This window comes from Trifolium pratense, linkage group LG1, assembly GCF_020283565.1.
Source record: "Trifolium pratense cultivar HEN17-A07 linkage group LG1, ARS_RC_1.1, whole genome shotgun sequence".
In the NCBI taxonomy this organism is placed as follows: Eukaryota; Viridiplantae; Streptophyta; class Magnoliopsida; order Fabales; family Fabaceae; genus Trifolium; species Trifolium pratense.
Genome location: NC_060059.1, coordinates 48,837,285 through 48,939,602, shown reverse-complemented (window position 1 = coordinate 48,939,602; position 102,318 = coordinate 48,837,285). Strand labels below are relative to the sequence as shown.

At 33.1% G+C, this 102,318-nt stretch overlaps 10 protein-coding genes and 1 long non-coding RNA gene across 16 annotated transcripts; 4 read left to right on the top strand and 7 right to left on the bottom strand.

Moving 5' to 3' along the window:
* Positions 1–2,051: 2,051 nt before the first annotated feature.
* Positions 2,052–4,239, bottom strand: LOC123895666 (serine/threonine-protein kinase CTR1-like). Its single transcript, XM_045946134.1, has 5 exons — positions 4,105–4,239; positions 3,434–3,502; positions 3,205–3,336; positions 2,250–2,344; positions 2,052–2,160 (listed from the first exon to the last, which is right to left on the bottom strand). The coding sequence occupies exons 1-5, from the start codon at positions 4,237–4,239 to the stop codon at positions 2,052–2,054; spliced, it is 540 nt and encodes a 179-aa protein (XP_045802090.1).
* On the bottom strand, positions 3,434–7,026 carry LOC123904234 (nuclear intron maturase 4, mitochondrial-like). The gene is made up of 2 exons (XM_045953924.1): positions 4,113–7,026; positions 3,434–3,502 (listed from the first exon to the last, which is right to left on the bottom strand). The coding sequence occupies exon 1, from the start codon at positions 6,498–6,500 to the stop codon at positions 4,275–4,277; it is 2,226 nt and encodes a 741-aa protein (XP_045809880.1). The 5' UTR covers positions 6,501–7,026; the 3' UTR covers positions 3,434–3,502; positions 4,113–4,274.
* Positions 7,027–16,329: 9,303 nt separating this feature from the next.
* On the top strand, positions 16,330–27,816 carry LOC123904216 (serine/threonine-protein kinase CTR1-like). 4 transcript variants are annotated; one of them, XM_045953913.1, is made up of 16 exons: positions 16,330–17,231; positions 18,153–18,454; positions 18,541–18,685; positions 18,827–18,930; positions 19,158–19,366; positions 20,763–21,131; positions 21,585–21,625; positions 22,636–22,704; positions 22,978–23,078; positions 23,196–23,280; positions 23,433–23,531; positions 24,487–24,555; positions 24,660–24,791; positions 25,759–25,853; positions 25,943–26,140; positions 26,384–26,622. In XM_045953913.1, the coding sequence occupies exons 1-15, from the start codon at positions 16,641–16,643 to the stop codon at positions 26,049–26,051; spliced, it is 2,520 nt and encodes an 839-aa protein (XP_045809869.1). In that variant the 5' UTR covers positions 16,330–16,640; the 3' UTR covers positions 26,052–26,140; positions 26,384–26,622. The 4 variants fall into 4 exon arrangements, with proteins under 4 accessions (XP_045809869.1, XP_045809862.1, XP_045809867.1 ...); XM_045953906.1 differs by having other exon boundaries at positions 16,436–17,231; positions 20,748–21,131; XM_045953911.1 differs by lacking the exon at positions 26,384–26,622 and adding an exon at positions 27,435–27,747 and having other exon boundaries at positions 16,446–17,231; positions 20,748–21,131.
* Positions 27,817–28,523: 707 nt separating this feature from the next.
* Positions 28,524–31,496, top strand: LOC123904211 (heat stress transcription factor A-3-like). Its single transcript, XM_045953901.1, has 3 exons — positions 28,524–29,186; positions 29,868–30,015; positions 30,365–31,496. Exons 1-3 carry the CDS (start codon positions 28,878–28,880, stop codon positions 31,261–31,263), a joined length of 1,356 nt encoding a protein of 451 aa, XP_045809857.1. The 5' UTR covers positions 28,524–28,877; the 3' UTR covers positions 31,264–31,496.
* A 2,442-nt stretch (positions 31,497–33,938) lies between these two features.
* LOC123904202 (ribosome production factor 2 homolog) lies at positions 33,939–36,856 on the bottom strand. Its single transcript, XM_045953893.1, has 6 exons — positions 36,711–36,856; positions 36,433–36,636; positions 34,894–35,139; positions 34,565–34,807; positions 34,408–34,473; positions 33,939–34,308 (listed from the first exon to the last, which is right to left on the bottom strand). Exons 1-6 carry the CDS (start codon positions 36,777–36,779, stop codon positions 34,189–34,191), a joined length of 948 nt encoding a protein of 315 aa, XP_045809849.1. The 5' UTR covers positions 36,780–36,856; the 3' UTR covers positions 33,939–34,188.
* Positions 36,857–39,238: 2,382 nt separating this feature from the next.
* Positions 39,239–46,887, bottom strand: LOC123904189 (putative phytosulfokines 6). Of its 2 annotated transcripts, none has more exons than XM_045953881.1 (3): positions 46,719–46,887; positions 40,028–40,101; positions 39,239–39,535 (listed from the first exon to the last, which is right to left on the bottom strand). In XM_045953881.1, exons 1-3 carry the CDS (start codon positions 46,813–46,815, stop codon positions 39,428–39,430), a joined length of 279 nt encoding a protein of 92 aa, XP_045809837.1. In that variant the 5' UTR covers positions 46,816–46,887; the 3' UTR covers positions 39,239–39,427. The 2 variants fall into 2 exon arrangements, with proteins under 2 accessions (XP_045809837.1, XP_045809840.1); XM_045953884.1 differs by having other exon boundaries at positions 46,731–46,886.
* A 4,519-nt stretch (positions 46,888–51,406) lies between these two features.
* On the top strand, positions 51,407–54,122 carry LOC123904168 (peptidyl-prolyl cis-trans isomerase FKBP17-1, chloroplastic-like). Of its 2 annotated transcripts, XM_045953859.1 has the most exons (4): positions 51,407–51,735; positions 52,900–53,022; positions 53,324–53,440; positions 53,745–54,122. In XM_045953859.1, the coding sequence occupies exons 1-4, from the start codon at positions 51,442–51,444 to the stop codon at positions 53,868–53,870; spliced, it is 660 nt and encodes a 219-aa protein (XP_045809815.1). In that variant the 5' UTR covers positions 51,407–51,441; the 3' UTR covers positions 53,871–54,122. The 2 variants fall into 2 exon arrangements, with proteins under 2 accessions (XP_045809815.1, XP_045809821.1); XM_045953865.1 differs by lacking the exon at positions 53,324–53,440.
* Positions 54,123–65,719: 11,597 nt separating this feature from the next.
* LOC123904161 (fructose-bisphosphate aldolase 6, cytosolic-like) lies at positions 65,720–68,731 on the top strand. The gene is made up of 3 exons (XM_045953853.1): positions 65,720–65,874; positions 66,923–67,150; positions 67,574–68,731. The coding sequence occupies exons 1-3, from the start codon at positions 65,847–65,849 to the stop codon at positions 68,392–68,394; spliced, it is 1,077 nt and encodes a 358-aa protein (XP_045809809.1). The 5' UTR covers positions 65,720–65,846; the 3' UTR covers positions 68,395–68,731.
* A 10,221-nt stretch (positions 68,732–78,952) lies between these two features.
* Positions 78,953–83,398, bottom strand: LOC123904153 (trihelix transcription factor PTL-like). The gene is made up of 2 exons (XM_045953849.1): positions 82,457–83,398; positions 78,953–80,715 (listed from the first exon to the last, which is right to left on the bottom strand). Exons 1-2 carry the CDS (start codon positions 82,975–82,977, stop codon positions 79,704–79,706), a joined length of 1,533 nt encoding a protein of 510 aa, XP_045809805.1. The 5' UTR covers positions 82,978–83,398; the 3' UTR covers positions 78,953–79,703.
* Positions 83,399–97,570: 14,172 nt separating this feature from the next.
* On the bottom strand, positions 97,571–100,020 carry LOC123904148 (denticleless protein homolog A-like). Its single transcript, XM_045953844.1, has 12 exons — positions 99,986–100,020; positions 99,511–99,607; positions 99,356–99,413; positions 99,184–99,232; positions 99,017–99,093; positions 98,843–98,921; positions 98,664–98,740; positions 98,498–98,579; positions 98,341–98,409; positions 98,174–98,244; positions 98,056–98,101; positions 97,571–97,865 (listed from the first exon to the last, which is right to left on the bottom strand). Exons 2-12 carry the CDS (start codon positions 99,605–99,607, stop codon positions 97,827–97,829), a joined length of 744 nt encoding a protein of 247 aa, XP_045809800.1. The 5' UTR covers positions 99,986–100,020; the 3' UTR covers positions 97,571–97,826.
* Positions 100,021–100,488: 468 nt separating this feature from the next.
* Positions 100,489–101,133, bottom strand: LOC123904144. Its single transcript, XR_006808241.1, has 3 exons — positions 100,987–101,133; positions 100,660–100,715; positions 100,489–100,571 (listed from the first exon to the last, which is right to left on the bottom strand). It is a non-coding gene; the product is annotated as an uncharacterized LOC123904144 (long non-coding RNA).
* Between the last annotated feature and the right edge of the window lie 1,185 nt (positions 101,134–102,318).

The following is a 102,318-nucleotide window of genomic DNA, read 5'->3' as shown; positions in this document are numbered from 1 at the left end:
CACTTTCTTCACTTTTGCATCACCTGTATGGCATCTTTCCAATGTATCCCAGGCTTGTTTTGCAGTTGTGCAGGTTGAAATCTTGTCAAAGTTCACCTCATCAACACTTTGATGAATCAGATAGATTGCTTTGCAATCTTTCTTCTTGTTGGCTGCATATGTTGTTCTCTGAGCTGCAGTCCCTTCATCACCAACCACTGCATAACCTTGTTGAATGATTTCAAGCACTTCTTGAAATCCAAAGATTGCTTGCATCTGAATATTCCACCGATCCCAATTGTCTCCTTTCAATTTTGGTAATTGCGATGGAACATTGTTAGGATTCATCATGATTCAATTTTTGATTTTTGCAGCAAGATTGAATCTTTAGGGCTCTAGATACCAATTTGTTAGAGAAATAGTTTGTATTGGGATTGAATTGAGATAGAAGAGTTTAGAGTAAAAGAGAAGTAATTGGCATTAATGAAAAATGGTTATGTACAATGCTTTTATACTAGCTTCACTAGCAAGTAACCATAGTTCTAACTAACTAACTATAGTAGAGTAGTTATTAACAAACTCTTAACTAACTTTACAAACAAGCTAACAAACTAACAAACTAACATTTAAATTACTAACTCAATACATCGAACGTTGGACGGCTCCATCAAATTCTGTACAAAATCAGTAAAAATATCTTCAAACAACATGGGTTCGAATCCACGTGCTAAATAAAATATCTATACAGTAAAATCACTAGGTTCAAACAATTACAACAATCTATTTTGTTTTTATACGTTTCAGTCTGTTTACTCATATTCTCCTCTCCATTAATATATTAAAATTCAAATATAACCCTGCGAAACATTAACCATATAGAGAGAAAAATTGTTTAGGGATTTAAACCGAAGCTAAGAAATGGCAGCCAATGATTATAAGAAATCGAGGAATAGTAAGAAGTGGTGTTCGATCATTCCTTCCTTAAAAACAGAAACAGAAATTCTGTATAGCCTTTAAACTTATACTACTGTTTGGCAAAAAACATGAGACTACAGATAGGATGGTGTAAAGTGGTTCTACCAATTGTGTAGAGGAGAAAAGATTGTCTACCATCCACGCCGAAAAGGCACCTTTCTGTCCTTATCATTTAGAAGCTTCTAAAGACTGCCATGTGAGCCACCACTCAAATATTTGTGTACACAACACTGTTGCTCGCCGAAATTTTTGTTGGCCTGTACTCTTGTGTTGTATCAGATTCATCCAAACAGTAGACAATCCATTTCCTTGTGTCATCTGTGATGTTAGTACGTAAGCACAACTTTGTTGCTAACTCTTAACAGAAAAAGGAACTAAAAATAGAATGGGCAACTTTGGTGGAAAGTGGTGCTACCAATTATTATTTATTTGGTTTCTATTCTATAGTCAAACAAGGAGAATCTGTACAACGGATGGTCACAGTTGAGAGTGGATTCTCTCAATTTGTTTTTCCTCATGTTCCTCAGATCCAATTAATGATATGAATACAGGCAAAAGAAAAGCAGGTAAAGTTACTTGTCATTAACTCGATATAATTACAATGGGAATATTTTTTACATCAAAATTCTGAGAAAGAAAAAATTTAAGCTTTTCTAGGCGAAATTGAAAGATACTATCAAACAATTTAGTCGCAACAAGGATTGAGTATCCTTGCTTTGCATTTAAAATCAGTATTCTCAACCCTCAATTAGAAAAGAAATATACAACTCGACTCTGCAAACAAAAATAATGAACAAGCATTAGTTTGACCACAAGAGGTTGGACATGCAGTAAGCAATTAACAAAACTTCATAATTTTCTAACACTTTCAGCATGATTACAACAATTCACAGCTTATTTTAACCAAAGCTTATAAACACTCCAACTTATATATTGACAAAGATAGAGAAATACTACATCAAAGATAGATTTAGTGTTGACAAAACCATTGTGGAATTAGGAACGCACCTATGACCACTTAAAACGGTGTAATCCTGTTAGACATCAAAACCAATAAAATCCTGTGTGTGTGCATGAAGAACTCAGTGTTCCAACCATCAGGTGAGACTTGGTATGTTTGGAAGACCAGGTTGAGGTGTAGGGGGTTTGAGTAATGACCTCAGAGAGTCCATAATACTGGCGAAAGGAGGGCGTTTCCAAGGCTCACTGCAGTAAATCAAACACATCAAGTATATATGAATAAAATCTATCGCAGAAAATTTAAGTACAATACAAAATAGCAGATGTAACCATACTTGGCCCAGCAAGCCTCAATTATTGCAGCTATTTGGGGATTCAACTCGCGCGGGATCTCAAGTCTTTTTCCCTTGAAGCCTACAGCAGCAACAACCTACAGGAAAGTACATATTTGTGAATGTTGTAGTAATGACCAAAGGGAATATACTACTTTAGAAATAACATTGGAAAAGAACTGGTGCAAAGAAAAGTAAATAGATCTAGAAGATATCACAGATTTAATATAACAAATCTGCACTTATCTTTTTTATTATAAGGATTAGGATATTTACAAAAATTATTAAGATAAGTATCTATTTTATTTCCCTCTTTATTGCTGAACCTACTATCCCCAAGTATTTTCTCTGCTGAAATAATACAATAGCTTTTGCCATATTAATTTCAACAATAGCTCAAGGATGCTGCAGATCTGCAGAAGCTTCACGCCCCTCGCTCTTCAACCAAACCCCTCTTTGCCTCTCCTCTCTTTTTGTCGATTTCTATTCTTTTTTCTTTTTGTGATTGTTGATTTATTTTCTTCTTCCTTGGTTTCTGGTGTAATGCCAAAATTGTCTTCTCAACCACTAGTATACCACTCACAGCCTTCTCACCTTTAACTGATTGTGCCCATTATTCCTCCTTTCAGGCTTTCATACACCTACAGGCCACAGCCCATTAGGCCCACTTCTCTTTCTTAACGGCCTATTATCAAAGTAAGCATAAATTAAAACACCTTTAACTAACCACTTCAACAGTATACCTGTCGTTGTTGACCTGTTTTATGCATGCTTCTTGCAATCATTTTCAGTTTAATTACCAGCTGTGTACTATTTCATACGATATTGTATATTCTTACTTCGTAAATTTCAGATAATGTGAATCTTCCATAAAAACTGATGCAACATAATTATAAGTTTATAATATAAACTATTAAGCATACTGTAATTTTAGGTACTGTAGGTAGAGACAACAAACCTGTGCCGGGTTCAAATTACCCCACGGCTGTTGCAATGTTGCAAGCTCCCACATGATTACTCCAAAGCTGTAAATATCAGACTTCTCATTTGATGGCTCGCCGCGAAGAACTTCTGGAGCCATCGACTCAGGCTAAGGGAGGAAAAGGAGTACAATTTATTATTTATTTCAAACAAACCTCTGAACCATTAGACACTGAAAACATTATTTATAGATAATTTAAACTTACAGTCCCAGCAGCTGACTTGGAAGAGAGAAATGTATTGGCCTTTAAGCGGGAAAGCCCAAAATCACAAACCTGGACAAATGACATTATTACCATTTTAAGGGGGAAAAAACGCATTAGTATCCAATAAAATATACTCCCTCCCTCGTAAGAAAACAAAAAAGAGGGATTCCACAAAAGATATACTCCCTCCAGTCAACTATCAAAATAAAAAATTCCCTTTTTTAGGTTCGTTGAACAATTGAATAACTAATGTATTTGGTCTACATTATAGACCAAATACATCAGTTATTCGGTGAACTTAAAAAGTATTTTTTGCTTATAATAGTGACCGGAGGGAGTATGTTACTAACACACTTCACATGTTTTGTTGTCAACTGGCTTTTCAAAAGCATTCCAAATTTGAATCCAAACAAGTACAGCTAATTAGTAGAATACTGAAACTTGTATTCAACTATGTGAAGGCAGTGTATAGAAGAAGCAACCATAAAGGAGTTTAAAATAGAAAACCATGTCTACTTTGGACTTCAATGAAGAAATCCTGAAAAAAGAGTGTCACAAACTTCTCGGGAGATATGATGCCCCGACAAATACGCATTCTAAATAATGAGACATGCTTAAATAATTTGCAAACTCAACTTTAAAACTCATAGTTAAAGGCCGATAAGAATCACCTTTATACCTTTATAAAATAGGCCAACAAGTAGTAAGTACAGAATCCCGTCTCTGAAATGCAACTCGCTTCCAATAGAACCTTCATCTTCGATGAAATGAAGCAATACATGATGACCAAAGTTCAAACCAAACATCTTGATATAGTTTCTGATCATAAAACTAAAGACAATCACTTCCATGCACCAAAGTCAATGGACTGAAGTGATATATGACCAAGATACAAATCCCTCAAATGCTGCTTACACAACCCTAATCGCCGTTTATTTAAGCTTGGATGAATGCAAGTCGAAAACCCAGTTTTCCAGCTTGGAGACTTTTGTCTTTCCATTACATGAAGAGTATAGACTCTTGGTGCTGAAGCTATGCACCCTATTACAAAACAATTACATGGTCTTGCTTCAGTCACAATTCTTGCCAGAGACAACAAACACAAACCACTATACGCGATTCCGTACATTAACGCCTCGTCGTTGTCAAAAACTTCAACACCCAAGTCTTCATTCACTGTCTCCTTCTCTGCGTCCTGTGTTGGTGGAAGCCTGCTAAGTTCTTCATCAAACTGTTTTTCTATCTCCGTTTCATGTATCCGATACTTTGTTGCTAAAGTACGAATGCATGATTTCCTAACTTGATCAGATATCAAAAGCTTTATCTCATTAAAGTTAGCACAGTTCTCGTACCATTTTTGCCAGCGGCAAGCAATCCCCGAAAACCAGTCAATAATTTCACTAGTATCGTGCATGACAAGCAAATTAGCAGATCGTGCAAAACCATCTGGTGTAGTCAATCCATACCTCTCGAGACGCTTTTTTATGGCATAGACAGGAGCAATGATCTCGGTTTTAGCTATCACCTGTTCTGTCAAGCTGTTATTATTCGGCAAAAGTTTGAGAATAGAATCAGCCTCAGTAGATATATACTTCCCTGTCTGTTTCATAAACTCGTAAAAAGAATCTGTTAGCTCTTGCGGAAGAGCCGGCTCTCCAACAAACTTAGACAAGACATTTTCTTCACTTTTGGCATTTTTCACTCCAACATCCTGCATCCATATCTTCAACAACTGCTTATACCAATGATCAGTTTCCATCCCGGACTTTCGGAAATGCGAAACCTGACTAAGAAGCGAGCTACTATCAGCTAAATGTTTGATCTCTGATTCTTTCACTTTCTTCAAACCATGACCCAACCATTTCTTCCCTATTCTAGCCGTCCCATAATTCCAAACCTCAAGCTTCTGCAAGGCAAACATTTCAACTTTATCTTTCATCTTGTGAACCGCTTTCACAGCAGGACTGTCTTCAACATTCCTCTTTACCAAGCTCCCCAAAAACCGAACACCGCTACCAGCCCCTACACAAGGCAACACATTGGTCCGATCCCCAACATCCAACATCAAAGACTCTTTCAAATAATTCTCAATCACAGACTTAAAACTAACAGCACAATCCCTAGAACCAGAAACCGCGAAAAAAATCTCATCCATAAACCTAAGACAATAAACTTTAACACCAGAACTCTCAACACCACCAACACCACCATTACTACTACCAGCCAACTGTCTCCTAAACCAACTGCGCAATGCAGAGCTCGGCTTATCACCATCAACAACCTCTCCACCGCCGCACACACCTTCGTATTTCATCAACAATCTATGAAACTCACTATCAAACAAATCAAGATAAATATTCATCAAAGTCGGAGACAAAATCCCTTCTTGAGGCAAACCATCTCCCTTAGGAAAACCACCAAACTCAAAATTCAAAACCCTAGCATCAAACATACTCCTAATCAAACCAAACAAACAACCATCCTCAATCTTATCCTCCATTACACAAACCAACTTCTCCATCAATAATCTATCAATTTTCTTCTCCACAAGCAAAGTAAACCACCAATCAGGACTCACCACACCTTTACAAATATACTTCAACGCCGCCACACATCCTCTTCCACTCCGACAACCGTGCGAAATCTTTGAGAAATTTGGCTTGAAAATCACTTCTAAAACAATCCTCAACGCTTCCTGAACAACTCTCAGCTTCAAATTAGGAAGCACCAAATCCAACATCAACAATTCCTCCTCCTCCTTCTCATCAAATCCTCTTCTGTTCTTCTTCTTCTTTCTCGTCGAGATGGAATGAGTATTCGCATTCACATCAAAACTACCTTCGTTAAGACGTTGTGCCACGTCATTGAGGAAATAACCGTCTCCGTTATCTTCGGCGGAAACGGTTAGGATGTTGGAGTTGATTTTGATGATGTTGTAAGCATCAAGGAGGGTTTGGGGATTTGAAACGACGTTTTGGATTAAGTTGTGGAATTTACCGTCGTGGTGAGAGAGTTGTGATTTGACGCGTTTTTTTATTCGGAGCTCGAGGAAGCGTTTGAGTTGCATACGAGTTTGGAGTTTAGGGTTAATGGTTTTGGCAGGAGAAGAGTTTTGTTCGATTAATGAGGCAAGTTCGGTTGCTAGTGAAGAAGTGAATCTGAAAAATGAGAGAGAGAGTGAAGTGGTTTGAGGAAATAGTAAGCGGTGGTGACTTTGGCCATTTGGAGGCTGGAGTTTGGAACACTGTAACTAACCAACTTCGCCACAATTTGGAGCAAAGTAGAATCAAATCCAAGCTAGGTCACCATGTATACTTACCTAACTGCCCTTAACTACTTCTTCTTCTTCTTCAATTTCTTCTTCTTCAGTTAAGATCGATTCACCTGAAGATTGAGCGCTGGGAAAACAAGGTAATCGAGTCTGCCGGCTGAGTTACGAACTCAACTCGGATCGCTTTGACTCGGTTCAACACGAAATCAAAGCACTGCCTATGGAAGAGACTCCTCGGAATCTGAATTTGGAGTTCCATTGGGATAATTTGATAAGAATGAAAGTGGAAGATGAAGAGAAAGAGTGAGGAAAACAATCAATTTCGAGTAAACTGATTTTAAAATTCATTGAATACACTTTGAAATTATAAAATCAAATTATGACGTGGGCTCGACCGGTAGTGTAAGAATATAATTTGATTGATTTTTTTATAATTTTAGGGGTATTTGTCTATTTCCAAATTGCAGAGAATATTTGAAGAATTTTAAAATTTCAGAGAATATTTGACGGATTACTCAATCAATTTCATAGAAGTTTCACTAAAACACGTGTCTGTCGTTGTTTCAAGAAGTTTTATTTTATTTGGGCTGTTTATGAAAAAGTTGTATGCTAAAACTGAAATTTAAAACCGAAAACCATCAAAATCATATGGAATTACGAGTTGTGTGCTAGAAATAGCTATTTACAATTAAATGAGTAATGAACTTTGGTCCGTTCTAAGTTGAAAGAACTTAAATTCAATTTTAGTAATTTATCTCACTTTATCGAATTCCAATTTCCACTCATTCCTATGAAAATAAAAGGATTAACTACAAAAGAAATATTTTCTCCGGACACAAATATAAACAAAAATGTATTTTTTAGATTCATTGAATAATTGATATATCTGGACTATATTAAAGTTCAGATACATCCATTATTCAATGAATTTAAAAAGTGATTTTTTTATTATATTTGTGTCTGAAAGGAGTACAAGTTTACTTATATAAACGTGAACACAAATAAATAAAGACAATAATTAGAGTATAGTAGTTATATGAATTGAAAATTTGAAATAATCACTATATGGAGTGGAGTTCTTGATAACTATACCTTTCAAATTTGCTAGCATGGAAAGAAGAAGCTAAGCAATTCGAGTGAAAATTGAATAAGATTGAAATTCATGATGCTATAAAAGAGAGAAATTACCGCTCTACAATGTTCACGGCTTGCCGCCAATTTCATATGATTTTCTTTTTTGACATTTCTAAACCGACAACTTTAGTTGTATATTGGATTGAGATTTTAAAAGATTTTATAGGAATATATTGACTTTCAAGTGGATTTACAAGTAGTATTATGAATTTATAATATTTGAAAAAATTATACCGATCCTTCGTGAATTTGTACTTATTTCTTGTTTGAGATGCCAAATAATATAGGTTTAACACTTTAACTATTATTTTTTGGTACAAGATGAAAGAAAAATATGGAAAAGACAAAAAGAAAATTATCTAGAAAAAATAGTCTCACTAGCATCAGCTAGTAGGAGAAGACTCATTTCATTCGGCGGAACAACTATAGGAGAATAAGCTTCATGGTTGCGAGCTTCAAACTTGGCTAAGAAATCTGCACAAATGTTTCCTTCCCGAAGAGTATGCACCAATCTAACCCTCGAGTTTCTAGTGAGAAGATCCTTTATGTTATTATAGATAATCGCTGCATAGTGGTGCCACTCATTTACATGATTAGATAGCAGCTTAATCACAGTGAGTGTCGTGCACGGGATTATTTCTTTTTTTAAAAATATTTATGTATTTATTTTAATATATTATTTGAATAATTTGATTTAAAATTCTACGATAAAATTGAGATAAATTTTGCATCATATGAGTTTAACGATGTTACAGGATAAAACGAGATGAAAAGTATTACTTCACTTCTCATTCTACACTATTAGGAGATACTCCCTCCGTCCCAAATTATAAGGGAAAAAAGCTCATTTTTTTTGTCCCAAATTATAAGGGAGAAAGTCATTTTCAAGAATGTTTTTTTCTTATTCTCATAAAATTAAATGCAAATTGCATTTAATTTTCTCTCTCTACCCTTTTCTCAATAAACAACAACCAATAAAAATTGTTTTTACATCTTCCTATGCAACTTATTCCAAGAAAAACCCACAAAAACATATTTCAAATTCTCATGTTTTACTTTTTCTTAATAAGTGTGATTTTTTAATTTTCTCTTATAATTCGGGACGGAGGGTGTATATTATTTATCTCATCTTCATCTTCGGGACTATATAGTCACCATATAAATATAAAATAATTATAAACTTAATTCTCAAATGAAAATATGCTCTGATTTTTCACGGCCTTAAGATTTTTTTTAGCGTAGTTTACCGTACAATTAAAAATAGAAAATGCTAAACAATGCCCCGAGCACTAGTTAAGCATATAAATATGAAAAATTTGTTTTGGAATTGATGCATTTAATACATTGATAGAGTATAAAAAGTTGTCTTATCAACAATAATTTTATTTTTTATTTCTATTTTTGGTATGTTTAACAAGTGTCCCGGGGGCACTGTTTAGCATAACTCATATACAGTGATTTTTTATTTATTTTTCATCTATGGTCGACTCTTTATAGAAAATCTATATTAGGTTCATTGCCAATAAATATAACATCAACAAATTACATGGCTCAAATAGTTCAAGGGAAGTTCATTTACTCAACTTAACCTAAGAAATTTAGCTACTCATCGATATAATAATCATAATAAAGGAGTTTTGAATGATGGAAACTTACTTCTCTTGACCCTTGTAGTGATCATTGTCGTCTTCAGCTCTCCCTAGTGTGTTTATTAAGTATGTATTTTTATTCTTCTGGATCATGTTTTATCTTCTCTTAGGGTGTGTTTGGTTGATGGTTTTTGGAGGGGAGGGGAGGGGAAGGGAGGGGAGGTGATATTTTTAATTATATGTGTTTGGTTCATTTTTTAGAAGGGGAGATGAAGGGAGTAAAATCCCTCCAAAAGCCGCTTTTTGTTCACCTCCAACTTGGGGAATTTTGAGAGGAGGGGAGGGAATATGTTCATAAATTTATTACACTTACAAAATTATCCTCAATTTTATATAAAAATTCCAAAATTATCTATCCTTTGGTGCCTTCATCCTCTTGGACCGGACTGTGTCTTCTCTATTACGCATGATTGATACTGTTGCCAAAACAACATCACTCTTCTCTCTCGTGCATCCAGCGCCTCCCTCTTCTTTCTGCATCATATTACATGTTTGCTTTTATTGCTATGTCAATTTTTATGTTTACCAATTGTTGCTTTTTGTTCCTACCATATAAGGAATGTATATTTGTTTTTGTTAATAATTGAGAGGTTATTGTGTTAAAATGGATGCAACTAATTCAATGAGATTTGTTTACAGTGGTTGTAAATTGGGATTGTGAATGGAAATTTCTCAATTAGAATTAAATTCGCTAAAAATTAAATTGATCTGTTCATATTTTATTTTCTATCATTATGATTGGAAAATTGGTATCAAAACATATGGTTTGATCTCGTCGAAGATAATAAGGATTATGTTTGGTCGTAAAATTATAAGGATAAAAATGTAAATCTATATCTATATCTATCTATATCTATATCTATATCTTCTATATATTATATATTTATGAGTTTCTCTCTCTTGATCACTTTCACATGTGGCATTCTCTCATTTATCATAATCCATGTGGCAACTTGTGAGAACATTTTTTCCTATGTGACAACCTTTGAGAAGATCTTCAATAAAAATTATGTGTGGTACTCATATAAGGAATGTTCTTTTCTTTGGTGTCCTTCTCAATCAAAATTTAATGCTAATTCAAAAATAATTATTCAAAAGGAAACAATTGAATACATTTTAATTTTTTTTTAATAACATTACCAATTCTCTTTAATTTCTCTTTACAATCATTATGAATTATTCTTATTATATATTTTTTTGGCCAATCCATTTTTATAATCTTTTTATTCACATTTGATTTTTTTCATAAAAATTAAAATTCGAAATTTACTTTTAAATAAAAAAAATAATGTTTATTTTTCAATAATATTTAAATGATGTTGTAAATAACATAAAACGTATCCATTTCAAACAAATAAAATCTATCTATATATTATATATTTAGGAGTTTCTCTCTCTTGATCACTTTCACATGTGGCATCATCTCATTTATCATAATCCATGTGGCAACTTGTGAGAACATCTTTTCCTATGTGGCAACCTTTGAGAAGATCTTCGATAAAAATTATGTGTGGTACTCATACAAGGAATGTTCTTTTCTTTGGTGTCCTTCTCAATCAAAATTTAATGCTAATTCAAAAATAATTATTCAAAAGAAAACAATTGAATACATTTTAATTTTTTTTAATAACATTATATATTTTTTTGACCAATCCATTTTTATAATCTTTTTATTCACATTTTATTTTTTTCATAAAAATTAAAATTCGAAATTTACTTTTAAATAAAAAAATAATGTTTATTTTTCAATAATATTTAAATAATGTTGTAAATAACATAAAACGTATCCATTTCAAACAAATAAAATAAATTAATATAATTAATATAATATTATAATATCATAATATTATAATAGTATAATATTAATTATAATATTAATATTAATAAGGCATAATCCTATGGAGATAAGAAAAAACGAAAATAATTAATATGTGATTGAATGATACATTATTGTTCATTTGTGACTTTCAATTTGTGTGATTTTGTTTCTAATTTTAAATTCAATTGTATAAATTGATGAGTATTAATCCACAATTACTTTTTTAGGTTTACAGCATGCATAAAATAAGGGGGTAATTATTTTGGGGGTAATTACTTTGATCTCTTATATTTTTAGCTATAAATAGTGCTCTTGATTCTCACACATTTCACACCAATTTTGAATCACGGTTGAGTTTTTCAAAAGTTTTCTTTAAATTCTATTTTTTTTCTCTCTCAGTCGTTGCCATTTTGTTGATAATGCGTTTCTGAAGTTGTTGCAAAGTTATCAATATTAAGAACAGTTTCGTTATAATTTGTAATTTGCTTCATATTATTTTTAATTGTTATTGTAGTGAGTTTGTCATTTAATTTGTTGGTTTCAGAATCATGTAAAAGGTTCATAATATTCCTTATTATGCTATCTCTTAAGAAGTTCACTAGATCATTAGTTCTACATGAGTATTCGCTATTTTTAACCAAAAGATAATATATTGAGGAAGATCCTAATATGAACTGAACCTAAAGATAATATTCACTATTTTGAGTACATTTTAATAATATATTGAAGACACGTAGAGGCAAGAGTAATTCTCTTATTCATTAATTCTATAAAAAAAAAGCTCTCTAATTTATTTCAACGAGAAAAAAATAGGGTTTTCCCGTCAATTAAGTATGGATTTGTTCCTTAAAATTCAATCACACAGAGTATTTCAATTATTTTATTCCTTAAATCCAAACCATAAATTATATCGGACTGAGTTTTACAGGGACACCTATCCATAAAATTAACAACTCATTTTTAAAAAAAAAACTATTCCAAAAAGACATAGGTGTTCACCATTGTAGAATCTTAAAGTTTTAATAGAAATTATGCAAGAGAAACTTGAGAACTTAATTAGAAGAAATAGACTCAAAAACAACCACCGAATAAATACCTTGTGTCCTTAGATTAAATTAAAATGCAGGGATGTTTAAATTTTTTTGGAGATATCTATATATTATATCTTTGAGAGTTTTTTCTCGTGGAAAGTTTTCTACATGTCATTATCTTAATTAGCCAAAATTTATTTAATCTACGTGACATCTTTTCAAACATCATTTGCTTACGTGTTGTTCTTAAGGTTTATGTTCATATTTTTGGTTGATTTTGATCTTATCCTCTTAATCTATTGTAATTATTATTTCCCAAATCAACATTTATTTCCTACATTTTACTTGACCTTTGGCTAATTTGGAAATTCAATCATTTCTCAATTATTGTTTTTAAATCGTATTTAATGCACCTATTAAAAATAAATTAAAAATGAAATAACTCAAATTCAAATATACATGGTGATTTGTACCAAACAAAATATTACTACATGAGGGTTATTGATAAAAAAAAACCTACATGGAAGTATTAAGCAAAAAATATATTTTTTTGTATATTCGAACATTTCACCGTGTTTATCTGTATATTCGTTCATTATATTTTTCGTATAGAAAAATAAGTGTAAAATGTGCTAAAAGAAATTGAATTTATCAAAATAATAAATACATCTTGATTTACATAAAACATAAAATGTACAATAATATATTAACAAAAAAAAAAAAAAGTATGTTGACCTTCATCTATAAAATAATATAGAATTTAATTATTTAATTTTTTTATGATGTTATAACATGTGAGTTGGGAACGGAGAGTCGAGTATTGCTATCACTCTCTATTCCGTCATTCCTATCTTAAATATTCAAATTTTGTATCATTTATCATATTTAAATAAATTATTACATTAAATATAAAATTAATTTTACAAATAATTAAAAAATAAAAAAAATTTAAAATTTTAATAATTCATATTTTTAATGCGTCAAAAAAATAATCTTATATTTTTTATTGAACATTAACTCGTGCAAATGCACGGGTAAGTTATACTAGTTAGCTATAAAATCTCTTCCCTCACCTTAGTGAACCAAACATATTTGTTATTAAAATATCTCCCCTCCCCTCCCCTCCTCTCCACTCTTTTGAACCAAACATGAATGTATTCCCTCCCCTCACCTCCCTTCCCCTCCCCTCTACAAAAATCCCTCTCCTCCCCTTCCCTTCATGTGAATGTTTAAATTTATGCATTTAGTATAATTATATAGTTTCTCGTTTTAGTCCTTATCCTAATATGCAGGGACAGATGGACTAAGGGGCTTGGTGTGGCTAAAGCCACACCAGATTTTTTGATATTTTTTTTTATAAATATGTATATAGATATATATTGTGTTAAATATTGTCTTTGGATACTAGTTAAATACATTAATAAGGAAATTTTATCTTGTATTTTGTGTGTTTAATACTTTAAAAATAAACTACTACAAAGTTATCTTTGATTTCCTCTTTTAATATGTTTAACAAGTGCTCCCGAGTACTGTTTAGCACGACTCATAAATGAGTTTCATATTGGGCCATTAACTAATTAACGTTACAAATCGTCCCTTAACTAATTAAAGTTACAAATTGGTCGCTTAACTTTATTTATGTTTGGCATATTGATCATTTCCTTTAATTTTACTGAAAAAAAACGTTAACTTTATCTTTGGTCTAAGAAAGATGTCTGAACTTGTAATCATATTTCTTAACACGCCTACAAATATTACTCATAAATAAATCATTTATGCGTACATATAACGAATAACATAAAACAAAGTTAACTTTTTTTGAGAAAAACTAACGAAAATTATCAACATGACAAACAAAATTAAAGTTAAGGGGCCAATTTGTAACATTAAGAGACCAATATGAAACCAATAAATATGTTAAAAGACCAAATGTCCAATTTATCCAAAAAAAAAAAAAAAGAATTGTTTTCAATTGAAGTAGTGAACACAAAACATATATGTTTCTCTCCCTTTTCATCAATCAACTTCATCACCCACCCTCCCCATAGCCACCACTCACCAAGTTTGAGTCCCTCATTGTCATTTGGAGCTTTAGATGTGCACAATTATTGAGAATAGTTGAGCTTTATCCAAGTGATTTTGTAGATGAGCCAAAAATGGTGGTGCGACATCAACTTTAAAATTATATTACAAGTGTTTAATTTTAGCCACACCAGTTTTTTATGTCTGGATCCGTCCCTGCTAATATGTATAGTGTCTTAAAGTACCTACGAGTACTTGTGTCAATCAATTTATATAGATTATGTATTGTATTTGATTAGGATAATATCTTCTTATTTGGTACTCTATCAAATATCATTCTTAACTTTGGTATCAAATTATCTATTACTTACTCTCTATTCGATCAAGTATGTATTTCTACTTATTAGCGGATAATTATACGTGTTTATTAAGTATGTATTTTTATTTTTCTGGTTCATGTTTTCTCTTAATTTCATGTGAATGATTAAATTTATGCATTTAGTATAGTTATATAATTTCTCATTTTAGTCCTTATCCTCTTAAAGTACCCAAGAGTAATTGTGTCAATCAATTTATATAAATTGATTGATATTTGGTACTCTATCAAATATCAATCTTAACTTTGGTAGCAAATTATCTATTTTACTTAGTTTCACTTTTTGATAGAGGAATAAAATGTAAATTTAAATTTTCGATAAAGAAATAAAGTGAGTAATAATAAGTTTTAAGGGAAATATATATTTTTATAATTTTATTTGTGAATACTAATTCAAATAATTTTATTTTAAAAATTCACTCATAAAATAGATAAGTGAAAATTGCCAATTTGAAATTCAATATGTAATGCAAATGCAATAACTTTACCTGATCTAATATGAAATTATGAGTCGTTAACGCGTGATTCTATTGCATAAGGAATTTTGGCAGGAAATCCACGTCACTATCAGGTCTCACATATTTCCATCTTTACCACCAAACTAAATAAAAGTTCATGTCCTATTTTTAGCGGCACAAGCAGTGTCACACACGCGAAAGTTGAAATGAAAATATGCTTAATACAACTTCACCCCCCACAACTATATCCACCCATATCTTTATAATAAGCAAAGTCTGCTTCCATTCTCAACTTAACTGCAAACTAGATTCATAGTTTCATACTTTAATGTAAGTAAAGCCGGTCGTACTAAAATTAGAATAATCCAACTTGTAATTACATTCTTATTTCTAATGTACAGTATTTCTATTCTTAATCAATTCAACTTGCACATTATAAAATAGATAATATCTTTTTTTGGTACATATTATAAAATAGATAATATCATCATCCACAAAGAAAAAGTCATATTTTGAGATTATTAAAAATATAGTCACGCTACACAATACTCTCGGGTACTGGTTAAACATACTAAAATAAAATACAATTTTTTTTATTTAATATTAATATATGAGTTTGTCTAATATATGCAATATTGTACCCCATCTGTCTCAAAATATAGGAGTTATTTTGACTAGTGCACGTATGCTAATGCACAATTTTGATCACTAATTTCTTTTATTTTTATTAGTAAAAATTATAAAAATTTGATATTTTGAAAATAATCATCAAAACAAATCAAACAAGATCTTATGCTAATATTTATATCTATATATTATTAAAAAAATATGGTCAAAACAAGATAAGTGAATAACGTCATTTGATCAAAGTAACTCTTATAAAATATGACGGAGGAATTGCATGTTAACGTAACGAAAAATAGTAAATTTTATTGAAAAACAATAATTATTTATGAAAAAGTTATATATTTAATATAAATATAAAATTACTATTTTAAACATTTTGACACGTGCAAATTTATACACGATAAGAACCCAGAGTTAAATTTAAAACTTTTAATTTTTTTTTCTTTTTTGGTTGATCTTAATTTTAATGATATTTAGAAAGAAAAGATACAAAAATAAGAAAATACAACCCAGGTGAATTGAACCAACGTGTGAAACAAATACCGGTTTTCCCACTGAATCAAAAAACCAAAACGTTTTAAAAATTATTTTTATTTACAATTGCGCCACCGAATTAAAAAAAAAAAAAACTCGGAACTTTGTTTTTTCTCTCCCCGGAACTAGAGAGAGAGAGAGAGAAAATTCATTCCACCACCATTACACACAGTTACAGTTAGCAGATTCTAGAGAGAGAAAGAAGAAGAATAACGTAACAGAGACTTCAACGAACAATGAAGAGTTTTAGGGTTTTGTGACCGAACAAAGACGGTGATTGACTTCAATGGAAATGCCTGCGAGAAGATCCAATTACTCGGTTCTAAGTCAAGTTCCCGACGATCAATTTTCATACGCTGCCGGAACTAGTGCTCCGTCGTTATCCAGCGACGGAAAACCTAGCAGAGGCGGTAAATTAGATAGAAGTTTCGATTGGGATTTACTCGGCGATCATAGGTCGGTTCAACAAGGGAACAATCGGATCGGGAATTTGTACTCGTCGATCGGGTTACAGAGACAGTCAAGCGGGAGTAGTTATGGTGAAAGTTCTTTGTCCGGTGGTGGTGAGTATTATGCTCAGACGTTGTCGACGGCGGCGGCTAGTGAGATTGATGCGTTTGGATATTTGCATGATGATGGATTTAAGGTTGGTGATGTGAGGAGTAAATTGTCTGAAGGTCCGCCGTGGACTGGTGGATCGTCTGGGAAGAGCTGGGCTCAGCAGACGGAGGAGAGTTATCAGTTGCAGTTGGCGTTGGCGCTTCGGCTTTCTTCGGATGCTACTTGTGCTGATGATCCGAATTTTCTGGATCCGGTACCTGATGAAGCGGCTTCGAGGCTTTCGTCTTCGCCTGAGGCTGTTTCTCATAGATTTTGGGTATGTTTGTTGATTGTTGTTGCCTGATTGTGCTGCTTTGAATTGTGATTTTTGATTCTGGTTATGGTTGTGATTTTGACTGTGATAATAAACTAATGAAAATAATGAGAAGATGTGTGAATGACTATGAATATTCTTTGACTTAAGGCAATGTTGTGTTGCATTGTATATATGCTGAATTTATCCAGCTTCCGCGTCAACACGAGGACCAAATTTCGGTTAATGGCGACAACCTTTTTGTAGTTCATTCAGGATGGTTGATTCTGTCATGAATGATTGGAGGAGGTGTAGTTTGACTTGTGTTTTGATTGCTGTATAGTGTAGAGTTAAATTTTGAAATACATGGTTGAAGTCTATCAAGAGTTTTCTAGTTATTAGGGTTATTTTTCAGTACCTTTTTTTGGTGCTAGTTCATTGGGAAAACTATCTGCCACTGGCCATCACATTGACTAAGGAAACTATCTCGTGCAGTCACCGTTTTTACTCTTAGTTAGCAGTTAGCACTTACTTTGCTGGGAAGTATGGGTAGAGTATTCTGTTACTGCGTGACTTACATGCTATGATCATGTTGCTCATTCTTGAATTGACTTTTTTACTTCTTAAAGAAATGTTTATCTTATTGTTGCACTGCATAAGAACAGATTCTGAAGATACCGATTAATATTTTAACATTGTTGCTGTTGAGCAGAATGTGCTTTGTGAATAATTATCATTTATTGAGAGAGGAATTTAATATATGGGATTCTTGAGTTACTACATGAATTAAGTTCAAGATGAAAAAATAGCCCTCCACTCTTTGTTTTACTCGACCACGGGAATTTGAGGGTGGAAACCGTAACTTATTTCATCTTGATAGACTTGTTGCTCTTATTGGTAGATATATTAAAGTTAATTTTGTGTCTTGTTAATGATGCACACCAGGTGAATGGCTGCCTATCATACTCCGACAAAATTCCTGATGGTTTTTACCTAATTCATGGGATGGATTCATATGTCTGGACTGTGTGCACTGATCTGCAGGAAAACAGCCGAATCCCATCAGTTGATAGTCTAAAGTCTGTACATCCCCGCATTGATTCTTCCCTTGAAGTAGTTTTGGTGGATCGACGTAGCGATGCCAGCTTGAGAGAACTGCAAAACATGGTTCATAACATTTCTTGTAGCAGCATAACAACAACAGAGGTTGTGGATCAGCTGTCCAAGCTGGTTTGCAACTGTATGGGGTGAGCCTCCTTGGCGTTCATGGCATGACCTATTTAGCTTTTTATCCGGTCATGTCAGTCTAACTGTGTTTTATTGCTATAACAAGGGGTTCAGCTTCTGCTGGGGAGGGCGAGCTTCTTTCTTTCTGGAAGGATTGCAGTAATAATCTGAAAGATTGCTTAGGATCTGTTGTTTTCCCCATAGGCAGTCTATCTGTTGGCCTTTGCAGGCACCGTGCCATACTATTCAAAGTAAGGCTATACTTCTTTGTCAAGGTTTAAGGCTGTGATTACACATGCTGATTATGTTGACGAGTATTTGCTCACTGGTTTAGTGCAGGTGGACTGTATTTAAGTTGTTCTGAATAACTTGCTATATATTTGTTATTTTAGGTACTAGCTGATGCCATTGATTTACCATGTCGAATTGCAAATGGCTGTAAATATTGCAAAAGAGATGATGCTTCTTCTTGTCTTGTTCGATTTGGGCTTGAGAGGTATATGCTTTATTTTCTAAGCACATATACCTTTCTGTTCTTAAGTAGATAGAGCTGCAATTTAATTAGCTATAAGTAACGACCATGGAAACGGAAACTTTTAAAAGGACCTGAAATCAATGGTTAATATTCTATAAGCATTTTGTATATTGACACTGACATTTTAAATATATTTTTTTTAAGAGTCATATTCCTGTCCTCTCACATCTTACATAATCTAATCACAGGGAATATCTTGTTGATTTAATTGGGAAGCCAGGACACTTATGCGAGCCTGATTCCTTGCTCAACGGTCCAGCTTCCATCTCATTTTGTTCACCCTTGCGCTTTCCAAGACTTAAACCAGCTGAAACTCCAATTGATTTCAGGTCGCTTGCCAAACAGTATTTCTCAGACTGTCTGTCTCTTGAGCTTTTCTTCGACAACAGTTCTGCAGGTAATATTCAGGGTTTTTTTTTGGGTTAAATTTATGCTATTCTAAGTCTGGGTTTCTGATCTTATTTACATATGGTTTGAATTATCTACTTGATGCATATTGTTGCATTGCATTAATCATGAATTTAAGATCCAGGCCTCCAAGATCTTTGTTTTCTCCCTAGCTTTTTAATGAGTGATAAAAACTTCTCTAAGCAAGTAACTCTCGATAAATAATATTTTGTTTACCAAATTTTGTATGGTCCTAAATAACGTGGCAGTATTGTGGCGCTCTTAATTGAATTAAACTCTATCCATTTGTTGTTTTGAGGAGTTTATACACTAGAAGGAGATTATATTTGATCGCCTATTTTTGTTGAATTTCATTGCATTTTAAAAAATCAAGACTCTTTACTGTGATGTTTAAGATATGGTTATGATTATTATGCTTCGTCACCCAATCATGTTTATTGAATACCATTATCAAGTTTTATATTGATTGTTATGAACAGGAGTTAAATTCATTTAGGCGCAGTTTTGATTAGCTTCTAGCTCATTGAAGCTTCTCTATTAAAATTAGGTACCGTTTGGCCCAGGTTTTTTTAGGTGTAGAAGCTATTTTAACCATAAAGCTAGAAATAATAGCTTTAAAACTAAAATTAAAGTTGTTTGATAAATCTTACTTTTAAAACAAAAAAAAGGTTAAAAATTGTTTTTTGTATATTTTTTTTTTATTATAATAGGGTTAAAAAGATATGTTTGATAATATATTATAATTATAATTTTTCTTAAAATATAGAAGCTGTTTTTTTCTTACTAGATCTTTTAAAAATTGTTTGGCATAGCTTCTTACTTTTAAGGAAAAAGAAGAGGAAAAAAAGCTAGGCCAAACGGTACCTGAGATTGTGGCTTCACTTATAGAAAATTCCTTATTAGCTTATTATGCTTATAGGTGTTTGCAAAAAAGTTAATAGAGAGAATTTCTGAAAAATATTTACAAGCGTAAGTTAACTCGTTTTTCCATAAGTTCTTATGGAGAAGTTTATACAAATCAGTTCTTAGTCTGTTCGCAGATTGAAACATTATGATAGAACATTATTGCGTTGTTTGATTCAGGTAGCTAACCCCAACTAGTGGGATAAGGCTTGGTTGTTGTTGTGTATATTTTTGAGTTGTTGATCAAATGTTTGATAAATTTGTGAGTTGATAAAAGCAGGCCCTTCATATAGATTTTTATTTTGCAATTCAATTAATTGTAATTTTGTACGAGATCCAGAAATCTGATATGCAATTGACCGAATTAAGTGTATATGATTGTAAAGTTGTAATTAAATGTTTGAATTGGGTCCAAGTATAGGATACCCTGAATTTGGTAATAGGAACTGTTACTAATGTAGATTCAGAATTCTCCATTTCAGAACAGTTCGATGCGAAATGCAATGAAAGGAATAACCTTAGGCCGATTTCAACTGACAGTAACAGAAGCTCTCAGCTTCCTTTGTATCCACAAGTTTCTCTTCTGAGCATTCATGATCAAGCTTCTGAAACATATATGTCATGTAACCCCCCTCAGAACATTACAGACTCAACAAATGTGGGCAAGTATCCACCCCCTTTAAAGCACAAGCGTCCTGTTGCTATTGCCAATGATGAAATCATTGAGGGTAGGAGGTTTATTGAAGCAAGTCAACTGATTCCTAGCAAGCCTACTCGAGATATTGCCTTTGACATGGAGGATTTGGCCATACCATGGAACGATCTTGTTTTAAAAGAAAAAATAGGATCAGGTACATCTCCTTTATAAATTGCAAATAATATTTAGAAAGGTCTAAAAGTGAAATGGATGATGTCCTTAGCAATGACAATAGGAAAGAAGAAAACATGAAACGGAAGCCAGCTCATTATTGCAATAGAACACCCAATTCATATGCATATTTGTCAGGGAGGTTTTGTTAAAAAAGTCTTGGTTAGACCTCAAAATAGAAACCATTTGAAATATTATCATCAATCAAACACAGCTCTACATGAATACCATGCTGCCAAAATATTTTGACTTCCTCTTATCAGACCCTGTGAAGTTAATCAATAAGATCTGATGTTTACATAAGAGACAAAGTAATAAATGCATTTGTGTCATAATTTTCTTCTTTTTTGGGGCATCCGATTTGCTTCTTCTAGTGGCATGATTTGTGCACTTAGTATCAGTAGTCATTACCTGAAAATGACATATTGTATTTCAGGTTCTTTTGGAACTGTACATCGTGCTGAGTGGAATGACTCGGTAAGACACTTTTTTATTTATTAAATATTTTTGATGCTGTACAAGTAAATAAAATTATGGTTGTTTTACATGTTTTATTAAAATTGTAGTGAAGGAATGAAAAAAAGAAGATAATTTATATGGAAAATGCTAACAGGCACTTATTAAGGAAAAAAGAAAGGAAATATATTCTTGAAAGTCCTGTACTCAATGTCTTGAAGTTATAAAAATTGTTCTTTTTCACATAAATCTTTTTTTTATTTCCTCTTTTGTTTCCTTAACTAGTGCCCCAAGGACACTGGTTAGCATGACCTAATATATATATATATATATATATATATATATATATATATATATATATATATATATATATATATATATATATATATATATATATATATATATATATGAAACACTAATCTTGTTCTGCTAAAAACCCTTATACAAAATGCACAATTTTATCAAGTACAATAGTACAGCAAAGTCAAGCTGACAAGTCCTATCCAATAACATGATGATAAGCCCAGCGCCCCAGCCCAATTGCCATCATCCTAGTATCTTGCTGTTTTTGCTTGTTGTTTGATATTGGCAGCCTATTGACTTCATATTTTTCTTTCCTTTAGCTTGGTGAGTACAGTACAATTTGACCTTTATTGCCACATATTTTCTATTTTAGTTACACATCAAATGAGCAGAAGTTTATTTATAAAAACCATCTTTCAAGAGAAGTTTATTTTCTGTGAACAAATGAAAACCTTGATGTTTCAAAATGGCATATTTAATGTGTATGACCTTTTACTTCTTTGATTCTGAGTTTGCAAATTATTTAAGCATGTCTCATTATTTAGAATGCGTATTTGTTGGGGCATCACATCTCCTGAGAAGTTTGTGACACTCATTTCAGGATTTCTTCATTAAAGTCCAAAGTAGACATAGTTTTCTATTTTAAAATCCTTTATGATTGCTTCTTCTATATACTTTTTGTTTGTTTAATATATTTTTCATCCTTTTAACACATTATTAATTTGCAGGATGTTGCTGTGAAAATTTTGATGGAGCAAGATTTTCATGCTGAACGCTTCAAGGAATTCATGCGGGAGGTATGCTTGAAAGTTCTAACTGAGTAAGGATCTTCTCCATTGCTAATGTTTTTGGTGTATGAATACCTATATTTCAAAACACGGTGACATGTATTTTGGATAGTTGGACTTTTATACACCCAAAACATTAGCAATGGAGGCATCATTTTTCTTTTTAAGAAATGAAGATGATCCGTACCCGTTCTAACCATGTTTTACACAGGGAAAACAATATTTCTTTTTGAATAGTTTGCTAGCTGTTGATTTGAGCTGTATTCTAACTTCCCTTGTCAGGTTGCAATAATGAAACATTTGCGGCATCCAAACATTGTTTTATTAATGGGGGCAGTCACACAACCTCCTAACTTATCAATTGTCACCGAATATTTATCAAGGTTTACTCTATGTCTCTAGCTGTCCTTAATCCTTTCCCCCCCCCAAAAGATGTAATTTTTCTAAGGCTATAGGATGCTTTAACTTTGAAATCCTAACAGATTTTGAACTAAGTGCAGGGGTAGCTTATATAGGCTGTTACATAGACCTGGTGCCAAGGAAGTGTTGGATGAGAGGCGTAGGCTTAGTATGGCTTATGATGTGGTATGCATTTACACAATTGTTTTGTGTCCGATTTTTATTAATTTTTGAATTATTTGTGGTATGCGTAGGCTTAGTATGGCTTACGATGTGATAATGGTTGTATTCATTTTGAATAATTTCCCTGTGTTTTTTTTTTCTTTCCCCATGTATAGGCAAAGGGAATGAATTATCTTCACAAACGTAACCCCCCCATTGTTCATAGAGATCTGAAATCTCCAAACCTTCTTGTTGACAAGAAATACACAGTGAAGGTAAGCATGAAGATTATGTACTATATCTAGTAGTCTTGACTCTTAAGAATTTAATGGAAATAGCAGTACTTGAAAGTAGTATTCTCGTTCTTTCTTTTTTCTGCATCCATTTTTTGCAAACAGCCTTGTACGCTTGTAGCAATACAAGCCTGTAATTAGTCACCAAAGTTTTATCTCTTTTTGGCCTATCATGGCTTGAAAGTAGTTAGGCGTTTTATGACAAATAATACTGTTAGGCTAATTATCAAGCCTTTACTTTGATAGCCAGGAGACCTTGCTAATCTGGATTTGATCGGGGATAAGAGCAACCTTCTCACCCCCCCACCCCCACCACACACATACATGTTGGAATTTCTACTTCATCCCCAAATTAAAGTTACACCGTTGATTCCATATAGGCTATAGCATACAATGGTCCATTTTGATTTGTCCAAAGATAAAGAAATGAATAAACTATTATTTCATTGTTTTTTCTTTAAAAGTAATTGGTATTTTTTTCTGGTAAATTGTACAATTTGATCTGGAGCTACATATAAACTGGTGGCAGATTTGAGTTTGATGCAAAACTTGCTCTATCTTCACATAGTTAAATACAAGTTTCAGCATTCTACTAATTAGCTGTTCTTGTTTTGATTCAAATTTGGAATGCTTTTGAAAAGCCAGTTGACAAGAAAACATGTGGAGTGTGTTAGTAACATACTCCCTCCGGTCACTATTATAAGCAAAAAATACTTTTTAAGTTCTTCGAATAACTGATGTATTTGGTCTATAATGTAGCCCAAATTAGTTATTCAATTATTCAATGAACCTAAAAAAGGGAATTTTTGCTTTTGATAAGGAATCCCTCATTTTTGTTTTCTTACGAGGGAGGGGGATGGGATTGACTTGGTGATCTATTTTATTGGAAAGTAATGCGTTTTTCCCCCTTAAAATGGTAATAATGCTATTTGTCCAGGTTTGTGATTTTGGGCTTTCCCGCTTAAAGGCCAATACATTTCTCTCTTCCAAGTCAGCTGCTGGGACTGTAAGTTTAAATTATCTACAAATAATGTTTTCCGCGTCTAATGGTTCAGACTTCAGAGGCTTGTTTTAAATAAATAATAAATTGTACTCCTTTTCCTCCCGTAGCCTGAGTGGATGGCTCCAGAAGTTCTTCGCGACGAGCCATCAAATGAGAAGTCTGATATTTACAGCTTTGGAGTAATCATGTGGGAGCTTGCAACATTGCAACAGCCGTGGGGTAATTTGAACCCAGCACAGGTTTGTTGTCTCTACCTACAGTACCATAATTTACAGTATGCTTAATAGTACACATTACCCGAAACTTACGTAAGTAAGAATATACAATATACTATGAAATAGTACACAGCTGGTGATTAAACTGAAAATGATTGCAAGAAATGTCTATTGGTTGAAGCATGCATAAAACAGGCCAACAACGACAGGTATACTGTTGAAGTGGTTGAAGGTGTTTTAATGTGTGCTTACTTTGGTTGAACTTGCATGCATATTAATAGGCCGTTTTCTAAAGAAAGAGAAGTAGGCCTAATGGGCTGTGGCCTGTAGGTGTATGAAAGCCTGAAAGGAGGAATAATGGGCACAATCAGTTAAAGGTGAGAAGGCTTGTGAGTGGTATACTAGTGGCTGAGAAGACAATTTTGGCATTACCCCAGAAACCAAGGAAGAAGAAAATAAATTGACAATCACATAAAAAAAATAATAATAAGAAAAGAAAAAAAAATTGACAAAAAGAGAGGAGGCAAAGAGGGGTTTGGTTGATGAGAGAGAGGCTTGAAGCTTCTGCAGATCTGCAACATCTTTGAGCTATTGTTGAAATTAATATGTCAAAAGCTATTGTATTATTTCAGCAGAGAAAACACTTAGGGTGGGATGGGTAGCTCAGCTGGTTAAGCTAGTTGAGCTAAGGGTTCAAGTCCTGGCAAAAGAGGAAAAAACTAATATAACATTGTAATACTAACAACTAACATTGCTTATAAAAAAAAAAAAATAAAGCGGGAAATAAAATAAATACTTATCTGAATAATTTTTGTAAATATCCTAATCCTTACAATAAAAAAGATAAGTGCAGATTTGTTATATTAAATCTGTGATATCTTCTAGATCTATTTAATTTTCTTTGCACCAGTTCTTTTCCAATGTTATTTCTAAAGTAGTATATTCCCTTTGGTCATTACTACAACATTCACAAATATGTACTTTCCTGTAGGTTGTTGCTGCTGTAGGCTTCAAGGGAAAAAGACTTGAGATCCCGCGCGAGTTGAATCCCCAAATAGCTGCAATAATTGAGGCTTGCTGGGCCAAGTATGGTTACATCTGCTATTTTGTATTGTACTTAAATATTCTGCGATAGATTTTATTCATATATACTTGATATGTTCGATTTACTGCAGTGAGCCTTGGAAACGCCCTTCTTTCGCCAGTATTATGGATTCTCTGAGGTCATTACTCAAACCCCCTACACCTCAACCTGGTCTTCCAAACATACCAAGTCTCACCTGATGGTTGGAACGCCGAGTTCTTCATGCACATACACAGGATTTTATTGGTTTTGATGTCTAACAGGATTACACCGTTTTAAGTGGTCATAGGTACGTGCCTAATCCCACGATGTTTTTGTCAACACTAAATCTATCTTTGACGTAGTATTTCTCTATCTTTGTCCATATATATGAAGTTTATAAGCTGGAGTGTTTATAAGTTTTGGTTAAAATAAGTTGTGAATTGTAATCATGCTGAAAGTGTTAGAAAATTATGAAGTTTTGTTAATTGCTTACTGCATGTCCAACCTCTTGTGGTCAAACTAATGTTTGTTCATTCTTTTTTGTTTGCAGAGTCGAGTTGTATATTTCTTTTCTAATTGAGGTTTGAGAATACTGATTTTCAATGCAAAGCAAGGATGCTCAATCCTTGTTGCGACAAAATTGTTTGATAGTATCTTTCAATTTCGCCTAGAAAAGCTTAAATTTTTTCTCTCAGAATTTTGATGTAAAAAATATTCCCTTTGTAATTACATTGAGTTAATGATAATTAACTTTACCTGCTTTTCTTTTGCCTGTATTCATATCATTAATCGGATCTGACAAAGGTTTAACTGTGACCATCTGTTGTACAGATTCTCCTTGTTTGTGTATAGAATAGAAACCAAATAAATAATAATTGGTAGCACCACTTTCCACCAAAGTTGCCCATTCTATTTTTAGTTCCTTTTTCTGTTAAGAGTTACGAACAAAGTTGTGCTTACGTACTAACATCACAAATGACACAAGGAAATGGATTGTCTACTGTTCGGATGGATCTGATATAACACAAGAAAGATTACAGGTCAACAAAAATTTCGGTGAGCAACAATGTTGTGTACACAAATATTTGAATGGTGGCTCACATTGCGTCTTATGAAGCTTCTAAATGATAAGGACTGAAAGGTGCCTTTTCAGCGTGGATGGTAGACAATCCTTTCTCCTCTACACAATTGGTAGAACCACTTTCCACCATTCTATCTGTCGTCTCATGTTTTTAGGCAAACAGTAGTAAAAGTTTAAAGGCTATCCAGAATTTCCGTTTCTGTTTTTTAGGAAGGAACTAACGAACACCACTTCTAACTATTCCTCGGTTTCTTATAATCATTGGCTGCCATTTCTTAGCTTCGGTTTAAATCCCTAAACTATTTTTCTCTCTACATGGTTAATGTTCACAGGGATATATTTGACTTTTAATATATAAATGGAGAGAATAAGAATAAACAGACTGAAACGAATAAAAACAAAATAGATTGTTGTAATTGTTTGAACTTAGTGATTAGTGATTTTATTGTGAAGATATTTTATTTAGCACGTGGATTCGAACCCCATGTTGTGTGAAGATATTTTTACTGATTTTTTACAGAATTTGATGGAGCTGTCCAACGTTTGATGTTCTAAAATGCAATGTTAATGCAAGCTTTAATCAAACCTCCAATACCACAAGTTTAGGCTAATGCATTAGGGACATGGATGGAAGATTTGTGACAACATATTCAGGTTGGGACCATTCGGTGGTGAATTACATGAAGGGGAAGCAACTACACTGTAATGCGATGCAATGACTGCAATTTGTAGTGTTTGAAAGAGGCTTTAAAATCTTTATTGAGTTTAGTGAAATTCTATCAAATATTATTAGGTAGGGAGCTTTTACTTTCTAACTACAACTTTGTGGTTAAGTTTATTCGTCGTCAAACTAATATGACTTAACTAAAACAGTAATTTCTTATGTTAAAGGACAAGTTCATGATTGTGTTCCTCTTTGTATTTATCATTTTTAATACAATAGATAATATAAGTTGAGTTTGTTTGCTTAAAAAAATTTAAATCTAATTTTATTTGGCAAAAAAAGTTAGATCTAATTTTAAGATTTAAGAACTATAGTGTGATAAGTTTGATACCGTGTATTCTAAAGCGATATAGTTAAAATTTCATCAAAGATAAATGTAAAATGATGATTGATTTCACTCTAATTAATATTGATTTTTTCCTTCTACAATTTTATTTTAAAAAAATATTTGATCTCTTATAGTATTAATTGTCACTTTGATAAAGTTTCTACAATTTTTCTTCAATTAGTTGTTACTTTTTCTTCAATTAATGTATGTAAGGTTGAGAAAATACTAATTTCCTTTATCACATAATAATCTGTTATAAAAATCACCAGAATTATTATTTTCTACATAAAATAAAAAGATTTAATTGACCCCACATAAAATCCTCACATTACAAACAAACCTATTAATAAAAATAAAAAACCAAAAGCAGGTTTTCAAATTACTTGTCTGCTATTGGATATCTCATTTTGCTTAACCCCTAAGTATTTTGATTAGTCAATTTGACCATACACGGACACCACACGTCCCTCTCAAATATGAGTCCAGATCCTCTCCAAAAAAGCCAAAAATAAAAATCTAACCAAACAGAAACCCAGGAACCACAACACAGTACCAATAGTATCTCTGTAGCAACAAAATATCTAAGTCCACCATCATCATCACACACGTGACAATGACAACAAAGACAAAGATAGAACTAACCAACAACGTAGCTGCAACGAAACAACACTATCAATGTCGGCGCTCATATTTCACTACACTTTTCAATGGCCCCATTTTTCTTCCACCGCCATCAAAACTACTCTCACCACCTTCCACCGCCTTTTCACCCCCTTTTTATATATTCTTCACCACCACTTCATTTTTTCCTCATACCCTTTATACCCCTCACCAAAAAAAAAACCGTTTTTTCCTCATACCCATTATACCCCTAACAAAAAAACCGTTTTTTCTGTTACTCAAAACTTAACATGAACCCAAACCATGAAAAAATCTCTCCCAAATTTTCATCTCCTTTGAGCTCACCTTCCATGGTGGAGGTTGAAGCATCATTATCACCTGTGCCTATGGAGTGTTTGCAATTGAACAACCCGGTTCCTCCATTTCTTTCAAAAACATTTGATTTAGTTGATGACCCTTCTTTGAATCCAATTATATCATGGAATTCTAATGGTGTTAGCTTTGTGGTGTGGGATCCATTGGAGTTTGCTAGAATTGTCTTGCCTAGACATTTCAAACACAACAATTTCTCCAGTTTTGTTCGTCAGCTTAATACTTATGTGGGTATTTTTGTAATTTCAATTGCTTTTCACAATGCCTCGTCTTATGGCTCCTTCCTATTTATCTATGCAATGTAACTAACCAACTACTCCCTCTCCGGCTCTCCCCTTTTGTGTTTGTTGATTGAACAATTTGATGTATCAATTGGGAATGTAAATAATTTTTTTGATGATTGTATTGTATGTAAAACTTGCATATTTTGGTGAATGTGTTTAGTTATAATCTCTTGTGTCCTGTGTTTTGTTATACATACATAGTACCAATGGAACTGTGTAATAAATAAGCACACACAATGTTTCAGATATGTTTGTTTCCTCCTGATTGATTACATTGTGTAGTTATAGCATTCAGAGACTCTTACTGCTGGAAAATTGGCAACATAGGAGAGATTGTTGCTCTCCCTTTCAAGGGATTTTCATCTTTCAAAGGTAGGATTCTGTGTTTCAATGATGTGTTTTGTGTGTTTCTTGATTTTTGATACATTTTATCATAAACTTGTTTGTTTTGGTTTTGAATTCACAGATATCACTTTCTCCAATACAGCTAATTGTATTGTATCTAATGTAACAATCTTGTTTTTGTCTTGCTATATGTTGCTTGTATTTTATTTTGTTTGTTTTTACTTGGTGTCTTGTAGTTCTGCTTCATTCATTCTCAGAAAATTTGGTGTTTGTGTCCAGGGATTCCGTAAAATTGACACCGACAAATGGGAGTTTTTCAATGAAGGTTTCCAGAAAGGGAAGAAGCACTTACTGAAGAACATTCAAAGGCGCCGGTCGTCTCAATCTCAGCAAGTTGGTAACTATGTTGGATCTTCTTCTGATGCAGGTATTAAGAATCACAGTAGATAAATCTCATATAAGAGAGAAAATATACAAGACTATAAATAAGAATTTAAGTTGTATGCACTGACAGTGTAAAATTATTTTACACGTGCATCCAATTAAATCACGACATGTAGGTTTTTTGTGAAGATATTTTAGGAACAAGCCTATAAAAGTGGCACTATAGTGTGATTTTATTGGATGCATGTGTAAAAATATTTTACACTGTCGGGGCATAACAATTAATCTCAAAATATGAATAGTATTGTATTCAAATAACTGATTACAAGTGTTTTGATCAAACCTTTTATATACACTAACAAACTAGTAACTAACTATATCGCTAATTACAGGGAAATCTGGAGTTGAGGTCGAGATAGAAAGACTGAGGAAAGAGAGGAGTGTGTTAATGCAAGAAGTGGTTGATTTACAGCAACAACAACGAATGACGGCTTCTCATGCAGGTAATGTGAATCAAAGGCTTCAATCTGCTGAACAAAGACAGAAACAAATGGTATCTTTCTTAGCCAAGTTGTTTTCAAATCCGGACTTTTTAGCGCGACTTAAGCAGAAGAAAGAACAAAAAGATATAGAATCTCCAAGAGTGAGAAGGAAGTTTGTTAAGCAAAACCAAAATGAAGAAGAGAATCTTAAAGATGGGAAAATTGTGAGGTACCAACCCAATTGGGAGAACATAAACATGTCTTGTGAAACTCAAGAACTAAGTCATGTTTCCGTTGAACACTCTCCTCACTATTTTTCACATGATTTAGCTAAAGATATAGGTGTTGAAGATTTTACTTCTCAAATTGAGAATATTTCATTAGATAAATATGCTGCAATGCATGAAAATATTTCATCTAATTCAGAAACCATTATTGGTGAAGGATCATCTAGCTTTGGTTTTGATGAACCTTTTTCCAAAGGGAAAAATGTTATTAGTCCAAATGAAGTAGTTATTCCTGAGAATTTTAAAGGGTTTCAAGAGTTTCAATCTATTGGGACTGAAAACATTATCAAACAAGAAGATATATGGGATCCTAATTTCAATATTGGTGTTACTACTACTTCAAGCTGTGGGAATGAAATGTGGGGAAATCCTATCAATTATGGAGTGCCAGATTTTGGAGTTATGTCTGAGACAGATATGTGGGATATTGGTTTTGGAAGTTTAGGTATTGATAAGTGGCCAGCTGATGAATCTCCTTTTGATGAGATAGATAGTCAAGGTGGTAAGCCAAAATATGATTAGACCTGCCTAAGTTTGGCGGAATCACGGTAGTTGATATGATTTTGACAAATTCTACATTTTAGAGTTTCGACAAAATTATGATATTACTTTGATTTCGTCAAATTCACTATAAATTTAAACTTTTAAACATGCACTCAGCTGCTCTGCACTAGTTGCATTTGAGCACTTTATTATAGTTCCTAGGGGTCATATTATTGAATAACTTTGATTTATAAACAGTGTTGAAGCTTTCATTCTTTCTTTATTTGCAATTTTTATTTTTTTTAGCATGCTTTTCATTGTAAATTCTATTTTTTATTTATTTCATTCAAGTACCTAATGGATGATGATTCTAGTAATCAATCATTCTTTAGTATTAATAGAAATACGAACACATTCGTATTTGTATTGTACTTTCTTGTGTGTATATATATTTTATTGTATAAAATTCGATATAATTTAATTCATTGTTTCAATTTTATATGATGCCCATGTTATATGAGCTTATTTAAGTTGAATTTGGAATAGATTTATATTCAAAATTGGTAGTTATTTTGAGTTCTTATACTATTACATATACAAGTATGGCAATTGATTGTACAAGTGATCCTTCCATTAATTTGTTCACAAAATATGTGCATACTCACTCTAATAAGGTATTGTATAATTGTTACCAATTCCATGTCACGAGATTGAATCTTCAATTAGCTACCATTACTCTCTTCATTGGAATTGAGTATTGCACAGTACAAAAGCAAAAGCAATCAGTTACGTCAGAAATGTAAACTTAACGGAGAAATTCTATCACAGGCACAACCCCAAATCAATAATATTTGGGCGCACACACACATTAAAGAGAAAAATTTAAAGATAAATGATTAAGTCACATTAACTACTTTTATATTTAAATTTTTTAAAATCATGTATGTGTGTCTAAGGATATTTAATTTAGGCCTGTGTAAGTGTTGCTCACAAGGCAGTCCTATTCCTATATGGCATATGCATATGTAGATGGTTGCAAGAACACAATTAAGCAAGAAAAAAAAAACTGTTAATATAAAGGAAAATAGATTAAACTATAGTGGACTATCTTTTTGTAGTGGTATGTCCCAACAGAGTGTCTTGTGTGCTTTTGAATCATCTTTCAAATCCGAAGTTATAAATTGAACCATCTAAGACTTTCAATCATTGAGTCAAGAAGGTTATGTATTTTTTGCTGCAACTCAATACTGGAATAGGATTCCATGCAGTACTGCGTTAACATAGTAATGGTCGTCCAATCTAAAATGAACGGTTGAGATCAGAAATTATAGAAATTTGTGTTGGTTAATATAAAATTAACGGATTATAAACGGGCTAGCCGTCAGATTATAGATCAACGGCCAAGATCTCAAACAGCGGCTAACTAAAACTGCAGCCAATCCAAATCCCTCAATACTTGAATACATTGCTAAGCAAGTAGCAGAATCAAGCCATCAATGTAACATCGTTCCCTGTCTTTCTCATGTTTATTAAAGGAAAGTAAGCTACGAGTTTTAGCTTTCCCTCAACATATTTAACTGTCATGTTCAGCAAAAACTGATTGGAACATCACTAGCAATTTTCTGCATTGATACAATAGTAGGAAGATGGATTACCACTAGGGTTGGGAATAGGTCAGGCGGCCTACAGGCGTCTTCGGCCTGGTCTGGCCTGTTTAAGCCTGGTCTGGCCTGTTTATTAAAAATGCTAGTCTTAGGCTTTGAAAAAAGCCTATTTACATAAATAGGCTAGACTCAGACTTTTAAAAAAGCCTACAAAGCCTGATAGGCCGGCCTGTTTATATTTAATAATTATTATATATGTAATATTATTATTTATATCATAATTTTATTATGGCATACTTAACTTTTTCGTAATCGTATTTGTTATCTTTTTCTTAATGTTGTAGAAATTATAAAAATTTAAATGTGAAATAGGTTTTAAGGCCTGTTTAACTTATTTAAAAAGACTATATAGAGTGATTAAAAAAAAAAAAGACTATATAGCTATATTTATGTAACACAGGCTTTTAAACAGGCTACAAGGCCAGGCTTTAAAAAGGCTCAGGCCAGGCCAAAAAAAATTGTATTTGATAGGCCGTAGGCCATGCTTAGGCCTGAATCGTAGGCCAGGCTCAGGCCTGTCAAAGCCTGACCTGGCCTATTCCCAACCCTAATTACCACTACCAACATTCCTTGAATTCGTTTTATCAACACATCAATTTTGTAACCGTCGTCAATGTTCTTGAGACATAATTTATGGTAGGTACATGCAAGGTAAATAATACTCATTTCAATTGAGTTCAACTACACGCTATTCAACGATATCATAAAAAATAAAGCATTTCATATTGAACTACTCCAAAGAAAATTTGCAATTTGCAATCAAGCGTAGAATTTCGTATTTTACTTTGGCACTGCCTATAGCATGCAGCATAGATCAACTCAATCTCATAGGAATATAAATACACTTTGATAGGATAAAGCAGAGAACAAATAAGGTCTCCTACAAGAATCAGAAGCCAAAAATATATTCCATTTGCAACTGGAAAACTGTTGAAGATAGGATAAAGCAGAGAACACTTTGATAGGGTTTTGCACACATAACTAATAACACAAAAATATATTCCATCTTCAACTGGAAAACTGTTGCGCTAAATAAAACAGCAGAAAACGGCGTTAATGGTGTTATGATCCAATACTACTAGGTCAGTTTGAAAACATATCCAAATTTTCTGGTGGCACATTTAAGAAATACAGAAAAACAACTATCGGAAATAGGCAGTGCAAACTATAGCTTTAGCTTACAACTAAATGGCGACAAAAATACCTCCCTGTATAGGTGTGAAATGAAGAATATTCAAGCCACCTAGATCACTTCATAATCAAAAGACATCGAAAGACAACATATGTAATGTATAATATTTTAAGAATCTTCTTCCTTCTTCTTTTTTGATGCATGCTCATCACTCCAATGATTCTGCCTGGCTTCTCGGCGTTCCCTCTTCACTCCTTTCGATTTATTGGGCAAAGCCATTTCTCCAATCTGAACAATTATAAATCGTTATCATAAACACAAACAATGAACTTAGTTGAATGAACTAACTAAACAGTTTATGCAAAGAATGGAAATAGTCGCTCATACCTTCTGATCTGGAATATAAACATTTCCGATCTTTCCTTGTAGGGGATCCTTTTTGACATTCTTCTCCTATAAGCAACAGAACAAGAACACAATTTAGACATGCAACTTCATTTTACATTAACAGATAAACCAAAAAAGATTTGGAGATTTTGTCAACCTTTTTCTTTGGGTTGTCTTTTGATGATCTCATGGCTTCCTTTCTCACACTTTCATTAGGAGGACGATGCCGGCGAATAACCATATCCATGGAAGGGCCAACTTCTACCAATTCCATTTTTGGTACAACTGTGCCTGATTTTTTCAACCGCAGTGCACAGTGTGTAAAAAACACCTTAGTTGAAGAAAGGGCAGTACATACATATGCATGGTCCACTCCGGCAAGATTTAAATTCTCAACGACCTGCATGAATCATGTGCATCACTTCAATTAACATATTCCAGCTGGCAACAAAAGAATGTGAAAGAGAAAGAAAAGCAAAGACAAACCTCTCCGCGAAAAAGATCGAGTAGAACTTCCTTCAAATGTTTTAGTCCAATAATAGACTCAAACCCTTCTCCAATGAAAGCCATAAAAGGCTTTGAACCTTCCTTTGGAGCTAATTTTTTATCATACACAAATGACTCCATGGGTCTAAAATTTTCAATCCCAACTTCTACCAGATCATAGACATGGTGATCATATGTTCTCCCAATAACAAGGTTATTAGGTCGCTTCTTTGAGTGAGATCCATACTGCAAAATACAAGAAGCATCAATCATTACAAAATAACTTCCCATGCAACATTTGGAGCTCTAACTACATGTGATATAAGAAACTCAATTAATTTAAAGAGGAAAGGAGGACAAATCCCCATATCGAGATGTTAATTGTAATCCGGCACATTTTTTTATAATTAAAAAATGACCATGCATCACAAGTTTCAGGCAATACTAGCACAATCGAAATACAACTAAAGTTACCCCTGATCTACCATCACAAAAAACATCACCAAATATAAATAGTTTAACAGCACAGTTCAAAATTTTAACTTTATAAACACATGTGCTTAGAACTGGTGAAAGCAAGTAAAACCTATGTATTTCTCATACACAAGAAAGAAGATAATTTAATATTAAAGGCCTATTTGATCTTATCTATTGCCATATAACACTATTGACATGTCCATAAGTTGTTTGCAAATTACTTTCATAGCTCTATAAGATATCTTATAAAAACAACTTATGCTTATATGAAAATTGTTTGACTTTTGTTATAGAAATAGCTTATACATAATACTTACATGATACATGTCAGAAAAGCTTAATTAAAGTGATTTCAATGCCTTAAAATCTAACCAAGACAAAATTTAGTAGAAGCAAAAGGTAATCAGATCATCATAGAGTATGTATGCTCTTAGGACTCAAACAACTTGTGACAAGAGAAAAACAGTAACAGGAATTACCAGAAAGAAACTTCAACCTGTTTTAAGGGAAGTTTCTTCACACATACCGGTACTGTTACCTCACCATTTTAGGAGTACCATTCAAAGCTAGCATATGGATATGTCATAATAAATTATGAACCCTCATAAACAATCTCACAAGTGCTTATGTCCACCACAAATAACTCGAATCAATTCTAACGGCAATTCTAATGACTTAATAATGAAGACTTAAAAACAAATTGTATGTTTGGTTTCAATTTCAGAGGAGCTAGAATTGATTCTAGACGAATTGATTTTGCCTTCACAATTTATTCTATTTGAAGCTAGAAATCGTAACCTGTGATTCTAGAATTGATTTTTAAACTCAAATTTATTGTTTAACTTACTTTTATACGAATGTATCCAAACATAAACCACTTTACTTTCAATTAAATTTTAGTCAAATCAATTTTAGTCAAATCAATTCACTCAAAATCAATTTTTGTCACCGCGGAAGCAAACATACAAACTAAAACAAAAACAAAATTCAGTGGAAGCAAAAAGGAAGCGAATAAAATGAATGAATAAACAACAAAAAGAGAATAAAAGTAACAGGAATTACCAGAAAGAGACTGCAATCAGTTTTTTGGGAGAAAAACTCCAAAGAGGTTTCACCACCAGCTTCAAAAGGGTTAATCTTATCATTCTTACGGCTATACTTAACAGCACTTTCCTTCTTCAGATGATAAATCTGAGTCAAAACAGCGTTTAAAACAGAACTAGTTTTGGTCCCATGAAGCACCAATGTTTTCTTCCCAGATTCAATCTGCAAGAAAAACACAACAACCGTTAAAAAAAATGAATGAGAAATAAAGAGAGGAAAAAAGTGATGATACTGACGAGTTTTGGAGCACGTTTTTGAAGCTCCTTTTTGCCCCTTCTTGTCGTGGCGGTTCTGAATTCCGACATTGCACAAACAGAGTATGTGTGTGCTGTGTTGCAATGAAGAAGAAAAGAAGAAGGCAAAAAACCTTCTTGTTATGATTTTTTAGGGTTTTGCTTATAAAAAATGTGTCTTTTTTTTTGTTTAGTTAATGATGGGCCTCTTCAAAAACTGAAGTGGATTGGGCTTGGGATTTCAATCTTCAGAAATTTTTTCAAAATTAAATAAGTTTTGTGTCAAAAAAAAAAAAAAAAAAGTTTGTATTTTTTTTTTGATAATAAATTTGTAATTTTTTTAGAGTTTAATCTTTTTCATGCATCTAATACTATTCATATGTAAATTTGTAATACACATATAGGGCAGCTCAGCTCCAGCCAGGGTCGGATCCAGAAATTGATGAGATAGGGGGCCGAAAAATATAATATTAAATGTTAAATAAGTAAAGTCTGACAAAAAAAAATTTCCTTCAAAAAATTGATAATATAATTTTAAAAGTAGTGCATTCCATTTTTATTTCCTTAATCATTGTTAGGAGGGAGTATAATCATTTTATTCAATATGACTACACATATATTATTAGTATTGTAAGGCAATGAACAAGAGGGAGGGAGGGGCCCAAGTCCGTCCCTGGCTCCGGCGGTATATTTTTCACTATATCTGTAGTTTGTAGCACGCAAATATCAAAATTTGTAGGGTTCAATTGTTGGAGTCTGCCATGCTGGATTGTATCGTTGCTTGATGAAGCAACATTCATTCATGAGGTAAAAATGACACAATTGTGTAAATATATATAAGGATATTATCAGAAATTATATTATAACACTTTTTTTACACATCACTGTATATTGTTACATATATACCATAAACATTAACACTTTATACTAGTACTTGTTTTTTTAAATTTTTTCTTATTAATGGGAAACATGTTCTCTTTGCTTTTCTTTTCCCCACTCATCTTAGTTTGGTCAGAAGACTAGACACCTTCAACCAAACTGCTACATTGGTGATCTCATCATTTGCCGGCTGAAAATTTGGACTCCATTCTTTTACTTTCAAATAGTGACCATATATGAACCAAGGTCCATGCAAAAGAGGAACATATTGATCATCCTCATGAGTAAAAATAACTAGAAAATAGTCATTACTCAGATCGATGATGCTGATCACGCCTTTCTTTACCCACATCTGCTTCAATCGGATATTCAGGGCTTTGAAACCGATTCTTCTTCCCAATAACTTAACTATTACCCCTCTTCTCAATGGCAAATGGATCCTCCTTTATTCATGCTTAGACAACACAAATTCAGGACACTCTTAATTTTCCACCATCTTTTCTTTTATCATTATGTTTTTCCCTTCATCCTCACTCATATTCTCCTCGTTTCATCCTCATCATGTTCCATACATACCACTACTGGTATTCATTATAACCGACGTGGAATCCCATACATACCACTACGGGTAATTGGAAAAACCAACGTGGAAAGTCCATAATTTTAAATAATAATTAAAGAAGAAATATACATACCACGACGGGTATTGAAAGACCCGACGTGGAAAGTCTGGACTTACAACGACGCCAGCATTCACTACGGCCACGGCCAGTAGTGGAAAGTCCGTTTGACCAGTAGTGGAATCCCCTTTCTGCACTAGTGACTCTTAGTCCCTAGCATCATATCTTTATATGATTTACTTCCTTCTCTCCGTTCTGTCTCCATCATGCCATCTTTCATATCATCATCTTCCGTTGTATTTTCATGGTTGTCATTAGTTTGCCCTTCTTAAAACAATGAAGAGAATCGCTTTATGAGTGTCCGCTCCTTAATCTCCGACAGGATAGGAGTCGAAGATATCAAGTCAAAAGGAACTGAAGCCCGTAATTGGAAGGGTGTCATGGTTTGATCAATCAATCGAATTAAAAGAACAAGGGCAGTAACAATCGCGATCAACAAAACACGAACAACGTGAAACTATTCCTTCCAGCAACCTTGTTTCATAAGTCAGTCCCCATGTCAAAACTAGTCCCTAATTGACAGTGATAGGCCCTCCATTGGTAGAGAACCGTGATAGGACTTTAAACTATCGCTTTACAACGTTACCAAATTTAATGATTTAATTTGTTACTACTAAAAAAATTACTCAATTGTTTTTTAAAATTTAATAGAACATTTTTAATTTTATATGTAACCTTGTGGGTATTTGGGGGGGAAAAAAAGCAAAATTAATACCAAAAAAAATGTAAACCGAATATATTTTGTCTCTAAACACATCTTTTATCATTAGACTCGAACTTTTGAAAATCAAGAACATTATCATATAATTTTAATAGAATTGTGATTAACATTTGAATATAACTATTCCAAGTCAGATGGTCAATCCAGACCCGATGTCGGATTATTATCTGTAAGCTCTTTTTTTGTCAAAAAATTATGCAGAAGAGAGTTAAGACCCAGAAATCATTCCATTCACTTACAGTTACAGTATATAACTAGGTATCACCCTAATAAAATTGAACCATTTACATATTAAACAACCTTCACAACTGAAGGACAGAACATGGATACACCTTTCATGTATAATTATTGGATTTAATACTTTATTTTATACATTAGGGACTCATATGTTCAATTGTAACACTGCATTTGAACTAAGGTGAACAGCACATTAGATTGATTCAAGGCTTATGGTGTTGGGTGTAGATATAATCCAAGTGGGCCTCTGCAATTATCCTTCTTCTAGAGCATTCTTCCTCATTTTCATAACACTCCTCTATTCCCATCAGCTACACAAAATTTAATCAAATTAGAAGAGATAACGAAAAAAAAAAACATATAAACTAAAGCTAATCAGAGTAAAAATAAAATATTTCACTTTGGCTTTTAATCTGTGTAGAAGGGTTTTTTTTTTTTTTTTTTCTTAACCCTTCGATTTTTAGTTTAAGGAACTCTGATAATCTAAAATTCGGCTAAATCATGACATTAGACTCAAGTAGATAATAAGCTTCTCTAAGACGGATCCATCGGAAGAACTCGAGTTCATTACTAACGAAAATAATTTTTTGCCAGACTTTCCTAATCTCGCAGCTGAACTCTCTAGATTATCGGCCCCCTTCTCCTTAAAATCAGAAGGCTAATGTCAAAAAAAAAATCGGCAAAAAAGTAAAGAAAAATTTGTAAAAAATTAAATTGTTCCCATCTGAATTTGAACTTGCATAAATGAAAAAAAGTAAAATGTAGATAGATATGAAGGATGAAAATATTATGAATATTCTTACTTCTTCCATATCTTGTTTCATTTCTGCGGATGATTGAGCAATAGTGTTGCCAATGATCTTTAATTCCTTTTCACCTACATAATTCAAGTTTTGTTCCATCCTCAAAAATTAGTTTACAGGGGGGAGATGAAGTGACCAAAACAACAAATACAAAAACAAATATCACAATTCTTCAAAAATAAATAAATATCGTAATACAATGTAGTTAATTACTGTTGGAACATTGTTGAACAAGTTAGCAACTTAGCTACTTGTATGATGAACTTGGCATAGATGTAAACACAAGTGGAAGAACTAAAGGTGTGAATTTGAAAAAGTTCACTTTTAAGTCCCACATTGGATGGGTCACTACCTTTAGTAGTGTTTATATACCACAAAGTGGCAACCAAGGGTGTGCCCTTGGGGTACCCACTTTTGTAAGAAAGGGAGACCGCACACAATGTCGAATATCACACGCGCGCGCGCCGCCGTCCGGCCGGCTCGGTTCGGGCTTGGGCTTGGTAATTTTTAATTTTCACTAAGTGTGCTTACCGTTTCAATGCGCACATGTTTTGTGTGCTGAATGTCAAGTCAAACGGAATTGTTACCGTTATTACTTTGAACTCAGTCATAACTGAGATTCCTGAAATCATGGCCACGTTTTTGATGTGCTGGCCCTGATTCTCTCCCACTTCTTGCTCCACATCAGTTGCATTCTTTCCCTATAAATACACATCAGTTCTCACAATTAATTTTAAGGTTCAAAAAAACTGCAACTCTCTCTTCTCTCTCTCAATATTATTCTTACTTCAAATTAATTTTTCTTGTTGTTTCAGAGAAAGTGGTTTACCACTTCGAATTGATATTTGCATATCAATCTAGACTGGTTCGTAGTAACCATCGGAGGTGTTTTTCTGACCGTTTTCTACAGTGCAGTAGTTAACGGTATTTCGCTTGAATTGGCTGTTTTATCCTGGGGACTTCACGGTTGATAGTCTACCTTGCACAACTTGGGTAGTGCCGTGAAACGTCTTAAAGAGAGCGTATCGAACCGCGACTCGGCCGATAAATTCACAGTTGCTATTATTTTCAAAAACGATTTTTCAAAACCGAAAAATAACAATTTTAAGACGTTTCAAACTATCATGGCAACTGAAGAAGTTATCGGTAATTCTGCTGTTGGTAACACTGAGAAACCGTTTATTTTTGAAGGTCTTCATTTCAAACGTTGGCAACAAAAAATGTTTTTCTTTCTAACTTTGAAAAAATGTGCCTACGTTCTGAAAGAGCCTATTCCTGTTGTTCCTGAAATCCCTGCTGCTTCTGGTTCAGGAACAAAGGACCAAACGGTTACCAACGGTGAAAAATCTGTGTCTGGTGAAAAAGATAGTGACACAGACCAGATAAGAGCCCAGGCTTTGCAAGCTGAAAAGGAAAAACAAATTTGGATCAGTCATGATTATGTTTGCAAAAACTACATAATTAATGGACTGGAAGATGACCTGTATGATTACTATAGAACATACAGTACTGCTCGTGATGTTTGGGAAGCATTGTCAAAGAAATATGATACTGAAGAGGCTGGTGTGAAAAAATATGCTGTGAGTCGGTACCTGAAGTACCAGATGGTGGATGAAAGGTCTGTAGAGGTGCAGTCTCATGAACTCCAGAAAATAGCTCATGAGATAATAACAGAAGGTATGCCTTTAGATGAACAATTTCAGATTGCTGTAATAATAGACAAGCTGCCCCCTGGTTGGAAAGATTTTAAAAATCAGCTTCGTCACAAAACAAAAGAATTTTCCATCGAGAGTCTGATTACTCGTCTTCGCATTGAAGAAGAGGCTCGAAAACAAGATCAGAAAGAAGAAGAAAAAATTCTAGTTGTCTCCAACAACAAAAAGAAATTCGGTGCGGCTCTGAAGCCTACGGGCAAACCTCTTAAGAATCAGAACCGCAATCAAAACCGGATTAAGAATGGGAACCCACCTAGGGCCCCATCTGTAAGGCAGCAACAGCCTCCACCTCCTCCTGTGAATGAATCTGGTGAATTCCTCTGTTTCAATTGCTGGAAACCAGGTCATGTAGCAAGAAAATGTAGAGGCAAGAAAAGGCCTAGACCTGCTGCTTTGAATGCTCAGGTAAATGCTACTGATGAAGCATATACTGCTATGATCACCGAAATTAACATGGTCGGTGTAACTGATGGATGGTGGATAGATACTGGCGCCACTCGCCATGTCTGTTACGAACGTGCTATGTTTAAAACATACACGAGTGCTGAGAACAAGAAAGTGCAGATGGGCAATGCCCACACTTCTGATGTTGCTGGTGTTGGAGAAGTTCAGCTGAATTTCACCTCAGGAAAGACTCTGATTCTGAAAGAAGTTTTACATGTTCCTGAGATGAAAAAGAATCTTGTTTCTGGTTTTCTTTTGAATAAGGCTGGGTTTAGTCAGACTATTGGGGCAGACTTGTATACCATCACTAAGAATGGTACTTTTATTGGGAAAGGGTACGCCACTGATGGCATGTTTAAATTGAATGTTGATTTGAATTTGAATAAAATTTCTACTTCCGTTTATTCCTTGTGTGATTTTAATGTTTGGCATTCTAGACTATGTCATGTTAATATTCGCTCTATTTCAAATTTAAGTCACTTAGGATTAATTCCAAAATTAAATTTTGATAATGTAGAAAAATGTCAATTTTGCAGTCAAGCTAAAATTACTAAAAGCTCACATAAATCAGTAATTAGACAATCTGAACCTATGGAACTTATACATTCTGATATATGTGAATTAGATGGAACTTTAACTAGAAATAACAAACGCTATTTTATCACTTTTATAGATGATTGTTCTGACTATACATTTGTTTATTTAATGAAGAATAAAAGTGATGCATTTGATATGTTTAAAGTGTTTGTTAACGAAGTTGAAAATCAACTTAATACGAAAATCAAAAGATTTCGAAGTGATAGGGGAACTGAATATAATTCTAGTTTATTTAATGAATTTTATAAACAACATGGAATTATACATGAAACGACTGCACCATATTCCCCTGAAATGAATGGTAAAGCAGAAAGAAAGAATAGGACTCTTACTGAACTTGTCGTTGCTATTATGTTGAACTCTGGTGCCGCTGCCCATTGGTGGGGGGAAATTATTTTGACTGTTTGCTTTGTATTGAATAGAGTCCCCAAGTCTAAAGAAATGATCTCTCCATATGAGACATTAAAGAAAAGGCAACCAAACTTGTCTTATTTGAGAACTTGGGGATGTCTAGCATATGTCCGTATACCGGATCCGAAGCGAGTTAAACTTGCTAGTAGAGCCTATGAATGTGTATTCATTGGTTATGCTGCAAACAGTAAAGCATATAGGTTTTACGACCTGAATGCAAAAGTGGTCATAGAATCTGTTGACGCAGATTTCTATGAAAATAAATTTCCCTTCAAATCGAGAAATAGTGGGGGCACCGAACAGAGTAATATTCCTAAACAGAATCACATTCCTGTGATACCAAATATGGATAGCAATGATGAAGTAGAAACAGAACTCCGAAGGAGTAAACGAGTAAGAGTTGCTAAAGATTATGGGCCAGACTATGCGGCCTATACATTAGATGAAGATCCTACAAATCTTCAAGAAGCCTTGTCATCGATGGATGCTGATCTTTGGCAAGAAGCTATAAATGATGAGATGGATTCTCTTGAATCCAACAAGACATGGCACTTAGTAGACTTGCCACCAGGCTGCAAACCAATTGGTTGTAAATGGATTTTGAAAAAGAAACTAAAACCTGATGGTACTGTTGATAAATACAAGGCTCGCCTTGTAGCCAAGGGTTTTAGACAAAGAGAAAATATAGATTTCTTCGACACTTTTTCTCCTGTCACGAGAATTACATCCATTCGAGTACTTATTTCAATTGCTGCGATTTATAACTTAGAAGTACATCAAATGGATGTTAAAACTGCTTTTTTAAATGGTGACTTGGAAGAAGAAATCTATATGGAACAACCTGAAGGGTTTGTAGTACATGGCCAAGAAACTAAGGTCTGTAAATTAGAAAAATCTCTTTATGGTCTCAAGCAAGCACCGAAGCAATGGCATGAAAAGTTTGATAATTTAATGGTATCAAATGGGTTTAAACTCAACGAAAGTGACAAATGTATTTATTACAAGTCAGATAACAACATTTGCACTATGATATGTCTCTATGTGGACGACATGCTCATCTTTGGATCAAACCTTTCTGCTGTGAATGCTGTGAAATCACTGTTGTGCAACAACTTTGATATGAAAGACCTTGGTGAAGCGAGTGTGATTCTAGGAATCAAAATCACTCGTTCTGAAAAAGGGATTTCCTTAGACCAATCTCACTATGTGGAAAAGGTTCTAAAGAAGTATGGATACTTCGACTGTAAAACTGCGAATACTCCTTGTGACGCCAGTGTAAAATTATTTAAGAACACTGGTGATAGTATTAGACAGTCTGAGTATGCGAGCGTCATTGGCAGTCTTAGATATGTCACTGATTGCACTAGACCCGACATTGCATATGCCGTGGGACAGCTTTGCCGGTTTACCAGTAGACCTGGTAATGAGCACTGGGAAGCTATAAATAGAGTCATGGGATATCTTAAAAAGACCATGAACCTCGGATTACATTATCTGAGATTTCCTGCTGTACTTGAAGGGTACAGTGATGCTGATTGGAACACCTTGTCAGATGATTCCAAAGCAACGAGTGGCTTCATTTTTAGTATAGCCGGAGGAGCTGTATCATGGAAGTCTAAGAAACAGACCATCTTGGCACAGTCCACTATGGAGTCTGAGATGATAGCACTAGCAACTGCTAGTGAAGAAGCAAGCTGGTTGAGATGCTTGCTATCCGAGATTCCCCTATGGGAAAAGCCAATGCCAGCTGTGTTGATCCATTGTGATAGTACCGCGGCTATCGCAAAAATTGAGAACCGTTATTACAACGGTAAAAGACGTCAAATAAGACGAAAGCACAGCACCGTGAGAGACTTGCTCACTAAAGGTGCTGTTAGAGTGGATCATGTACGCACTGATGATAACTTAGCCGATCCTTTGACGAAAGGACTAGCTAGAGAGAAAGTCTACAATACATCTGTTAAGATGGGACTAATGCCTACTGTGAATTACTTATGATGGTAACCCAACCTAAAAGACTGGAGATCCCAAGAATTAGGTTTCAATGGGTAAACAACAAGTCATGAGTAATAGGGAATGAACATGCAAGTATAAGAAGCATGTATCCTGAAGTGAAAAAGGATGAGTTAATAAAACTCTTAATGAAATCTATTCTCTGTGTCAGAGGAGTACCACACTTCAGGGGTACTTTAGATAGACTCACCTATATGAATGTGGAACTGAGGCCGGTTCCTATGGAGTTTATGGGGCGAACTCCTAGAACGTTCATGAAACTGGGATATACGTGCAGGGCCAGAAATGCACGGGCTGAGAAAACACCTTAGGAAAAGGTTATGTGCGGGTTTGAGAAAAATCTGAGATAGAGTTCAAGACAAGCGTCACTCTTGTTAAATCGGGCTCTTACTCGCTATGTAAAGGTTCAAGACAAGCGTCACCTTTGCTTATGCATAATCTTAAAGAAACGTTTATCGTTACTTCTGAAACAACTTTTTTAAAATTCAAGTGGGGGATTGTTGGAACATTGTTGAACAAGTTAGCAACTTAGCTACTTGTATGATGAACTTGGCATAGATGTAAACACAAGTGGAAGAACTAAAGGTGTGAATTTGAAAAAGTTCACTTTTAAGTCCCACATTGGATGGGTCACTACCTTTAGTAGTGTTTATATACCACAAAGTGGCAACCAAGGGTGTGCCCTTGGGGTACCCACTTTTGTAAGAAAGGGAGACCGCACACAATGTCGAATATCACACGCGCGCGCGCGCGCCGCCGCCGCCGTCCGTCCGTCCGGCCGGCTCGGCTCGGCTCGGTTCGGTTCGGTTCGGGCCGGGCCGGGCCTGGGCCTGGGCTTGGGCTTGGGCTTGGGCTTGGGCTTGGTGATATCTTAATTTTTAATACTCAGAAGTGAAAAAAATTAATTAAAAATTAATTTTCACTAAGTGTGCTTACCGTTTCAATGCGCACATGTTTTGTGTGCTGAATGTCAAGTCAAACGGAATTGTTACCGTTATTACTTTGAACTCAGTCATAACTGAGATTCCTGAAATCATGGCCACGTTTTTGATGTGCTGGCCCTGATTCTCTCCCACTTCTTGCTCCACATCAGTTGCATTCTTTCCCTATAAATACACATCAGTTCTCACAATTAATTTTAAGGTTCAAAAAAACTGCAACTCTCTCTTCTCTCTCTCAATATTATTCTTACTTCAAATTAATTTTTCTTGTTGTTTCAGAGAAAGTGGTTTACCACTTCGAATTGATATTTGCATATCAATCTAGACTGGTTCGTAGTAACCATCGGAGGTGTTTTTCTGACCGTTTTCTACAGTGCAGTAGTTAACGGTATTTCGCTTGAATTGGCTGTTTTATCCTGGGGACTTCACGGTTGATAGTCTACCTTGCACAACTTGGGTAGTGCCGTGAAACGTCTTAAAGAGAGCGTATCGAACCGCGACTCGGCCGATAAATTCACAGTTGCTATTATTTTCAAAAACGATTTTTCAAAACCGAAAAATAACAATTACAATGTTTTGAACCTTTTTGTGGTACAAGGAGGCGAGCAGAAGCAAAAAAAGAAGAAAGAATGAGAAGAGAGAAAAGTAAGAGAATTTGATGCTTCATTGGAGATAGCTTTGCTAGAGAGGAATCAAAGGAAAATAAATTTAGGAAACATATGTAACTAAAGAATGTAATGAAAACTTTGCATATAAATAAAGCTGGTTAAAAGGAAATTTGAGTTTGAGTCACGTGGAGATTCCGAAATGTCCACTACTTATGAGCACCTTCACGGGGACCCACCCGTTTACTTATCTTATCTACTAGTATGTATTCACCTTCGCTAAAACATAGCGGATAACTGATAAATTAGCTTACAGCGGATGAATTCATAACAAATATCTTATACGTTAATTTTTAGTTTATAAGTATGGAGTGACATATTTAGTCAAAAAAAAAAGTATGGAGTGACATAAAAAAGATATATTTAATTAATATTTTATTTTTAAGTAAGATGACAAATGTAAAGTTGAAAGAAAAAATGATAAGTTATAAGCTCAGAAACTACTTGAAATAGTGTTTGAAAATAAGTTATAAACTAGTAAAACAATCTATAAGCTTTTTTTAAAAAATTGTTACCAAACGGATCTTTTTAAGCCAAGTGAACTTATAAGCTACAAGCTAGCTTATGTGTCTGTCCAAACAAAGCCTGAGATCGACTATTCAACATAACAATGTTTCAGAATTATAAGAGTGGAAGATGCTACATTTCCACTTAAAATCCTAATGTTTTAGGTATATAAATAATCTCTCTTATATATTGAATATTTTTCTCATCCATATTCAATGTGAGATTTAAATATTCACACTTGAAATTCAACAATTATGAATTTTTATATTTTACAGTTGAAGATTCTGGGAGAGCATAAGAAGAAACAAGACAATGATTCAGAACCATAAGAGAAGAAAACGTCAGTTCTTTATCCGAAGTTTTTTTTTTGGGCTTTATAAATTTATAGGTCACCTCATTTATAAGTCATATATATTTAACATTCTTCTAATTCATAGTTGATGTGATACTTAACCACTCACATTTGAAATCCAATAAAATCAAAAATGTGCCTAGTACGTTTGTTGTCCAACACTCGAAAGTGTGTCTAGTTCGATAGGAATGAATTCTCTCAAAAAATATTTCTCTCAATTTTTCTCAATTTTTACATCTCAAATCCTTAATTAACTTTACTCCATTTTTTTTAAAAAAATTTCAAAATTTCAATCTTTTTCTTTTTAACTAAATTTAATGGCTTAAGATTCCACGTTACTCTCTTAATTTTTTTACAATTGAGAGATGTGCATGTTAATGTAATGTCTAACACTAACATCTCATATTAACGGTGTGTACTAATTTGTGTTTCTTGTGTATTTGTCAGTGGTTCATAAAACTTTAAGCATAGTACAATAACATTAATCTACGTATATTGCTAGAGTCTTCTTCATTTTTCATGTGACAAGAGCATCTCATCATTTTCAATGTACAGTGAAGAAACCACCATTTATCTCAGTATGAAGACACAAGATAAAAGGATTGTCATTTTCATGGTGGTCCAAAATGGAGCTAGAAAACAAAATGAATTAAAATATGGGTGTGTTAATAAATTTCTAGGTGACCCTACTTTCTGATTTCTTCGTATAGTCAATGGAAAATTCAGGTATAAGTGAAAAAGTTGAGAGGATAAATACGTATATATGTTAGTATAAAAAAAAACGTATATATGTTATGTTATACTTATACATGTAGTGGATGTTCAGATTTCAGAGAGCACCCATATTCCATTTCTGGATTTTTGACAGCTATGTGATCCCAACTTTCATTCAGATTCGTTTAATATTCCCTCCATTTTAAATATAATTAATATAGTTTAAAGTTTTTCACAAAGATTATTATTTGATATCAAGTTTCTTTGTTGTGATTTTGAAGCATTTCCTCAGACTCCTGACAAGTATTATCAAAGCTGCAATTCAGCTTGGTGGAGGAGTGAGAGTAGATCCTGATATTGGATCAATTATAGGATGTGGAAATTCATACTTGGGGGAAAACTGTTGGGTTTCAAGTGTGAGTAGTCAGGTCCCACATCGATTATAAATGAGAAAAATGTTAGATTTATAAAATAGGTGACACATTAGCCTAATGCCTTAAGGGTCCGTTTGATGCGCAAAATATGATAGTGACATAATAGGATATAAAACAAGATAAAAATATGATATTATATAAACATAATAACAGTTATCCTATCATGTGTTTGGTGCACACATGATAATTATCATATCATGTTTTTTTTATACATACCTTGTAAAACAATTATTTTTTGTTTAAATTACTTTGTAATACTTTAAATTTTATAAATAAAAAATTTAAATAAGTAATAAATAATTTTATAGAGTTTTAAATAAAAATCATAGCAAATAAACAAGTTAAAAGTTTTATATGAATCATGATCGAATAAATAACTCAATTATATATGTTAGATAAACTAAATAAATATATAATATAACTTATATGTAAATAATAAAATTACCATTGTAAGAGAATTATATTTAATTTGTTATAAAATTTAAATTAATATCTCTATTTTTCAATTTTTAATAATTATTTTACTTTTAAATATTATAATTTTAGTAGAAATTTGAATTTTTAGATTATATAAATTACAAAATTATCCATGCGAGAAAATCGTGTATATATTTAAAAATTAATCATTTTATTTTTAATTTAATATCAAATTATTTTATTATTTATTTATTTTGGTTAAGTATTATCTTAAAAATTATTTTATTATTTATATTTTATTAATTTTCATTTTTCATTTTAAAATATACTTTATAAAACACATCAGTAAATTATTTTTCTATCCTATCTCACCGATAACCCAACTCAAATTCATGATAAACTTTTTAACTAGAAAGACATGATATCATAAATTTTAGGATAAACTTATCATATCCAGGTGTCTCACCAAACACTGGGTTGAGACAGAATATAATACAATTACCCTATCTTGCGCACCAAACAGACCCTAATATTTTGAGTGAAAATGTGACGTCTCCCTCTCTTATGGTCATGGAGAATTAGACTCGATGTTTCTCATGAGCTTCCTCGAACTCCGCATATGCATATTGTAATTCAATTATAATTTCATATTTCTAATTGCTTTAAAAATATTGGGATTTAAGAACATTAAAATGTGTGTTTCTTATTTTCATTATCTTATAAGCAGTGTTTTAAAAAATCCAATCGAACCGGCCGGTTGAGCCGGTCCGATCATGAATCGGAGGGTTAGTTATTTTGGTCTGACCTGTACCGAGTATGTAGTTGAACCGGTGCAAACATGACGGTTCAATAGAAATGGGAGGAATGAAACATGCACCCTCATATTGCAAACATGCAACATGACCGCTACACCACCATTCAAATTGTGATACTTATACACATTTTAATTTTATATTTAAAAGTACAATTTTTTTCCTTCAAACTCAAAACTTTAATTGCATGAACAACAATTTTTTATTAAAAATAAAACAAAAACAAATTCTCTTATTGATATACTAGTATATGCTTTAAGCATTTAACTCTCATTTTAATTTATAATATATTGTAATTGTGATTAAAAACATATATATATTTTTAATACAATCGTTTGGAAATATTTGTTTATCAACTAAAAATAATTTTTTTTTTAAAAAAAAGTCATTTTAATATGACATAAATTTGTTTAGTTATACAATACATAAGTTATGAATTTGACGAAGAAGATTATTGTGTTTAGACACTGAGTCATTCAATTTGACTCGATTTAATACCTATATATCAACGCAGAGAATTATATCAATTTGAGATGCATCCCCTCACTTGTTAACAGCACCACCCATGCCAAGGACCTGATTCGATGATTGGTCCGATTTTTAAAATATCAATAAAATTTAACTTTAAAATTATTCTCTATATCATATTGCATGAATTTGGAAATAAAATATGTGGTAATAATTAGAGAATTATAAAACATATCATGAGATCAAATTGACTGCATAAAAATAAATTTGTAAAATAAAATAATTAATAAAAAAAACACTTCTCAACTTAATTACAATTTTAATATTTTCGGGAATGAATGTGATAGCGAAATATATTTTCAGAGACCAAAATGATGATAGAATTGTTAAGAAGTATCACATCGGTTGTGAGATGACCTGAGTATGTGTTTATAAGTAAGAGGCAATCCTCACTTTACAAGCTGATTTTGTAGAGTTGAGTTAGACCCAATACTCAATTTTAAGATGGTATCAGAGCCTCTCCACATCCGTTGGACCATCTATTATCAGGTCCGCGTGAAGGGATATGTTAAGAAGTCTCATAACACGCGTTCATTTTTTAAAAGGCGTTTTAGAGGTTCGATTAAATTAGTAAGACATTTCTTAATAATTTCTACTAGAAATAACTGGAAAATGTTGAAAAATTATTTTGCTGTTTTAAAATTTTTTCAGAATTCTCAATGACGGTTGAATGTTAATCCAAAAATTCAACAGCGATCCTTTTAGATTTATTCAAAGAAGCCGGAAAAACACAACGTGAGTATGTGTTTTATAAAGTTGAGTTAAACCCAATCCTCAATTATCGAGAAGAATGTACAAAACGATTTGTTACGAAACATGTTACAAACAGCTTTATGGATTCATTTTCTTATTACAAGAGAGAAAATGAAGATGATGATAATAGAATGTTGTGTCTCTAGAAGTACAACACGTGTCTGTGCCACTCTCCCTCAAACAAAATATCCATGTAACATTACAAGAAGACCTTTATCTTTGTCTCTCATCTCCACCACTTTCTCTGCTTTAATCTTCTCACTTACTCCTCAACCTTCATTTTCTTCTCCATCATCTTCTTCAAAATTTCCAATAGCTGATTTTTCCGAGCTCCCAAATTCTGGTGGTGTTAAGGCTTTGGAACTCCTTGTTGGTTCTGGTGAAGTTCCTGAAGATGGTGATCAGGTATAAGTATAATTATTCTCTCCTTCAAATTAATAGTGCTATATAATATAATTGTTATTGTTGTTTTATAAGATAAGGTTTTATGTCTTAGATGGATTTGTTTTGTTTTGTTTTGTTTTTTTTTTTTAACCCTCCTATTATGAAAAATTAGCCTGAATAAAGTCTGATCAATGATTGTTTCAGTCTGAGTTCGAACTTGGTACTTTCAAAAGATTCAACCCTTGATGGAAGTTAATTAATTTGATAGGCTCTTTTAGCTAAATCTAAGAAACTATGGAAAATTAAGCTAAGTTTAAGGAAGAATAATATAAACTATCTAATAAGAAACAAAACATAAATTTTCTACATTTCATTCATTAAGTTAAAATATGTCCAAGACACTACATTACTACGATTAAATGGATAATGACCTAAAGGCCAAACAAAGCACAATCAAAAAATAATTAGAATAAGAGCCAATTAATATGAATATGAATTCTTCGCCTAAATTATTCTAACTTAGCACCCTATCATTGCCGACGGGTTCACTGGACGTTGTCCTCAAAGTTCATATGTAAGTCTCGAGGCTTACAAGCTGGACGAGTGTGTCGCAATCTAAATTGGGTTGTGGTGAGACTTGGGACATAATCCGTAGCATATAAATTGGCCCATTGACTTGAGTTCTGTTCCTGCAAGGATTTATGGGGGTATGCACTTCGCTACATAGCGTTCTAGGTCTAAGTCTTAGAGTAAGTATGTAGAAAGTGATGTTCTATAAAGAGAGACTAGGGTGCCTATATATAGGGCTTGGCGTAACAGTATAGGGCGAGAAGTCCCACGATCTAGAGCTTAACGGCTCCGTCTTTTGGGGGATTTATATCCCATGTGGCAATCTTCTCGACCCTTAACCCCTTAGGGTTAGGAGGTACGGTTGCTCTCCCGGCAGATTGCTAGACTCGTTCCAATGGGCCTAACCCATATTAGGCAAGTGGCCCACTTAGGTGGTATTCCGCCCGGTACAAGTTCAACCACATTAATTGGTTTTGTTTTGTTGTTAGAGTGTGAGAATTTGTTTAGGATTTTGATTTATAGACTAATGGATAGGTTAGGTGTGTAAATATTTAATTTTGCATTATTATTCATTATGACTCTGTTATGATCTTATAGTATGTTGTTATATTGAAGGTTGAGATTCATTACTATGGTAGACTAGCAGCAAAACAAGGATGGCGTTTTGATTCAACCTATGATCACAAAGATGAGAATGGTGATCCTAATCCTTTTGTCTTTGTCCTTGGCTCTGGAAAGGTAATCTTTTAATTATTTTCAAATGTCGGAATATTTTTTCTTCTCAAAATTAAGTTTGAAACTTTGGTATACAAGGTAATCTTTGGAATTTTTATTTGTTTTGTTGGAATCAAGTTTGTGATTCTAACTATTTTTTTTTCTTGAGAAAGGATTCTAACTAATTTTTGTTTCTTCCAAAATTGTATCTAAACATTTACTCACCACAAACTTTTGAAAAGCTGTAATTAAATGAATTCCTATACTTTTATCATGTCATATACTAAGGAAGAAGTGAATCATATCAGACTCAAATGCTTTCTAGGTAATTTCTGGAATTGATGTGGCAGTGAGATCAATGAAAGTAGGTGGTATTCGTAGAGTCATCATACCACCATCACTTGGGTACCAAAACACATCACAGGAACCTCTCCCACCTAATGTAAGAATCCTTTGATTGATTTTTATACATAATTGAAAGTTTTTTCATCATATATACAACCAAGGTTTACATTAAGAAGACTATACATGTCCTAACTCCGAAGGTTACAACCAAGCCTACGCCTAACTCGCGCCCTAAACTTGTCAACTGGCTCATACGCCTATGGTGAGCCTAAAACCGGTTAACTTGTGATACAAGTCTATACCCGCAACATACACAATGCTAGCATAATGTACAATTTGAAATTATTAATCTATACCGTACTGATTTTTATTGTATTCTTTTATCTTGTTCCAAAAAAAAGTTCTTTGACAGGCAGAGGCTGTTCACTACCATTTTTAATCCAACTCGTCTTGCAAATGGTGAAGGCTCCACTTTAGGAACACTTATATTTGATATTGAACTGGTTGGTCTGAGGCATCATCAGTGATTTCAGACTGCATCATCCAGCCATCTACAAAACAAACAAACAATGAATCTTTCTTTTATGGCCATTTAAGGACAACTTTTCTCAAAAGAGATTTATATTTAGAGACAAATAGTGTGTAACTCTATTTCTCCACTATCATATGATTTTTGCTGAGTAAACCATCAAATTAGTCCCAAACGTTGTTAGGCGCTCTTAAATAGATTCCCGACTTTATGAATATTTTAAAATGGCCTGTGACTCTGTTAATTTTTACTCATATTAGTCCTCCTCGTATGCTAAGGATTAAATTGATAGTAATAGGATAAACATAGGAACCAAATTGATACTAAGTTGTTAAAATACAGATATCTAAGGGTCACACTCTCACCGACACACTCTCATTCATTGGTCCACGTCATCTATTTTTTCCAATGTCTTACTGTTAACTGGTCAAACAAGTTAGTTTTTTTATTGGCTTAATTGCACATTTAGTCCTTTATCTTTATTTTAGGTTTCAAGTTGATCCCTTATCTTTTAAAAGTTTCAAATTGGTCCCTTATCTTTTCTCCCGTTTACTAAGTTAGTCCCTCCCGTCAATTTTTTGACTAGCGCTGTTAGATTTCGACACATGGCAAACGGAAAACACACAAGGACAACCACATGAGATTAATTACCCAGTCATGTGCCACATCAATTTCTTTTAATTTTAAAATAAAAATAAAACAAAATAGCTTTTCACATCCAAAATTTCATCATTTTCATAAAAAATTCACAAACCTTCATAAAGCTTCAATTCATTTCATCCAATAGCTTCAAAACACTTTTAGAAGCTGAAATTCATTGAAAAAAAGCAAGGAAATTCATCAAGAAACGTCTAGTTCGAAGTTTATAGTGGTTAAGAAAAAGCTTGAATCGGTGAGAGCATCTCCAATAAGGGTATCTAAGAGAGTTTCATAGACTAATGATACGTTACCTTATTTTTTTTATCATTAGAGTTCCATGACGTGACACATAGGGTATCAAAATTGATGATACTGATACCTTAAATAAGGTACCGTATCATCAGTTTAATATTATTATTAGCTTCCATATATGTCAAAATATTACGGTTGACATTCAATGATCAGATCTCATTTTTCTTTTTTTACTATAGGAATATTTTATTTCTTTGTTGCCTTTAAATATAGAAGGGACCACTTGTTATTAATGTATGATACTCAAAAAATGGTATCACTATTGAAGCAAAAATACGTGAGTTTAGATATGCTCCATTAGCTTATTCTCCATTAGCTTCCATTACCTTGTTCAGATCGTGACACGTGGATAAAAATTTATCAATGGTCCAGATTTAAAATATTCTCTAATCGCACTGTGTAAACTTCTCTCTTCATTGCAATACATTGTTCTTCATCTTCTTCCTTGTTGCTACAACACTGCTCGACATCTTCTCACAACTGGCCGCCGTCAAATCTCTCTCCGTCCCAACGCCGTCGCGCCACTGGTTTAGATTAGATTGGAAAATCATAATCTTCTTATTCCTTTCACAACAACCCCATCTTACTTCTCTCTCTCAATTTTCGTCTTCTCCGTCAAAACAAAACACCTCTCAATCTCTACGCCGCATCTCCATCTCTCTATCATAGTGTCTCTCACTACCGGTCGCCGACAAGACGTCTTCTTCCTCGCCGTTGCCGCCGCGGTGTCTCTCCGCCACTTCCCCCTTTTCAATTGCATAAAAATAAACAATAAAAATGAAACTAGAAAAACCATTACAGCATAAAATTCATAGTATAATAACAACAATAATACCTTGAAAAACAATAATATTATAATAACAACAATAATACTCATTCCCAACTAATTAATGTATCAAAACAATAACAACATGAACAAGAACAAAAAGTTATAGTTTTAAAAATCAATAATATCTTGGCCAAAAATAGTAGCAGCGCTGATGCTGGGTGGTCGGAGGAACAGAGATATTTTAAAACTGAAAATAGCGAAAATGACGGCGACGACGGTTGAACGAATAGAGAAGGGTGACAACGACATGAGCAAGTGTGTTAGTATTGACAATGAGATGGGACGACGACGGCGTTGGGATGGAGAGTGATTTGTGTGAGGAGATGACGGTGTTGCAGAAACAAGGAAAAAGATGAAGAACAATGTATTGCAAGCAAGAGGGAAATTTACGCAATTTACGTGTTTCTTTCTTTTTTTCTTTTATTACTTTTCCTTACATTTTAAATCTGGACCATTGATAAATTTTTATCCACGTGTCACGATCTGAACAATGTTGTTCTGGTAAAAACATAGGGGGTTTGTATTATTCAAGATTGATAATGGATACAAGTATGATTAGAGGAAAAAATATTTTCTCTTTACAAGATTGAAAGAATTGTGTCTTTACAAGAATGAAAGTATGGTGGTTTCTCAGAATGAGAGTCCTACTTATTCTCTTGAAGAAGATCCTATTTATAGACAAAATATCTTCTTCTTGTTGCTTGATAACCGCCTTGCTTGGAGAGGAATTCATGGGTAGTGGGCGGTTACTTTTCCTTCTTCTCCAAGCTTCTTCCTTCTTCTCCAAGTTTCTTCCTTCTTCTCCAAGTCATGGTGGATCATGCCTATCATGTGTTTTTCATGATTGTTTTCACGCTTCTCCTTTAGATGCTCCCATTGGGCTTTTTCGTATTGGGCCTTAACAAATCACACCCTGGTTCATGGCCCGGTACACAGCCCCCCAAGCACGAGGCTTCGGGAAGGCGAAGTGCTTTTAATTGAAATCACTTGGCGATTATTATGCCTCGGCGTTGTTCTATGTCGCCTATTTGTTGCCGACTTATATTCTTCGTTTGCTTGTCGCCTTATCCTTCCTTTTGTTGTTGATATTTCTTAGCTAATTTGTACGCCTTTCTATGACTTTTGAATATCTTGATGTACGCCATTTGTGGCTTTGAATATTGTTGTCATTGTTTCTTGGCGACTTTGAGCAAGTTAGCGAGTCGCCCTTCCTCTTTTTTCATTGTATTTGCATTTTCAAGCTAGCGTTGTCACCAATCTCGCCTCTTCGTCTTTCGCGATTCGTCTCGCCTGTTCCGTTGTATTTGCATTTTTACGTTGGCGTTGACAACAATCTCGCCTGTTGCCTTTTTGGCGATTGTAAATGATTCGGCGTCATTATGACTCGCCCTTCTTTGTTGTAGTTGATTTTCGTACTGCCAGACTTGCACGCCTTATTTTGTGACTTCTTGGCAATTTAAAAAGAATTGGCGCTGCTCGGAGTCGTACTTCCACTATACTTTGTGTCTGGTGTTGACAATAATCTCGCCTTTGAAAATTTTTAACTTTGCACCTGCAATGTCTTTAGCTCTTTAAATATAATTATATATCATTTATGAATAACTTTATACCTGTTGTCATTTGGCGTTATAATGAATCGCCTTGCTTTGGTTGTGTGTAAGCTTTTTCTGGCGGTGTTGATAATTTCGCCTTTCTTTGCTGTATCTTTTTCTGACGCTCCCTACGGGTAACGCCAAGGCCTTTCAACCTTGTTTTATTTTCTTTTTCTGACGTACCCAACTCGTAAGACTTACAGGTAACGCCAAGACCTTTCAACCTTGTTTTATTTTTCTTTTTCTGACGTACCCAACTCGTAAGACTTACAGGTAACGCCAAGACCTTTCAACCTTGTTTTATTTTCTTTTTCTGACGTACCCAACTCGTAAGACTTACAGGTAACGCCAAGGCCTTTCAACCTTGTTTTATTTTTCTTTTTCTGACGTACCCAACTCGTAAGACTTACAGGTAACGCCAAGGCCTTTCAACCTTGTTTTATTTTCTTTTTCTGACGTACCCAACTCGTAAGACTTACAGGTAACGCCAAGGCCTTTCAACCTTGTTTTATTTTTCTTTTTCTGACGTACCCAACTCGTAAGACTTACAGGTAACGCCAAGGCCTTTCAACCTTGTTTTATTTTTCTTTTTCTGACGTACCCAACTCGTAAGACTTACAGGTAACGCCAAGACCTTTCAACCTTGTTTAATTTTTCTTTTTCTGACGTACCCAACTCGTAAGACTTACAGGTAACGCCAAGGTCTTGCAACCTTGTTTAATGTATCTTTTTCTGACGCACCCAACTCGTAAGACTTACAGGTAACGCCAAGGCCTCGCAACCTTGTTTAATTTTTCTTTTTCTGACGTACCCAACTCGTAAGACTTACAGGTAACGCCAAGGCCTTGCAACCTTGTTTAATTTTTCTTTTTCTGACGTACCCCACTCGTAAGACTTACAGGTAACGCCAAGGCCTTGCAACCTTACATTTGGTTCAGAGCTCACATCTGAGTTGATCTTTAATAAAGATTCAGAGCTCAAGTTTGAGATAACCATTTTTTATTTTATTTTTTTATTATTTTTTTTTTTTTTTTGGTTCAGAGCCCGTAACTTAATCAGGTTGACCTTTATTCCATCACCGGTTAACCTTTATTGGTCTAGAGCCGGCTGGCTTCATTTATTCTTGGTTCAGAGCCCGCAACTTAATCATGATCGCTGCAAATAAGCTTTGATACATTAGGTTCAACAATAATAATATATGAAAAATAAAACAAACGAAAATGATACCGCCATGGGTGGTTTGTTGCGGCGCTCCTCGCCTAGCAAGAAAAACAATTATGTTTTGGCGTGGTGAGACTGAGTTCCATTGCGGTAGTCATCGCGGAATATGCTTCAACCTGAAATATTAGTTGGCGGCTTCTATCTCGCCGAGTGATAATTACTGAATTTTCATCTCAATTTTCCACATTTGTTCGTTACCCTGTGCTATGATCAACTTGATAACTTTGTTAGGTACAAAGGAAATAAAACTATCACAGTATCATGCATCAGATGTTCTCTATAATAATCAACAGCTATACTATCGAGAAATTAAAAGATTAAACACCAAACATCATAGAACTTTTGGTAGTTTGAGGTTCTAGCATCAGAAGCATATAATCGCTATATCAATACAGTATAATGTCCCACTCCAAATATTGTCCTTAGTTTCATTTTCTATTGGTACATTACTATCACTAATTACATCAATTTGTTCATCACATTGATCAAGTTGCATGGCAAATAAATGGGACAATGCAGGAAGGGATGATATGAGTTCAACGCTTAATAGTTTCATTGTTTCAACTTATCCAGTACCCTACTAATAGAATGCAACATGATCTCATGTTGCTATGCAGTTTATTTTTGTGGTGCTCTAACAATTTCCTTGAATAACTAAGAAGCATTTTGTGTTAATTATAAGTACAAATAACATATTATCAAAACAGAAGGAGTGAGAACTATATGATTAAATGGTAAGTTGCAAGAAAAGAACGTTAACACCTGATCGAGATGAACAGAACGACCGACGGTGAGATGGCGATTCCTCCATAACCGACCGCGGCGATGACAATTTCTCCACAACTGACGTCGGAGGCGATTTCTTAACGAATATAACGGCGGCGATGGCGACTTCATTGTTTCCGCCTGGATTGAGAGCAGAGTTGCCGTAAAGAAAACAATGTGTTAGTGGCGGCGTGGCGGTTCTTGGATGGTGTGATAACAGATGCATGGCGATGCAAAGACGAGGACGCGATGCGATTCTCCGTATACACGCTTCTTTCTTTATTGATGAGTGGAGCCAAACAAAATCCTCCGGATCAAAACTATAATAATAATAATAATAATAATAATAATAATAACATAGAGATATATCCAAAAGAGATGTCAAGTTGTAACTTCTGCTTCTTTCTCATCTGCCCTTTAAGCCTTGATGGCCGCAATGTGAGTCTGCAAACGCCGAATTTCTACGACGGCGGCTTGCAAGGTGTTAACGCTAGAATTATCGTTGTTTCCATGCTCTCCAGCCATGTGAAGATGTTTGATTTTTCGTCTAGTTGCTGTGATAGGCTGGGATCAAATGATTTTACCGCAGCCCCACGGTGGGCGCCAAAATGTTCTGGTAAAAACATAGGGGGTTTGTATTATTAAAGATTGATAATGGATACAAGTATGATTAGAGGAAAAAATATTTTCTCTTTACAAGATTGAAAGAATTGTGTCTTTACAAGAATGAAAGTATGGTGGTTTCTCAGAATGAGAGTCCTACTTATTCTCTTGAAGAAGATCCTATTTATAGACAAAATATCTTCTTCTTGTTGCTTGATAACCGCCTTGCTTGGAGAGGAATTCATGGGTAGTGGGCGGTTACTTTTCCTTCTTCTCCAAGCTTCTTCCTTCTTCTCCAAGTTTCTTCCTTCTTCTCCAAGTCATGGTGGATCATGCCTATCATGTGTTTTTCATGATTGTTTTCACGCTTCTCCTTTAGATGCTCCCATTGGGCTTTTTCGTATTGGGCCTTAACAAATCACACCCTGGTTCATGGCCCGGTACAAATGTAATGGAAGCTAATGGAGAATAAGCTAATGGAGCATATATGAACTCAAAATACGTATGCATAAATATTACATGACATTATAAGGACCACTTGTTAGTAATGTATGATACCCAAAGTGGTATCACCATTGGAGATGCTCTTAGAACGTTTCATAGCTAGGTTTCACTTGATTCATGATCTAAATGTTGTTTTAAAACTTTTCCACCGATTAATTTTGCTTGGTTGTGGCTGAATCGTGTTTTGCCATTTTTTATGTTCTTGAAACTTTTTCTTCGAAATTTTAAACCTAAGCTTCCACTAAGAAATCTAAGTTCAGATTCATGATCAATGCGAAATTTCGAGTGAAATAGCATATTCATTTGTAGATTTTGAGGTCCGGAAGTGACCCCGGCGGTGGCCTTCTCCATGCACCCCCTCTTTATTTCTAGCTTTTGTTTTATTTTTTATTTTAGAATTAAAAGAAATTGATGTGGCACATGACTGGGTAAGTCATCTCATGTGGTTGTCCACGTGTGTTTTCTGTTTGCCACGTGTCGAAATCTAACGACGTTAGTAAAAAAGTTGACGGGAGGGACTAACTTAGTAAACGGAAGAAAAGATAAGGGACCAATTTGAAACATTTAAAAGATAAGGGACCAACTTAAAACTTAAAATAAAGATAAGAGATCAAATGCACAATTAAACCTTTTTTATTTTATAATTATTCACCATTTATCACGATCTTCTATGCTACAACCCATTACCCAGACGACCCATCAAATTCTCTACCATAGTTAATGCAGAGGACCAAGTGGGATAACCATTCTCCTAGATGAAGCAGCAGGCATCGGTCCGTAGAACTTAAAAAAGAGATGGTTGTGGTGCAAAGTACTCTTGTGCACTTTCGTCACTCGGCTTGTGCGCAACTCCACCCCCGTTATGTTATGGAAGAATTGAACTTATTATCGGGGTGGTTATTCAGAGCCAGCGGCTGTCGGATGTTGTCCCACAACAAAAAGAAGATTGCTTCGGGGCTCATTGTGGCATGACTGAATGTAGAGCAGTCCGCCCCTACTGCGTTTGATCAATTTTGGATGGGTTTGTACAAATAAATGAAGTTGTTCAATTTTTAAGAGACATAATCCAAACCCTCTATCAAAATATTTGTTTTAGCCACTACGTTTTTGTTGGAAGAGAAGAACAAAAAACTGGAGGTGAAGAGGTTGCGAAGTGCAACCGACGACGGAGGGGTTACAAGGTGACCAGCAGTGGAGGGGTTATGGCGGTGATGCTTAATGTGGTGCTTCCGAGACAACATTTTATGGAGGGGTTGGCTTTGTATGGACAAGGGCGACAACACTCATTTAAGGGAAATGCTAAGGAGTGCCCTCATTTTAAATAGTAAGTTTTTGTAAAATTTTTATGAAAATTAAATGTGGGAAGTAACACATTGAGAATTGAAATGTTTTACTTTTTGAATTTATATTATTTCTTTAAATGGAATGCTTAAAGAGTGTTCCGCATACACTCGTTAACAAGACCCACAAATTAAAACTTCTCGGAGATTGAAAACCGCCAACCAAGTTAGAGGTTGAAAAAGTTGACGACATGGAACAATGAATGAAAGTGTGTTAGTGGGAGTGTGTTTCTAGCATTACTCAGGAATTTAATTGATACTAGCTTGTTCAAAAAAAAAATTGATACTAAGTGGTTAAATGTAGGTATCAACTTGACATTTTAATGCAGCGAGGGATTTTTTTAAAAATATTACGTCAAAAATTTATTTGAGAGGTCCTTACAATTTTTTTTAAGAAGCTAAATTAACCCATCTAAATTGACATCAAAGAGAATTGAACCTGAGACTTTAAGGAGGAGCATACTCACCGGTCCCAAGCCAATACAGGTCCTTACAAAATTAGATAATAATTTGTTAGTTTTTTTGGCTTTGTTCTACCTTATATAAATATCAATGTATTGGTATATTAGATCATTAAATTAATAGGTAAATGAATATTTTTTCGAACAAAATCATTTTCTTTCATTTAAAATAGTTATTATTGAATTTTTTTTATCACTCATAATAGTCATTATTGAACTTTTTACCACTTATGTAAAAAAAAAAAAAATTTGAATTTTTTTATCACTCATAATAGTCGTATTCAATTTTTTTATGAAAAAATGTAAAAAAGTTAGCACATATAATGCTTATAAAACATTGAATTTGTGTTTTTCTTATGAATTATCATCTCTGAAATACAATGATCGATAAATAATTTTTTATTTATCAAATAATCGTTAATTTATTAATTAATTGATCTAATGTACCGTTAAATTGAAATTTTTCATGTGTCGTAGAAGCTCCCTTTCAAGTGGTTTCAGTGACATGAAAAATACTTTTTACAATTCATCAATATCAACAAAAGATATGATTGAACAACAAAAGACATTCTCTTTAAATCACTTTGTACGATTTAAACGTTATTCTTCAAGTTTGGATGGAGATATAATTAATTTAACTTGCAATTCTCTTTAAATCATTTTGTACGATGACATTTAAGAAAATTTCTTTGCCTTGTTTGATTACTTAATTTTTTTTTCTGGCTTTCACCATCAGTTTAATCTGATTCGGGGTCAGTTTTGACATTAAGTGATTTTAGCCTCATCCCAATTGCCGTTGCGAGAGATCGAAATGTGGTCATCCCCACCAAATTCAACGCCAAAGATGGAGGTCAAACGTGCCTAAAAAGAAAAAGAAAGAACAAAAGAAAAAGAAAAAAGCATGGAGGTCAGCGGTCTTGAATTATACAGTTCTAGATAAACAAATAGTCTGTTAGTACTTGTGACGGATATGTGCATGCATTTGGCATGTCACAAATTCATAATATTGTCATTAATAAAAGAGGAAGTATATGAATAATAGCCATTTATAAATCTACGCATGCTTATATGATCATCAATACAGACTATATATAGTGATTAAGCATGTATTGTCCCGTTATCATCAGTACTCACTCACTACTAAGTAGTTTAAAAATTAAATATTTATAAAAAAATTAAGTTAAATATAATAGTAGATAGTTGACTTTTCACATTTTATTTTAATTCTTTAATTTAAAGACCCATTTTAGAATTTACAGAAAAAAAATTTATTTTGATCACTCACATTTTTTTCGCCTACTTGAATCTCTGGTTTATTATAATATACTAACATTAATTTATTCATATATAATAAAAATATCAGGACTAATTTAATAATTAAATGATACCACATTGAATAAAAATTAACAATGGCAGAGGAAGAGTACACTTTGTCTTAAATGTTGTTTTATCCCTGTATTTTGATTGAACCAGAATTTTACCCCACCTATTTTAAAGTTAGGAATTTTAATCCTCCTATTTTATAATTCTTTGAATTTTTGCCCCCTATAATATTTGACTCATATTTTATTATATGTAACCGACGTGAGACTCTAGTGACAAATACACGCTTAACATAGTGCTACCAGTAGAGTTTGCAAGTGGCAAAACCATATATTTTTTAATTTTTAGTTCACTTAGAGCATCCATAATGGAGATACTCATTTTTTTAGTAATTAATTGGGTCCCACGTGTACACACCACTCATTTATAATTTTTTAATAATAGTACTTAATAAGTACTCAATCCCTCCAACTCAACATCTCTTAAAAAGTTCTAAATAGGCCCTATCAATAACACATCTCACCAATAACTATACATCATTATAAATGGGACCCACGAAAACAAAATATGTATTAATGCTTATTGTAAAACTAGTACCTATTAGGTACTCAAATAAGTATTGCTCAAATGATAATACCTAATAAGTACCATGAGTACCTAATAGGTACTACACAATTAGAGATGGTCTTAACAAGTGAAATTACTGCTTCTATTTGATGAAATCGTCATAACATATGTTGAGATTAAGTACTCAATGTGATTTATGATGTAACTTCCGACTAAAATATGCCTTAAACTTCTTGAATGAGATTAAGTATTCATTGTGTGTTTCTCATATCCTTTATATATAAGTTATTGTATAAGAGGGGTTAAAATCCAAAGAATTATAAAATAAGGGGTTAAAATTCTGAATTTTAAAATAGAAGAAGTACAATTTCGATTCAATCAAAATAGGGGGTAAAACTCACACTTTTTTGGCTTTACCATAACTTTCATTGTGAATAAATTTAAAAATAAATAAATTAATTACTCCGTTTCTTCTTTAATTATACATATAAGACTCTTTTTATTTGTTAATTTGTTTATCTCCCTTCTTCTTTTTTCCGATTAATTTCTTTATCCTTTCTTATAGGATATCATTCAAATTGTTCATTGCATTAACTGTTTTTTAATAAAAACTTCCACAAGAAATAGACTAAAACTCACCTTATGCCCCTTCAAGAACTCTCGAGCCATCACATTATATTGAAGACAGGATCCCACTAGATAAAGTGCACATTCCCACCGATCATCTTGAAAGTGTAATAGTTGATAGGGATTGTTGGGTAACGAGGGAAGTCTAGTCTATAGTATACTGGGTTCATAATACTTAGATAAGTGAGTTGGACTTTAACACAAAATCTTAAGGTATTAGGTTTATGAGTTCTCTTACTTATAAAGTGTTTAATATCCACAATAGAGATATCACATTTTATGTCCAGGGATCGGGGTTCGAACCCGAAATATCCCATTTTATGTACTCCATCCATTCTGAAATATAAGCAAAAATGGGTCAACAAAAATTAATGTATTTGGACTAAATTTTGCACCAAATACATTAACTTTTATTGACTATTTTTTGCTTATATTTTGGGACGGAGAAAGTACAGGTGAATTTCTAGCAATTAAATTATTTTAAAACTAATTTCTTTCATGTGAGACCTCTAACATGTCACTCTTCACTAAAACATTTTATGTACTATTGGAATTTGTCATCCTTAGTCTAGGGTGAGTAAGCTGGACATGTCATTCACTTTTAGAGTAAACCTATGTTTGCAATTTAATTATTAATAATTGAGGAATCCTAATTTTTAAAATAAAAAAACCACCCATCTCTTTTTTCTCTAACTCTCCTCTCTCTTTCACCATCATTACTAGGTGTAGCTTAGTCACCATTATTAATCAATGATTTCTTTTTAGAAAATAATGCAAACCCAAAGTTTATTCGTATATTATTATGAAAAAAAAAATAAAAAATTAGAAAATGAAAATGACATGATAAGCAAAATGAAAAAGGTGGTAAGTGGAAAAAGAGGAACCCCGTGTGGGGCGTTAATTTGAGACAGATGCAAAGGTTGAACTTATTTTGCGGTCTTAAATTCAACTTCAACCTTCAAACACATCTAGAATCTGTCTTTGCCCATTGTTTTTTACTTTTTTTTTTTTTTTTTTTTTTTTTTTTTTTCATTTCTTTATTAATAAATATTCTAACAACATCTTTATAAATAAATCTTCAAACTCAAACATCTCTCCTTATATACTACTTGTCTTCTCTACTTTCCAAATATCACAAAACAAAACTAAATCATTCTTTTTCTTCTCTCTTCTCAAAAGCCACTAAGTAACATGTCTTCTTTCAAGAGCAAATATGAAGGTTAATTATTCATTCATGTTATTTTATTTTATTTTATTATATTTTCCATTTATAGAAAATGTTTTTCTTTTTCTTGTTGATCATTTGTGTATGTGATTTTTCTTTTTTGGTTGATCATTTGTGTAGATGTGATCTAGATCTTTATTTAATAATTTTAACATTGAAAGTATATCAACTCTTCTTTGGAGAACTATTTGTGAATTTTTGTTCTCAAGTAAATTTTTTAGAATTTTATGAGTATATTTATGATTTTAAATTGCAGTCGCATGTGGTCATGAGTTGCACTTATGATCTCAAAATCTCCGATATATTGCAGCCACAATTGCGGACCTCACAATTTAAAACTATCACCATGACGTTTTTTTTTTCTTTCTTCAGCATAATACTAAATGATGCTATGTGAATTGGTTCATTGTTGTTGTAAATGTGAATGAGCAAGAGAATTATTCTAAGTACCAAAAAAGGAGGAAAAAGGACAAATTATTTTAAGCAAGATTGTAATCTTGTTTGGGATTGGTTCCACCACTAGATGCTAAAATGCGGGGCTCTGATAGTAACACACCAGAATGAATCCTCTAAGTTGTATACGAGAGAGAATAAAATATAATCTATCACTATTCAAACTCATTTCATTTAAATTTATCATGTGTTTCTCTCTCTCTTGATGAATAGTGAAAAATCACACTGTGTAAAGGGCACATGAGAGAATCCATTCCCGCAACACACTTAGTTTGCAGTGAAAGAATTAAAGGTTGATTCCCATGAAAGGCGTATTTGAAGAAGGACGAAAAACTTAAATTTGACTAAGCAAAATTAAAAATTAATCCAATGGTAGATTGGAAATCTATAAGAGTCATGTATTGGATGAGATATGACTTTTTTTTTAAAGGCTGATGAGATATGACTTGAAAATGAATAAATAAGTAGGAGACATCTTTCATCTTACAATTAAATTTTGTAGTGTTGCCGTTGAGTTAAATTTAACACAAATTCTAAATTGATCTGTTCTAGTTGTTAATGTTTGTAAAGAATTCAACATGAAATGCAGATGAACTCATTGCCAATGCTGCTTACATTGGCTCTCCTGGAAAGGGTATCCTTGCTGCTGATGAATCTACCGGCACAATAGGAAAGCGATTTGCCAACATCAAAGTTGAGAATAATGAATCAAACCGGCGTGTTCTTCGTGAACTCCTATTCACTGCCCCTGGTTGTTTAGAGTGCCTCAGTGGTGTTATCTTGTTCGAAGAAACACTATACCAAAAGACTGCTGCAGGTATTATCAAGGAAGTGTTAAAACTTGCATAAGCAATGTTTGTTTTGAATTTTTTTAATTGAGAATTCAGTGTTTCCTCAATTCACTTTTTACAATCGTATTAGGGATGACTTTTACCGTAATAGGATAGACCGCCCTAATTTAGTTTTAGATGATTTTGTATGCTTTCATAGGTATTGGCTTTAGGGTCTGTTTATATTGTCTTATTTCAGCAATTCAGCTTATGTACTAGTATAATCACTTAGGACACCTCATTTTGGCTTATCTACTAGCATAATCACATATGAGACTGCCTGTGAGAGCTTATAAAGAGTTTATGACATGTCTATAAGCTGTTTACAGCCAGCTTATTTCATAAGCTCTCCAAGATACTTATTGGTGATGTTACTTATGACCCTTAACAATTTTTTCAATTGTGTATAGGAGTACCCTTTGTGGAGGTTTTGAAGAAAGGCGGAGTTCTTCCCGGTATTAAGGTTGACAAGGGAACCGTTGAACTTCCAGGCACAAACGGAGAAACTACAACTCAAGGTTTAGATGACCTTGGCCAGAGGTGCAAGAAGTACTATGAAGCTGGTGCAAGGTTCGCTAAATGGCGTGCCGTGCTAAAGATCGGTCCTAATGAACCATCTCCATTGTCAATCCACGAAAACGCATACGGTTTAGCTCGTTATGCAGTCATATGCCAAGAAAACGGGTTGGTTCCTATTGTTGAGCCTGAGATTCTTGTTGATGGATCACACGATATCGCAAAATGCGCTGATGTAACAGAACGTGTTCTCGCGGCATGTTACAAGGCATTAAGTGACCATCATGTTCTTCTTGAAGGCACTCTTTTGAAACCTAATATGGTCACACCAGGATCAGATGCACCAAAAGTTGCTGCTGAGGTTATAGCCCAACACACCGTCCGAGCTTTGTTGCGAACCGTTCCAGCCGCTGTTCCTGCTATAGTTTTCTTGTCTGGTGGACAAAGTGAAGAGGAAGCAAGTGTTAACCTTAATGCAATGAACAAACTTCAGGGAAAGAAGCCTTGGAGTCTCACATTCTCTTATGGAAGGGCACTTCAGCAGAGTACTCTTAAGGCTTGGGGTGGAAAAGACGAAAATATCGCTAAGGCTCAAGCTGCATTGCTTGTTAGGTGTAAGGCAAATTCAGAAGCAACTCTTGGAAAATATCAAGGTAATGCTAACCTTGGTGATGGTGCTTCAGAGTCTCTTCATGTTAAGGATTACAAATACTGATTTGTTATCAGGCTTTTGAGGTTCTTATTGTACTTGTTTTGGAGTTTTTTGCACTGTTTGCATCATGGTTATGGTGCTTTTTTGTAGGGTTATTATAGTCTTTTTATTTTTGTTTAGGTTTGTTGTGGTAAAGTATGAATAATGGCTTCAGGCTGAACTTGCTTGATTGACATTTATTTTTCAACATGGTTATGTTATGTGTATGTGTACACTTTTTCTATTACACATTTTTCACACTACTTTGCTGTGCAATAAAACAAGAAAAATGTGCTTAATACCAAAAGTTATGTGTAAGCAGAAAGTGTCTCATTTTTCAATGGTCACAATTTATTTACAAGCATCGGTGTACATGTATTTTACATTTTAAGACTTGAGGTTACACATTTAGAAAAAGAAATTTTCCTAAGCCAAAGATATTACTGTCTTGACCTTTTAGCAGAACTTGGTGACTTTGGTTGCAATCCATCAAGTATTCCAATGGATCCTAGCCATAAATTGTACCATGATGATATCACTCCTCATATGACATAAAGAAACATACAAAGTTCTCAAATATCTAAGAGATGTGTTGACACTAGATTTTTTTTTTGACACAAAACTATATTGTTCTTTCCCTATTTCTCATTCACTCATCTTGTTGGTTTCATTGATGCTAACAAGGATGGTGCATAAATACGAGAAGATCAATCATTGACTACTATTTCTTCCTTGGCAATTCATTGATGATGGAAATCAAAGGGCGATGTGAAAAAGAGAGGGAAAAGGAGTACGTGGATTTTTATGAAAAAAACATTGATTTTTTGAAACCCAAAAAAAGCCACGGTCCCATTTTTCCCTCTCCTTTTCAAATTTCCACTTTCCTTTTCTCTTCCTCCCCCTTTTCAATGTTTTCCCTTTCCCCATTTTTCATTTCACTTTCTTGTTCTCATTTGAAAACACAAATTTCATCCATATATATTAATACACCGAAAAGAAAACCAATATATAATATAAATACAGCCCTTCACCACCAGAATTATTCATTCCAAAATATTCAAAGTTCTCTCAAGGCAAGGAGCAAGGGAGGAGCAACAAAGGGAGAGCAAGGGGCTCTCAAGGGAAGACACTCCCCACCATAGGGAGTAGTAACTTCCTCCGCAAGGAATCAACGTTACTTTGTGTGCGTTATTTTCTAACTCTTTTGTTATGTTAATTATGCCTATAAGTAACTAAATTTCTAAGATTAGGTTAAGTAGATGAATTCCTCTATGAATGCTTGATTTACGTAATTTGGTTTGAAAAAGATTATATTACTTGCAGTTAATTCTAATATTTATGAAGCACGAACTCCGACACTGACACCGCGACACGACAAGACACGGACACCGCGACACCACTAATGTAAAAAATATAGGACACCGACACTGCTACATATTTATAAAAGATATAAATTGATAATCAAAATATATATACATGTAAATCTAAGTTAAGAAAGTTATTTCTTAAAAAAAGTTTTAAAATAAGATACAAGTATTTTCTGGACACCGATCCGAGCAATCTGACACGTGTCGTAGGAGTGTTGGACACCGACACGTGTCGGATACCGCGACACGCCTAATCATAGAGGTGTCAGTGCTTCATATCTATATTGTATAGTATTCACACACAATGATATGTTGTGGCAAGAATGAAGTGAGTTAAGTCCACATTATTGCTTGGAAAAGTGGATGTTGAACATAGTATAAGTGAAATGATCCATAAATCTAATACATTAAAATTTTGAGTAAAAATACGGTGTTCAACTCACTTATTTAGTAGTTGCTCCCAATATGGATTATCCTCCGACTTTCTCTTGTGACCCAATATGTTGGACAAAGTTTTGTAATTGAAAGCACGCTGTGTACTATTACCTGAATTTTTGATATAAAGCTTAGTGTATAGTAATTATGCATGCACAAATACACGTACAAGTGAAGTGATGGTGAGAGTTGTGCACTCTCAACAATCTCTTTACATTCCCTAAAATTAAATACGTTTTTTGTATGATAGAGATGTTAGGGATCTGATTTCTGTAAAGTGAGGGAATGATAAAAGGATAAAAAAATTTGTAGTTAAAACTGTTTATGTTTATTAAAAATTCAACGATTAAAAATCTTATACTATAAACACAATTTGTTTTCTATATAGTCAGTCAGTATAAACTGTTCCTGGCAGGTCATACTTAGAACTGTAGTGGATGCACTTTATTATTTGTAGGCAGTGACAGTGTAATATAGTAATTTCATAAAATTAATGCTATCAATTTCTTCTTTTAAGCATGAATTTAATGATCTACTTGTAATTCTTAGAATATAATTTGGATTGAACATAGCTTAATCTGACTTCTATTAAAAGTGTCATATATTAAATAGGAGACGACCTAAACATATATTATATATTATAAAGGGAGACATTATTTTGAATTTAAAATTCAGTTTTATAAAATTGGATTAGACCAATAACTATGAAAAATTGTATGATTCTCTTACGACAGAGAATCTTGGTCCCAAATTTTGGGTCAAAAATTGAAAAACTTTAACGAGTAGGCTCATTGCAAGCCATATTGCTTTCTATGTTTTACAAAAATCAATGTCTTGATCTGTTTGTCTTTCGGGGTGCATTAATTGTTCAATTGCCTTAAAAAGTGGCATTAGGACATATGATGAGCACCACAACACTTATTGTAGGAGAAAGCTTCTTTTGGCATTCCCCGAACTTCTTGCATGCCCTTTTCATTTTTATTTTTACTCTTATGCTACTTAAGTAGCGAATGTTATAGAAATGAGTAAAAAAACACTCCTTAACATGAAATTTTTAAGATTTTACATGTCATCCACTATTTAAGTAATGATAAATTTGAGAAAAAAACATCCCCTATATATCATGAAATTTTCTAGATTTTACACGTTGTCTACTTAAATAGCGGAAGTGATATTATATTTTGATAATTTCAAGGGGCGCGCAAGAAAACTCAAAGGGTGTCAAAAGTAATCCTCATTGTAGGATGAACTCGGGTCCCATGACATGGCTGAAATTAAGCCCAGTTAAATTTTTCTAACAAGGCCCACTAAAAAATAAACTTTTTTAACAAATAGAAGAAACAAATCTAAGATAAACAAAGCATTAACTTAAATTGATGATACTTATTGATGAAATACAAAACTTATACATATTAGACAATATATTGACTGAAATTGAAAATATATTTTATTTTTTTATTGTTTTTATATAATTCATAAATGTTCATATAACATTTCAGTTTTTAAAAATAAGAAATTTACTTTAACAAATAGTACAGGTGTATTTTTCCTTTCATCGTTAACATTGTAACGTGGTTTGCTTTTGAGAACGGATTGTCTCCCTGGGACTCTCCAGTTTCCTGATGTGTGGTCATCCACACCATTCAATCACTTTGTAGATTTTTTAAAATGTTTATTCTTTTAATTTTAATGGTCATGATTGAACTGAACTCCCCATTTGACAGGAGACAATCCAGTCTGGTTTGCTTTCCATCATGACAATTTAGTCTTTTAATTTTAAGATTATACATTCATATTTTTCCTTTATTAAGGTAATTCATGAAAATAATTTTTAGAAGTACGTACATCTTATATTACATACAAATTGTCTATTAGAAAAATGAAAGAAAAAAAATATCATTCACACTTAAATTAACACATTATTATAGAATAGAAAACTTATAGACTAGAACGAAGTGTCATTTTCCCCCTAAATAAAGCAATAACAAGTCTGCATAGAAAACTGGAAGTAACAGCTTCTTTATGTATACTTTTATGTGGACATCAATATCTGTGGTTCAGACCTTGATAAAAACTTTTCTAAAAAAAGTATTTTTGTACTTATATAAGGTGTTTGATTGCCCCATAACATGTTTGGATTTTCGGAAGAAGCCTCAAATTACTTTTGAAGGTCAACAATGAGATATGCTTAGCTGAATTATTGATTTTCTTCTTAATTAATACTAATTAGAAATTTATAAAAACATGAAGATCAATTTTTGTCACTCACAAAAAATAGAAAAGATAAATTAGTCTCTCTAAATAAAAAATATAATTATTTTTGGTATCTTTTAATTAGATGAAAGTATTCTTTTAGTTAGTTTGATAACATCATTTTTCTTCTTAAAAATGGTAATGTAATTTTGTGTGAATTTAATTCCCATAAAAAAAATGGAAGTATCAATTCAGTCGTCACAAAATATGACAACAAACTCAAACTTTTTTTAATTAAAAAAAAAATTAATTATAGGAAAACTGTATTTTTGCCTTCCTAACTTTTATAAACTTACGATTTTGATTTTTTACTTTTATAATAACACTTTTGATTAAAATTATTGAGGACTAGTCTTTTACAAAAGGAGTTAAAGTTAAAGGGTTAAAAATACTATTATAAAAAATAAAGGTCAAAATCACAAATTTGTAAAAAATTAGAAAGCTAAAATAAAAATACAATTTATAACTTTGAGTAAATCTAAAACCAATAAAACAACTTAACTATTTGGCGAGAAGCAAGAACAAGAAAGGGCAATTAGAGATAGTGAAAAGGTAAGATGCTGTGAGTTGTGATGAAAATGACAGGCAATATGTCCCCCTCCCTATTTCTTGTGTACAGTAAGGCAGTGGTTTTGCAGGAAGCTTCTTTACTCTTTCCCAGGTACTACAGACTCTGCTGTTCAGGAGGGTAAGATTAAGATACATGTGTGTATGTTTGTGTGGTAGTCATATTAATGGTGCCAGTAAGTACCAACATCTGCTTGCTACATAGCTAGCTAGCCTTATATTACAAGAAAGGATTGAGTATGCAGAAATAAGAGGCCCTTTTTGTCTTCTTCACAATACTCTCAAGCTTAAGTTTTGAATATCATTTACTCATAATCTAATCATTTAATATCATGTGAAGGTGTGAAATTTGTTTACAATTAGGATTGGTATAGTGGTAACTTGGTAAGGAATTTGAACAATACCAATACCAATATCTAATTGTTGTGGCCGCAAGTGAGGTGAGTTAAGTCTTACATTACTTAGAAAAGTGGAATTTAAGCAATTTATAAGTGAGAGGACCCATAAACCTATGCCTTAAGGGTAAAAAGTGCGGTGTCTATCTCACTTGTATATAGTTGCCCTCAGCCCAATGTGGATGATCCCCCGGCTACCTCCTTGTGACCCAATAGTGCTATAAAAGCTTATTGTTCAACAAATGGTTCGACCGACTCCTTGTATCGAAAGTCTTCCTAACAAATGTGGTCAGACGGCGTGTCCCAGCAACAGTGATGCAAGTGTATGGAAGAAAAAAAAAATCCGCTTGAGGGGAGCATAATGAATTAATGACTCATAGTCTCACATTAAGTACAGTTTCTAGCTTACATTAAAAGAACCACACTTTAAACCACACTTTCCTAGTCCACGAGTAAAACAGTGTGGCCTAGAACAAGGACAGGCGACGATTTTAAAATTGTTGCTTATAACCTACATAATAAGTACACTTCTGCCTTACATTAAAAAAAAAAAAAATCATATCCTTTTCCACATTAATCCACACTTAAAAACCGTTGACACTTTTAGCCACACAAAAAAAGTAGTTGCCTATGTTCTCTAAATAGACACGCATTTTAACTGTGGCCTATAGCACTTTAGGCAACCGTTTAAGGTTTCTGACCACAGAGTAAAAGTGTAGTCATGAGATTTTAAAGCCACAATAATAAGTGTGGCCTAAAGATATACATTTTAAACATGTGAAATAGATCACCAAATAATAAGGAATTGCATCCTCTCCAGCCACACGTGCTGCGCAAATCTCAGTCGTTGATCTTGATCTACAGTAGTAGTCAACGACACAATATAATGATTGGAAGGTCCAGATAAGTGCAGAACATGAAACATGAGGAGAATGACTTCCATAGCTAATGTAAGGAAATGAGACGTGGAGACAATCCGGATCCAAACAATAAGTGCCAAAGTAAAATATTGAGCGGTTTTTTTTAATTCAAACTAAAAAATATGAATTAAAATATGTTGCATATTCTTTTTGGCAACCCTAAAAGTTTGTTGGGCGAAATAAAAAAAAAAAAAGTGGTCTAATGTATGGCAACAATTACAGAACTGTGGCCTAAAACAAACCGTGGCCTAAAATCAATCAAGGCTTTTTTGCATGTCGTAAGCCCAGTTTTTTGCGGGCTAAAGTATATAAATCGTGGCTTTAGAGAAAAGGAGACGACCGCATATGCCACAATTCATAAATCGTGGTCAAACCATGGCCTAAACTTTAAGACATGCTTTTCTCGGTTTTGGCCACACTTCTTGAGGTGTTGTCTATGTTAAAATGTTGCACTGAATATTGTGGTAAGTGTGAGGTGAATTAAGTCCTACATTGCTTAGAAAAATGAAAGTTTAATAACAATTTATAGGTAAGAGTCGATGACTCATAAACCTAATGTCTTAAGGTTTGGAGTAAAAGTGTGGTGACCATGTATACTTGCTCTGAGCCCAATGAAGATGATCCCCGACTGTCTCATCGTGACCCAACAATACTCTTTTCGTCTCTAATTATAAGCACCCTTTAGAAGATAAATTTTGTCCCTAAAAATAAGTCTATTTTCAAGTTTCAAGACACAATATTTAATTTTTTATTTAAATATAACCCTATTTAATATTACTATTTTGTATTCGTATATGAAAAGTCAACTATAAATATTTTTTTTTAAGGTAAATTAAGAGCATTATGAGACATCATAGTGACTAGTAGACATCAGAGAGACATCTAGTAGCACTAATCTTATACCTCTTTGCTCATATATATAATATAAAAAAAAGGAGGAAACTATACAAAGTGGGAGGACCAAACCTTACCCAGATAAAAAGCAAAAGAAAAAGAAATAAAAGAACAAAAATAGAAAAAGCAAAAACAAAAAAAATAAACAAAAACAAAATCAAAATTAGGGAGACTATCCCTAAACTAGTCCTCAATGAGAGGACATGAGGCAAGGTTTCCCACAAAAGAAAACCTCTAGATCAATCGAACCCAAGAGAAGTCGACTAGCCATACTTCCATATTCGACTACAAAACTCCCAGAAAGGATCATGGAGAGTATCGTGGAGGTGGACCCCTAGACCGGGTATGATAACTCCCAAGGCTGCGCGCAATCCGTAGGTTTTGTTTTTTAGTTTTCTTTAATAATTTTAATACACAAAAAATACACTATCAAAATTTTAAATTAATTATTTTTTCAACCGGGTATCAAAATTCTAGGGTACTCATTCTGTCTCACAATATTTGTTCAATTTATACAAATTACAATGCGCATAAATAAAATAAAATGATATTTTAACTAATTTATCCTTATTACCTATTGATATGTTCTCATCAAAATAAATACAAAAGGATACTATTAACTTTAGGGCGATGTTAGTTATATTAATTAGTAGATTGATCTGAATGGATAAGAACTAGATGATTCCAACGGAGAGGTTTGGACAGTTCACAATGGGAAATATACCTGCAAATTCAGGTTAGCACTTTATAGCTTATGTAGTGTATGATCAAGGAAGAGTGAAAGTTAAAAGTGATTGAATCGTACTTTGGTGCGAAAGTCTTCAGACTTATATAGGGAAGACAGTTGTAACCGTCAATGTGGGACCCATGTTGCGAAGTGCGGGGAGCCATTGAGTTCAAATCAATAGTCCAACTGAGTTGTCAAGGAGGTATTCGCCGCAAGAGAAACACAAAATCTCATTAGTATTCAAGTCACCGATTTCTACAATTCTTTGTCGACATCCCATTATCAGAAGATACAGAGAGAATAATAATGAGTTCTCTCATAGAGAGTGGTGTTGATCTAGAAATCAAACCAAAACATTATTCGGTCTATTTGGTCATTATGAATTCAGGTACGCTTCCGCTTATGATTATATTATTTCTTTATGATTAACATGATTAGTTCTAGTGTTTATGAATTAACTTTGGTTCTAACATTTAATCTCACCCACTAACTGCCTAACATTCACCGTGTTCCTAAAAAAGATAGAATTATTACGGGACATCCAAATGACCACAAAACAGAAAAGATAGAATCACGACCATCGCTAAATTGCAATTGCAAATGCAATTTTTAATTAAATCCTTGTTGCTTCATGTCTCTAATTAAGGTATAGCCCAAGTGGTCGAATTTGGACACTTTAATGAGTTGAAGAAGAAGGCTAAGAGAATTCAAAATCAGTAATAACACAAACAAACAAAACATTTGTCAATAAAAAGAAAATGTTTGCTTCTTAATTATAAGGTAACCCTAAACATGTATGGCAATATGCATAAGCCTGCAAAAGAGGGCAACTAAACTGCACGACCATATTGCTGCCATTAATTCAAAAAATAAATAAATTGTGCTAGCTAGACTATGCTGAGCTGGTGGCAAGGACCACAATTACATATAAAACTGTCTAGTATGTCTCTGGAGGAAGAATTGCATAAGCTGCAAATGTATGTTTTTTTGGGTATATGTGCTGTAATGTATTGTTGTATGGATATTGATTGATGGTGAACAAAACCTGGTAACAGTATAGTCATTAATTTAAATACCTATCAAGTTCAGTACACTATGTTCTCAAGCAAGGTTTTAAATTGCGGACCGCATCAGCTGATGCGGCCGCAATATTGCGGATGCGGTAGGCACTGCAACCGCATCGGACCGCAATTGCGGTGTGAACTCAAATCACACGTGATGCCGCAACGCAACCGCAACGCAACAGCATTTCACCGCAACACAACGGAGTTTTGACTGCAACGGCCGCAACGGTTCAATCCAATATTCCTTTTCGTAAAAATTCAGAGAATCTCACCTTTATTTTTTCCTTTATGTCCTTTCATTTTAGAGTTTCTGTCTTCTTATGTCTCGATGACTTAAAAATAAATTAAAATTTATATAGAATTATAAGTAAAAGATATATAAGGAATTACAATAATTATAGTATTTTTTCTGTGTTTGTGCGGATAAAAAATTATTTCACGCCGCAACGGCCGCAATTGCATCGCAGTGTCCGCATTAGCCGCAATCGCAATACCTGCAACCGCAACCGCATCCACGACCGCAACCGCAATTTAAAACCTTGTTCTCAAGGAAAGATATATCGACCATGTTACACCTAAATGTATGTGTCTGCGTGTGCAAAATCTCAGTTGTTTTCAGTTGTACTCAAGGAAGCAAAGTATTATATCTTCCTTACAACTTTGCTGAATTTCTCCATATATTACCATCAACACACGTGATAACTCAGTGTGTTAATTACTTTAGTTCTATTCTTGGAGGTGGTAAAATTGTTGGTCATCATGCTAGTCGTGAGAGCATTCACATTGGATTTAAAAGAAATTATACAAATGAGTTGGATAACATATTTTTATCCAAAACTTTAAGGCATTAGGTCTATGGTCCTCTAAAGTGTTCAACTTTCACTTTTCTAAGCAATGTGAGACTTAACTCACCTCATGCTTGTCACAATAATCTCCCCTCAAGTGTGAAACATTCAATTCATAATGCTCCCCCTCTCTAGCTAGCGATTTTTTTATCAAGAAGACTTTCGATACAAGGAATCGGTCGAACCCTTTGTCGAACTATCGACTCTGGTACCACTATTGGGTCATGTATGGGTAGCCAGGGGATCATTCACATTTGGCTTAAGAGCAAAATTAGGAGGTCAAAATCGAAAGTTTGTGAAACTTATTGGTCAAAATTGCAATTTAGCCTATATTATACTATATGGTTATAATTTGGCTAAATTGCAATTTAACCTCTTAATTTTCACAACCCTACAATTTTGGTACTCTAACTTTAGCCCATTTTGTGAAATGCTAATTTTAACGGGTGAAAATTAGCATTTTAGAAAAAGTGACTAAAATTAAGAGGCCAAAAATGCTATTATGAAAGTTAAGAGGCTAATGCACACCCACTCAAAAATTAGAAGGTGTGCATTAGCAAGCTACACCTTTTTATTTAAGACAAAAAAAACATTTTCTATTTGTTTCAAAAAGAAATTGAATGTGTCTTTTTGGGTCATTTTACGACTCACGCAACTGTTTCCTTTCTCCAAGTTTCAACCCATCACCTTTGTTGCAGAAACTGATAGTTAGGCAATGGTATTTCATATTTTAATCATAGGCACCATGAACAACATTGCAAATTAAGATAGAAAAGGCTTTTAAAAATGAAATACTTAAAAAGGAAATAAAAAATAAAATTTATATTGAAAAGACAATTTTTTGTACTTTTGAAGCATTGAATGCACGTATTTCGAGACAGAATTTCTATTTTAAGATGCTTAACCAGTGCCCCAGGGGCACTGTTTAGCATTTTCTTTTAAAAATTTACTAGAAAGCAACTTATTAATTAGTCCACTTTGTTCATAATGATTTGCAATAATTTTGAATGAAGACCAACATGTACTAAATGCTGTAACACAGGAACAGTGGATCGATAGAGATAAGGAGAAAGAGTATTCAAAACAAAAAAAAACAAAAAAAAAGTTGTATTGAGTTTGCGAAATGACCCAAAAGGATATTTTATTTGAGCATAACTTTTTTGAAGTTTAAAATCCAATTCAATTCCAAGCATGCACATACTAATAAATAAAGGAAAAGAATTTGCTTCCTTATACAATCAGTATACACAGAAACCAAAAACCTTCATGCACTGCACATGTTTACCCAAACAGCACACAAAAAGAAGCATGAAGGGAAAGGAGAAAAACAGTGACCAACTGATGATGTATTGTGTAAACAATAAACATAATAACTGAAGGGACAAAACATGGAAAACATAGGAAGTAATAACAATACAAATTCAATTCCACCTTCATGCATAAAACAAAAGTGAAGAAACTCACCTGAATTTGTTTCATACTAATTCCTATAAGCAAGTGAACTTTTCCACTTGCTTTTCTCCATCACTAAACTTGAACACATTATTTTTTGCTACAATTCCTATAAACACATGAGTGTATATTTGATATCACGGTAAATATACCAGAATCACTATGGATACCGTTATTCTGACATATCCACCGTGATATCAAACATAGGCTAAATGTATGTTTGGAATCATGGTGTGAGTTTGACGAAATTATGCTGACATTATGATTTTGTTGAAGTTCTAAAATGTAAGTTTTGTTAAAATTACGATGGAATACTGTGATTTTGTCAAACTCACCGTCAATCCAAACATACACTAAGATTGATTAATCACCTAGTAATCATCGATCAATCTCTATACATAAACCCCGGATCAGTCAAAGGTTTTGGTTTGATTTATTGATTTTCAAGCCAAAATTCTCCCACAAATTTCCACCCTCATTAAGCAAGAAAGGATAACAAGTATCACCATTAGCAACATTTCCAACATTAGAATCAGAAGGTGAAGAACCATGATCATTCCTTTGTAGCTTCACAATCTCCTCTCTTTGATCATCACAATAACTACTTCCTTGATTATACATAGAACATTGTTCATTATTGTTGAAGTAAAAATTCTCCTTTCTCTTCTTGTTTCCTTCTTTTGAAGAATCTCCTCTCACATTACTATTCAAGATTTCACTCCCATCTTCATTTTGATTCTCAAAGTTATTTTGATGAATCTCAGCTTCATTTATTACATTTATATCCTTATGATGATCATGAGCTTCATTTTCAACCTTCATTTCCCTTCCTCCTATATTCTTCAAAGCTTCCATTAAAGCAGCATCTCTTGCTTCAATCCATGCTCTCTCTTTACTCCAAAACTTTTGTTCCTTTTCTACCCTTTTCACCTCTTGTTTCCTCCACTCTTCTTCTCTTAAAACCCTCTCATTTTCCTTCTCCTCAAGTGTCTTCACAAGCTTACTCAACCAATCTTCTTGTTTCTCAACAAGCTTCTTCATTTGTGAATCAATAAACTCTTTTATCTTAACCTTCCAACTTCTCCTTCCACTACTTTTCCTCTTTCCCTTCTCATCATTCTCATCATCAGAAGATGAAGTGTCAAAGTCAGTTGAGTTAGTGAGACTGAGACTATTATTGTCTTGATTTGTATTTTTTGAGGGGTTTTGGAAATTGTTGAAGCTGACAAAATTGGTTTCTGGTAGAGAAGTTTGGTTACTGTTTTCACCATATAAAGCTTCAAGTTGACGAAAGAATCTGTAATGTTTCCCATCATGTCTTCCTGCTTTACCTTCTTTTGTCTTCTTGTAATACTTGTATAAGTTCTCAAATTTCTCCCTGCACTTTTTTCCACTCCTTTGATATCCATGCTCTTCACACATTATCCTAACCAAATGCAATAAAGATCAAAGATGAATGTATAACTAGATATGGTATATAAAGCTTATACAATCAATTAGAAGAATCACTAACTTCTTTAACTAACTAATTAGGAGATATAAGGCTGGTTTAGTATCTGGAGCAAAAGAGTTATGAGTGAGATTCGAACCCTGGTGAATTATATGCTTAGATAATGTTAGTTAGTTATATAGTTCCAGTGCTGTGAGTACTATTTGTACCGTATTTTTTTTGGTGAATTTCGTATCACTTGTACTCTGCTTCACCTGGATTATTAATGATATCATAATTTTGCAGTTAAAAAAAGAGCTAAAAGAGCGAAGTGCTAGAGAACTCGACCATTCAATATCATATCCCGCTACAAATACATTGTTCAATATTAATATTGACATTTTAACATTAAAAACAAAAATAAAATTAACATTGATGTTTCTAAAATAAACTTATCAATGGTAACTAGTATAAATATTTTTTATATACATAATATCCCTCGAATTTCAAATATGAATAAAAAAAAATGTGGTAACAAAAATTGTTGTATTCAATCATTTTTGTTTTACGCTAACAAAATTCGTTTTTTAGATTAATTCAATAACTATTATATGTCTATAATATAGATAATATATATTATTTCTTATAAAAATAAATGAAAAGGTGGATAAAGTATTTGGCACTAAGGAAATAAAACACAAAAGAAAAGTGGGATTAAACATTGTCAAAAAATTGGAAGAAAAAAATAATAATTGAGGAATTAATGATAATGACATCATTGTAGTGAAGAAAATAGAAATAGAATGTATAGAACCCTAGCTACTAGCAAGTTAGAGGTGAGTGTGGAAGAGAGAGTTTAATTCCTAAAGAAGTCTTATCATGTGATGTGACGATGATGAGGTATGAAAATTAATAATTTTATGCAATGCCATGCACTGACGTTTTTGTTGTTCTTTGTTACCTAGTTATAGCAAAACATAACTAAGCATAGGACAAATCAATTGCGTAGTTTTTGAAGGAAGAGCTAGTTTGCCTCATCTTGATGTCATTTCATACAGATTCAAAAGACTAGTACATGTTCAACCAAACACACACACATACTACTCCTACATTGGAATGGTCAATGAATATATATATAATTTTTTCAACTTATAATTAATTTTTCAAAACATGAAATTTAATTAAGGTAAACAAAATTTGCACTTAAAAGAGGTGTACAAAGTTTCAAAGTGGAAAAACAAGGCATTGGTAGAACCATACTAAACTTGGTATCTAAACTTAAATGCTTCTCTAGCTAATTAGGTACAGTCTCAATATATTAAAAACAAAAATTAACTAATACTCATTTTAAGCCTAACAATGTTGCACACAACACAAATTATATTCATCATTGTTTTCTTTAATCTTTCTCGAATCCCTAGTGACTAAATTAAGGCTAAGTGAAGTCATATCATGTTTCAATCTAATCAATCCCAATTACATGTATCAAAATTCAAATCTACTAGTGTAGCATTTTGTCCTCAATTAGTTTTTTTTTTATTAAGAATCAAACAAAAATACAAAAAACCATCATTTCGAAATGATTAAAAACTTCAAAATAAAAAATAAAAATAAAAAAATGAAAAAAGAATCAATCTAGCTACAGTAGTACTATTGAGTTGATTATGAAGATGGGAAGAAATAATTACATAAATAATTATTTGAAGAAAAAATAAATAAATTAGTTGTAAAATTGTACCTAGAGACTTCATCCCATAAAGGACCCTTTTGATTAGCTTCTTTAAATTTAGGGTCAAGACGAGATCTGATCTCAAGAAGAGTAAGAGTTTCTTGTCTGGGCCATCTTCCGGTGGATGCATCTCCACCAATACATCCTATGGTCTCCGGTGTTGAAACACTAGCACTAGCAGTTGTTGTTGTCGTCGTCGGTGGTGGTATAACATGATGATGTTGAGCAGTCGTGGTGATGTTATTGAAATCTTCAAGTACTACACCACGACTCAACATCATCATCTCATATTGTTGCTGTTGTTCGTTTTGATGATGTGTTTGTTGAGAATTAGTTAACAAAGCAGTTAGATTCCGGTGACCGGGGAAAAAATCCTCCGCGGTAGCCGGTATTGATGGAAAATGGGTTGATCTTGTTCCGTTTACTAGTTGTCTTAGATCAGTTGTCATGCTTCCATATGATGATTGTTGATGATGATGATGATGGTGATGTTGGTGGTGATGACCATGATTGTTATGGTGGTCCTCCATTTTTCATGTATATATTAGATTGTGGCTACTGGCTGTGGCTAGGGTATATAGTTGAAAGAGAAAGAGAGAAAGCAAGAGAGAGAAATTAAAGAGAGGAGAAGAAGAAGAAGAAGTAATAAGTGAGGGAGGGAGGGAGAGAGTTGTGAATAAGCGGCAGAGTCGGATCCTGTCGTGCAGGAAAAAGGCTCAAATTTGAAGCTAAGGACAATGGTATGGACCCATGTTTGAGTACTACTGTGTGTATGAGGTAGAGAATGAAACTGAGAGAGAGAGAGAGAGAGAGAGAGTGGGAGAGAGACAGAGAGAGAGATGAGGTGAGCAGTATAGGAGAGGAGAGTCTCTCTTTCTCTCTCTGTCTGTATTAATAATATTATTGAATTAGTATATGAGTATGTGTATTAGTGTTTGTGAGTGAGTACATTAGTATATCAATTTGGCTTTTTGAACATTAATATGCTGCTTCCTTCTCTGTCTTTGTTCCGTACTGTGGGGGTATGAGGTTGGACTTTAGAGTAAGTGCTTTTGGAGAGACTTTAGAGTAGATATCAAAAAGGGGGCCAAAGCCCTAAGGGTTTTTTATACATGTATTCATCTACATCTACTTAATTGTTTTTTTTTTCTTTAATAGACAAATGTTATTGATTGATTAATTTGTTAATTTTATTTTTTTATACATTAGTATATAGTAATTCTTTTTTTGGTATTAGTTGTTAGAAAAAGGGACCTTAGTAATGTTTAGCTGCGAGAATTTTAATTTTCACCAAGAATTTTTCCTAGTATTAATCATCTTCTTTTGATACCATGTTAAATGTACGGAGTTTTTCCATTGGTTGGCGGTGTTAATATCCGTCAAAGAATTTGTAGGACTCACAATGTGAGTTCTTCCTTTTCAACTAGATTTTCTCCGTATATACGGTTAAGTATCGAAAACGCGACAATTTTTTTTAGCAGGTTAATTATGTTAGCTTTCATGGTTTGAACATCGAGCATATGTTTGAATTAGTGGTGGGAGATTCCAAAATTGCGGCAAAATATCATGTTTACACTATTTTGGTAACAAATATCGTGTTTACACTAAAACTACAAATATTAAGGCTTAAATGTAATTTTGATCCCCCTATTTTTAATTTTTTGAAGTTTTGATCCCTCTATTTTAAAAATCAATATTTTGGTCTCCATATTTCAATTTTGTTGAGTTTTGGTCCCCACTCAATTTTAGATTCAATTTTAATTATGTGTCAATGTTATTAATGATGTGGCACTACGCACTTAGCCAAAATATGATCCGCTTCATTAAAGAAAATTTTAATGACATGGATAATATTTTAGCCAAGTGTTCAGTGTCACGTCATTAATGTCTTTGACACATCATCAAAATTGACTCTAAAACTGAGTGGGGGACCAAAACTCAAGAAAAATTGAAATTATATGACTTTTAAAATAGGGGATCAAAACTTCAAAACAAAATTAGTCAAAAAAAAATCTTCAAAAAATTTAAAATAGAAGGACCAAAATTACATTTAAACCAAATATTAATTAAGAACTTTATTCTATTTTATACATTTAATGAATTAACTAATTATGACAACTAATTGTCAAATACAAACCCGCGACCCAACTTAAAATCTATCTATAACTGTCAACACATGAAAGCATGTGGTTGAGTGCGGGTCGAGTCTCGAGTCCACAGTTGTGAAAAATCGGTCATGAATGGTTGCATATAAACGAATGTGGATCTCTAATTAAAAACTTATATTTTGATAATCGAAACAAACCGAATAATGATTAAGATGCATTTTTTTTTTTTGAAAAATTGATATCCGGCCCTAGGACCGACTAATTAAAGGGGACTAATCCCACCGCCCACTAGCGGGGGGCCCATTTAAAGCCAGAGTTTTTTGCTCTGTATGGACTTAGCCCACCAAAATTGGCACTAGAGAGAATCAAACCGAAATTTGCACCAGGGGAAATCGAACCTGTATGGACCTTCAAGGACTCAAGCCAACACCACTAGACCAATCCCAAGTGGGTTTGATTAAGATGCAAATTAATTATCTTTCTTCGATTCTAAGTGCCTTTCTCTCTCTCTCTCTCTCTCTCTCTCTCTCTCTCTCTCTCTCTCTCTCTCTCTCTCTCTCTCTCACTCACTCTCATATACTTCTCACTTTGTTGTTTTTATTCTTCTTTGATATTAATATCTTGAAGAAAGAGACGTAAAAAATACTCTAATATTCTAGATCTATTTTAATTTATATTTCTAATCTAGTTGATCTATTATTGTCTTTGGATCTATAAATTTCAAATAAAGTAATTGCATTTCACCGTGTTTGTTCTTCATTTAGGTTCTTTTATTTTTTGTTGCCTTGTCTACAAAGGTGTTGAATTATTTGAAGAATAGAAATACATGGATCAATAGAATTTTAGATCAATGTAGCAACAAACTTTCGATCTAATTAATCAGTTAAAACCAACTCGTTCTACTGTCATCTGTGTGCGACCCGAAACCCGAACAAATCAAGAGGATGTAGATATAGTCATTTTTTGTACGTAGTCTTTTTAATGCTCATTAGTTAAATATAAATTTCAATTGTACCAAAAAAAAAAATATATATATATATATATATATATATATATATATATATATATATATATATATATATATATAAATTTCCTTTCAAAAAAAAAAATTATATATATATATATATTTTCTTCTTTGTGGCATACATATTGGATTAAGTTAGGGATGTATTGGATTAAAATTTAAATTTTTTTTTTTAAAAAAAGACTTTTAAATTTTAAAAGATTTTGCAAGATTTTATTGACTTTGTGGTATTTTAAAAGAATTTTTCTAAAAGTTTTTTTAATCAGGATTCCTAACACAAAATTTTATGGATTTTTAAGATTTTGAATGATTAAAAAATTTCAAATAAAAAAATAAAGTAAACAAAAAAAATAAAGAAATTACAATAGTGATTTTGTTTTTAATATTCACGCAAATATTTTGGTTAATTAATATATATAATAATTTTATATATAACTCTGTCAAAAAAGATTATGCTTATGCTTCTTCTGCGTACTGTATCTGTATATTGCTTCCTAATGAAAGCTTCAATTCAAGCGTGGCGAAAAGTAAAAAGACGAATGGAAGACAGCCAGTTTGCATTGCTGACGCGTGTATAGTGTGTGTCTTGGATTGGATGCTGCCTTTTTGACTTTTTCGTAATCATTCGTTACAACCAATAGCACCCTTTGCTATTTGCTCCACCTTCTGCGTGTTTAAAAAAAAAAAATCATGAAGAAAGAAGGTTACTACTGCGTAGCTTTTAAGAAGATCAGGAAACGCCTTAGAGAAAAAATGCATCAGTTAAGAAGACGGTAATTGAGGAGAATCTAAGTGTAGAAAAAAAATATGCACCTTAATTCATCTTTCTAAGTGGGTCAATTCTAGCATGAAAGAGTGATGGAAATGGTGCATATGGTGCACAAGTTCCCAATAACACTATAATGAATACAAATATTACAAAATCCATCGTTGAATTGAAAGATTATATCATATAGACATTCATAATTTTTTTTAGAAAATTTAAAAATCATTTGATATGTTATTGAGACCCATCAAAATTAATGATATTCAATAAAAACTCATAAACCGTTAATCTTGACGGGTCTCAATAACATATCAAATTATTTTCAATTTCTCTAAAAAAAAATTATGGATGATCTATATGATATAATCTTTCAATCCAACGGTGGATTTTGTAAAATTCGTATTATTTATAATATTATTCGGAACTTGTGCACCATGCACCACTTTCTTCCCTCTTTCATAATAGAAAAAGCCTATATACTCATGGTGTCCTCGGCTCAACTCTTTCATGTTAGCCAAAGTCTTATATATAAAAAAAAACTTAAATAATGGATTCGTTCTTGGAAGTTTGTGAGAATTTTGTTTTCGTTCCGTATCTTCTTTTGTTTTAAATTTTTTTTTTGGATGTGGAATTTTTTTTTGTTTTGGTCCCCATTGTACGTTTCATCTACTAAAAAAAATAAAGAAAACTGAATTTTGTACTCTGTTTGATTTTAAACTGGTTATGAGACTGAAAAATTAGGTAGCAAAAAACAGGGCAAAAACAAGAATTTTTGTCCCCCCACTAAACCACATGACAACTTTTTGTCCATACTACAACTATAAAAATATGAAAATACCCATTTTATTTTCGAATATAAAAACATTATCGCCCTATCTCTCTTCGGTATAGTTTTATCATGTCTTGTATTATCTAGTTTTGTCTTGTACTGTTCTGTCCAGTTTTTACTTTTTTACGAATCAAACATGGCAGACGGAATTGAACCCAAAAACATATTTTTCTTATTTTTCTAAACCTAGAAACTAACTCATGTTTCTCCAAACCTACAAAGTCTGAATATGAGTTTTTTATTTTTTGAACAGCAATATGAGTTTATAAGTGAGTGCAATCATCACATTACAAGTCAATTTTTTAAAATTGAGTTAGGCCCAAACAAAAATTGGGGACAACCGGAATGTATGCTAATAAATGGAGACGATTCTGACCTTACAGAAATTTTTGTAAAGTTGAGTTTAATCCAATCCAAAATTTGAAAATGTTATTATTAGATTATCACTATTGAGTCACCCACTATTTATATTCATGTACAAATTTTAATAGTGATCGACCTATAGTAAGTTAAGAGTCTCTTTATAAATTTTAGTTAGCTAGGTCAAATCTAAATTTTAAAATTTTCTTTTCTATAACAACTCTAAATTTTTTGGTGTACTAATTATTTGAATAATTGTGTGTTACAAGAGGGTTTCCAATTTTATTTGTGCAAAAATTGTTCTAGAAGAATTATTCGTAATTTCGCTAGCTCTCACGGTCTCGTCCTTGTAACCCAATAATCTACCGTATATAGTTATGGATAGAATGAAGTAGTGATAGGTTTCTATTTTTTCATAACTATATTATATGCATACAAACAATCAAGGCAAATGACATGTTTGCAAAATATATCATCTTGTATTCATTACCGTTTTTTTTTATGCATGCTCCCTTCCGTCTTAAATATATAAAAGTTTGTTTAAAAATTGATATATTTAATTTAAATTTAGGTCAAACGTATTCCGTGAGCATAATTCAATTGTGAGAATTATTGTTTTATATATACTCGAGCTAAAATTCAAATTTGATATTTTTATTTATTCATTTCAAAAGATAAATTTTCAACTATCAGATCATTTTAAAACAAGGGCACATGTTAAGGTATCTAAAAATAGAAATTTACATTTAATAACATAAAAAAATTGAATGTTTAAAAAATATAATGCACAAGTTACAAGAAAATATTACTACATTTGTATTCTTAACATATGCCTTTGGTGCACATGTTAACATTTTCCTAAAATACATAAATTGAATCAAATACATATGAGACCAAAAAAAAGTAGATTCTCAAAACATTTCTAAATATCTCCTACTAGTATTTGCTTAAGTTGTTTCTTAAAAACACCATCATATATCGTGTCTTAAAGAAAAATTGAAATCAGGTGTAATTAATGATGTGCAAGCACGAATGGGGAGGATAGAGTTAGGAGGTCATGCTACCCACCCAGACCCAGTGTGTCCATGAAGCAAGCTGATCAGGTGCTGCAAGCTGATATTGACATACCGATAGCATATAGTATTAATTAATGCATTTTCTCTACTCACTCAGACAGACGTTACAAATACTCTATTTTTTATTTTTGGTACAATAATTATTCTATTTTTTTTTTTTTTTTGGTTTACTTCTATCTTTTATTATAACAATTTTATAAAAATTTATGGATATTAAAAAATAGTTGAAATAAATTTGTTTGATATGCAATTGACTAAGTAATTAAATTACCCTTTCTGTTAAATGGATCTAATATTAAATTATACTCTTTGTCCCGTCTTATATTTAGTGACAATTTGCATAAAAAATATTTAGTGATCCAGTCCTGACCACAACATTTAGGTGGATATGAAATATATAACAAATCCGGTGACATAACATTTAGGTTTCGTTTGGTTGAGTGGAAAGAAAGTGGATGGAAAGAAAATTACGAAAATCGTTTGGTGACATTCAACCATCGATTTCCGTAATTTTCATTCCTTCCATTTTTTCCCTTTAAACCAAACAAAGGTGCGTATGAAACTACAGTTCAGACATTTTGTATATCCTGAAACGACGTTGATGTGTCCATCTTTAGATCAAGTCAAAATAAAATGTGCATCGAAAGCTGCAAATACACTTGTGTCACAGTCATCATGTATCATGTGCAAGGAAAAAAAATGTGCATGGAAATCTAGTCAATCTCCTCATCTAGCGCTAGTTGCCCCACCAAAACGCGTTTGGCCAAACTTGATTCAGTTGTCTCCTTTCATGTACATTTTTTTTCTTATCATCTCGTAGTGTGTGGTACTCAAGCAAGATTCAATAAGGTTAAGCACACGTTTACTCCAGCAGTTATCGGCCCAACACCTTAGGACAAATGGATGATTATGCCTTATATGAGGTTTCTATTGGCACAAAACTACAAACATGTTGTTGTTCTACTAACTAGCGACAGGTTCTTTGAAACTTTTTCCCGTTAGAGGGTGAACCTCCAGAGAGAGAGGTTGATGTGTCTGTGTGAACGACAATCATTTCATGATGATACATTTGAAGTCGGACTGTCCGTTACCTCAAACCAGTCTGTTGTGGGAAAAACACCATTTGAAAAGTGCTGAAAATTAGCCCACTAGATTTTTTCATCGGATGGCAAACTACAACAATCTCAAACGTGCTCATGGTGGTATTGTAATTGGAGATTATGTCACACCTCAGCATGATAAGGAGGTTATAGACCTTGAGGCAGATAATCAGGGTTCAAAAGTCGTTGAAGATGCAATTTTGTGGAAGAAACAGTGGATCTAGCACATGATTAGATTAGTTTAGTTAAAAAGTGTATATCATTAGACTAACGAATTTAACCATTTTTTTATAATGTAAATTGGTTAGTGTCAAAAATATAAATGACTACTCAAATTAATATATTTTAAATGATATTTTGATAATATCTATTTATTTATTTTATTTTATATTTTTTAACCATGTGCGTGCAGAAATGGTAGATTTATTGCATTTTGGTAAGACAATTGGTCACTAGTTACATGGCAAACAGGTATGGGGTTTCGCTGACTAACCGGTGAACATGTTTGTTACAGAAAAACAAAAACAAAAAAATAACAGGTAAAACATTGCAACCGGAATTTGAATATGAATATTTTATTGATTTTCATTACAACCAGAATTACATTCAAACAATATGTTTAGATAGAAAAAATACATCAAAAAGTTCCCATTTAGTATAAAAGTAAATTTGGGCGGACGCCTCTCGGATAATCATATCGTTCACAATTTGGTTACAAAAAATCTCTCGTCGATTAAAATACTGCTCCCGACCATAGTGACTAAAGAACACGGTTTACTAACGAAACAATGAACAAATTTTTGGGTCATCACGAGGGGGCAGCCGGGGGATCATCCGCATTGGGCTTAACAACAACTCTACAAGTGAGTTGGATACCACACATTAACCCAAAACCTTAAAGTGTTAAGTTTATGGGTCTTCTCACTTACAAAGTGTTCAACCTCCACTTTTCTAAGCAATGTGGGATTTAACTCACATTTGCCTCAACAATCTCCCCCTCGAGTGTGAGTCCATCCATTCTTGGATATGTTCCCCCTCAAGCGGAAGCATCTTTCAGCTACACTACACTTGTACCGTCATTAGCTACACTGTTCAACGGGACTCGCTGTCTGACCAACTTTTGTCATGAAGACTTTCGATACAAGGAATCAGTCGAACCCTTCGTCGAACCATCGGCTCTGATACCATTGTTGGGTCATCACGAGGGGGCAGCCGGAGGATCATCCACATTGAATTTAAGAACAACTTATACAAGTGAGTTGGACACCATAAGAAAAATTGTAAAACATGCGAGAATGAGAAAATAAAGGACAATAAGAGAATGAGAGTGGATTTTTATCAAACTATCAATTTATAGAATTCACCAAACATTTTGATTGGTTGAAGCTATCTGACAGTCAGACCCACCCATGTGGTCAATAACATTTTGGCCATAAGTCAACAAAGTTTAACTGCATGGAAGACTGTTTTCTTAATTGTTGACATGTTCTCCGCATAAAATGCGAATTCCATCCACACTGTAGCCAATGAACGGTTTTTTTCCTTCCAATTTTTGCAATCTTACACACTTGATACCTAACCAACAAGAGATGTAAAATTGGAAACGCGCGTCAGAAACTCGAAGGTGCAAAAAAAATAACTTTTATTTTAAAATTTAACAAGTGTCTTTGGGACGCTATTTAACATTTTTCTTATTTTAAAACAAATGAAGAATACTTATGCACATTTGTGATTATGAAGACACATCGGGTAAGGTTGTTGTATTGGCATGAGTTTTATGGAATAATAGAAACAATTGTGTATGGAATAATAAGAGGGAACCGGGGCAGCGGCTAGGTGTCAAAGCGCTACACATTTGGAAGTAATGGAATGCTGTAAAGAGTATGCGTGAACCTTACAGACAGTCCGCGGAACAACAACAACAACAGTAGCTGACGCGCTGGACACTACGTTCGGACAATTGGTATAAGTGTAATGTTGACGCTGGATTTCACGATGATGTTAACGAGTGTTGATTGGTGTATTAGAGATTCATCGGGTCAATTTGTAATGGCATGTACTTCTTGGCTACAAGGAAGGTTTTCAATTATTGAAGATGAAGCTATAGCCCTTATGGAAGCTATGAAGGAAGTGAAGAGACTTTGTAAATGTCATCTTTAATCCGACTCAAAGATTGTAGTGGATGCTACTCATTGCCTACGTACCGATGTATCAGAGTTTAGTTCATTGATTTGTAAGATTCAAAATATATTGTCTGTATCTACAAACTTTGAGGTGAAGTTCATTAAACGACAAATGAATAGGGATGCTCGCGGTTCGGTTTGGATCAGTTTTGAAGCAAAAACTCATTCTATCCAAAAATAAATTTATCCGCGGTTCGGTTCGGTTTTGGATGAAATTTTTTTAAAAAATCAATCCGATCCAATCCTATTTTATGCGGTTTAATTTGGATCGATTTTTGGATATCCAAATTATAAATCGTAATTTTTTTATTAAATATTAATATTATAAAAACACTATAAAATAATAGTTTGACTTTTTTTGCGAAATAAATATTAAGTTTGATGTAAAATATAACATATAATATATTAAAAATTAATATTTTGGAATGACAATTATCAATTATATTTTTCTCAAAAAAAAAATTATCAATTATATTTGAAACATATCAAAAAGTAAAAAATAGATTAAATTAAACTAACAAATAGATTAAAATATATTAGGAATAATAGTATTAATTAGTTTAAAAATAGTTAACTTTTGCTTATAATAGTAACCAAAATTTGAAGTGTTTTTTTTCTTCATATATTTGTGTTCGGAGGAAATATATGATATAAGTTTATGGCCACTAGGTTTGATCTAGTGGTGAGGGATTTGGGTAGTATGTTATAGGTTATGGATTCGATTCTCACTCATTGTAAACAAAAAAAAATATGATATAAGTTTATGTTTGTAAAAAAGAAAATGAAGAATAAGGAGCGAAAGAATGATCGGTTATTCGAGTCTGTACGTAATAACTGGGCCTGAAACTGTATTAATACTACTTACTGGGTTTAATGAACCCAGGCCCCAATGCTATTGTCTGAAAGAATTAATTGAAGACAAGGAATTGGATTGTGGGACCCATTTAAGTCATTGTCTTAATATAGTTTCCTGACGGACAGACGGACAGACGGACAGACGGACGGACGGACGGACAGGATTGGATTGATGGATCACAAATTTGTGTTTAACATTTGATTTTACTATGACACACGAACGCACTCTTTTTCATATTTTACTAATATCCCACCCACACGTTTTGTCGATTCATTCATTGAAGCATCGGATCACACAATTTGCAATGCAAAGCATAATCTCAGAAGTTGTACTGTTGGAACAACCGTTGATTAGTGGTGGTGGAATTTGAGAGATAAACACGAGGCTTAAATATCACATTCATCTCTGTATGTTCGCGTTTTTTTAATTTTAATCCCTGTATGTTTTTTTTTTTTTAAAACAGTCCCTGCATGTCCAATTTCTTTTGGTTTTCGTCCTTCCCGTCTCAAAAATGCTGATGTGACTAACGGCATGACATGTGACATACTGACGTGGCAAATGAAGTACAAAAATCAAAAAAATATATTTAATGAAGGACCAAAACAAAAAAAACAAAATCCCTAAAATAATTTTTTAAAATTTTAATTTTTTTAACATTTTTTACTTTTAAAAAAACCAATTTTTTTTTTTCAAATAGAAAACGAAATTTAAAAAATATATATATAAGAGTGCTAAAATTTAAAATCCATAAGCCTATGCTGTAAAAACTTGTTCACATTGTGCTAAAATTGGTTTAGGACATGCTAAAAAATCTGGCTATAATGACAGTGTGCTTAAAATTGCACATCAACTTAGGTCACGTTTGAATTTGCTTATTTTTGAGTTTATGCAAACAGCTTATGCAATTTTTATGTATTACTCCATCCGTTTCAAATTACTTGACATTTTAGAAAAAAATAATAATAAGAAAGTGTATTTTTGCACCTTATTTTCCTATTATACCTTTATTTTAATTCACCAATAAGGAGTATTATAAGTTTGTCAAGGTAGTTTATGATAAAATAGTTTATAAAATACAATTTTCACTAGTGTGAACTTATAAAATAGCATAAAACCTAATTTATATTGTATAAGCTGTTTGAATAAGGTAAAAAATAAGCTAATCCAAACGAAGCCTTAATATTGCACAAACTAATAACAAGTGACCATTAAGACAATAAAAAGTTTTTTTTTTTTTTAAGGAAAGACACTAAAAAGTTGTTAATAATATAACTTGTCTTACATAAAAAAAATTGTTTTTTTTTTTTTTAAAAAATTATAAAACGTTAAAGTAAAAACTTTATTTTTTTGGTTTTTTTTTTAAAATTTTAGGGATTTTAAACTTTATTATTTTGGTTTTGGTCTTTCGATAATAATTTTTTTTTTATTTTGATCCTTCATTTACCACATGTCATACCGTTAGCCACATCAACATTTTTGAGAGGGGAGGGACGAAAACCAAAATGAATTGGACATGCAGTGACTGTTTTGAAAAAAAAATACAGGGACTAAAACCAAAAAACCGGGAACATACAGGGACTAATGTGATATTTAAGCCTAAACATAATTTCAATCTTTTTTCCTAGTAACAAAACACATAAATTCTTTTTTTATTATAAAACACAAAAATAATTACGATAAAAAATAATACTCCGTCCGTTCCAATATAAGCAAAAGTTGGTCAACAAAAGTGAATGTATTTGGTCCAAATCTTTAACGAAATAATTCAAGTTTTTTTGACTCATTTTTACTTATATTTTGGGACGGAGGGAGTATATTGTGCATAATTATTTTTATTTAATATTTTAAAAAATATATAATTATTTCATGGATACTCCTATTTATTATATAGTACATTCAATTCCACAAATTCACTTAATTTTAATATTCCCTTATACATAATAAATAAAGGTATAAGTGAAACATTTGAAAAAATGGTCAAAATATCTTATAAAAATGACTAAAATATTGTCACTTTTGTTATAAAAATTATCAGAGTTATTTAGACTTATTATTGGAGCTCACTTATAAAAATAGTTGTGTTTATCTCTCTCATAAATTGACAACATTTTTTTTAAAACAGTTAAAGTTAGTAATTAGTTGTTAATATTAATATATTTATATGATAGAGGATGAAATCTTATTAAATAAATTTATATATATAATTCCTAGATAGTTCTCCTACTATCCATCTTAACCCTAATCCACATCACCCATTTACATCCAATTAAATCACACAATAATGTCACATCACTTTCTTATATTATATAATTTTCATCTCTTTTTTTTTTTTCCACATCACTTCCTTATATTATATCATTCTCATCTCTATTTTTTTTTATATTATATCAATCTCATAATAAATAATAAAGAATTATGATTCTCCAATTATCCAAAAATTGATGTCACAAGATGTTACAATTTTCTACATTATTATTGAATTCTACCTCTCCAATTATCCAAAAATTGATGTCACAAGATGTTACACTCTTCTACATTATTATAACATTTCTTAGTGACAATGAAGATGAACATAGTTGGATTCTCTTTCAACATTTATCCCATTTAAATGTCAACCGTTTTCATAGAAACAACAAAGAGTTTATAATTTAGTCACAAAAAAAAAAACGAAGAGTGTATACATTATTGACTTAATTACATTATAATTTTAGAGAAGAGTGAAGGTTATGCAAAAAGTTAAGTTATGAGATTGAAATATATAATAACCATTAGCATTATCATATTTCATTCAATTTTGATGGTCTGTACTCATTCTCTATACATATAGGTATATATATTGGTTGGAGGAAGTGATAAGTACATCACTTTTATATTATTATTATTATTATAATTTTCATTTTATAATACTTATTGTTACAATTTATACGAATAATTTTTCAACATTAGAATATAAAATATTACATAACACTTGTGCATCGCACGGGTGTGGGACTAGTAATTTAAGAATTTAAGTTAGTATTAGAATTTATATTAGTTAGTCTCTTAATATTTGGGCCGTGTAGGTAATTATCCATTGAACCCCCCATCCCACAAGACATCCATCGAACCACCCATCTCACAAGACTCTTTTTCTTCCGGATTTCTATTTTTTACCTTGCGTAAAATTTTCGGAATGCATTTCCGAATTTTTTTTCCGTTAAAAATAATATATAAACTAAAAAAATTTCGAAAATCTCTGAAGTTTTTTCGCAAGGGTAGAAATATAAATTCTAAGGGAGAAAAGATAATCTTTTGTGGGGCGAGGGGGAGGGGAGAGAATTTTCTTATCCATTGCAAACATTATAATTTATATTTTATATGTAGTGTCTTGGTGACACTTTTTAAATCACCCAAAATGAATTTAAATGCTTTATTTTTTTTAGTTTAATGTCTTTTATTTATGTTTTCTCATACTTCCTTTTATCTTTCCAGCAAAGTAGTTTTAACTCTCTATTATCATTTGATGCTTTCATTCTTTAATTTCAACACCTCTCATTGCTAAAATCACTTTAATTCATTTTAGGTGATTTTCAAGTGTCACCAAGACACTACATATAATATTTGCAATGGATAATTTACCTACAAGACCCAAAAATATTAAAAACCTAACTAAATAATAATTCAAATAAAAGACCAACTAATATTAATCCCAAAAAAAAAAGACTAACTAATATAAATTATGATCCTAACTTAAATTCCTAAATAATTATTTAAGATGATTTTATAGTCTATCAATATGATTTATACTGTAATTTGACACTCCACATCAAAATTAATAAAAGGAATACAGTTAAAACAACCTTTGTAAGAGCATCATGCGATTGGGTGTCTTCATAATGAGCTATAGTTCATAATGTTGCAACAATTGAACAATAATCAAGATTACAATTGTTCCCAAATAAATTGGATCTTGCAGTACAGCAACATCAAAATTTTGATTTGGCAAATTGTCTTGTACATAGTCACCACTCAACATATTGGCAATTTCTTCGTTACGTCGTACGGATACCCAATACTGGTTCATAATCTACCAAGTATTAATTTTGTATGTGAAGGTTCATACACATTTCATTAGTTTTTTCATATCAACGTCTTAACTTTTGAATGTTGGGAATTTTCTTTATAATTTCAGTCTTGATAAGTGTAATTCTGAGATCCTTTATATATGGTAATCAGGGTCACGGTTGAAAGCCGTGCAACCAAAGACGTTAGAGGATACTGCATCTCGTAAGCGAAAAAGGTTAAGATTGCTTAATGAGTTATGGCCACTAGTCATTCAGATTTATCCTAACTCATGTCAATATTCTCACAGGGCATTTAGCTAGCCTATATCTCCGCTTTCGCTTCCGTACTCAACCGTCTCTCTCCGTAGTCCGATCTAGCCTCTATTGATTGAGAGGGTTGAAGACTCCTTTAATTTTTTTAATGCAATCTTAATCCCCAAGGTTAATCAAGCGAGAGTTTAATTCTTAGAAAATTTAGGTTAACATAATTTGGTCTTTTCACTTAAGTTAGATAACTTGCCAAACTATTTTTTTATCATCTTTAACAATAAAGTTAAATATTGATATTAAATATGGGAGTAAAATGCTTAGTTAAACAAATTAAGGTGGAAATTAACTACACCTATAAATTAAGGTGATAAAGTGCATTTCACCCAACATGTACCAAAAAAAAAAAAAGTGTATTTCACCATTTCACCCAAGAAAAATATGCAATTGCACCATGAAAAAATCAGATCACTGTCCACATTAGCATTCAAAACGTTAGTGCTTTCCTTTCTGTACATTTTACCTACAAAGGATGAGTTCTTCATTTAAGGCACTAAAGGTCCATGCAAATATAGTAAAAAATCATGATACTCATTCATCAAGTAGATATAGTACAAGCCCCCTTTGTCTCACTCTAGCAAATCAGCAGAAGCAAAAACAAAAAATTCCAGATTTACATGTTTTTGGCTTTTAGCCTCCTCCAACTTCACAAAAATTTGATAGTAATAAACTCAACAGATGATTTTCTTCCTGGAATTTAAACTTCTTTATTCCATTTCTGGATGATCTTGATCCCATATTCGAACCTAAAAATGCCATATTAGTAAGAGTTACAATTCTGAAAGAATCAATTAGATGTAGCAGACTAGCAGTAATAAAATGGGTGAATAGAAAGTCCTGATCACAGAAGGACTGCAAACAATATGCAAGAATATCTAGTTTTTAACTCAACTACAGGCTTTCTAAGAAATTTTTAACGGATACATTTTTGCTTACTATGTGTTCACCAGCAGTTGCTAATTTTCCAAACTCGGAGAAGGACCTGCCAAAGAAATAAGTAACTCATAATTCATATATCAAAGAGAACTAAAACCAATCTTATTTTTTAATTTACCAGTCAACTAAGGATGCATTTTCTCCAGCGCGCGGAAACAAAATAGTAGGTTGCTCATGAGGCTTGTTGACCTGTTGTTTGAAAGTTCAGTTAAATTCCATCCCTACTACAATCCAAGTGCCAAACTTATTGTAGCTTAGTGAAACTGTGAAAGTAAGATATGTAACCTTCGAAATATATATATTTCCTTCCTTAGAACCGCTAGCTATGTTCAATGCATCAGGGCTAATTGCAGCCTAGAATTGCATACATCAGACAGAGATAAAGTCGGGACTCGAAAGAAACTGAATGCAAAGAAAATTAGGTTACAAGCAAAATTATCACCTTCATATAAGATGATAAAGTACCACCTTCATAGGATCTTAAAGGCCCCCTTTCAAGTTGAAGTGTATTATATAGATAAATTCTACAAGGAAGAAACAGTTTAATGTTTTGTAGTGTGTTCTCTAAACCATGACTCGACTCTCAAAAATATAATTTAGGAGGATACCGGTTATCCTTGCAGGAGGCTGAGAGTAAAGTTCCGCGGTCATCTTGCGACAAGCTAGTTATACCCTCTAATCTTTGCTGCAATTGCAAAGAAGATTCAGTATAGACACTAAAGATTGTATCATTTTCATCTTTACAATATCTACCACAGTACCACTTCATAGCACAGTTTCCACCAACCTGTCCTGCTGGCTGAGGAAGAGGACCTATGGGTGAGACATCACGATCCAAACTTCTGATATCCCAAATTTTTGGCACACTGAAATTTACCAATTGCATGGTAAAATCAATCAAATCAGCAAAATGCATTGGAAAATATAATATTTATTTTGTTGAGTAATTCATCCAACTAACCTATCTTTTGATCCACCGGTGGCTATGGAGACTTGATCCTTGAGCCAAAGAACAGATGTAATTCTCATGGCTTCAACCTGACAGGTTAGAATTATTGACAGAATCGTTTAGTTTGCAAAATGTGAAGGAATGGCACACCACAAGAAACTAACCCTGCCCCTCCTTACTTGTCCATAACTTTGATATCGGTGTGCATTTCCAACAACAGTAATTGAACTACAAAAGCAAAACGATTATATATGAACTTTGAATAAGCCAGTAAGTTCATTTGAAACTGATAATAAACAGATAATGTTAATACTCATTATAAGAATTTGACAATAAAAACCTGGAACTTACTTGCATCTCAAGTCCCAAAGACGAAAGGATCCATCTTTTGAACCAGAGACGATTATATCTGAGAATTTAGAGATAAAGGGAATGCTGATGGCTAATATATAACTTTGCAGTTGAAGAAAATCTATTATTGAGATGCATATACAATGTAATATTACCATCATTAGTAGGATGAGAACAAACAGTTTCAACCCGGTCCTCGTGATCCCTTAGCTCCCTGAGGCACGTCTTTTGTTCAACATCCCATACTTTCATCTGTAGATGCTCACCACAAGAACATTCAAGATAAAATTAGCCTAAAGGATATTACTCTTATGCTACTATAATATATCTGGTTACAAAGATGATGAAAACCTATCCCATTCTAATTGAATAGCATGAAATTGGTATCTTTTGTTTTGAAGAGTTCAGTTAAATCTGATCCACAAACTCTGCAATTTAAAAGGGAATAATATCCTATGCTAACACTCAACCCTTGTATGGTGCACAAAAATCAAATTCTTCTGATTCAAATCTAGCAAGTAGCATATGCGAATCAGAAACAAAATAAATCAAGATCAACAATGTGCAACGGTCATTCAAGTTAATCCAAGCAAGCAACATTAAATCAATAATAATTATGCAATGACTCACAGTTTCATCACAAGAAGCAGTGACAATTCGAGTATCATCCTGCAAGCAAATAGTTGTAAATCAATTTAAGACATTACTAAAATGAGAAGGGTACTTTTGACATTTTCATGGTTTCAATTTAGCTATGCTATAGAATTAATGTTGGAAATTAACAATTGAAATTAATAAAAATCAATCAAACAAGTTGCTAAACAAAACATAAACAGACACCATAAGCCAACAGACACCATAAACAGTATCTTCGTGCGTTCTCCATTCGCCAATAATACCTGAGATCGAAAACGAAAACGTAAGTAAATAACAAAGCATGAAATTATGCGATATTTAGCACAGATCAAGAACAAACTTCTCCCTCGAGTGTTAAACAAAGTCACATAGCCATCGTCATCAGCTACAGCAAGGTCATAAGAATGTTTTACAGTCTACATTAAAAAATCAAAGATCAAAAACCAAAATTAAAAAATAAATCAGAGACAATTGAAGGTGTGTGTGTGTTGTACCTTACTGAAGGAGAGAGCGCAGGGCACATAGCTCTGTGTATCTATAGCTCCAATTTCATTGAAGACAGTTTCAGGCCGTATCCGAACTGTAACAACCACATACAGAGAGATAAACGAAATCGTAAAGAAAACGAAATTGCCTAGTGTCTGTGTAGTGATTCAAAGTGAAAGAACCTGGATAGGAATTGAGCTCCCTTGAAGCGATACAGTGGAGGACCGAGTTTGGTTTTCTAAAGTCCATTGAAGAAGAAGAAGAAGAAGAAGAAGAAGAAGAAGAAGAAGAAGAGTGAATAACGGAAAACGGTTAGAGGAAATACAATTTGGCGGGAACTTCAATTTTACTTATAAGTTATAACATCTAATTAATACTAATTTTTTGATTATACGGTTGATAAATTTTTTTATTTTTTTTTAACAGCAAATTATGTATCATGCACAGTGAAACCTTCAAAAATCAACAAAGAAAAAGTGGAGATGTAGATTAGTAAAAGAACGAAATACCTTGAAAATTGTCTCTTCTTTACTCAATGTTAGCTCAAACCCTTCAAATGAAGAAGGAAATTTGTGTTTTTATATTCTCACAATTTTGCATCTTCTCTTCGTTGCTTCTTTAATCCTACCTCACCCTCTATTGCCACAGACTTAGGATTGTAAGAATTGCAACTTAGAGAACAAATCCCACAAGTGAAGGGAAAAGGCCCAATAAGAATAATGGTGTGTCCTTCTCATTTTTCAAGTCTGTAAAAAAAAAAAAAAAAAAACTTAAATGCAGTTTTACCCCCTGTTTTGAAAAATGCGGAATTTTACCCTCTTTATTTTGAAAAATGCGGAATTTTACTCCCTATTTTATAATTTGTTGGATTTTGCCCCCACCAAAATTCTGCATAAAATCTGTTTCTGAGCCTCAAGTTCAAAGCTTCGCACATAACTCAATTTGGATCAATAATTCACAAAACGGATACCGAAACGAACGTAATCGAGTTAGCTTTCCACATAATCAAACCCCACTAAATTTGGATTTATAGAGAGAGATTAATTACTGTTTTAGTAAAGGTTTGTCCAAAATAAATTGTCAAAGACATGTTCATGTTTATTCCTTAAAATGACTTATATCCTGTAGAGATTCTCTTCAATGAAGTCTTTTGCAAAAGTGCTTATTTGTCTCTTGTTCAGATGATATCAATTAAGTGCTTATTGTTGATGTATAGCTTTGCACGTGAGAAAAAGTGCAGACTGGAGAATGTTCTCTAATCATTCTCATAAACTTGCAATTTTCAATCAATTTTAAGTGTAGTGATATATAATGAATGAGCTTTTGTTTCTGTCTATATTAATCACTCAAGAGCACTTGTTAGATCATAAAAAGATCAGAATTCACTTAAAATATAATTAAGATGTTTGTTATCTTTAAAACATCAAATTAGGATTTTGCCTCAACAGTAATACATAATTTGGTAGTGAGGTAAGTAAAATTTGACTAAAACTGTTCTAGCTATAATAATGAAAATGGCACAGGCGATTTCAATATATATAGATTAGATTCAAATTTTGCAGATTTTAGCGTAACCTATTCATGTCTTTTAGACATGTTTTCATCCATGTTAATCATTTATTTCAAGTCACTTTTAAAAATGTTAGCTCAGTGGTAAAAATTTAACTATATAACTTTAATGGGTGCAATTCAAATCTCATATAAAATAGTTGGAAAAGGATTATTAACTTTGAGAGAATAATGTTTGTTATTTTTTTTTCAAGTGGTAGACTTTACTTGGTAGTATCTTATCTTATCTTATTATACTAAAGGCAAGGCAGTTTTGTCAGCCCTAAATCAAT

Excerpts from the sequence above, each read along its gene's own strand:
- LOC123904211 (XM_045953901.1), top strand. The coding sequence starts at position 28,878 with ATGAACCCAAACCATGAAAAAATCTCTCCCAAATTTTCATCTCCTTTG. Across the intron at positions 29,187-29,867 it reads TTCGTCAGCTTAATACTTAT|GGATTCCGTAAAATTGACAC; the intron begins GTGGGTATTTTT and ends GTTTGTGTCCAG. Across the intron at positions 30,016-30,364 it reads TGGATCTTCTTCTGATGCAG|GGAAATCTGGAGTTGAGGTC; the intron begins GTATTAAGAATC and ends CGCTAATTACAG.
- LOC123904189 (XM_045953881.1), bottom strand. The coding sequence starts at position 46,815 with ATGAAGCATCAAATTCTCTTACTTTTCTCTCTTCTCATTCTTTCTTCT. Across the intron at positions 40,102-46,718 it reads ACAAAAAGGTTCAAAACATT|GTGAAAAGGAATTAAAGATC; the intron begins GTAATTGTTATT and ends TGAATTATGTAG. Across the intron at positions 39,536-40,027 it reads TGAAACAAGATATGGAAGAA|CTGATGGGAATAGAGGAGTG; the intron begins GTAAGAATATTC and ends AATTTTGTGTAG.
- LOC123895666 (XM_045946134.1), bottom strand. The coding sequence starts at position 4,239 with ATGTTTGGTTTGAACTTTGGTCATCATGTATTGCTTCATTTCATCGAA. Across the intron at positions 3,503-4,104 it reads TATTTTATAAAGGTATAAAG|GTTTGTGATTTTGGGCTTTC; the intron begins GTGATTCTTATC and ends TCATTTGTCCAG. Across the intron at positions 2,161-2,249 it reads ATTGAGGCTTGCTGGGCCAA|TGAGCCTTGGAAACGCCCTC; the intron begins GTATGGTTACAT and ends GATTTACTGCAG.
- LOC123904234 (XM_045953924.1), bottom strand. The coding sequence starts at position 6,500 with ATGCAACTCAAACGCTTCCTCGAGCTCCGAATAAAAAAACGCGTCAAA.
- LOC123904216 (XM_045953911.1), top strand. The coding sequence starts at position 16,641 with ATGGAAATGCCTGCGAGAAGATCCAATTACTCGGTTCTAAGTCAAGTT. Across the intron at positions 21,626-22,635 it reads GTGCTGAGTGGAATGACTCG|GATGTTGCTGTGAAAATTTT; the intron begins GTAAGACACTTT and ends ATTAATTTGCAG. Across the intron at positions 22,705-22,977 it reads TCAAGGAATTCATGCGGGAG|GTTGCAATAATGAAACATTT; the intron begins GTATGCTTGAAA and ends TTCCCTTGTCAG.
- LOC123904161 (XM_045953853.1), top strand. The coding sequence starts at position 65,847 with ATGTCTTCTTTCAAGAGCAAATATGAAG. Across the intron at positions 65,875-66,922 it reads TTTCAAGAGCAAATATGAAG|ATGAACTCATTGCCAATGCT; the intron begins GTTAATTATTCA and ends CATGAAATGCAG. Across the intron at positions 67,151-67,573 it reads ATACCAAAAGACTGCTGCAG|GAGTACCCTTTGTGGAGGTT; the intron begins GTATTATCAAGG and ends AATTGTGTATAG.
- LOC123904168 (XM_045953859.1), top strand. The coding sequence starts at position 51,442 with ATGAAGATGATGATAATAGAATGTTGTGTCTCTAGAAGTACAACACGT. Across the intron at positions 51,736-52,899 it reads TTCCTGAAGATGGTGATCAG|GTTGAGATTCATTACTATGG; the intron begins GTATAAGTATAA and ends GTTATATTGAAG. Across the intron at positions 53,023-53,323 it reads TTGTCCTTGGCTCTGGAAAG|GTAATTTCTGGAATTGATGT; the intron begins GTAATCTTTTAA and ends AATGCTTTCTAG.
- LOC123904148 (XM_045953844.1), bottom strand. The coding sequence starts at position 99,607 with ATGAAAGTATGGGATGTTGAACAAAAGACGTGCCTCAGGGAGCTAAGG. Across the intron at positions 98,410-98,497 it reads CTTTATCATCTTATATGAAG|GCTGCAATTAGCCCTGATGC; the intron begins GTGATAATTTTG and ends ATGCAATTCTAG. Across the intron at positions 97,866-98,055 it reads CAACTGCTGGTGAACACATA|GTTCGAATATGGGATCAAGA; the intron begins GTAAGCAAAAAT and ends TGGCATTTTTAG.
- LOC123904202 (XM_045953893.1), bottom strand. The coding sequence starts at position 36,779 with ATGTCGGAATTCAGAACCGCCACGACAAGAAGGGGCAAAAAGGAGCTT. Across the intron at positions 34,808-34,893 it reads TCGATCTTTTTCGCGGAGAG|GTCGTTGAGAATTTAAATCT; the intron begins GTTTGTCTTTGC and ends TGATTCATGCAG. Across the intron at positions 34,474-34,564 it reads AAGACAACCCAAAGAAAAAG|GAGAAGAATGTCAAAAAGGA; the intron begins GTTGACAAAATC and ends TGTTGCTTATAG.
- LOC123904153 (XM_045953849.1), bottom strand. The coding sequence starts at position 82,977 with ATGGAGGACCACCATAACAATCATGGTCATCACCACCAACATCACCAT. Across the intron at positions 80,716-82,456 it reads TTATGGGATGAAGTCTCTAG|GATAATGTGTGAAGAGCATG; the intron begins GTACAATTTTAC and ends GCATTTGGTTAG.